This window comes from Lissotriton vulgaris, chromosome 8, assembly GCF_964263255.1.
Source record: "Lissotriton vulgaris chromosome 8, aLisVul1.2, whole genome shotgun sequence".
NCBI lineage: Eukaryota > Metazoa > Chordata > Amphibia > Caudata > Salamandridae > Lissotriton > Lissotriton vulgaris.
This window is the reverse complement of record NC_141696.1, coordinates 1,426,595,267-1,426,739,445: the sequence shown is the minus strand read 5'-3', so window position 1 is coordinate 1,426,739,445 and position 144,179 is coordinate 1,426,595,267. Positions and strand designations below refer to the sequence as shown.

Here is a 144,179-nt window from a genome sequence, read left to right as displayed (position 1 = left end):
TATTACAAGCAGCACTCCCTCAGCAATACAGGCGCGAAAGGCTCCCGCGGAGCGGGGGCCGCAAGAAGTGGGATGTGATCAAAGGGGGATGTGATCCAAAGAGAAAGGCTACACCACAAGTCAATGGTCCGGGGCTTTGTCAGCAGTCCCTCAGCAATGCAGACACGAGCGGCTCCCGCGGAGCAGGGGCCGGGAGAGGTGGGCTATGATCCAGAAAAAGGTTTCAACCCTAGTTAATAGTCCGGTGCTTTGGCAGCACTCCCTCAGCTTCAAACAAGTGATGCAGTGAAATCAACAAGAATTCACTGCGTCACTTTTAGGATGATACTGCGTCAAAACCTTACACCTGCTTGAAGTAGGTGTAAGGAGTGACGCAGTGTAGTGGGAATAGGCCACAAAATGCATTGCTGGAGTTGGGTCGTGCTTGCGACACAACTCCAGCAAAATGAATGTGTCTTCATGTAACACAACTGGTGCTTCTGTAAAGAGCTCTTATACCTGATACCTTCAGGTTAAGTTCACACTATATTAAACTCTGTAAAAAAAAAAATCTTTTCCTAATCTTTAAAACAGGATTTTGAGATGTTGCTTCCCTCGTGGCTCTACTCTAATCCAACATGTGGATGATTTTTTGTTGGAAACTGTTACTCTTAATTAGGGCAAGAAGGACTCAGTCTACCTTCTCAACAAATAGGCTAATAAGGCCCCAAAGGAAAATATTACAGTTGTGCTTTCACTGAGTGTGATACTATGGCCATAAAATATCTGCTGGCAAGCAACAACTCTTTTCTGTAAAAGTTGAAACCATCCGTAAGTTGCCCTAGCCCTTAAATGTGTTCCAAGTATATACATTTGTGTGAATGGATGGGTACTGTGTACAGTTAGTTCTAGGTCATGCTGAAATAGCCAAGCCTTTGCAAAAATAAACCCCTGAACCCTTGCAGTGGTCTAGTGAAACCAAAAATGCATTAGTAAAATTTAAATATTCACTGACCTCTGTGCTCTCCCCTAGGAACTCCTGATTATGCCAAACCTTTTACTTTGTATTTTTATGAACATCATGGATTTGCATTTGCTGGTACAGATTCATGTGGATCTGGAAAAGCCTATAACTTATTAATCTTCAGTTCTGGACCCTGTCGCTGCCTGTTTCCAACCGTGTTTATGGTTTGTGGTGGAGGTGCAAATCTTGTTGACAGTACTGAGAATATTGTGTTGAATGCCCCTTTAATTCTGTCTGTAGCCCATTCGGTGGCGTGCTCCATCTTACTACATAAACCCACCACCTCTCCTCTTCCTCACAGTCTCCATTCAAAATATCATTGTTGTCAGCTTCCCATATTAAGTTGGATTGTTTTCCCACTTTGAACCCTGCCTCGCTAATGCCCAAAAGTTTGGATGGAGATAACTATGAATGTATCCTTGTTACTCCCTATGTTACTAAACCTTGCTTTGACTTGACTGGCGTGCCCATTTTTAATTAGAAGTTAACATATGTTGCGGATAGATCGACCTTCAGCAACAATGAGGGTGTCCTAGGTGCTGACTATGCGGTATATACTATGTACCAAGTTGTGGAGAGATAGCATTTGCCAACTGTGGAATTAGCTCAAGTTACAGAGCTTATTTCTTTCACTCAAGCTTGCATCCTAGCTAAGTAAAGTCAGCTACTGCATACACAGACTCAAAGTATGCATTTGGTGAGATTCATTTGCAAAGCCATTCCACCCAGCACCCCTGCTTATCTTGTAAACACGCTCACCATCTTTGGTGGTTTGCGTTACACTTGGACCAGGACAACATCAGACTGCACAATAAGAAGTGAAAACAATAAAACAAGACAACAGGCCTTTTTCATTTATGTACACAGGACTATGAAGAACATCCCCCTATCACTGCCCAATGATGCTCCAATTTTGGAAAGACTCACCTCTTTACAGAACAATGCATCAATAATGCATCAACTGTCCATAGCTCAGATTTCCTTACAGTTGTAAGCAGTTACTCAAGAGATTTTATTGGCCAAGATTTGCATACAGATCAGATCAGGCAGATCAGGAAAATGTTTGCACTTATATGCAGAAAACAGGATAAGAGGGGGAGGGATAAAGAAAATAGAAAGGGCAAAAATAAAAGCACTTCTGACGTAATGAAATTATCATATTTTTAAACAGTAGTGTGATTACAAAAATCATAGAGTACATACTATCGGGGAAAGCAAAAGCAAAACACATTACTATTAGAATAGAAACACTAGTAAGATGCACTGAAGGAGGTTTAGATACTTCATCAGGAAACACTCTAAAGAATGGTTTTTAGTGGTCAGGGAAATTTCATGGCTCTCTGCTAATTAATGCAAATGTCTAAATGAAAAGCAAATCTGTATGGTGCAACCAGGTGAGGGGATAAGCCCCGTAGCCCCTAAATTTTATGTGAGTAATTCCCTCACAATAACAAATCAAACTACAACTTAGGCACACATAATAGTAGATAAACAGTATGTAGGTAAATACTGTGTTGTGAACACTCAGTTATGAAACAAATAATTCCAAAACCATATGAGATCTTCAGCATGCAAGGCAGAACTCCTCACAGCCGATCACTGTGTTCCGGATTGTTGCCCGCTACACAGAATTACCGATACACGAATTCCTAATTAAGTTTACAAACAACTTTTGTCCATCAATCCAGGATGTGATCAGAACGTGCCAGGTGTTATTTTTCATACCACATGGCCTCGCTACTGGAATCACAGAGTTAGTGGCACCCATTGGGCTAAGCAGCAGTGCAGGCTGCGATATTTACGGGTGCCCGGGTATGTCCTATGCCATGGTCTAATCAAGACCCAGCACCAGCCGTAAGACCCTTTGGCCTGCACAGCGTGGCTTCATGATGTGGAGGGTGCCCTGCCTGCAGGCCCGGGCTTGTGGCTTGCAGCGGCACTTGGTGGGACCTGCTGTCTACACACTGGTGGCGGAAGGTGAGCAGTGAGGTCCGGGTGTGCATGGCCGGGCATGCTCCGATGGGTGGTGGGAGGGGCTGGGATGCCTCTGCCTGGGTGTGAATGGGCGGGCGGGTGACGTTGTCTTGTGCAAGTGTGTGTACTGTTCCAGTCATGTATCTGGACTCTGTTTCAGATGACGGCTCTGACTCTGATGTGTGACCTGGTGTATTGCTGTACATACTGGCAAGTGGTTGGAGACACACCGATGGCAGCCGGTGAGCAGTGTGGCCTGGGTGCACCGGGGCGGCACTCTCTCTCTTCTCCTTTCTTCTTCTCTCTCTCTCTTCTTTGCTCTCTCTCTCTACCCCTATCTTCTTCTCTCTCTCTCTCCCCCTCTCTTCTTCTCTCTTTCTCCTTCGCTCTCTCTCTCTGTCCTTTGACGTGCGCAGGACACACCTTCTCATCATGTTTTTTATCTTGCAGGCTGTAGGCTACGGATTGTCTTTAGGGGAGCCACCATGTGTTTTCATTGCATTTCTGTGTTTATTTTAATAACGTTTCTTTGGTTGCTTCGAAAATGAATATCTGTGCTCATTTCTGTGACGACACATGCATGTCATCAGTTGTGATTGTGCGACATCAAGCGGATTATTTAGTATATGTTTAGGTGCAACTGATGTGGCATGTCTTTTGTCGGGGGTGCCAGGGAGGGGTGGTCCTGGGTGTGGTGTTGGTGGGTGTTGTAACCCTCTTGGGTGTCCATGCTGCATGTTCAGTTGCTCCATGGCATCTGATTATCTTTAGGTGTGGCTGTGGCCTGGGCTCCCTTTTGTGGTGCAGGCTCTGGTTTGACTTCACACCAGGTCAGAGCAGGTGTTAATTTCCTGCTGCTAACGCGCCTTATCGCGTGTTGTGTTCTTATCGCCAATCTGGCTGGTCATTGTGAATGTTGAGGTGTCGTGTTGTCGCTGCTTTTTGCACGGGATCGCCTACTCTGCATCTCATTAGCGATAGTTGCATAGGTACTCTGTGGCATTATTTGTTGCGGATTCTATCACAGGAAAACTGGTGCTGTGGGCTGTTAGCACCAGCTTGTGAATGAGGGTATGTTTATCACGACTTTGGCTGCGATAAAGTGCTTGTTAATTCGGCGATAGCTCCTTGTGAATATGCCCCTCAGACTTTTGTCTCAGTTAAACTTTACGTTTTGGTCTTAAGTTTAACTGAGACCAAAAGTAAAGACTTTTGGTCTCAGTTAAACTTAAGACCAAAACGTAAGTTTAACTGAGACAAAAGTCAAACTTTACTACTCGTAAATGGCCTTTGTGAAATACCGAAAGTTGTAAAGTTAGAACATTCGTCTCAGTTTACCTTTGTGAATTGGGCCCTAAGGACTTTTGGTCTCAGTTAAACTTAAGGCCAAAATGTAAGTTTAGCTGAGACAAAAGTCTAACTTTATTACTTGTAAATGCCCTTTGTAAATACCGAAAGTCATAAAGTTAGACATTCGTATCAGTTTACCTTTGTAAATCAGGCCAAATATTTGGAGCACTTACCCAATTGGATCAAGTAATTGCTTTCTATCATATTTCCTCCTATTGACTGAATTATTTGCAGCAGGAAATCATTCTTACCAAGGGAGCTTGAAGAAATTATCGGGCCTGAATCACAAATTAAACTGAGATGGAAGTCTAACTTTACAACTTTCAGTAGTCACAAAAGGAATTCACGAGTAGTAAAGGTTGACTTTTGACTCAGTTAAACTTAAGTTTTGGCCTTAAGTGTAACCGCGACCAAAACTGAGACAAAAGTCTACCTTTACTACTCATAAATGTCCTATGTGAATACCGAAAGTCGTAAAGTTAGACATTTGTCTCATTTTACCTTTGTGAATCGGGCCCATCTTTTACTGTGATTGTCTTAAGCTAGCAAATTTTAAGTGCATTACTATAATAGTGACACCCGTGTCTAGAGAAGCACACATCTCTTCACATCTCTTAATGACCCTCCTATACTATCTACCAGCTGAGAGATTCAAAGAAGCTACACATAATTGTAAGCATATAAGTGATCAATTAATCTGGGCTTGCTGCCTCTACTAACCTGAGAACAACACATGCAACAAGACTTTCATGCCTACTCTGCTGGAAAAACCACTGCCATAATTCTCGGCCCATGCTCTCCTCAATATGCCAGATGGGTCTGAGGAGTGCCATCTCTGAATTCCTGAGGTCCTCTACTGCAGTGTGTGTAGCGTGTGGGTACCGCTTGGAGTGATACTTTGTGGCTGCAAACTGTGCACCACACAAAATGCACAATTGAAATTAACAAACATTCTTCATAATTCTATGTTTTGCACACATAAAGATATGGACATTCCACACGCAAACATATATACTGTACGCTTTTCATGTTTTAATTGACTGTAAATAACATAGACCACATATTAGAATGGCCAACGTTACTCTGCCATGTTTTCCTCTTGTCATGCATCTTATTTTATTCAGTAGGACAGATGCTGTACCAACAACTTTTGAAAAAGTATAACTATTATTATTTCACATTTGAATGTTTATCTGTATGCAATCCTCACAACACACAATAAAGATCACCTGCTGCGTGAGAACTTAGTGGAAGTAATTATATTGTAGGCAACTGAATTTTGAAGGACGCTGAGAGAGATTTCATTGTGCCATCATTTGTGAAAATAAGTCCGCCTTACCAACGTGTACTTTAACCTGATTAGTACCCTTCATGGAACTATGTGTAGGAGTATTGAAATGTATACAAATTATTATTTAAAGTAATACAATGCAGAGTTAGTTCAGAGATGCCTTTCATTTATGCCCAATTAGCTTTGCTCGACTCTTAGAGAAAATTCCTTTTCCTGTTGCTTATGAACAGATGTCATTTATTTCCTGCTAAAAGGAACTTTACCTGCCTTTCAGAAGTTTTTATGTTGACACCTTTATATTGACTTCTTGTCAATTTTTCCCTGACTTCCTCCTAGGTTTGCAGGGTAGTAGAGTTTTCCCTTCTTGGGAAATTGAGTTTGCTTTGTGTTATTTTGAAAGAACAATATAACAGTTTGTCTTTGCATTTATGATTTTATAGTGCTTTGAATTGCATTGACGAATGCATTCATTTATTGGCTATTGAGTTACAACAAATTTGATGATTTCAGTTTGTAATTCTGCTAATCCTTTAAAAAATATTAATAATAATTCACAGTTTGCAAATCTAATATTCTCTGTCATCTTTGTTGGGCCTAATATGCTTCAAGTTATAGAACCGTATTATATGTCATGCCAGCCTCAGCAGTAACTAAAGATATATCTATTCAGCTTGACTCAATCCTTCCCTGTGATTGGTCAGATCACCACATCATCACTTTCTTTATCAGGGAAACCGTGAAACTCAACGCAGCCCAATCCACTAAACCGAAGATATGGAAAAGAGACTTGAAAAAACTCAACCCCAACTCTTTGCCCACCTCCAGCCGGCCTTTCCAATCCACATGACCTCACCAACCACTACCTTAACTCTATGTCCGCGGTTATGAATGGTGGTTGCTCCTCTGCAACTAAAGAGAGTTTCCTTGAAAAAATCTAATTCTTGGTACAATGACCTGCTGAACGATGACAGACGCGCTCTTAGAACAGTCCCATCTTCCAAGCACCTTAAAATTCTAAGGAATAAGAGAAATGATTGTTATAGAAAGATCAAACGCATTAAAGCCACATTTTTCCCCCACCAATTAGAGCAAGCAAGAAATCGTCCCCAAAAACTTTTTCAATTAATCCAATTCCAATCTAAGGATGAACCCCAACAACTACAAGACATCTCTCGTACTCAACCCACTTGTGACAAATTCTCTGCTTTCTTTAATCTAAAGACCGAAAACATCAGGAAAGATCTCCTCAATGACCTTACAGTCTTACAGTCATGCCCTCATACCAAAATTCCTCCCACTCTTCCAACGTCGCCACAACAAGCCTACCCAAAATTTGAACAAGAAAACAATGCAGCCTGGTCCTCCTTCTATACCTACACTGAAGAAGCAATAGGCAAAATTCTTAGCACCCTCAAGCCGGCCAATCATACCACCGATCCTCTCTCCGCTAACGCAGCTAAAGATCTAACCCCTCTGATTCTGCCGCTCTGGACCAAGATCATCAATAGTTCTCTGCATCAAGGTTGCATCCCTGACATCCTAAAAATTGGTCAAGTGTCACCCATCCTAAAAAAACCTACAGCTGACCCGATGGACCTTAACAACTATCGGCCTATTTCTAACAGCCCTACCCTAGCCAAACTCTAGGAAAAATGTGTACTCCAACAACTGACAAAACACATTGACCACTTCGACCTGCTTGACAATCACCAATCTGGCTTCAGAGCAGGGCACAGCACCGAATCAGCCATGACACACATTATCGATGACGCTTTACAAATCCTCGATCAGAATGGATATGCCTACTCATCCTATTAGACCTCTCCTCCGCCTTCGATACGGTCAAACACGAGAACCTGATTGATCTGCTGAAGGATGGATGTGGGGGAGGTTGCCGCGGGCAGTAAAAACTCCATGAGGCCACTATAAGCACGCAGTAGAGTGCTAAACTAATTTTTGACTGTAAAATATGTTTGTGTGAACATTGTGGTAGTAGATCATGGACTAACGGAGGTTTGTTTTAATCTCAACAGCTACCACTGACGAAGGGCTAAAAAATAGAAGCTCGAAATGCATTGGGATATTTTATATCTACAGCTGCATAACATAAATTTTAAGTTCCTTGTGATGTGGTAAGAGGCCCGGATCGGCACAACCGCCTCATTTGAAAAATCGGGACTTTGTACAGTCTCATTGTGAATTATCAAGAGAAATATGATAAACTTTTTGAATACATGGAATAAACAACACATTTGAAACAAAGTTTGCAAAGACCGTTTTTGAGCTGTGCGATTGGAATGCAGGACCGTGATTCTGCAATGGTTTTTTGAATATTACACACTCTCTGTTTGTGAAACGGGACTCTTTTGCTTGCAACCCCTGTGACCCACAGTCTCACCTGTTGCCGCCTGCTCTGCTGTTTTGCCGCCATCTCCTGCCACTTGTCTCCCCCCGCCACCGCAGCCTCTGCCATCTCGGCGCAGCCGCTGAGAGAGGGAGACTACGATTCCCAGGGAGCTTTGCGGCAGGAAGCCGCTCCATCCGATTTCCGCGCCTGGAGGCACTTAAAAGTCAACACCAGCCCCCGCGTCGCAGGACGTGCACGGGACCAGCCGGGCTAAGCCCGGGCAAAGGGCGGGCCGTCTGTGGCCGTCCGGGCTACCCCCTTTGCTCCTCTGGACATTCAAGTAAGACTATACACATTAACAGAAAGTCCTCACATTCTTATCATTGCCTATTGTGTTAAGTCCACTGTACAAAACATGAATAACATCTTGAGCTTAGGACGGAAATCGTCAATGGGAGGCTCTGTTAGAGGGACATTGGACGCATTTATTATAAGGGCTACTTCTGTGTTAGAAAAAGAAATAGCGCTAACCGAGAGACGAATATCCTCAGAATGGCAGAGCAAACACTCATCTTTGGGTGCTATTCAGTCAGCAAGGACTCCTACGCATGTTAGTATTAAAGTCAAAACCACTTTATTCGATTTAGTTAAAAATCATAAAAGCATTCTACAATCACATCAAAAAGGGCAATACAAATTCATGAGGAATTACAGAAATCATCAATCAATAATATTTACATATTCATGGTAAAAAGATGATAGGAGGAAACATCGGTAATAATTAATTAATATACAATATAAAAATACATCATAAAAAGAGTAAATACTCAATAAAATAAGAATTTTATGATATGAACAACATTTCCATTTCAGTCTTCTATACAAAACCCTAATGTTGCATTTTTAAGTCTTCTCCTCCTGATCCTAACAGCAGCAACAAGATAATTGGCCACGCTAAACATAGCCAACGCAGAGTCCAATAATTGCAGATACAGGAGGGCAGGTTTTGCCTGGTGGAAGGCTTTGTCCTTCAGTAATGGTACCAGGTATTTCTGTCTGGGCGCAGTGTAAAAATTACAAAACAACATAAAGTGCATATTATCTTGCGTAGAGAAATTATCGCAATTACAGACAGGGGCGTCCTCCTGCTTATACCAGCCTTGACTGTCACACAGGGCTGTGTAAATCTGATTAAACCGAAGTTTAACCAGAAGCCACCTATGAAAGGGGATATTGACGATGGTAAGGTACGGTTGTATAGTAAGGCGGGTAATGGTCAGGTAATGGGCTCTGACCGTGGGCTTTAGTAATTGGCGTTCCTCCCTCTCCGCATTTTTCAATGTAATAAAATTGACCTTCACCCAATCTAAATCCGATTTCTTTAGACCCCGAGGGACACAAAAAATATCAGGACGGCCCAGGTCCAAAGAACACTTTTGTATATATGAGAGCCAAGTAATGTTTTTGTATTAGCAATGAACAAACAAATGATATAGGTATTTCCCCGCAGCTCCAAGACCTTCCAGCTAGAATAGTGACCCATGGGGATCCCATTATTTCTGACACCAGTTTAGAGTCACAATCAGATTCAGATTCAGATTCGCAATCAGAACCCCCCTCGGAAGAATCATTACTTGTAGTTTCTAGTAAACTTATTCCTGAGAAGATCAGCAGTACCAAATTACTAGGGGCAGGCATTCCCTTTAAAAGAAGAGGGGTGGTGTGAAGCAAAAGGGAAGTCGAGCAAAATCCCGCAGGGCCATCACGAGTCCCAAGAAATCCAAAGGTTTAGATGCTAGAGGGGATAATCAGGGTTATTCGACTACATACTGTCAGGAAACATTAATGAATTACATTGAGCACTTGAGTAAATCTTTGCTATTACCTATAGTTGAGAGGGTTAAGCAAATGAATGAGCAATTAGGGTCTATTACTGATATTGGAATTGCTAATTCCAACCTACTCAAAGAATTGTTGCCCAAGAGGCCTCCCTTGATTGATCCTGAGATGAGGATAGCGCCCATGGTAACTAACAATGAAACTAGCAACAAGTCGCATCCAATAGTCCATGATAACATCATAGGTACACAGAGTCCGAACATAGTTCTCGAGTCTACTAACCCTAGAGAAATACCAGAAAATAGACAACTAAACAAGAAAGTCGGGGGGAACAGGTTAACATGCAGATGACTCCTAATAAGGATAAACAGACTATGGGGCCTACCAATCACATTGATCTGCCACTGGAGGCAGAACCCCTTGTCATTGTACTAACAGGGGTGCCTGAGTTGTCACCAGGGAAATTAAAGAGTCATCAGACCCTCAAGAATAAAGCTATGCATTGGCTAAGAATAAATATACCATTACCTGCACATTTAGATGGTGAAATTCTAAATGTTAGAAGGTTAGATTGGATAGGAAGAAGACCGAAGGATATCTCCGGGGACATAATTATTATAAACTTCAGAGATCGCAGGGTGACAAACCATATTCGAGACTGGTTCCCTGAGGGTTATGAGGGAGGTATATCCACTAGAGACTTAAGCTATTTTTACCCGAAAGCGTTAGTGGATAACCCTGGAGACGAAGGAACTTAAGTTCTCGGACTATTCCGCCCCCCATGTTCAACATCCTTACTTCTAATCGCTTCTCTTCTCTTATGGGGTTGGAGGGTGTTGATTGACTACCATCTAGGAGCGATAAGTTGTTAAAAGACTACCAGCCTTCTTCAAACCAAAATCAGAGGGAATCAAGTAAGGAAAGAAACCATACAGATATAACTAGTAGCATAGGAGGGGTAGATAACAATATGGACAAGCGAATGGCCGATACCCAAATTACTTCCCTTCACTCATTACTTGTTCCTGATAATAAATCAAAGTTAAATCTAAGTATGAAAATATCGAGAAATGTTACTAGCTTCCCTAGAGAGCATAGCAACTGCCCAGATTTATATATTATCTCCTGGAACATCGCAGGGTTAAATAGAAATCTGCTGGATCCTACATGGCATGCATTTATTGAAATGTACGATATCATATTTTTTCAAGAGACTTGGATGTTAGAATGTCCCCACAAGGTAGATTACAAAACACACTGGGTGGGAGCGACCCCATCAGTAAAAGGAAGACCCTCTGGAAGATTGACTATATGGGTCTGTGTGTCTTTGCAAGTTGAGATCACCTCTTTAGATACTATTTCTCCAGACATACTGGGTCTAAAATTAAAGGCTAAAGATGACAAAGTTACATATCTCTTTAATGTATATAATAGACCATCTCCTTCTCATGGTGCATCACTAGTTATTAATCAGCTGGACAGTGTCCTCGATGCATTAGGCCATAATCCAAGTGTATTTATAGCTGGTGACTTTAATTGTAACTACGAGCCAGTGCTCGGCTTTGGTGATTTGTTGGAGACTCAAGACCAAGCATATAATATTCCATCTCTGGCTAGTGAAAAGGAGGTGAAGTGCACAGTAGCTGTGACTCAGCTCTTAGGTTTAACCTTGACACATAGTCTTAGATCATGCAATAGGCGTCTTCCTTCTGATAGACCCAAAGCCCATACGTTTCGTAGAAATATCTCACAAAGTCATATAGATTATATGATGGTGTCATTAAACTGCTGGTGTTTTTTGTGTGACTTTAAAAAAATCTCATAACAGAGAGTGATCATCTACATTTGAGTTTGAGGGCCTCAACTGAATTTTTTTCTATAGCAGACTCTGCAAAAGAGAATTATGATTTCTTAGATGATCAAATTATGCTGAATAGGAATGACCGTGCTGTAAAATGGCCAAACATACTGAGGGATAAAAAGGCAATGATTAATATCTACTTAACTTTTCAGATATTTTATCTCTGTATACCGAGAGTAAAGTTCTGTCGATCACGATGACTGATATTCATGGTAGGCTGGTAGATGCTCTAGGCCCTATACTAAGTAAAATAATACAAAGTAAGAAGGGAGAGACACCGAAAGGGCCAGTCATGGTAAACCATGGTTCAGGAAGGATTGTCGAATAGCAAAATCCGAGCTAATAAAAGCAATAAAAAGTAATGATAATGATAAAACTAGGGCAAAAAGGCGTGCCTACACCAAACAATAGATGCTGCTAAGAGAGTTTGGGATGAGGAGAAATGGGCAGGTCTTTTAAATGCAGCCAAGAAAAAGGATCAGGCAGGATTTTGGAATTTAATCTCGAAAGGTAACACGGCAGGTAGTAAACATAGAGACCTCTATTTGGGCGAGGATACCTGGGTTAACATTTTTCTGTGCTTTTCTCTGAATCCCATATTGAACTTAATACTGATTATTTTGAATTGACGGGTGAAATGATTGAGCAAGCAAAGGTAGCCAATTTCTACATTTTTCACTAAAAGAAACTAACTATGTTTTAGAAACAATAAAATCTGGTAAAGCCCCGGGTCCTGATAGAATTCCTGGCGACCTACCAAAACATGACCTGTCAACTTGGGCTCCTTATATGAATGTTTTATGCAATGCAATAGCAAATGTTGACCTGATACCGAATACATGGAGGGGGGTTGAAATCATTACGATTTTAAAAAAAGGGAAGAGACTGGATCCAGCGAACTATCGCCCGATCAGTCTGATAGACATTCCACAGAAAATATTTGCCAGGAACATATTGTTGCGTCTATCGTCCTGGGTGAAGAAGTCGATCTGTTAACAAAATTCCAAGCATGGTTTAGAAAAAAGATCAGTACCATCGATCAGGTCTTTAGATTTCTATGCCTATGTTGGAAATATATTACGATTAGACAGGGTGCATTGTATGTAGCATTCGTGGACCTTAGAGCTGCTTTCGATTTGGTCCCTAGAACCAGTCTCTGAATCCATATGAGAACCCTTAGAATACCTATCGAATTACTAGTTCAAATTATCAGAATGCATGAAAGTAACTTTGCAAAAGTAAGTGGGGACCATGGGGAGAACTTACAAGAGAAATTCCAGTGAAGCGTGGAGTGCGACAAGGTTGTGTGTTGGCACCAACCTTGTTTTCCTTATATGTAAATGAGATCCCCTCCTTCCTCGAAGGAAGTAAGAGTGATTCACCAAAGTTAGGGGGGAAGTGATACCCGCACTACTCTTTGCAGATGACACCATCCTAATTTCTCAGACTCCCGGTGGGCTCCAAAACCTGATAAATACCTTTCATTAATATTGTAACAAAAAGGTACTTGAAATTAACACTAGCAAAACAAAATATATGTCTATTAACCCAAGTAAAATGTTTAGAAAAAAGCTGGGACTGCAAGGAGAAAGATTAGAGTATGTGAATAATTTTAATTATTTAGGTATTACCCTGGATTCCAAAAGGTCATGGAAACCCTAATTGGAAATAATTAAATTAGTTTTGCTCCAAAATTCTATGCCTATCATAAAGAAACTTAGAGAGAGTACTTCTAAGGCTGTATCACCCGCTATTGAGATCTTTAAATTTAAGGCCCAGTCAGCAGCCCTCTATGGGGCAGAACTTTGGGGTCCGCACTGCAAGTGCAACTTTGAAGTGGATGAAAACAATTTTGTACAAAGGTTACTATCTTTACCTAATAGAACTCCAATGGTACCAGTTTTCCTAGACATTAATCTACAGTGCACCGATAGTCTTGCTGCGTTACGTCCCCTTATGTATTGGATAAGAATCTGGACAACGGACGAGCTTGTCCATTACAGATCGGGGTTACAAGAGATAATGTCCTAAGGCATTCTAAAGGATATCCTATGGTTTAAACATATTGCCACCTGGTTCAAAAAAATAGGACTATTAAACTATTGGGAAAACCCACAAGAGCTAACGAAATCCTGTAGCAAAATAGTTAAACGTACATTCTGGAACTATTTAAGTAACACTTTGCTACAGGATATCAGTTTAGGACCTCTAACCAGAAGGTTCCTCCAGTTTAAAGACAGTCCCAAATTTGAAATATTCTTGGATGAGGTTAACTCCTCGGTAGCTAAATCATTATATCTTAAATTCAGATATGGGGTCTTGCGGACCAATGATAAGAAATCAAAATGGGGTAGTAATGCACAAGATAAAGATTCTGACAAATGTGGTTTTTGTAAAAATGTTACATCCGTCAAGGAAAATGATATGCATATTTTATTTTTTTGCCCGGCTTACCAACACTCGAGGGAAAGATGGATCAAACCCTTATACAACCTCCTCAATCTAAGACACTGCAGACAGGCAGAACGGATTTTACGATCAGACACTACTCGACTGGTAGTTTTTTGTGCGTCCAGGTTTCTCATGAACGTAATGTTCCACAGAGCAAAAAACCGCCTAAAACTGTAATTGCAGTAGTGCTTTATCTAAACTGTTACAGGAGGTAATAAGTCCACTTAATCTTTATCTCAAAATGTCATTTGTCTATTTTTATAACATTATATTGGAGTAATCTAGTAGTGATTGATCGACCGTATACCAATATTTTAAATTCTAATGGAATGTATGATTTTAACTTTAATATCCCCGTTTATTATGATTTTAATATAAATAATTATTGTATTTGTTATCAAATGATTTTATCTGCAAACTAATGATGAAATGTGGAAACAATTCCCCCATCCCTGTTATTTGGTGTAATTGTCAAGATTGTTTAATTGCTGTGATGATGATTTTAAAATTCAATGTTATGTATTTTTATCTCATGCACTTTTATGGTCCAAAGAAGACCGAAATAAAGTATTGAATTGAATTGAATTGAATATTACACACATGTTTCAAGGCGAGGCACGTTCCCAATCGGCACACAAGCATGTGAACACTTATAACTTCGAAAAAGATTGATGAAAAAACAGGTGTGCATCTGCTAAATTTTTTACATTTGCTAATGAAGTCTTGCCTCATCCTGCAGTTTTGCACCCGGAAAGAAAGACAAACAGGAGTACTTTAGAACTTATTTTCATAACCTCTTCACAAATAAGACTCCAAGTATTTATGTTAAAACCACCGATGGACTGTGCTCGGAAGCTTTTGCTCCAACGAATATCGAAATGACATTCAGACATGGTGAGAACATTTGTTGATTGCATTTGTTTATCATAGTTTCGCATGTTTTTGTACATTCTAGGTTTGATTATACACACTTATCAGTTGGCACTTGTGGGTGTCTCCTCAGCATCTTTTAGTCAACATTTATTTATATTTCGGGGCAGAGGGGGTTATTCGTTTTTGTGTTTATTAGTTTTCGTGTTTATTATTATTTCTTCACTTCTTGCAAAGGGTTTATGGGACAGGTAGTTCGTAGAACGTTAATCTTCAGTTAGGGAAGGGCCAATGGTTGCAAAGAGCAGTTACTTTGGAGGGAGTTGCTAGATTCAGAACCGCGAGGGAGGGGCACTCTAGCTGCCCCAGGAATAGTGATATTAGGTAGTGAAAAGAATTAGGCTTTCATGATTGGAGGAAAGTGTGAGAGGATGAGTTTAAATAGCGAGTATGGGGAGGAGAAAAGAGCTTGGAGGTTTATGATTCGTCATGGTCAAGGAGAGGAGCCGTGTGAGAACGGCTGTGAGTATCTATGAACAATGAGCAGGTATGTAGGAAAGATTAAAACTTGGGTAGGGCATAGCATTAGGTTTGAAGTGCTAAAGGGTGCGGTTCAATTGCAGACAACTATTGGAAGAGGTGTAGACACGTTGAGGGAACTCATAATTTATGCAGGTAACATGAGGTTGTGAAGTTTTTATGCAGCACCGCGGTTTAAATGGCTGGTTTAACAACGAGGATGGATGTGGGGGAGGTTGCGACGGGCAGTAAAAACTCCATGAGGCCACTATAAGAAGAAAGTGAATTGTGTAATTTCATGAATAAGAAGGTTGTTTTTTTATTTACAGCACGCAGTAGAGTGATAAACTAATTATTGACTGTAAAACATGTTTGTGTGAACATTGTGGTATTAGATCATGGACTAACGGAGGTTTATTTTAATCTCATCAGCTACCCCTGACGAAGGGCTAAAAAATAGAAGCCGGAAATGCATTGGAATATTTTATATCTACAGCTGCTTAACATAAATTTTAAGTCCCTCGTGATGTGGTAAGAGGCCCGGATCGGCACAACCGCCTCATTTGACAAATCGGGACTTTGTACAGTCTCATTGGGAATTATCAAGAGAAATGTGATACACTTTTTGAATATATGGAATAAACAACAAATTTGAAACAAAGTTTGCAAAGACCGTTTTTGAGCTGTGCGATTGGAATGCAGGACAGTGATTCTGCAATGGTTTTTTGAATCTCAGAATGGGCCTATCAGGCTCAGCGCTCAATTGGTTTACCTCCTTACTTCAAAACCGGACTCAAAAATTCAAGGTCAATAACTCCATGTCCAAATCCATGCAAGTAACTATGGGATTCCCACAGGGGTCCGCACTATCCCCGGCACTGTTCAATCTATTTATGGAACCTCTTACTGTCCTGTTGCAAGCACCCCACGTCCAATTTCACATGTACGCAGATGATACACAACTTTACCTTAAGATTCATACTCCAGAAGACATCAAATTACTTAACAAAACACTGCTGAACAACCATCTCAAGTTAAACAAACTAAAAACTGAATTCCTACTTATAGACCACCCTCCAAAATACCCCTCCTGCAGGACTGGTTCAAACACCTCACGGCATTCAACGTTCAACCAACAATCATTGACTCCGCAAAGTCATTGGGTATAACCCTTGATTGCAACCTCAACATGCATAAACATATTGGTAATGCAACAAAGGGAGCACATTTCCAGATTAATATTCTAAGGAAGCTGAAACCCTTCCTACCAATCAATGACTACAAGATGGCAGTTCAAGCTCTAGTTAGCCCCAGGGTGGATTATGGAAGTGTCTCTCTTTGCAGCGTCCCCAAAGCAACAACAGCACCACTAAGAGCCACCATCAATGCTGCAGCCAGACTCATCATGGGCTCGAAAAAAAGATCCTACATCTCCCCTGACTTAAAGGCCTTGAATTGGCTACCATGGGAAGCCAGAATTCACCTAAAAATATCATGCATGACTCAAAAAGCCATTCACCATAAAACACCCAGCTATCTCTCTCAGAAACTGACTATCTCTGGGGGTAATAGATCTACAAGAAGTGCAGAAAACCTATTACTGAAGCCACACAGATTCAATAAGACGAAAACTTAAACGTTCCCTCTCAGGGATGGCTCCTAGGATTTGGAACGCACTACCCCCAGAAACCAGACTTATCACATCTACTGCATTTTTCAAAAAGGAAGTAAAGGCGATTCTCATGGAAAAATTCACATGATAATTACCTAAGGATACCATGACTTCTCTATTACCTCTACTGGTAGTTCTTTTGGTACATGGGTACAAACAGACAACCTACGTTGCACAGTTGCTCTCTCGGTCCGCACCCTTCTCTTTGTTTTATTTTTCACAACGTGTTACTCATATTTTATCTACCTCCTTTGTTTGATTACGTTGCACATTATGTACACATATATTTGTTTCGTCTTGTCTCTATTTTGTTGTATAATTTTTCATCACTGCCTCTAAAGCGCCCTGATATCCGCAAGGATCTGGTTCGCACTCTATAAAACTTTCAAAATAAATAAATAGATGAATGCAGCCTCAACTTGAGTTTGCAAAATAATTTGTGCAGTGTAAAGTGGTGCATCAGTCAAAACAGACAACATTTCCCACAGTGTCACGCGAGTCACAAAAGACTTGCAATGTTGGTGGTCATCTTGGGAACATATATTATAAACTTCTCATGTTTCTGAGCGTTCTGTGCTATGCAATTGAGATACTTAATTGCTACTTCTGGAATCAGAATCATTGTTACCACTTTTGTCTGGTGTTATTAAAGATTAATTTTAAGAAATTGGGTTACTGTTTGAGGGAATACATCCCTTCTCAAGCAGCAACCACAATTCTTCTCAGAGTGACGTCATAAACAACCCTAAATTAACCCATGTTCAACCATTGGATAGCTTGGCACAGAGTAGTCAGGTTTAAAACAGAGGCAATGTGTAAAGTATTTGTTTAACTCTTTAATCAGTAACACTATAAAAACACATCACAAAAAGATCCCACATCAGTTTGGAAAAATAGAGTACTTTTTAATAATTAAAACAAGACCAAAATGACAAAGATCTAATTAGTAGAATGAGATTTATCCAATTTTAAAGATTTTAGTAAAAATAGTGCAAAAAGGCACAAAGCACATGCTGTGGAAATCTGGACACGCCAGACCAGGACAAAGTCACAAGTTCAGGTGGACAGTGTTGGAGCATGTGCCGACTACAGGGACACAGGTAGGCCAGCTGAAAAAAGTAAATTAGACAGTTGCGTGGCCCATAGTATATCTTGTTAGAGTATGAGATCTACAGCCTGGTAAATCAGTGTGATAAGCACTTCTCTGGAAAATGCTTCTTGAGTCCTCACCCACAGACCCCTCCTCTGACCTGCTTCATCATTGGATCCACACCCAACGCATCGAGAGTGAGTGGGTGGGCTCAACGCATTTGTAAGAGGAGCCCTTAAGCTAAGGCCTAGGGATTAAACATAATGTAAACTTGCCTGCCAGGATCTGGCAGGCAATTTTAAATCAAGAACACCAGCATAATGAAAAGCATTCATCTGGTCATGACAAGCACTCATCCCTCATCAGAACTTTGCCTCCTACAAACATTATTTACCTGAGTGTCTCGTCAAGTTATGCTGAGTTTGTGGAGCCCACTGTGGACAAAGCCTGCATTTTGTCCCGCAGGACCGCTTTCATTTAAAAAGATAGTGACTAAGTTCAAATGTGGATATAATCAGGAATACCTATTATTATTATTATTATTATTGCAAGAATCACTTTCTCCCCTGGTCCCATTCGGAATGTTTTCCCCCAATTACTGATATTCAAAGAGGGCTTTCGACTTTTGTCTCCCTGAAGACTTGCCTCCTTTAACCAGGTGTAGCTTTCAGGTTGGTACTGTTTGCATTTTCTCGCTCTAAAGTTTTCTGTAAGTGCAATAGAAGAACTCGGTCTGTGCCCAACTACCAAACTGAATCGAATCTCAAACCATTTGAGTCAGCCCCATGGGATACCCAAGTCCTAGAAATACTTGAATATTTGGTTATTTTCTAGGCTTACCCTGATTGAAACCTCTTCTTCTTTATGAGGTAGTATGAACATCAAGCTGTAGCTCATTTTATCACTGTGGTCTCTCTCCCTCAAAATGCCAAATTATTTTGTGCAGCTGATAATATTAATCATTGCTGGTAAGTGGCTGCTCCTGCACCCGCCCTTAACCCAGACATGCAAGTAGCTAATACGAAGGATGGTTTGTTTCACGTCCTTTAATTTGTAAGAAAATGTCATCTAGGATTTTATCATCTGACCATAAACTCCCTGGATCAGTTGTTAGGACTTTTCACAGTACTGTGATGAGCTTTTCCTTGGCTTTAGACCAATCAATCAATTAGCATTTGTATGTAGAGTGCGGCACTGTCACTGCTAGTGGTATCTGTGTGCCGCAGTGCAAGGTGTCCGTCGTGCCAGCTCCCACTGAGACAGATCTTGAGGAAAAAGTGGCCAAAGGGAAGAAGCAAGTGGAAAAATGAAAAACAAAGGGTGGGAAAACGAGAGAGCACAAAAGGCAAAACAGAGGGCAGAAACACAAGCAGGAAAGGCAAAACAGAGGGCCGAAAAATGAGCATTAAAGGCAAAACAGAGCATAAGAGAGCAAAACAGAGGATAGAAATGGCCAAACAGAAGGCAGAAAAATGAGCAGAAAAAGGCAAAACAGAGGGCAGACAAAATTAGAAGAAAAAGCAAAACAGAAGAAGAGGGCAAAACAGAGGGTAGACAAAATTAGCAGAAAAGGCAAAACAGGGCAGTAAATTAGTGGAAACGACAAGACAAAGGGAAGGAAAAACAAGCGGAAAAGGCAAAACAGAAGGCAGAAAAACAAACAGATGAAGGCAAAACAAAAGGCAGAATAATTAGAAGAAGAAGCAAACAGAGCAACAAAGAAGCAGAGGAGGATCATACAGAGGGCTGCAGGTAAACAGGTAGCAGAGGTTAGCAGACAGCAGGCAAACTGGAGAGGAGAACTGTTGCAGGGGGAGACGGCAAAAGAACCCGCTCAATGGGATTGCGCTTTGGGCACTATTAAGTAGGCCCTGGGGGGAGGCCGGGGCATTCGGTGGCCATAGAAGTGGGCAAAACAAAGGGCAAAAACAAGAGAGTAGTAAAAGCAAGGCAGAGGGCTGAAAAACAAGCAGAAAAGGCAAAACAGAGGGCAGAAAAGGCAAAACAGTGGCATTAGAAATGAGCAGAAAAAGGCAAAACAGCAGAAGACGGCAAAACAGAGGGCAGAAAAGGCAAAACAGTGCAGAAGAATTAGCAAAAGAGCAAAACAGAGACCAGAAAAACAAGCAGAAAAGGCTAAATAGAGGGCAGAAAACAGAGTAGAAAAGACAAAACAAAGGGGCGGGAAAACAAGCAGAAGAGGTAAAACAGAGGAGTGAAAAACATGCAAAAAAGGCAAAATGTAGGGAAGAAAAATAGCAGAAAAGACAAAACAGAGCAATAAAAGAGCAGTGGAGACACAAACAGAGGGAAGCAGGTTGACAGTTTGCATAGGGTACTGCAGATGACCGGGATAGGAGATTGGCTGCATGGGGAGCTGGTACGAGGTCTTGCTCAATAGGTTTGTGCTGTGGCCTCCATTAAGCAGGTCCTGTGAGGAGGGCGGGTCATTCGTTGGCAGGAGGAGGAAAATAGTGGGAGGAGGGAAATTGCGAGAAGAAGAAAGAAACAAGCAACAAAATGCAAAACATAAGGCGAAAAACAAGCAGAAAAGGCAATAGAGAGGGCAAACAAATAGGCAAAACAGGCAAAAAAAACAAGCAGAAATGCAAAACAGAGCAGAAGAGGGCAAAACGGAGGGAAGAAAAATGAGCAGAAAAGGCAAAACAGAGCAGAAGAGTGCAAAATAGAGGGCAGAGCAAAATAAGGACAACAAGTCAAATTGGAGGGCAAAGAAACAAGCAGAAAAGAAAAAATAAAGGGCAGAAAAAAATAATAGAAACGGCAACACAGTGGGCAGAAAAACAAGCATGAAAAGGAAAAACAGGAGAGAATAACAGAGCAAGAGATGAGCAGAGAAGGCACAAACAGAGGGCAGGCAAACAAGCAGAAAATGCAGAAAAACAAGCATGAAAGGCAAGACAGCAGAAAAGGGAAAACCAGAGGGCATAAAATCTAGTAGAAAAGGCCAAACAGAGGGCAGAAAAAAATAGCAGGAAAGGCAAAACAGAGCAATAAACGTGTAGAATAGGCACAAACAGAGGGCAGCAGGTACACAGGCAGAAGAGGGTAGCAGACTGATGACAAGCTGGATAGAAGAACTGTTGCGGGAGGACTAGACACGAGGACCTGCTAGCTAGAGAGTGCATCTGCGCCACAAGAAGTATAAAAGAAAATACAGAGATAACAATAGTGAATGTTTAAAAGTTCGAACAGCGTCTGTATGAACTAGAATTGAGAATACGTTGACATTAGGGCAATTCAGTGAAATATGGAGGGTGCATATTTAGTTATTGCTTGAATAGCAGACAATTGGGTTGTTTTCTTACATCTGCTGAAAGGAGCTCCATAAGGTAGAGGCGGCCCCAGAGAAAGTTTTGCTCAGGGTTTAAAGGGGCAAGGGTTGGGCCTTGGGGTGTCGAAGGGGTTTTACATTTAGATGCTTCCAGAAATTAATTCCTAAGTGGTTACATCCAACTGTATACTGTAAAGTTCAGTGGTTTAGATACAGATTGATGGAGGGGGGAATTGCAGAGCCCTGGGGCACAGTGCATGGTGCCTTTTTTAGAGTAGGTCATGCTTTACTAACTGCTAGTGACTGGTTGAGAAGGAATTGAACCAACTCAAACCTTGACAAAAACCCATGCATCGCAAAAATGTTAATCCTAGCCTTCAAAGACCAATTACATGAAATATTGAAAACGTTCTAGGAGTACTCGTCATCCCGGTTGAGTGAGCTTCATGCACCCTGAGAAGTTCTCTGTTGATGAATGAGACCAGTTGGTTTTAAAGACACATCCCAGTTGCATATCAGCATGAGCTGAAGTGTGGGCCTTCTGCTTGTTCAAATAATAATTATTATGCTGGGCAACACCAGTCCCAGACCATAGGTTTTCTGTGTTAGAAACTGTTTATTTTTTGCAGGTGAATACCCTTTGCACACCATTCCATTGGCATGTGATAGCAGACTGGGTTTGTTTTATCTCTTTATCTCTATTTTATCTTTGCACAATGTCGAGCCTGCCTACACCAGGTTTATGAACTGAAAAAACCCAATATTTCCGTTCACTGCAAAGCCTACAACTTGATAGGAGCCTTTTCTTTTAGTACTTTAGACTACTGCAAGTAACGAATCCCATTGGACTTACTTTGTCATATTTGTATTTATTTTGTCTGGAGTAGGCTGTTGTTCGATCTGGGATACTAAATGGTTCTATTTTTGTCCAATGTCATTTTACACTATGTAGTCTGTGAAGATCAGCTTTGCATGTTCTACAGACTTGGCCAAGCAACAAAAGAGAGATGATTCACTTTCTTTCACATTTTCAGATCTATGCAATGTAGGGTGCATCCTACTACAAGCATTAAAATGTTATATTTTTCTAAAATTCCTGGAATATAATGACATTTCCAGTAAGATGGGTTCTACAAAACAAAGGGATGTGCATGCATAAATGTAAGCAGGAAGAGGAGATATGTCCATCTAAGGTTCTATTCAATAATTTGGCAGGCTTACCACCTCAAGCAAGAAAGATGCTAGCTGAACATCCGTTCCCACTGCTTCTAACCATTTGTATTCAGTCCTTGAAGGAGGGTCAGGTCCCTCGTCTATGGAAAAGGGCTGTAGTACTTCCACTCTTAAAATAGTGATGGTGGACCTATTAGTCCTCAGCATCTACCGTTTGATCTCTCAGCTGCCTTGGCCGCGGACCGTGGTCATGTGGTGGTCTTAGCATTACTCTATTTATCAGCCGCCTTTAAAACGGTATGGGGTTCCCTAGTTGGCCGAGGTATGCACCTTTTCCATGTAGGGACCCTTCCTTCTAGTCGGGGTAATAAGCATTACATTTTAAAATAACCCCTGCTCACCCCCTTGGTAGCTTGGCAGTAGAAATCAAGTTTATCTCAGAAGCAGCGTGTAGAGAATCTGCACATAACAAACAATAATACAGTGAAAATACAACAAAAGAGGACCACACCAGCTTTAAAGATATCAATATTTATCTGTGTAAAAGAAGTCCAAAACAATAAAAATCCAATATACAGTTATCAAAATACAAATAATGCAAACATAGACCTTAAATACTATTCCTTGAAGTCGATAGCTTTGTCCGGGGCTATCACGATGTTGTGAACCCAAAAAAATCCAACAGTTCAGACCAACCACAAGGTCGCAGGCGGGCTACAGTGCCAGTAAGACCTGCAAACAGTACCTGTGGAAATGCAGGGCATCTTGGGGGATCACTGACATAATATAGAATGACAAAATATAGACTTACCAAAATATAGTCACCAAAATATAAAATGCCAAAATATCGAATTCCTATCTACAAACAGGTAAGTACAAAAATATCGAATCCAAAATATAGTCTGTAAAAAATATAGTCAGTCTAAATATCGAATTTTTTTAAATGTCTTAAAAGTAATTTAAAATTAATGAAATAATAAATATAATTAACTAAAACATACTTAAAAATACTCAAATAACCTTAAAATTAAGATATAATTAATTTAAGTTATTAATAAAAAATGTACAATATTTTACAGGAGGATAGCAGGAGGGTAACATTTAATATTACCAATCCAGTGAGTGCAACAGTAGGGAAAGCGTTGGATAGCGTAGGGGTAAAAAAGTACTATTCCCACTCCAGTGAGTGCAACAGTAGGGAAAGCGTTGGATAGCGTAGGAGTAAAAAATACTATTCTCACTCCAGAGAGTGCAACAGTAGGGAAAGTGTTGGATAGCGTAGGGGTAAAAATTACTATTCCCACTCAAGAGAGTGCAACAGTAGGGAAAGCGTTGGATAGCGTAGGGGTAAAAAATACTATTCCCACTCAAGTGAGTGCAACAGTAGGGAAACCGTTGGATAGCGTACGGGTAAAAATTACTATTCCCACTCCAGAGAGTGCAACAGTAAGGAAAGCGTTGGATAGTGGGAGGGTAAAAAATACTATTCCCACTCCAGTGAGTGCAACAGTAGGGAAAGCGTTGGATAGGGTAGGGATAAAAAATACTATTCCCACTCCCGACAGTGCAACAGTAGGGAATGCGTTGGATAGCGTAGGGGTAAAAATTATTATTCCCACTCCAGAGAGTGCAACAGTAGGGAAAGCGTTGGATAGCGTAGGGGTAAAAAATACTATTCCCACTCCAGTGAGTGCAACAGTAGGGAAAGCGTTGGATAGCATAAGGGTAAAAATTACTATTTCCACTCCAGAGAGTACAACAGTAGGGAAAGCATTGGATAGCGTAGGGGTAAAAATTACTATTCCCACTCCAGAGAGTGCAACAGTAGGGAAACTGTTGGATAGCGTAGTGGTAAAAAATACTATTCCCACTCCAGAGAGTGCAGCAGTAGGGAAACCGTTGGATAGCGGGAGTGTGATAATTACTATTCCCACTCCAGATAGTGCAACAGTAGGGAAAGCTTTGGATAGCGTAGGGGTAAAAATTACTATTCCCAGTCCAGGGAGTGCAACAGTAGGGAGAGCGTTGGATAGCGTAGGGGTAATAAATACTATTCCCACTCCAGAGAGTGCAACAGGAGGGAAAGCTTTGGATAGCGGGAGGGTAAAAATTACTATTCCCACTCCAGTGAGTTTAACAGTAGGGAAAGTAATGATTTAATATTTTATGAAAAATAAATTAAATATCAATCCCAATAAAACATTAATTGAAATTATTAACCAATTTAATATTATGTAATAATTAATTAGAAATACAACTACATATTAGTTATTAAAAATTAATAACCTATTCATAATTATTTAACAACTAATTAATTTTCAATAACAAAAACTAATTAATAATACAAATTAATACCAATTAAAAATTAACAGTAAATTAATTATCAATACACAAAAAGTATTTTTAACATGTAATTAATTACAATTACATTACTTCCCACCCTATTCCCCTATAAACCCACATCCCACTACAGAAAATACATTAATACAATTATCATAATTATCACATTTTTAATTAATAGAAATGAATTACCAATTAAAAGTTAATTAACAATAAATTTAAAATCAATACCAATGAATGAAAAAAATGATTTACTTAATTACAATTAAATTACTTCCCACCCTATTCCCCTATAAACCCACAACCCGCTACAGAAAAGAAATTTAGAAAATTAACATAAATAACAATTAATCAATTAATACAAATTAATTGGCAGTTAATAAAAATGTATTACCAATTAAAAAATAACAACAAATTCAAAATAAATACCAATAAATAAATAAAAATATTTAATTAATTACAATTAAATTACTTCCCACCCTATTCCCCTATAAACCCACAACCCTCTACAGAAATAAAAAGCAAAATTTAATTAAAAATTAATAATAATTGCTAAAAAATAATATTTAATTTAATATAAATAAATTACTTCCCACCCTATTCCCCTTTAAACCCACAACCCGCTACAGAATTAAATTACACAAAAATTAAATAACATAAAATTCATTACTTAAAATACATTAAACATACATTACAAAAATTAATATACACTTTTCACACATATACTAACATACAAAACACTTTAAAAAAATTGGTATTATTAAAAAATCGATATATTTAATGCCTATATTGTATACTTCGATATTTTGACTTCTATATTTTGAAAATCGATATTACTTACCTTAAATTCGATATTTTTAACCACTATATTGTGTCCATTCGTTATTTTGTCCATTCTATATTTTTAATTCGATATTATGTCCATTCTATATTTTGGAATCGATATTATGACTGTTTACCATCTTGGGCCTTGCAATGAGCTCTGATGAGCCGGCGTCAGATTTGGAGGTCGGTGCAGGAGTCGTTGGGACCTTGGAGTCATACACGTTGCAGATCGAACTCCTTGAGGTTGAAGTCAGGTGTACCAACGCGAGGGCTGAGGTGTGAAGTGGAGCAGTGCAGTGCCCTCAGGTTGCAATGCAGGAAGCGGCTCGGTCACGGCATCCAGTCATGCCAGTTAGACCCGGGCTGTGGTGCGAAGTAGACCGGTACTCGTTGCGGGGCAAAAAAGGTCACGGTGCAAGCAGCATCATCGTCGTGGCTGAAGTGATGTCATTGGTTGACTCAAAGCTGTAGTGCAAAGTGGGGCAATGCAATGTAAGGCCCCCACAGGTCGCAGTGCAGGCATCGGCATCGGTTAACGATCTTGAGATGATGGTGCTGGTTGCAGTGGGCCAGGCTTCAGTGGGGAACAGGAAAGTGCATCATATACCTTATGAGCTGTGCCACCAGGCCACGGTGCAGGCATCGGTCTTGATGCCAGCTTAGAGGATCGTCATCGATGAGATCAGGGTAGGTGTTATGAAGTGTAGTGGTGTGGCATGTAGTGCCCACAGGTCACGGTGCAAGCAGCAGTTCAGTGTTGTGCCAAATGTACTAAGTGAGACCAGGGTTGGAGTGCAAAAATAGTCATTGTTGTGCCAATTGGTCACGGAGCAGGCAGCAGCATCGTCAGCGGCATCAGGTTGCTTTTTCCTCTGTGGCAGCGGAAACATACAGTTCCAGATGAAGGATGGGGACGTCTTGGTGTGCCTGAGACTTTCAACAGGAGGTAAGCACTGAATCAAGCCCTTGGAAATACTTTAACAGCAAATTCAAGTCAGCCCTTTCACTGTTCAAGACAGGAGCATCAACTGCAGGCCAGCCCAACAAAGCAACAACAGCAAAGGAGCAGTACTCCTCCTGGCAGCTCTTCCAGCACTTCTTCTTGGCAGGGTCCTTAGTCCAAATGTTTTTTACCATTCTGAGGTCAGGGCCCCAATATTCAAACTCCTTTTCTCTTTGAAGTCTTTGGCAGAAAGAATCTTGGCTCAGTAAAAAACTGGACTGTCCTTCCTGGTCCAGCTTCACTACAGGAGATAGCGGCAGCATTGTGGAAAGCAGCCAGAGCGTAATCAAATGTTAGTGCCAACTCCTCCCACCACTCTAGGCCAGGATGACTCATTAGCATATGCATGGCATACCTCAGTTCCCTTTGTGTGATTGTCTGGAGTAAATGCATAAAGCTCCTGTAAATCTAAAACCAAACCAAACAGTTAATCCACAAACAGGCAGAGGCACACAGCACAAAAATGCCCACTTTCTAAAAGTAATACACAATAGGCAAAGATAAAGGCAGGGCAAAACTTAATGGTATAATGCAATTGATTTATTCATTGCATAATATTGAGACATTTTTTGAGTGTGCACCATGATGTAGTGCTCACAAATAAGTAAAGCAAACGTGCAGTGCTAAGTCAGAATATTTGAAACATGCAACAATTCAAAACAACAAGTAGCTAATTTTATGAGATTGAAATGCAGTCGGCCACAGATCAACTTGACTCCCTTTTTATTATACAAATAAGTGCATAAAGGAGACTAGCATCTTGTTTTTTGGAATGCTGCATGTCTTAAATATTCTCACAGGGGTACTGAAGGATGTGACACGATTAGTGTCACCCGGGTCACTCACGACCACCTCTCAGCCTTCCGTACCAAATGAAGAGTTGGTCAGACAGTGGAGAATACAAACGAATAACAGTTTATTCAAGGTACATTCAGAGCGGAGCCCTGTCTGCCCTGTCGCTAGGAGTGCTGTAGAGGGAATGCATCAGTAAGCATAACGATACATTATGTACACTTCGAAACCAATGAAGGCACACCCACCATGAAATTTTCCAGGGAGATGCAGTTGGACAGTAAATTACAAAGGAGTAAGTTTCTATTTTGAGGTGGTAACACATTATCTACTATTCAAGGTCACTCTACCTTTACCCACCACTAGACAAGTGGGAGAAGACCTATATCTAACAGGAAAGATATGCGCTAATAAGAACAGTGCATTCATTAGTGTAGCAGAACTCATCTCCGCAGAAACGCAACCTAGAGAAAGCCGTTTCTCGGAAATGGCTAAGAATTGGTTTTGATCATGACACAAAATGGCACCCATACACAAAATGGAGCTGCAAATGCTAACTTTTGTAAAACAATGCAGAAGCATACATTTTTATTCCAACAGTACTTTGCGCCTACCTTGGGGGTGACTTACATATAAGAAAAGGAAAGGTTAGGGCCTGGCATGTGGGTGCACTTGACAGGTTGCCAATGCAGTTAAAACTGCACGAGCAGATAGTGAAATGGCAGGTCTGAGACACCTTGGAAAGGCTACTTTTGTGGGTGGCACAATCAATGCTCTAGGTCCACTAGTAGCACTTGATTTACAGGCCCTGGCACATTTGGTGCACTTTACTAGGGACGTACAAGTAAATCAAACATGCCAATCATGGAAAACCAATTATAACACAATTTACAGTAGGAGCACTTGCACTTTATCACTGAACAATTTGAGATTATGAGCCATTAAACCAGCAAAAATGAAGGCCAGCATACCATCAAAAACAGGAGGTCATAAAGCAAAAAAACAGGGGAAACACGCTAAAAGATGCCAGGTCTAACACTGTAAATCACCTGATCTTGGCCTCCATATTATTTGAGATTGGAGTAAGCGGATGCACGCTTAAATGGATCCAATCTTATTTGGAAGACATAGCACAAGCTATTAAAATTTCCTGTTTTCATTCTGCTTTTAAAACTGGTTAACATGGAGAGCTGCCGGGGTCAGCGCCAGGTCCAGCACTGTTCAACGTCTATTTGAGCCCCCTGTCGACAATTATTATGTCAAATAGCATTAATTTCATTAACCATGCTGATGACACTCTGCTGATTCTATCTCTGGATAGTGTTTAGCAGGTACTTTAGAGGTGTTTCTTAACTGCTTGAGAGAAGTCTCAAGGAGGATGATTTATAATTTACTAAAATTTGATGGCGATAACATGGATATTCTCTGCTGCACAATGGGGAAGCCATCATCCGGGCGACCTTCGATTTTATGGCAATGGACAAACAGTGCCTGTATGGAAGAAACTTTAGCAGTGTGTAATATAGGGGTCAACGTCGCTCTTGATGTCCATGTCAACAAGACTGATGCCACATGTTTTTCCTTGATCTGTACGCTCCTTAAGTTTGTGCCACACCTTACCTTGCCCACAAGGATACTTGTCGTGAAAAGTATGGTATTGATCAGGCTTGATTATTGTAATGCTCGAATTTTAGGCTCTCCTAATTATTTATTCAAGAGATTGCAGCAAGTTAAATCCTCTGGTGCCAAGCTGGTTTTAAATATGTCTAGACACCCATGAAACGCTCAAGCCCTTGCAGAGTTGCACTGCCTCCCTGTTAAAGAAAGATCAATTCTAAATCTCTTTGTATTACTTTTAAAGAAGAGCAAAAGAATGGTGCCATTTTCCTGCAAATGAAATGTAAATGCGATGTGCCTCTTAGAGCCTTGTGCTCCTCAAAGGCAAATCTTTTTTGCATCCCTACATTTCACAAAGTGAGGGCTTATGTTTGGTCTTTTTCATTGAGAGCTGCACCACTCTGGATAAGCCTTCCACCTTCAATGAGGGCATTCCAAGATATGCTCTTCTTTGTAAAGCTTTGAAAACATGTCTGTTTTTCAGTATAATGCATGATAAGGCTAACTCTCTCCACCTCCTTTTCTAGTGGGCAAGTACCAGGACACCTTTCAGGTCTTTGATTCACTTTATAAATATTATTTCAATTCAATTGAATTCTATGTCAAGCATAAGGTGAAACATTGAGCATGTAGGTGATTCCCACAAATCAATGGACAGTAACATTAATATTATCGTAGCTGTATCAATGTTTTCATCTAAAGCTACTGTAACAACTCACCCTTTTTTGGATGAGGTGAAAAGAGTTGTTAAGTGCACTGTTGGCACAACTTGGATTTTTGTAACTCGTTGTTTTGTATCACTAGCAAGAACATTACAAAGCAATCAGTGGTACAGAACTCAGCAGTAAAAGCAGTTACCGCTCTTGCTTAATACGACCATCTTACACCGGCTCTTGGAACTACACTTTGGTTGTCAGTCCATGCCAGAGTGAAATGTAAAGTATTATTTTTGAAAAACAAGGAAATGTATGAAGATACACTTGGATATCTGAAGAACTCCATCAATATTTACCAGCCATACTGGAACTTATGCTTTTTCATAAGCTTAACCATTTTTTATTCCACAAACACAAACCACCTAATCTCCAGATGGAGTGTTGTCCTGCTCAAGTCTATATTCTATGGAACCACCTACTAAACCAGTTATGTGTAACAGAGCAGCTAATGCCAATTTGAAAAGTAGTGAAATAGAAAGCACCTGGATTTATTGGCTGCTCATTTTGTTTCTAATTCGTCATTGACCAAGCAAACGCTATGCTCAAGAATTGGATGTTGAGAAGTAGATCTGTTGACTGCACTCCTAGATTGCCCCTGAAATGGTGACTCCTCCCAGTAGCCACAGTACCAGTCCGTACAGAATATTATACCTGAGATGTTATAAGTGTCTCCTTTAGCGGAACACAGCTTTGAGGAAAAACTCACAAAGAAGAAAAACTTTCTTTGGTGATCTTAGTAAATTTTGACCTAAGATAGAGTTGGTGAAAAGATGAAGGTACCATATTCCCCCTGAACATCATACGTACCCAAAGAAGGATCCATGAAGAAAATGATTGAATCGACTAGGGGAAGAAATCAAGAACAAAAATGAATAGCAAATAGTGATTGAATGCAAGGAAATATCACCAAACGAAGGGCTCAATTCACAGAATGAATTTAAGACTCAATCCTAATATTACTACTATTTTGGTATTCACAAAATGCACTTACTACTTTTGGCATTCACAGAATGAACTTACTACTTTTGGTATTCACAGAAGTTAGGATTTTGTCTTAAGTCTGTCTTAAGACAAACTTAAGACAGACTTTAAGACAGACTTAAGACAGACTTAAGTTAGGATTTTGTCTTAAGTCTGTCTTAAGTGTGTCTCAAGTCTGTCTTACGTTTGTCTTAAGACAAACTTAAGACAAAATTCTAACTTCTGTGAATACCAAAAGTAATAAGTTCATTCTCTGAATACCAAAAGTAGTAAGTGCATTCTGTGAATTCCAAAAGTAGTAAGTGCATTCTGTGAATACCATATAAGTAGTAAGTTTAGGATTGAGTCTTAAGTTCTTTCTGCAATCGGTACCAAGTTCAAGTTTATTTTTATTATGTTTCCGCTCTCAATTGAGGGCCACATAAAACACATACAATAATACATAATTGATTACAGAAGGAAAACATAGGTTACAAAAAATAAAAAGCCACAATTTTATCATTGGGAAAGTAGTAAAGCACTTCTCTTGAAAGTATTAATAAATATCTAAAAACCCCCGGAAAAAATTAAAAATCCTAAAACAGAACATTTCATTAGGAGGACAGTAAAGTGCATGGAAAAAAGATTCAACATTTAAGATTCCCAGTTTTAAACAGATGGGTTTTAACCACTTAGAACGCAAAGGGCGCAGTGCTGGGCACGAAAACAAAACATGATTACGATCTTGTATGGCATTACTACAAAGATTACAAATAGGGGATACACCATACCATTTCGCAATAAGGATATTAAGGGGGAGCAAATCATGTCTTAGAAGGTACCACAATCTTCGTACACTATGGGGAACATTCCACGTAAGGTATTGTTGGGCCAGATTTAGTGTATATGTATTTAGCAGTAGCTGCCGATCTTTATTCCCTTGTTTAGCCAGCATATCCATCTTAAAACTAAGTTCCCAAGAGGCACCTTTTAATTTTGACTTTAGTTCGGCAGGAGTAAACAGAAACAGAGAGCTCTCATCCAACTCCAATAAATTTACAGCTTTCCTAAAGTTCTTAACCAACTTTGAGAACTCATTAAAGTGGCCCAAGAGTTCTTTTTTAATAGCATCCCGTAAGGTATCCGGGTTACTTCTTGCTAAACAGGCTACCCATCTTACGAGGGCAATTAGCCCCTGGACCCAACTGCTACGAAGTCCGAATTCCAGCCTGCATACAGAGACTGAGCAGGCTGTATTTAGGGAAGAAATATTTCTTAACACCCTTCGTTCTACTTTATGCAGGAATCCCCAATGATTTAATTCCACTAGTTCTAATCCATAAAGTAACGTGGAAGGGATCTTTGCTCTGAAAACCTCTAGAAATAGAGGGAAGTGTCTCTTCCCTGTGGCGTTATACATAGATTTTAGCCCCCTACCATGAGCCAAAGCTTTATGAGTAATGTGCTCAATATGGGGTTTCTCACTTAAATTTGAAGAAATGATCTTACCCAAAAAAGTGTAGGTTTTAACCACTTCAAGTTTTTGTCTTCCTATGGCCCAACCAAAATTTACGGACCTGCATTTTCTCTTACCAAAAATACACATTATTTTGCTTTTCATGACATTAATCTTCATGTAATGTGTTTCTGCAAATAGATTTAGTGCCTGCAGACGGTTGGATAAGCCCTTTGGTGTTAGGTCTAGGACTAGGATATCGTCCGCATACATTAAGACAGATATCTCTAACTCTCCTAGTTTCGGAGATTGCCCCTCACATACAGAGATAGCCTTTGGAAGGTCTGCCGTATATAAGGAGAATAATGTTGGGGCCAGTATACACCCTTGTTTCAAACCATTTGGGGAGGGAATAGATTGAGAGAGACCTCTCTCTCCACCATATAACACCTTGCACCAAGTGTTCGAGTGAAGGGCTTTCACAAGATCAAGGAGCTGTGTTGGCATACCTAAAACTGCAAGTTTTCTCCACAGCGTTGGACGATCCACTTTGTCAAACGCTGTGGAGAAGTCTATGAATGCCGCATAAATTCCACTCCCTCGAACACAGACGTATTTATCAATAAGCACCTGCAAGGCAGTTAAATTATCTAATGTTCCATGTTCTTTACGGAATCCTGTTTGTTCCAAAGGTAAAATACAATTGGATTCTATCCAATCATTAATCAAAGTTAAAAGATATTTGGCGAACACTTTTCCTATTGCATCCAGTAAAGCTATAAGACGGTAGTTAGCTGGATTCTCCCGTTCTCCCTTTTTAAATAGGGGGATTAATATACTTCCTCTCCATGAATCTGGAACGGATCTAGAAAGGAGACATGCATGAAATAATGGGGTCAAGATTTTGCTCCAAGTGGTAATGTCTTGTTTCAATAAAGACATGGGTAGTTCATCAGGACCCATAGCTCCTGAAGAGCGCATACTCTTTAACACGGAAGCTATGGTTTCCTCAGTTGGGAGCTCTATACTATTTGTACAGTTCTGAACTACATCCCCATTATCACCTACTAAACCATTGGAGCCATATAATCCAGTTATAAATTTTATCCAGATATCTTCAGCAATAGAGATGGGAGTAACGGTAGTTCTTACTCCACAACCCTTCCCTATTATTGACCAGAATTCTCTGGAGTTATGAGAGGCCGAGGCTTCTCTTAACCTGATCCAGAGAGAATCTTCCTTTTCTCTTTTTAGTTTTAATTCCAGTCTAGTCCTCCTTCTACGAAGAAGGGCTAATTGCTGAGCAGTTTCCTTGGATCTATTCAGATACTGTAACCTCACAAGTCTATTTATCTCCCTATTTAAGGGTATTAGTATGCTAGGGAGGGAATGCGACTTTTTGGAAAGTTTTGTTTTCTTGGCAGAGGTAATGATCTTATTTTTAAGCTCTTCAAATTTAACAAATTCTCTACCCTGCCAGTCTTCTAAATCCAAAATGGTTTGAAGTAATATATTTTGGGCTTCCCTCATGCTAGTGGGGTCCCAAAAACACCTACCAGTTTTAATATGAATAGAGATTCCTTTGTTTATTATAGACCAGGAATCTGTATTTGGGGGTTGCAAAGAAACAGTTAATTTAATCATATTATGGTCACTTAAGGAGGACTGAGAAATCATTATATCCTGAATAAAGGAAAACGAATCATAGTCCGTAATCACATAATCCAAGATAGCTTCGCCCCTAAATGACCTGTGAGTAAACATGGCAGGAGAGTCAGAAGGCATCCTACCATTTACAATTAAACCCTCCAAGTAGCTTAGTTCTTCAAGTAATATTTTTCCTCTTTTATTAGTTTTTATACTGTTGGGAAAAATTGCTTGGGGTATGTTATATGCTTCTTCCTTGTTAGTATTTCTAAACATATCTAAGCTAACATTAGAAACTTTACTGTTTAGGTCACCCATAATCAAAATATAAGGAGGCTGGTCCTGCTCTAATAATTGCTTTATATAGGAGAACATTCGCCTTAAAACAACGTTAAAAATATCTTCAGGGGGAATATATGCATTTAAAAGAACAAGAGAAGAACGATTTCCTACTGTCCGTAGATTCTTAATGGTAATGGACTGGAAAAGATTACTGCTATCCTTATGGTGAGAAAACTGCCATTGTAGTGTATTGGATAAAAAACAGGCAATTCCACCTTTAGCATGGCCTTTCTTCACAGGTGTGGCGGCGGCTTCAAGCACAATATAATCTTTACCCCCATAAATACTATTTGAGCACCATGTTTCCTGAATACACAATACATCCGCATGCAGAGATAATAAAAATTCTAATTTCTCTGGACAATTATTTAAACCAGCAGCGTTCCAGGATACTATATTTAGGTGACTGTTAAAGATGTCGAAACAGTCTTGTACTATTCGATGTATTATTAGACAGGGCTCCTGGTAGCCAATTCCACATCTGATTATCTTCAGTAGGTGGCTTGTCCAATTTCACAGAAAGGGGGAGTACCTCAGAGACCATACGTTTACCTCTGGACACCCAGATTTTTAAATCTTTACTGTGAAAGAAATGTTCATCCTTAGGACAATCCAATCTAGAGGCTACTTCCCTAGGAGCAAAACGATTTCCCTGATTAAAGAAAGGTAATACATCGATCCCTTTACACTGAAAATCCTCAGCTTGTTGGAGAACTAAATTAGCGATAATTTTGGAGCAAAATTTAACTCGTGCACGTTGTTCACAACCAACCCTTATTATGGAGACTAAGTCAATATCACTAGATAGGATCAGTTTTAAACTATCAATATCTTTAAAAGCATTAATCAACCATGATCTGTTTAAGTTTAGATCGGAGTCAAATAAGGGAAGGAAATCCAAGGTCAAGGTGTCAATACTGAGGTTAGAACTTAACAACGGGACATTAGGGATCTTCGTCTGTTCCTCAGCAATTGGACAAAAATTGGGAGCAAAAGGGTTAAGAACCCTTTTTCCAGGCATAGAGTTACTTATAGTTGCCTCTTGTGATGGATCCTTGGAAATTGTAACAAGAATTTTAGAGTTAGGTATTCCCTCATGCATGATATTAGCAACTGGTTGATCCACTACAGCAGTATTATTGGCAGAAGCTGCAACCGCATTAGTGGAAGAAACCAATACAGAACCATCTACAATATCAGTTGTTTCCCGTACATCTGTAACAATATGCTTTTGAAAAATAATTTGCCTCTGTCTCTTCTTATTATGTTTTCGAGTTGGTTTCCTGTTTTTTCCCTTATATTTTCTGCTTTTTACTTTTCCCAGCCCTTTAGGCAGGTCTGCACCTTCAGAGTCGTTTACATCCTGATTAAAGATGGGAAAAAGATCAATAACAACAGAATGGTTGACCTCTGCCAGATTTGTTTCCTTCAGTGGTGGTTCAGGATCTTTACACCTTTGTGAAGGAGTTAAGAGTATAGCCACAGAGGGCTCATGAATCTCAACCTTTACCAACTTCTCCGGTTGTGTATTTTTACTTAATAAAGGATTACTGACCAAGTCCTTCGGGTCAATTTTTTCAGTGTGATCAGTAACCCCTATTTCAGTTTTTCCAGCAAGTAATACTTTCAGTATTTCTGTAACCGAATGTAAAATGCAGTCAGAGCTCCCAGCAAATTTGCCTAACAAAAGAAGAATGGAGGCAAGTAAATGTTCAAGAGCTATCAGTGATTCTGAGATAGGTTTTTCACTTTTTTGTTGTTCTGTAGCAATAAGAGAACAGATCCCAGATAGGTTAAGCTGTGGAGAATTCGAATGACTCTGCAACAAGCGAATATCTTGTGAATTCATAGATGGAGTGCTACTGTAAAGCATTAAACCCGATGGTGTTTCTCCGTTTGGGAGTTTACTGATTTTTGATTGTTCCGGAATTTTTTCCTCCAGATACCGACCACAAAGTTCAAGATCAATGCTGGATGGAATGGAAAGATCATTAATGTTCATTTCCTCATTTTCAGTATGATTATGAGTCATGGACTGAGGAACTTTGGAGAGAGATGGAGTAGAGTCAAGATTTGGATTATTTTGTATCCCTGTAGAGGGGACAGAAATAATATTTGGTATGGGAGTAGATACATTTCTTCCAGTGTACTGCTCGGTATTAGTAATCTTCATCACTTCGAGCTGTTTATCGTCCATAGTTGACGATAAAACGTTAGGAATAGTTGACACTCCCAATGATTTAGTAACAGATTTTTCCCAAAGTTCCAACAATTGCTTCTGACCTTTCAGTGGAACGCTCTTGACGGAGTTAATCTTTAGGGTATTAGGTTTAAGGTTTAAACCAGATCTTCCACCCAATACTCTGCCAGAGCGTAATGTTCTTGATGTCATAGTATCAGTACATGTAACAAAATTTACAGCTGTCAAGTAAAGATGTTTTATAGCGGAAGATCAAAATAACGGGGCCCAGCCCAGCCTACCTCAGCCACTGAGGGCCACAGAGGGCCCGCCCTTTGCCCGGGCTTAGCCCGGCGACGCCCGCGCGCGTCCCGCGATGCGCGGACCTCCAGCAGAATTAAAGGCAGGTGAGGGGGGCGTGGCGGTGAGGTGCTCCAGGCCCAACTGGCTTCTGGGCAATGATGTTTCTTCCAGCCAAAGATCCCCTACAGCCCCACAGTAGCGAGTGTTTCCCGCGAAGCGGGAAACGCGAGAAGTTAATCAACAGCGCTGTGAGAATGCGCCTTCAGGGCAGCGTTTTACCGCTTGAACAGACAAGCACCAGCGCTGCAAGATAGCGCTTACAGGGTAGCGTCCTCTCCACAAACAGGGTTCCCGGTCAAACAAATACAGCAGCAATCAGAGTGAGTCTCCGTTTCACAGCGGACCTCCAGCAGAATTAAAGGCAGGTGAGGGGGGCGTGGCGGTGAGGTGCTCCAGGCCCAACTGGCTTCTGGGCAATGATGTTTCTTCCAGCCAAAGATCGCCTACAGCCCCACAGTAGTGAGTGTTTCCCGCTAAGCGGGAAACGCGAGAAGTTAATCACCAGCGCTGTGAGAATGCGCCTTCAGGGCAGCGTTTTACCGCTAGAACAGACAAGCACCAGCGCTGCAAGATAGCGCTTACAGGGTAGCGTCCTCTCCACAAACAGGGTTCCCGGTCAAACAAATACAGAAGCAATCAGAGTGAGTCTCAATCGGTACCATAAATAGTGACCATTTCATTCAGGGGTCTTTTGCCGAGTTTATAAAGTACATTGTGCTGGTTTGCCTGTTCCCATGAACTATGTGCCTCCAATAAAACTCCTAGGTGAGAAAAAGTGGAAATAAAACACATCTTACCATCACTAACTTTAAAATTACAGCACTTCATAGCTTTAGGCTCGCGTTTCATTATAAATGTTTTACACAAATTTATTTTTAAGCACTAATCCTGTAACAAAGTTGTTGCCATAGAGGAGGGCTGAAATCCGGTGATGTCCAGTCTGAGGGAGGTCCACGCATCGATCATTCAAGACTGTACCCAAGATGCTAAAGTACAGAGTGAACAGGAATGGAGTGAGAACTCAACCCTGCCTAAGCCCTCTCTCTGCCGCCATATTTGTGAGTGCATTCACCCCTGAATCCATAGCATGCCCTAGCCCCGCTCTCTGTATAGATGTCTCTCAGGAAACAAAGTATCGGCGGGTCAACCCCGAACTCCGAAAATACTTTCAACAGTTTGTCATGTACCACACACTCAAACTCGCTCAATGGGTCAACAAATTCTAAAACCAATTGGCCCTGTTTAATTTGAAAGTATTTCCCGATTAGTGGGTTTAGGTTAAGGCCCTGTACAATTGTCCCCATTCCACTACGAAAGCCATACTGCAGATCTGACAGAATATAGTATTTTCTATTCGTTTTTCGAGTCTTCCTAATAGTGTTCTATTTGTGACTTTCACCAGAGAATCAAGTGGGAAATGGGGTGGAACAGGCTGGATTAGAACAGTTGGCAGGGTATGCCCAGAAGTGGGTCCCTTGCTCACTTTTCCACTGGATTCAAGATAGCCTGGCCAAGGAGGACTGTTAGCCCGAAACCAAACCGGTCCCAGGATGTTTGTTTATGGTCCAGGGAGGACATGGCCTGGCAGTTCGGGCTGGACTGTTCCCATGAGGCAAGAATGATTTGCATATAGCTGTGTCTGAACTGGGGTGGCATAGTGAGCTAAAGATTGATGATGGATTCAACCCGGATCTGTGACTGGGGGCGAGTGTTTAAAAAGTTTCAGCACTCCGTCCATCATCTCCCTGTGTTTGCTTTGTTCACCCTACCTTGGCAGGGTATGCCCAAATGTGGGTCCCTTGCTCAATTTGCCACTGGATTCAACCTAGCCAGGCTGATGAGATCTGTTAGCCCGAAACCAGACCCAGGATGCTTGTTTCAGTTTCAGGGAAGACATGGCTTGGCAGTTCAGGCTGGATTGTTGCCATGCGGCACAGCATCACGACTGATTTGCGTATAGCTGTATCTGAAGTGAGGTGGCAAAGTGAGCTAACGAATGATGATGGATTCAACCCAGATCTGTGACTGGGTTGAGTGTTTATAAAAGTTTTAGCCCTCTGTCCATCATCTCCCCGTGTTTGCTTTGTTTGCCCTAAAATGGCAGGGTATTCCCAGACGTGGGTCCCTTGCTCACTTTGGCACTGGATTCAAGCTAGCATGGATGTAAAGAGGCTGTTAGCCCAAAACCGGTCCCAGGATGCTTGTTTCCGATCCACGGAAGACATGGTTTTGCAGTTCGGGCTGGACTGTTCCCATGAGGCACAGAGTCAAGACTGATTTCCATATAGCTGTATCTGAACTGGGGTGGCAAAGTGAGCTAAAGAAGGATGATGGATTCAGCCCGGATCTGTGACTGGGGGGGCGAGTGTTTAAAAAGTTTCAGCACTCCAGCCATCATCTCCTTGTGTTTGTTTTATTTGTCCTAAGTTGGCAGGGTATGCACAGACGTGGGTCCCTCGGTCACTTTGCCACTGGATTCAACCTAGCGTGGCTGATGAGGGCTGTTAGCCCGAAACCGGTCGCAGGATTTTTGTTTTTGGTCCAGGGAAGACATGGCTTGGCAATTCGGGCTGGACTGTTCCCATGAGGCAAAAGGTCAAGACTGATTTGCATATAGCTGTGTCTGAATAGGGGTAGCAAAATGAGCTTAAGAATGATGATGGATTGAACCCAGATCTGTGACTGGGGTTGAGTCTTTGAAAAGTATCAGCACTCCGTCCACCATCTCCAGACCTGGGTCCCTTGCTCCCTTTGCCACTGTATTCAAGCTAGACCTGGGTCCCTCGCTCACTTTGCCACTGGATTCAAGCTAGCCTGGCTGATGAGGGTTGTTAGTCTGAAACAGTTTGTGAATGCTTGTTTCCGGTCCAAGGAAAACATGGTTTGTCAGTTCAGGCTGGACTGTTCCCATGAGGCACAGGGTCAAGACTGATTTGCATATAGCTGTGTCTGAAATGGAGTGGCAAAGTGAGCTAAAGAATGATGATGGACTGAACCCATAACTGTGACTGGGGGTGAGTGTTTGAAAAGTTTCAGCACTTTGCCCATCATCTCCTTGTCCTTGCTTTGTTCGCCCTAAATTGGCAGGGTATGCCCAGACGTGGGTCCCTTGCTCACTTTGCCACTAGATTCGAGCTAGCCTGGCTGATGAGGGCTGTTAGCCCGAAACTGGTCACAGGTTCCAGGATGCTTGTTTCCGGTCCAAGGAAAACATTGCTTGGCAGTTCAGGCTGGACTGTTCCTATGAGGCACAGGGTCAAGACGGATTTGCATATAGCTATGTCTGAAATGGAGTGGCAAAGTGAGCTAAAGAATGATGATGGACTGAACCCAGAACTGTGAATGGGGGTGAATATTTGAAAAGTTTCAGCACTCTGTCCATCATCTCCAGACCTGGGTCCCTTGCTGACGTTGCCACTGGATTCAAGCTAGACCTGGGTCCGTTGATCACCTTACCACTGGATTCAAGCTAGCCTGGCTGATCAGGGCTGTTAGCCCGAAACGGTCCCAGGATGCTTGTTTTCGGTCCAGGGAAGACATGGCTTGGCAGTTCAGGCTGGACTGTTCTCATAAGGCACTGGGTCAAGACTGATTTGCGTATAGCTGTGTCTAAACTGAGGTGGAAAAGTGAGCTAAAGAATGATGATTGATTCAACCCAGATCTGTGACTGGAGGTGAGTGTTTGAAAATGTCAGCACTCCATCCATCATCTCCTTGTGTTTGTTTTATTCGTCCTAACTTGGCAGGGTAAGCCCAGACGTGGGTCCCTTGCTCACTTTGCCACTGGATTCAACCTAGCCTGGCTGAAGAGGGCTGTTAGCCCGAAACCGGTCGCAGGATTCTTGTTTCCGGTCCAGGGAAGACATGGCTTGGCAGTTCAGGCTGGACTGTTCCCATGAGGCACAAGGTCAAGACTGATTTGCATATAGCTGTGTCTGAACTGGGGTGGCAAAGTGAGCTAAAGATTGATGATGGATTCATCCCGGAGCTGTGACTGGGGGCGAGTGTTTAAATAGTTTCAGCACTCCATCCATCATCTCCTTGTGTTTGTTTTAAATGTAAATGTAAATGTAAATGTATTGGCATTTATATAGCGCACTACTTACCCGTAGGGTCCCAAGGCGCTTCGACCGCTGTGAAACCCTTCCTGGCTTCCCTGAGATATGGTCCCTTAATAGGTATCTCCAGGGTGAGACCAGGCATCCCCGGCGGTCTGGTGGGGCCGTTAGTGAAGATGAGGCAAGCTAATGCCCAGAGTTGCCGAGTGTGATCGCTGTTCAGAGTGGGCACCGAGGCGAGAGAATTATCGAGTCCGCTGACCCTGGTCCAGAAACCTGCCGCGCCGGGAATCGAACCCTGGTCCCGGGCCGTCCTCTGCTCTCGGGTCTGCCACCTCTAACCAGTGAGCCACACTACTTCACTACTTTTATTCGTCCTAAGCTGGCAGGGTGTGCCCAGACGTGGGTCCCTTGCTCACTTTGCCATTGGATTCAACCTAGCCTGGCTGATGAGGGCTGTTAGCCCGAAACCGGTCGCAGGATTCTTGTTTCTGGCCCAGGGAAGAAATGGCTTGACAGTTCGGGCTGGACTGTTCCCATGAGGCACAGGGTCAAGGCTGATTTGCATATATCTGTGTCTGAACTGGGGTGGCAAAGTGAGCTAAAGAATTATGATGGATTCAACCCGGATCTGTGACTGGGGGCGAGTGTTTACAAAGTTTCAGCACTCCGTCCATCATCTCCAGACCTGGGTCCCTTGCTCACTTTGCCACTGGATTCAAGCTAGACCTGGGTCCCTTGATAACTTCATCACTGGATTCAAGGTAGCCTGGCTGATCAGTGCTGTAATCCCGAAACAGTCCAAGGACGCTTGTTTCCGGTCCAGGGAAGACATGGCTTGGCAGTTCGGGCTGGACTGTTCCCATGAGGCACAGTGTCAAGACTGTTTTGCGTATAGCTGTTTCTGAACTGAGGTGGAAAAGTGAGCTAAAGAATGATGATTGATTCAACCCAGATCTGTGACTGGGGGCGAGTGTTTGAAAATGTTAGCACTCCGTCCATCATCTCCCTGTGTTTGCTTTGTTCACCCTACCTTGGCAGGGTATGCCCAGATGTGGGTCCCTTGCTCAATTTGCCACTGGATTCAACCTCGCCAGGCTGATGACAGCTGTTAGCCCGAAACCAGACCCAGGATGCTTGTTTCAGTTTCAGGGAAGACATGGCTTGGCAGTTCAGGCTGGATTGTTGCCATGCAGCACAGGGTCAAGACTGATTTGCGTATAGCTGTATCTGAAGTGAGGTGGCAAAGTGAGCTAACAAGTGATGATGGATTCAACCCGGATCTGTGACTGGGTTGAGTGTTTATAAAATGTTCAGCCCTCCGTCCATCATCTCCCTGTGTTTGCTTTGTTTGCCCTAAATTGGCAGGGTATTCCCAGATGTGGGTCCCTTGCTCACTTTGCCACTGGATTCCAGCTAGCCTGGATGATGAGGGCTGTTAGCCCAAAACCGGTCCCAGGATGCTTGTTTCCGATCCAGGGAAGACATGGCTTTGCAGTTCGGGCTGGACTGTTTCCATGAGGCACAGAGTGAAGACTGATTTCCATATAGCTGTATCTGAACTGGGGTGGCAAAGTGAGCTAAAGCATGATGATGGATTCAGCCCGGATCTGTGACTGGGGGGGCGAGTGTTTAAAAAGTTTCAGCACTCCATCCATCATCTCCTTGTGTTTGTTTTATTTGTCCTAAGTTGGCAGGGTATGCACAGACGTGGGTCCCTCGCTCACTTTGCCACTGGATTTAACCTAGCGTGGCTGATGAGGGCTGATAGCCCGAAACCGGTCGCAGAAGTTTTTTTTTTTCGGTTCAAGGAAAACATGGCTTGGCAGTTCGGCTAGACTGTTCCCATGAGGCAGAAGGTCAAGACTGATTTGCATATAGCTGTGTCTGAATAGGGGTAGCAAAGTGAGCTAAAGAATGATGATGGATTGAACCCAGATCTGTGACTGGGGTTGAGTCTTTGAAAAGGATCAGCACTCCGTCCATCATCTCCAGACCTGGGTCCCTTGCTCCCTTTGCCACTGTATTCAAGCTAGACCTGGGTCCCTCGCTCACTTTGCCACTGGATTCAAGCTTGCCTGGCTGATGAGGGTTGTTAGTCTGAAACAGTTTGTGAATGCTTGTTTCCGGTCCAAGGAAAACATGGTTTGTCAGTTCAGGCTGGACTGTTCCCATGAGGCACAGGGTCAAGACTGATTTGCATATAGCTGTGTTTGAAATGGTGTGGCAAAGTGAGCTACAGAATGATGATGGACTGAACCCAGAACTGGGACTGGGGGTGAGTGTTTGAAAAGTTTCAGCACTCCGTCCATCATCTCCTTGTGCTTGCTTTGTTCACCCTAAGTTGGCATGGTATACCCATACGTGAGTCCCTTGCTCACTTTGCCACTGAATTCAACCTAGCCTGGCTGATGAGGGCTGTTAGCCCGAACTGGTCACAGGTTCCAGGATGCTTGTTTCCGGTCCAGGGAAGACATGGCTTGGTGGTTCGGGCTGTACTGTTCCCATGAGGCTCAAGGTCAAGACTGATTTGCATATAGCTGTGTCTGAACTGAGGTGGCAAAGTGAGCTAAAGAATGATGATGGATTCAACACAGATCTGTGACTGGGGTTGAGTGTTTGAAAAGTATAGGCACTCCGTCCATCATCTCCAGACCTGGGTCCCTTACTCCCTTTGCCACTGGATTCAAGCTAGACCTAGGTCCCTCGCTCACTTTGCCACTGAGTTCAAGTTAGCCTGGCTGATGAGGGCTCTTAGTCTGAAACAGTTTGTGAATGCTTGTTTCCGGTCCAAGGAAAACATGGCTTGGCAGTTCAGGCTGGACTGTTCCCATGAGGCACAGGGTCAAGACTGATTTGCATATAGCTGTGTTTGAAATGGTGTGGCAAAGTGAGCTACAGAATGATGATGGACTGAACCCAGAACTGGGACTGGGGGTGAGTGTTTGAAAAGTTTCAGCACTCCGTCCATCATCTCCTTGTGCTTGCTTTGTTCACCCTAAGTTGGCATGGTATACCCATACGTGAGTCCCTTGCTCACTTTGCCACTGGATTCAACCTAGCCTGGCTGATGAGGGCTGTTAGCCCAAAACCGGTTGCAGGATTCTTGTTTCCGGTCCAGGGAAGACATGGCTTGACAGTTCAGGCTAGACTGTTCCCATGAGGCACAGGGTTAAGACTGATTTGCATATAGCTGTGTCTGAAATGGAGTGGCAAAGTGAGCTAAAGAATGATGATGAACTGAACCCAAAACTGTGACTGGGGGTGAGTGTTTGAAAAGTTTCAGCACTCTGTCCATCATCTCCTTGTGCTTGCTTTGTTCGCCCTAAGTTGGCAGGGTATGCCCAGACGTGGGTCCCTGTAACGACCGGATTTTCGGACCAGATAGGATCAGCTCACCAAGACACCACCAACCCAGCCGAAACGTAACCACCTCCCTCCTCAGGACCCATCTATCCAGGCACCTGGGTACCTACCTGAGGATGGGGAACTAGCAATATACAAGCTCATATCATCAAAAACACCACTACATCTATGGGGATTACTAGGAATACTCACTGATTACTAAGGATGTCCATGCCCTACACCACACTCATACAATATAGTCTAGCGACCACATGGGCCCAGACTAATCTACCCTGGGGCAGTTCTGATTACTTACCATTACACACTGACTGCAACCAGTGCTCTCACAAGCCACAATCTTGTGGGTATCCACACCAGTGTCCCTCCTGGTGCTCTCTATAATCTCCAAGCCACAATCCTGTGGGTATACATATCAGTATCCCCCCTGATGCTCTCTATAATCTCCCAGCCACAATCCTGTGGGTATACACATCAGTATCCCCCCTGATGCTCTCATTAACGCCGCCTCACCACAACAATCACTTTCCTATGAATACCTTCAGCTCTCTCTCTCTCTGTTGGGAAGTTTCTCTCACTATCCACTAAGGGTACAATACTACAATATTATGGATCACACGAGAATGGCCAAATTACACTGTGCACAACGTATTCTCTATTTCAAGGGCTCCTGTCTCCCTCATTATTCAGTTGCCATTTACCTTATCAGGGGTAGCATCTGTTCACATAATAGTACCTGACTAGAAGACAAGGTTACCTTTACTGTATAAAAACAAGAGGTACACAATGGTTCACTAAGAACTGGGGTTCCTTTATTAACAATAACAATGTAATACTGCACTATAACACATAGCTTTTAAAGTAAAAGGGGAATAGACACATACACAGATCTGCGGGGTCTCTGTAAAGCTTTATTACTATAACACATCCACATGTAATTGACAGGGACTGTAAATAGCTAAAGAGGGAATGGATTATACTGCACACCGCTGAAAGAAAAAGGATTAGCAATACAGTAGGGACAAGGTTAATGTTTAAATGTAAAGCAAACTAATATGACAGGACAGATATCACCTGATTAGTATGAAGTCTTGCTCTAGCTGTCATCTGGGTTCCTCTCTCGTCTGTGCCTTAGCTCATCTCAGATTCTCCCCTGCACTCTTGGACACGCATCTGCGCTGATCACTCTGCACTGGATTCCTCTCCCCCACGAACTTTCTTCACCTTCCAGCTTCAGTCTAATAGTTTCTGCCGCTCTGATAACCGTTCGCTCCACTAGCTTCTTCACTCTGTCTGATTATCTCAGCTCCAATGTCCAATTCACTCCAGCTGCTCCCACAGACTAATCCACGATATAACTTCAGTCTCTTCCAAAAGGCATCACTTCAGACTCCAGCTGATCACAACTCCTCCTGATAAGTAACTGCTTCTGACTGCTTTCTTCAGCTCCAAACATCATTTCACTTCTCTCTGTTCAAAGCACCATCTGCTCACAACTGCTTCTGACAACTCCAGCAATCATCTGTCTTCTCTCCCTCCAAACATTAACTGACTTCTCTCTCCAGCTTCAACTGTCTGACTTCTCTCTCTGGTTCCAACTCACTGACTTCTCTCTGTTCCAAGCATCGACTAACTGACAAACTGACACTCCTCCTCTTCTGCACTTCACTAATATGGAATGCTCTCTCCTCATGGAAATTTCCAACAGAGGGCTGCCTCCCACCGAATTCCTGTGCCAGCTCTGAGGCCTCCTGCGCAGCCTGCAGTGACCATCTGCATGTTACGTCTAGGCCCAAGAGACAAACACATTCTTCCGATAAGAACCAGTCTCGGCTGGTTTTCCCCTAGCGAACAACACCTCATAACTAAAACTTCACCTTTACCCTGCAAGCATCTCAGTCTGCAGGGACGGAAAGCAAAATGGAGTCTCTCTAGTTCTGGGCCTTGTAGGCCCGAAAAGGACTTAACTCTCTCAGAATACATACACAAACCATACCAATATGTAATATAAAGTCAGGAATACAGGATCCACCCTCTACTATAGGTAGGATGATGAAAGGACACATAATTATGTCAAAGCCAATAGGCAATAGATGGATTAGAGTCAAGAATAAGGGATCTATCATCATATTAAGCAGCTATCCTCTAGTTTATGCTTCTTGGTCTGGAAAATGGCCTGAAAAGGACCAAAACGAAGCAAGAATAGAGATTCAGGATGGTAGCAAGCTTAAAGTCACCATCACGCAGAAATAGAGCCAAAAATACGATCACTACAGTCCCTTGCTCACTTTGCCACTAGATTGGAGCTAGCCTGGCTGATGAGGGCTGTTAGCCCGAAACTGGTCACAGGTTCCAGGAGGCTTGTTTCCGGTCCAGTGAAGACATGGCTTGGCAGTTCGGGCTGGACTGTTCCCTTGAGGTACAGGGTCAAGACTGATTTGCATATAGCTGTGTCTGTACTGAGGTGGCAAAGTGAGCTAAAGAATGATGATGATTCAACCCAGATCTGTGACTGGGGGTGAGTGTTTGAAAAGTTTCAGCACTCCGTCCATCATCTCCAGACCTGGGTCCCTTGCTGACTTTGCCACTGGATTCAAGCTAGACCTGGGTCCCTTGATCACCTCGCCACTGGATTCAAGATAGCCTGACTGCCCCGGGCTGTTAGACCGAAACGGTCCCAGGATGCTTCTTTCCGGTCCAGGGAAGACATAGCTTGGCAGTTCAGGCTGGACTGTTCCCATAAGGCACTGGGTCAAGACTGATTTGCGCATAGCTGTGTCTAAACGGAGGTGGAAAAGTGAGCTAAAGAATGATGATTGATTCAACCCAGATCTGTGACTGGAGGTGAGTGTTTGAAAATGTCAGCACTCCATCCATCAACTCCTTGTGTTTGTTTTATTCGTCGTAAGTTGGCAGGGTATGCCCAGACGTGGGTCCCTTGCTCACTTTGTGACTGGATTCAACTTAGCCTGGCTGATGAGGGCTGTTAGCCCGAAACCGGTTGCAGGATTCTTGTTTCCAGTCCAGGGAAGACATGGCTTGGCAGTTCAGGCTGGACTGTTCCCATGAGGCACAAGGTCAAGACTGATTTGCATATAGCTGTGTCTGAACTGGGGTGGCAAAGTGAGCTAAAGATTGATGATTGATTCAACCCAGATCTGTGACTCGGGGTAAGTGTTTGAAACGTTTCAGCACTCCGCTCATCATCTCCTTGTGTTTGGATTAGAACAGTCCCACTTCTTATAACCATGTGTTCAAAATTCCTTATTTACTACAAGCCCCTAGTACCTTGGTCAGTACTGGTCCAGAAAATGGTGGTCTTAATAAGGTCATGAGGAATACCGCCTGGACCTGGGGCTATGAGACATTGGGTTGTTGGTTGACTACGGTGTGAGCCCTTGTGGAGCAGTAACTACAAACCTTTATCAGTGTAAGGCACAATCTGACCATATATTAACTTGTGCCTAAACATCTGTTAGCTAGGCAGAGAAAAGTCAGACTTAACTTGGAGGTAATGTGTAAACTATTTTTGCCACTACTTAAAAAATTGAACCTGTACTGAGGAATTAGGATACACACTGACCCAGAAGTGATACATACATGAAAATTACTCAAGAGCAATACAGCATTTAACAGAAGCTATAGAGAGATGGATCCAGGTGCCCCTTTAATGGATAGATTGTTTTTCTATCATGAAAATGGCTATCCTTCACAGATTCCTATTCCTGTTTGCTTATATAACTATATCACTGCCCAAAGCAATGTTCTACAACATACGAACCCTACTGACTCACCTGGCCTGGGCTGGAAAACAGCCATGTGTTAGATTGGCTACATTGATACTACATTATACATCTGGTGGACGCGACGCACCTGACCTCAATATATGTTATAGAGCAGCTCAGGGTATTCAGGTGAACCACTGGATTCATGGACCACCAGACCTCCCTCACCTATATTTGGAGAGAGAGGATGCTAAACCTTTATCACTCCCACGATACCTACTAAGTAACGCCTGGTGCAAATATAAAGTAATTAATCCAATAGGCAGCACAAGGTACCTTTTTAGGAAATCAGTAGATGGAAAACGGTGGGATAGGCCTTAGTAAGCCCACTGGTGCAAGGGTTCACCCTTCTTATTGCACTAGTCTTCCAGACTATCAAGGAAGAAGTTGGCACGGAAGCTGCAATAGTAAACAAAGTATTTATTAAACCTCATGAGGTGGAACTACATCTATACACAACCCTCAGGCAATGTAAGAGGCAGCACACGGAATAAAAGAACCATGGCACCTTTGTACAAAATATCTGCAGTGTAACCATTGAAGCTCAAAGGAGGTGGCACAAGTGTTCCGAAGAATAGTTACATGTGCATATATGGTCAAGATAGAATTGATTGGCCAACAAGGTAGGAGCTAACTTTAGCTGAAATAGCCTGACAGTTACAATTATAACAGGTTTTTACAAGCAACTACATATTGTTTCGAGCATGCGCAAAACTCTAACTCAGTGCTGACTCTAGGGGAATACATGGGCAAACAACATTGAAGACGGAAAAGTATGTGGCGAGCACATGGCTAACTAAAATGGCTGCCGTGAACAAAATGGCTTCAGCTCATGCTAATGGCGGCCACTGCCAATTTTCCACAGACAACCCTTTTCGCATTAGCTGAAGGCATTTATACATTGTAAAGAGTAGGGTGTATAAGCATAAAATTATTGGCTTCTTGATCCAATGCATATTGAGTATTTACAGGCTTGATTTTACGTTTGGTAGGTATACAAGCAGTAATATAAAGGGAGCAAAGTATCAGACCAAATTGCAAACATAAGCAACATAATAATAGAACCGTACATATTATACATAACACTGTTAAGAGCTTCCAACCCCAAGTTACAAGCAATGACCATAGCCAGCTGGATAAAGTCAATGTTCCAGTGTCCAGATGGATCTCAGCAGAAATTTTATGTAACTTACAAATTGCACTATAAACAGATGGAGCATGGTCAGGGATGAAGATGCAGCAACTGCTCCCGATGATGCGACATGCACTACCTCGGTCAGCCAAGGCAACATCAAGAACCATTTGATTTTGGAGCTCCACAATTGTTGCTATTTGTAGTTCTTCTGTAATGTTCCCAAGTGCCATAGCTGTCTGATTTGCTACAGCTTCTACGACATGCGTTAAACGTTTATTGCTGCTTAAAGAGGCACCAACAAAGAACACACCCAAATTAAAGTCAACGTATTGCTTCAGTGCAGTGTCAATTTGATCCACCTCATCATAATTTATTGTTGTTTGGTGTCTGTTCTTGGAAATGTCATTAAACAGTCGGTAATCCTTATGATATGATGAAGGAGCCAAAGATACAGGTGGCAATAGAAAGGACACGTAGCAAATTCCAGACCATCCAATAGTTAGATGGTAATATCCCTTATTTCCCCAGATAAAATATGTGTTATACGAGGACATGAAGCTACTATTGTTGGGTTCAGCAATGTTCAAAACCAGAGCGCAGTCGCTTCTCCCCACAGGAATTTTCCCAACACTACTCACACACAAATCTGCTCGGGTTCTAGTGACAGTTATAACAGGAGATCCATTACCCTTAGATGTTTGAGTATTTTTGTAATAAATCATGTGTCACCATGAGGCCATAGTGACATCCCTGAGTGTCGGGCACTCCATTAGGTTCTCATGGAAGTGAGACTCCAAAATAATTCAAAAGAAGTTCAAAAAGGTGAATTTTAATCATTCATCCATCAATTTTTTGAGTTTCATCAATCGATTTTTTCGCAGTAAATGCATCCAAAGAAAATTATCTCAATGCTCCAATGCATTAAGTTTTGTTTTACCATGATACCGATTGCTATGTCTGATTTAATTGCAGAGGCTCCCCGATGAAGGGCTTACCTAATGGAGTGCCCGACACTCAGGGATGTCACTATGGCCTCATGGTGACATATGATTTATTGTTATTTAAGACGTGCTAAGGACGGACACGTTACCTGTTGGGAGCACCCAATCCTTCAAATAACTTTAAAAAAACTCTATCCACAACTTTGTGTTAACTAGCTGTGCGCTTCCTACTCTTGAACACTTGAGTATTTTTGTAAACATAATGCATAGAAATATTTCCTCGTCGGTACTCATCCATCTCCCTTATAGTCCCTTTAGCTTGCAGATCCCCTTCCTCATCAGGATTACACGCTTTATTAAGATTGTAGTTTAATCTCCCTACACCAAAGTCAGTAATATTAGCCACCTCAGTAGCCAAAAAGAGTGCGAACCAGGCTTGACAAGAACCACTATGAGAGAATGGAAGAGGAATTAAAGGTGTTCCACCCTTCTTCTGATGAGCCGGCATCATTCCACACACCGAACAATTGGTCATATTTGTTGCATTGTGGGTATGGCACAACATCTGAATGAAATTATTGTTGAGATAGATGAGGATTAACATTTCTATTGAAATTTTAGGTCTTGTGCGGCTTAAAACTCAGGACCGTTTTTGTCAATGTGGGCATTGACATGTTTTCTCGGTGGCGTGACATCGAAATTGTTAATTGTTAATTCAGTTGAGTCTTCTGTGGTAATTGAGTTCCTAGAAGAACTCTTTGAACGTGAAGGTTTTCCACTACTGCTTTTATCAGACATCGGAGTCCAATTCACATCAAGGGTCATGGAAGAGTGTCTAAACTCCAAGGGAATTAGGCACAAGAGGGTTGCTCTTTATCACCCAGAATGCAATAGTGTTGTAGAATGATTTATTAAAGTTCCCAAAGAGACCATGCAGCAATATGTTGCCTGTGGTGAAAGCTGGGAGTTGCCTGTTAAAATAAAAGTACAAGAGTATCGGTTCACTTCCCATTCTTCCACTGGGGTAGTCCCCTTACGCTTGTTTAAAAGAGGGGTTCCCAAAATAGAAGTTGCCCCGTTGTGGGTTACCTCAAAGAGGTTGCTGGTGGACAGTGCAGTAGGAAGAACTGAAGGTTGGAAGGAAAAAGAAAGAAAATTGATGAATAAAAGGAAGGCCTGGTATGATGAAAGGAAGGATGTGAAGAGGGCTCCCGGTCTCTCATAGCAACACCCCTCGAGGCGCAGACTCCACGGGCGCCATCTTTGAAGGGGGATTGGACAGCGCTCTAGTGGCTGGGCGACTTGGGCCCAACCACTACAAAAGAGCTCCCAATCGGTATCTCTCCATTCCCTGATTGCATCTCTCCTGAGGCGGAAGCCGGGAGGCCAAACCCACGCTTACTAATTAATTGCAATTTCGCATTTGTCAAGCGCCGCTTTTAATAGCGCTTCGCGCTTTTTAAAACTGTCACTGTTTTATCGTGTCACGGCTACTTTTGTGTAAAATTGGTGTTTAAAATTGAACTTTACCTATTGACCGTAGTGAGCCGCTTCCTCATGCAGAATAATTGCATGACCTGAAGCTTCTCAGGGCTCCCGGTCTCTCATAGCAACACCCCTCGAGGCGCAGACTCCACGGGCGCCATCTTTGAAGGGGGATTGGACAGCGCTCTAGTGGCTGGGCGACTTGGGCCCAACCACTACAAAACGAAGCCCTCATCTCGTCCGCGCAGCGGGCGGGCGCAGCGGGCGCGCCGGAGGCGCGCCAGAGGCAAGCCCGTCCGGGCCAGGCCGGGCACAGGGCCATCCACTATGCCCAATTTTCAGAACCATTGAATTGTCCATTCACGGGACTACCTCCTTCAATTCGACACGACCGCCCCTACCTCTACCCCATTACCCCCGCCGCCAGGTCAATCACCACGGAAAACCACCTGCCACTCATCCTACCTTGTTAGCCTAGCTCTTCTCAATTGTAGATCCGCTTCTAAACATTCTCTAGAAATCAAACTCTTAATCCAAGATATCAATTTGGACATACTCTTCCTTACGGAAACTTGGTTTACACCTCACTCAGAAGCTGACATTGTTAATATGCTACCCTATGGTTATCTGGTACAACATCTTGATAGACCTAAGGGAAAAGGAGGTGGTATAGCGATTGCTTACCGAAACACCTTCACATGCAGGATACAAGACGGGGGAATCGATGACTGCGAAAGCGCCTTCTTTTCCCTCCAAATTACTCCCAATAAATCCCTCTCGGGCACCCTCGTATATCGACCACCTGGCAACCTAGGAAACTTTGCCGGCTCACTACTTGACTCCACGATCTCCTCCTGCACCTCAACCTCTAACTTTATTCTACTAGGAGACTTAAACCTCCATTTTGAGGACAGCTCAGACAACACCGTAAGGGACCTCATCTCCGAACTAAAAGCTCTGGACTTACACCTCTTAAATTCGAAGGCAACCCACACCAAGGGTCATCTTCTAGACCCTATCTTCTCCAATCTGTCTAAAATAGAAACACGACCAACTCTCCCGCTGCCATGGTCGGATCATTTCCTCATCCCTTTTACTTGGCAAACTACCCCCAACGCCCCCCAAACTTCATCATCAAGAGAACATGACAGAATCTGGTCCAAACTCTCATTTGAGCGTTGGACCCAAGAACTGATAAGCTCTGCCCCCTCTGCTCTTCTTGACCCCATAAAAGCAGACGAAAACTTCACTAAATGGCTCACATCTACTCTGGATATAGTTGCTCCCAAAAAAAACATAAAGAAAAAAAGTACTACCTTCAAATCCCCGTGGTATTCCCAAGAACTAAGGAACCTTAGAAAAATCTGTAAGATCAAAGAGCGGAACTGGAGGAAAAACTGGGACCCCATCATCAAAGATGAATATAAAAAAGCAATGAGAACCTACAAATTAGCACGAAAATCAGCACAAGCATCCTTCTTCAATGAAAAAATAAAAAATGCATCCAATTCATCTAGAGAGACTTATAAAATAGTTAAAGAGTTACTCAAAATCCCCAATCCACCCTCCACTGAGCAACCCACAGTTTCCAGATGCAACCAAATTGCAACCTATTTTCAGAATAAAATCACCAATATTTTACAAACCCTCCCACCAGTAACGGAGAATGAACCCCTTGATGAACGGGTACCCTCCACAACTGGCCCGACTTTAGATAGCTTTCACCAACTATCCAACGAAGACTTCCTGAAAACTCTTTCAGGTATGAAAAGTGGCTCACCCACTGACCCAGCCCCCATCCGTATCCTTAAACAAATTGGACCAACCATTTCACACCTAGCAACAAATCTTATCAATGCCTCTCTTAGTCAAGGAGTAGTCCCCCCAAACTGGAAACATGCGATTGTTAAAGCCCTTCAAAAAAAGCCAGGCCAGGATCCCTCAGACTTTACTAACCTGCGCCCAATCTCTCTCTCACCAGGCATGAGTAAGATCACAGAGAAACTGGTCAAACAGCAATTGTCAAACTTTCTTGAAAGTAACAATCTCCTTCGCCCATCACAAACAGGTTTTCGTCCCGGACAGGGGACAGAGACTGCCCTCGTAAAAGTAGTTGAGGAAGCCAGATGCATCTTGGATTCAGGGGGATCGGTCTTACTGATCCTCCTGGATCTAAGCGCTGCATTTGACACGGTGCACCACAATATCCTGATCCAGCGACTACTTAACCTGGGAGTGAGGGACAAGGCACTCAGTTGTCTCTCATCTTTCCTGAAGGACAGAACCTTCCAGGTCTGTGAAGGGAATGTACGATCAGACCCGTTCCACCTCCAGTGTGGGGTTCCACAGGGCTCTTCATTGAGCCCTACACTTTTCAACACCTACATGGCCCCCCTGGAGGATGTGGTCATCCCATTTGGGATAAAAGCCGTCACATATGCTGACGACACCCAAATGGTTGTGTCCTTTTCCCTTGAAGGTGAAAAGATAAAAAACCTTCATGATTGTCTTGAGGGAATCTATGATTGGATGTCCACCTCAAGGTTGAAACTTAATGGCTCCAAAACAGAGCTCATGCTGCTGGGACACCAAATGTCGCCTCTTCCTTCCGCCATGTGGCCCTCGTGCCTAGGTCCCCTCCCTCAGCCCAAGACGGAACTCAAGAGTTTAGGCTTCTGGCTAGAACAGGACCTGTCTATGAAAACACAGGCTAAAAAAACTGCCGGTACCTGTGTTGGCCTACTCCGCTCAGCCAGGAAGATTCTCCCACTTCTCCCTGCACAATCACAAAAACTGCTTATCCAGGGCCTAATACTGTCGAGGTTAGACTATAGTAACGCCCTCTTCCTGGCGGCTCCAGAAGCTACCGTTAATGTTCTCCAAAGAACACAGAATGCCGCTGCTCGGATGCTGACAGGAACACCCCGGAGATCATCTACTAGACCAGCACTAAAGGCACTTCATTGGTTGCCGATTCGAGAAAGAGTCATATTCAACGCCCTATGCACCACCCATAGGGCCTTGCAAAATCTAGGGCCTCCAATGCTGAAGACCATGCTTTATCCTTACAAACCCAATAGGTCCCTCCGCTCCTCTCAAAGGAACCTGGCCACGGTCCACAGAGTTAAGAAAGCCCGCACTGGAGGACGCCGCTTTTCGGTCACGGCTGCTACTCTGTGGAACGCCCTACCAATCCAACTTCGGGCCAAACCCAACTACATGAAATTCCGGAAACTACTCAAAACTCACCTCTTCCCAGAATAAAGTTCCCCTCTTCCTTCTTTGGCCCTATGCCCCCCCCCCCCCTTCCCCTCAGCTGTATATGCAATCTCAGCGCTGGGACGCTCTCGGGCAGCCATGCGCTATATAAATCCCGCTTTCATTTCATTTCATTCATTTCATTCATTTCATTTCAAGAGTACCTTTGTCAATGTGGGTGACTGGGTTAAGATTAAGTCTCCCAGGAAAAGTGGTGGTACATCTAAATTTAGTAGGCCCTTTGAGGTGATTAGAGTTTTAAAAAATGCAATAAAGACCAGTGACCATAGAATGTGGAATTTGGGAAGAGTGGTGAAATGTCCGGTTAGATCCACTGTGGCTACTGCCTCTACTTCTCGTGCTGCAGCTCAAAATCCTGTTCCAGTAGAAGCCATAGTGAATGAAAGAAGGCCTGTCGTTTGAAGTGTACTTCTTGCCACTTGCAAGATTACGTTTCTTAGTTTGTCTGCCCTATACACCGTGTGATCATGTGTATCAGATTGCAATGTTTCGCTTATTTCTTTGTATTTTTTTTTTATTATGTTTGTTCCTTGCCTCTAACCTCACTTATCTGTTTTGGTAAAGCTTGTACAAAGTTTGTAACTTTATTTTGAATGGTGAAGGGGGAGGAAGGATGGTGTCCTGAATATTACTGTGCCTCACATTCTTCATGTTCTTCATTGTGGCTGTGTTGCCAGGCACTGGGTTGAGCTGCTGCTGTGGCAGTTAAGCTGGTTCTCTGACTGTCTGGGGTCTCTGCAACTTTGTGTCCTAATACAACTCCCTTCAAATCAACATTAGTGTCTCCTGCTGTCCTTACTGAGGGGACCTACTTCCACATTTCTCCTTTAAGAGCAGATCTATTCTGGCTACCCACTAAAAGAGTATTAATGCATGCATGGCCAGACCTAGTATAGGTGAAAGAATGGTCTGGTCAATTAATTGCGTATAGGAGCCTAATGTTAGAATGTAATCGAATCTTGTATACATGATATTGGGCACAGAGAAAAATGTGAATACCCTGGTGTTGGGGTGTTGAAGGCGCCAAGTGTCTTTAAGCTTCAATTTGGAGGAGATCTTTCTTAGAATACTATGAGATTTAGTGGGGTGGTACTTGCAAGAGGATTGACGATCTATTGAAGGGTCTAATGGGAGGGTAAAGTCACCCCCAACTATAATTAGATTGTCTTGGGGTAATTCCTCTATGATTTTGGAAACTTTCTACCAGAAGCAGGGTTCATCAATGTTTTGGACATAAATATTTACCACGTGGTTGAGGTTTTCACCTCAGCGTAGATGTGTTATTAGGAGCCTACCCTAGTCGTCATGGGAGTAAGATTCGAAGGATATATTAGATCTTTTTGCTATTAAAGTGATCATCCCTCTCTTGTTTTTTGTTGTACCGGGGAGCATGAGACATGAGAAATCCCTTTGTGTTTAATGAATTCTGAGTCCTTACTGGCGAGTTTTGTCTCCTGTAAAAGAATGATGTCACCTTTGGTTTTGACAAAGGAGTCTAACATTTTCCTACGTTTGTTGGGATGGTTAAGGCACTTTACGTTTAAGGAGACGGCATTCAGATTATCTGAAAGCTTATGAGCCATTGTGTGAGAGTTTTATAGCGGATGAATAAGTGGAACAGGGACCTTGGTATGTGGGTAATTTAAGATTGATCAAGAACCGAAATATGTTTAGGACATGTTGAGTGGGAGTTTTGATGAGCGAGTATCTCCTCGAAGCTGAGCGTAGGCTCAAGGAGGAATAGGAGCTCGCACAGCAAGACCAACGTGTAGAAGATGTTGTAGTGCATAACAGGCCAAACAAAAAAATACAGTAAGGAGGGAAAGATGAAAAGGCAGAAAAATACTGAACACAAATAGCAAACCCCGGGGAACCATTCCCACACTCCCCACTCTCCCCTCCACATCCTGTATGCACTTGTGAGTGTTTTAAATGGCCAGGTAATAGACAGAAAAGAGTCCAAGCGTTGAGGCCTTGGCAGTCTCCGCTCAGGACATTTGCACATGTTTGACGGCCCTGAGGTTGTTACCAATGAATCTTGTATGAACTATGCCAATATAAATTTACATTTCTGATTTAACATGATAGTGGTTCAATTTTGCAGCACCTTGATAATCTAAATGTAGTTGATCATGTCCACAGTGACATTCCTGGAACACAAAACACCAAACACCGAAGAGTTTGTGAGCAATATAGAATAAAAAACACGCTTGACATAAACTTATAAAGGCCAGAAATATTTATTCAAAGTGTCCGTAATTGAATATGTCACTGATGATGGACTACTTTCATAGGTCACTGATGGTGACATTGATAATGTGACACATGAGGTACACAGTTACATAATCAATGATGTAATTTGTGATTCAAATATATCATTTTTTGTTGAATGCAAATATGCAGTGTGTTTAAGAGTTACATTTTCATAGCTTTTAAGCAATGCGTTTTACTAATTCTGCGAGCTTTGAATCTTCCATGCCATCACTCCAGCCTTCGCAGAAATTAAGTATACAAAGAACTAACTTGTTTGACATACAGTGCTCCCTACCTCACTTTTGCTGTTTCTAACTGCTGTAAGCTAGCATGTGTTACTATTATCAAACTTAATCATATCAGGGTGATGTTTAAAAGCCACTTTAAGCCGCTTTTGCTCCAAGCAAAACAATTGAATTATGAAGGGCCTCATTTACAATTTTTTGGCACTCGGCAGCGTCTCAAGCCTTCCTTCTGTGCTGCCCTTCATCAAAAGAAAAGGGCAGGTATGCGCCATATCTATGAGATACAGCGCATTCTTGTAGTTTCTCCCTGCACTGGCGCACAAAGGGCTGCTTGTGCCAATTCAGGCACTCTTTCACCATGGTGCAGGAGTGTCTCAGTTGTAGAGCTAATTAGTTTTGTGCAAAAAGGGACACCTTCCTCCTCAAAAACAATTAATATAGGTGATTTTCTCTTTCTATGTGTGCTGCTGAATGATTCGTAAATCTCGAGTAATGCAATGCCATGCAAATCACTTTGTTGCATTGCTTTGCACCAGGGAGGCATCTCCACAGGTGTTGCACAGGTGTTTCCATGCAACATCCATGGATTTTGAAAAATTCCCAGATTTACCAGAAGTAGTAGACCTGGGAATGCACTAAAAACCTTTGCCACCCCAAGTGAGGCGCAACTAGGAAAAATATGTTTATTGCTCCTAGTTTCTTTCCTCTTTCAATGTGTGCTGCAAAAATCTTTCAATGTGTGCTGCATTTTGCAGCAAACATAGAAAGAGGAAAACCCCTCGGCATATTGTTTTGACGCAGGAAGCTGTCCCTTCCTGCACAAAAGCAACCCTACTTACAAGTAGACGCACATGCAGCACGGCTCTAGTGTCCCTGCATTGGCGCTAGGCAGCCAGGGCACCAGTATTGGGGAAAAGGCAGGAATGTGCAGTATTGACTCAAATACAGCGCATTCCTACTCTTCACCTATTATGCAGTACAGCAAGGGGGCTTGCTGCGAAGCACAGCATGACTCGGCCATAAATATGGCCCTCGGTTTGTTGGGCTTTGAAGTCATATGTTTTAGTTCCTAGCAGGTGTCAGTAGCCAGTGTGTATCATCCTACAGTCTTGGAAAGAATATGAATCCACTGACAATTGTTACCTGACAAGTTGGTATTTTGTTGCGTTGATATGAAACAGTAACCTGCTTAGTACAATACGAAGCTGTTAAAAAGAAGCTATCTCCAGAATTTGATTTAAGAAATTAATCTACAATACAGAAACTCAGAACTGCTGTTTTGTTGCTGTAGACTGAAAACTAGCTATAAAATATGCATTATGGACAAATTGCAAGTAAGAAATATTATGTTAAATTTAAATTGCCTAATTGATCCAAACACGCTCCAGCTGAACAAGTTGACCACGATATTTCATTCAATCGCTGAATCGTCATGACGAGGCAGCTGGCTAATAAAAGTTCTTATCTAAAAAAAAGGTACAAAATAATATTTAGCAGTCATCTAAATTTTCACCTACCCAGTAAATCAAATTATGAACGCATGGTGCATATTTATGTAGTTTCTGTGAGGTATCAACATGCTTGGCAGAGGACTAAAGAAAAGAACATGAAATATACATGATACTTTAATTTGTCAGAAAGGCGTGCGGGCAATTTACAGATTCAATATGGCATTGCTGTCATCCTTCCGGGACTGGGATCACACGTGGAAGGAAAAAGGGGAATGATGCATGCTAATATATATATATATATATATATATATATATATATATATATATATATATATATATATATATATATATATATATATATATATATATATATATATATATATATATATATATATATATATATATGTAAAATTAAATGTACAGGTTTAACAACTTGCACATCAAAGCAGTCTTCAGTTTTATGCTACAGATGCCAAAGAGATATACATACATACATGTATCATGTGATCAAGGCCTTTCGGGGTCCCATAGTAGATTTGACAACAGTAGTGCCTCATGGGTCAGAGGAGCACAGAAAACAGCACTCATTGCTTCATTTCAAGATATTTTATTTTGGCAACACCTTTCAACCAAGGTCTTCGTCACCGCCAATTAATATACACACACTAGCAACATCTTTGACATCAGTAGCATGAAACTGGAGCATACTTTGATGTGCCAGATATTAAACCTGTCTCAAGCACCCTAACTTGCCTTGATGTTTCTGCATCTGCTGTCCCTGGTCCTCTGACAATTGGTCTGGGTATATAAATAAACACTCCCCTCAACAAGAGTCTGATCATTGTTTACCTGTTGATCTTATGGGAACTTCAACATACTTCACTGGCTTGGATCTGATAGCTCCAGGCCTTCTATCCAGAGGCATAACTGAGTGTCAGCTCAGGCTCCTTTCAGGACAGCACACATAATCTCTGCCTCAACCTACAGCTTTCCTGCCTAGAATTCTGACCTGGGTGTGTAACTTGGTCATGGTGACTATCAACCGCCCTCTCACAGAATATCAACCTTGCAATGAATGTGAGACACACCCTCCTGGCTCAGCTAGGTGGGTTTGTTTGAAACTACAAATTGTTCCTACTTGCTTGGTAAATACGGGTGTATGAAGTTGTAAATATAGGTGACTTGCAATTTTGCAAGCGTTGCAAAGTTCAGTACTTGCAAACTTTGAAAAGGTCTCTGCCACAGTAAGTCATTCCTGGGCAGCAAAGGGACAGGCAGAGCAATGTATGATGGCAGAATCTTTAGTTCTGTCCCTGCACATTGTTCCCTGTCTGTCCCTAACTTCCATATCTAAACATGGAATCCTCAGCATGGTTTCCCCTTTCTTTTTACCTTCTGACCTGTTTTTGCTGGCTTTAGGAATCTGGACACTTTACCACTGCTAAGCAGTGCTAAAGCGCATATGGTTTTCACTTAAAACATGATAACATTGGTTTATCCACAATTGACATGTTTGATTTACTTATAAGTCCCTTGTAAATTGCACTACATGGGCCCAGGGCCTGTAAATGCAATGGCACAAGAGGGTCTGCAGCACTGATTGTGTCACCCACTTGAGTAGCGTTTAAACCTTTAAAGTAGCCTTTAAATCTGTCTCAAGCCTGCCAGTGCAGAGCCTTTGTGTGCAGTTTCAAATTGCGATATCAACCTGCCAAGTGAACCTACTTGCCAGGCCCAAACCTTCCTTTTTATTACGTATAGGTCACTCATAAGGTAAGCCCTTGACAGCCCATGGCCTGGTCCAGTGTATTTAAAAAGTAGGCAATGTGCTTTTCAGTTTTAAATGTCCTGGTAGTGTTTTTCATTGCTGTGCTGCCTATCTCTCCCATAGGATAACATTGAGATTGCCTTATTACATCTTATAAGTATAATTTCCAAATGGGAAGAGATGGGACCCCCAAAATTTGGTGACTCTGGAATCACACTTAAAAAAATTGAAATTACAGTGAAGTTGGCTTTTAAATTGCAATTCTGAAAATGCCACTTTTAGCAAGATTTTGGCATTTTCTTACTGTAACCATTTGGTGCCTTCTGCTTATCGCTGGAATACACGTCTGAGGTGAGGGACAGCTGAATTCCTGCATTCCTTCCAGACAGCTGCACACAAATAAAGGGTAGGTGTGACTGAATGGCCATCTGCATGCTGATTCGCCATCTTGAGCAGAATCCCATGGTTCACCGTGTCTGCCGCCTTCGACATGGTGAACCATGGGATTCTGTTGGACAGGCCGAGATAGGTGGGGGTTGCAGGTAGTGCCCTTGGGTGGTTTCAGTCCTTTCTTCAGGACAGAGAACAAGCTGTGTCTCTCCCTCCCTCCCGATCCGCTTTTTCTACCATCTCGCATGGCGTTCCTCAAGGCTCGGCAGTTAGCCCGATATTATTTAACCCCTTCGCTGCTCATGACGAGCTTAGCTCGTCATGCAGTACACTGGTCGTGTGCTCATGACGAGCTGTGCTCGTCATGAACCATGGGATATAACAATTTCCAGCACAGGAGAGGAATCAGCTTAGCAGTCATGTGGTTGACATCTATATGAAGCCTTTATCTGCGGTCATCAAACAACACAATATTGAAATTGTTAACTATGCTGATGAAATGCAGTTGATTTTCTCCTTGGAGAGAGATCATTCAACTTCTTTGGAAGTATTCCACAACTGCCTGCGGATTGGCTGAAGGCTAATTCCCTGCAATTTAACACAGGATAAAACGGAGGTGCTATACTGCCCAAGGACTACGGTGCAATCTCTTCTACCCTGCAACTTCTGGCCTGCGGATTTCTCCCCATCGGTGCAGCCAATGAAGGCAGCGATCTTACTCTGGAGAAGCAGGTTTCGAAGATAGTAGCTGGCTGTTTGGCCATTATTAGACTCCTGAGGAAAATCCTTCCACTGTTACCGGCTTCCGCCTGGGTAGAGGTGGTGCACTGCACCGTGCTCAGTACGTTAGACTACTGTAATTCGCTGCTGTTGGAATCTCCTAATTATCTTATGGATAGACTCCAGAGAATTCAGTCTGCGGAGGCAAAATTAGCCCTGGGGTGGCCAACAAGATCCCTCCCTTCAAGGGCTCTGGCTCAGCTGCACTGGCTTCTGGTGAGATAGATAGTTCAATTCAAGTCTCTCTGTTTGTGGGTTGGGCCCTGTCTGTTTACAAAGGAAGTTCATGAGGCATGCGCCGGCCCATAACCTACGATCTGCCTCGGCTAGGTTGGTGACAATACCTAGGTTCAAGAAATCCAAAGCAGGAGGAAAATCGTTCGGTGTGGCCGCAGCGAAATTGTGGAATGCCCTTCCGGCTGAGGTGAGACACACCCTTGACCTCCTTTTTTTTAGGAGGAGTTTAAAAACATGGCTTTTCCAGTATCCTTAGTTCTCCATCAGTTTGGCCCCCCTGCGGTATGAGTCTGCCAGTGCCAGGATGCCTTTCTTAGGTGATAGTGCACTCTAGAAGTGAAATAAATTATACAATAATAATGTGGGGGAGGAGCTGACCCTTACACCTTAAAGGGTTGTCCTCTATCCCTACACAAACGGTTGCATATACCCCTGTAATGAATCTGGAGTCAGGGCAGGAAAGCATCTCTTCAAAAGCTCCCCCACTTCAAAGGTCCACCTGGGTATAAGTGCTGGACCTCTGACACCACCAAATCAGAATACATTCTACCAGGAAGAGGGACTGTTGTGCTGCTTGAGGGACTGATAATTTGCTGAACTGCTTTGCTGTTTTAGCCTACTGCCTGCTGCCCACTTTCCTGGGATTGAGAAGGACTGAACTTGCATTTCCACATCCAAGAGCCTAAGTATTCAAGGCCTTGTTGGCTTGACTCCTGTTTTCTGTAGTTTCAGGGATATCAAAGACTTCTCTCTTAAACCTGAAAGCATCACCTGGACTCTTTCTGCTGTGAGGTCTGGTCTGCCAAGCCTTTGGAAGTGAGTAAAAAGTACTGCATCTGCCAGAACCAACACATCAACAATATTGTGCTGATTGGAACTGATGCATCCTTGTCATTGCCAGAGCAAGATCGACGCATCGCATTTAGAATTATCGCCTCTGGAACCGCCACATTGGAACCATCTCATCAGATCCGCTACATCACCATCGCTGCGTGGAGAAGATCACTGCATTGCCTCTACAACGTGGGGAAACCCAGTACATCACATTCGGACCTACGCACCTCAGAACGGGTGCATAGTTTACAGAACTGATTCATTAGCGCTGCTGCGTGTGGATTATGCCCTATCACCCCAGCTGCATGGTGATATAAAATGCATCTTGTTGCTGGCAATGAGCATCAAGCTACATTTGCTTAGTTGGCCATGTGAGGGTCCTGTATCCGGCCCACGCTACATCGCTGTTGGCCTGAACTCTTGACTTTATCCCGGTCTAGCATGGCCAACTAACACTTTAAGTGCTTACTGCTGTTAAGCACTATTTTTGCATTTAATATTTAAAAATTCATATCTCAACTTCTACAGATTAGGTTTTTGTTGTTTTGGTCTTGTTTTATTTATACAATTATTCTCTGTTTTCTAAACTGGTGTACAGTCATTTTGGGGTGTTTCCACTGTGTTATTGTTTTCTGTGATCCACAAATACTTTATACATTGCCTCTTAAGTTAATCCTGACTGCTCTGTGCCAAGCTAACAGAGGGTGTGCACAGGTTAATTTATAGTGTATAATGTTCTTTTTTATCTATGTCTGGAGGGGTCCTTGATGTTCTTCATTCCTGTATTGGTGAGTGTAGTTTTGAATTGTTACACCTCACACATTTTCCCTGGGGACTGAACTTGCATGCCGCTGAGGTTCAGCAACTATAAGTGAGTGAGGGTACCTATGTTTATTTTTGTGGACATGCCATTTGTGGAATGCTTGGGCTGAGTCACTGTAACAAGACAGTGACCTCTTTCTCACGTAGCTGTTGTACTTGAAAGAGGACCATGGGTCAAGTATAATTATCATGTAGGTTTAATTAGGTTTCGTTACAAGTTCAGATTAAGTTGTTAAGTTAAGAAGAATATAAATATAACCCCACCAGGAGTGGCCTCCCTGCCACTCAGCCTGCCTGCCATCAACTGCCACCCCACTTAAGCCAGGCACACAGGATTCTACAATGACATCAGACATTCCAAGAGCCACACCAGCTGAGTAGCAGGGAAAACACAAAGCTAAGTATAACAGTAGCCTTTCTGGACATTTTGCTACATCTAGGGCATCAAAAACCAAACCTCATCAGACGGGTATAGTGTGGCTCTAGTAGCGCAGTGAGCCCAGGACCAACGCCTGAGCATACCCAACTCGCTTAAGCCATCAAATGCAATAACAACAAGGTGATGGATTGAATGCTTGAATTAATCTCACCTCTAGCAATTGCTTGGGCTGCATTCAAATACATCATTTTCTGCCCAACATGCCACCTCAGTTTGGGTCCAGACATAAAGAAGGTAGTTTCTACCCTGCTGCACATGGGAACAGTCCAGCCTGAACTGCCAAACCAAGTCCTCCCCAAACTGTAACAAAAGCAATCACTCGGGCTGGACAATTCAATGTTTTTCATCCACGCGCAGTGGCCGACATTAACTAGTGTTATGGGAGGGCTTCACCGCTAGGAGGTGGGATAACATCGCTGGGAGGGGGGATGGGGAGCAGGGCACGAGCAGCCTCTAGAACAAGGAAAGGAAAAAAGGGCAACAGAGTAGAAATAAGAGAAAATGAAAAAGTTGAAGAAAAATAGATAGAAAAGGATGGTGAAAAAAAGAGCAGGGAACAAAAGTCAGAAAACAGAGGAAGAGAGCAGCAGCAGAGACGCTCCCCACTGGACCACCAGGGTTCAGGGTATCAAACTCAGGGGCAAGTAGATTTGTCAAACGTTGTCAAGAATATTGCTTCATCTTTGTTATATGTTATTTCAGCAGTTTAGTGTAGTATTATTTTTATTTTGTGCTTTGCACTGCATTATTGTATTTTGTTGTCATCGTGTTGTCCTCTGGCTGTTGTGTTTCATTCTATTTTGACTATTTTTTGTGTGATGCCCTGTGTTTATTTTGTATTGTTATTTTACTTTGTGTAACGCTATTATGTTTCGTGATTTTCTTTAGAGCTATCAAAACAATGGTGCTTAATTTCTAGACAAAAGCTGTGCATTCTTTTAAAGTTCAAGTAACAAACAACCATTTACACTGTCGTATATGTTAAAATGGCTCTCATTCTGATCTTCAACTCTTTAGGACACCAGGGGCCAGATGCAGGTAATTCTAATTTACCACTTCTAAAATACAGAATCATACTGATTCGGTATTTAAGAAGTGGTAAATTAGAGGGGGGGAAATGTAGGTAATTCAGAATCGGTAAATACTGAATCGTTAAGATTCGGTATTTAGTGATTCTGTAAATACCGAATCGGTAATGCCCATTGATTCCTAAGGGCATTGAAGCCCATAGGAATCAATGGTCATTACCGAATCGGTATTTACCGATTCGGTAAAAAACGATTTTTGCAAGGGTGCAGGGGGTGTCACTTTGACACCCTCTAGCACCCCAAATTCAGGCACGTGTGACATGTGGCACACAGACATGCCCTAAGGGCATGTCTGACTGTCACATGGCACAGGTGTGCATGCACACATGTGCATGCACACCTGGATTCGGTATTTTACCACCCAATTGGATTGGGTGCTAAAATACCGATTCCGTAAGGCCTGTGGGACTCAGAAGAGTCCCACCTACATCTCCAATTTACCGAATCGATAAAAATACCGATTCGGTATTTTACTGATTCGGTAAATTTACTGAATCGGTAAAATAGGGCACCTACATATGGAATGACCATTTACCGGTCGGTAACGGCCGAAATCGGCCGTTACCGGTCGGTAAATGGCCACCTACATTTGGCCCCAGATGGCCCAAAACTGTGGCAGAGACCATGGGGTTTGCTAGTGTGACCTATTTGGCACCTATGGCCGTCCCCACTATTTAGAATGTCTTCACATGTACTCACCCTAAACAGGGTACAATGGACATCCACAATTTTCTGGTGGACTTCGCCATCAGGCAAACTCTAAATATCTTCCTATGCCTTCAATTAGAACTTCCGGTACTCATTGCATGTGATACAGCCTAAAGTCTTCTTCATGCATTGTTTAACATAAATACAACTTCACGACACAGAGAAATAGCAAAGCTATTTACTAACTAAAGTTAAAACAAGGCAGTTAATGTCAAATATATGCTGTGATATATGCTTTGTTTCTGATTTGACAGACACAATAACTTTTCGTCTGCTGTCAGTCAGTCCTGTGTGATATTTTCGTTTACAATAATTTTGTTGTGAATAATTCTGTCTTGAAAATTTAACAGAGCATAATGGTGCGGCTCAATGCACAACTATAAAAACTAAATAATTCAGTGCCAAATTTGAAACTTTATGGGCCATATTATCAAGAACTGTGATAACATTATCGCTGCTTTAGCGGCAGGAAACTGCTGTTAAAGCTGCGATAAGGGGCTTGATAATATGCTCTTGTGAATTCCCATCGAAGCCCAGGTTCTGGTTTGAAGGAAATCAAACCTGGGCTTCTATGGTAATTTGCAAGGGCATATTATTAAGCGCTTTATTGCCTCTTTAACAGCAGTTTCCTGCAGCTAAAGTGGCGATAATGTTATCACAGTTCTTGATAATATGGCCCATAAAGTTTTGTATATAATATGGCCCTATATTTATTTCCATGCAAATAGCTCACAGCCAGTCTGCCCACCTTGTTTCTGGCTGATTGGGAAGAACTGAGAGTTTGCTGGGAGAGAAGGTTGTGTCTTGCCAACAGTCACTTTTTTTTGTATATAGACCACGCACGCCCACCCCTCTCCTGGGGATTTTGCCAGTAGAGAGCCGAGTGCAAGGGGCTTGGACATGCTGTTGATTGCTTGGGAGAGATGACGTCATGCTGGATATGATTTCCTCTCTCTCTTGTGTTACAGTGTAAAAGCTGGTTAATCTTCATACAACATAAAAACTGATGTTGGCAAACAAAAACTAAAGTGCACTTTGTATACGTCTAGAGAAATAATATCAAAACTGAGAACATTTGAAGTACCAGCACCTTAAAAGTGTGCTTGGATTTGTAGAAATAGTAGAGTTTTAGATTCAATGTGTTCGACATGCTTATGAATTAATTATGCTATTATTTTAACAAAATTATCGTAAAGATTATTGCTGAAAATGTTTGCTATAATGGAAATTAACAACATAATTATTATTGTAAATGGGTCACACACACAATGGTGCAAAAATGATCATTGAAACCTAACATCTTTGACTTCTCTAATGCACCGTTGCAAACGAAAAAAACAGTGTAAATTGTTTATATAAAGTTTTATATTATTTAAAATTTCAGTATAAATACTTCATACTATAACATTCTTAGATATCTTAAATCAAAAACTATGGATTAGCTTTTGACTATGTTTTATGTGTATGCACTTTCAAACATTTAGTGGTATGTCATACTTAGAGTTAAACATTTCTATGCAATAATAATTGACAAAGATTATTATTCTTTCATTATATGATATGCTTATTAAATGTCATTATGCTTGAACTTAATTATGAGATTCTATGTCAGGACCGGAGGCTTCAGATTATGCTTTTCCTTCTTCGCTGTTTATTAAAATTACAAAACACAGCAGCCCAGAAAAGCACTGACATTCAGAAAAAATGACTGTATAGTCTCCAAACAAAGAGATTAAGAACATGTATCATCCAAAATCCAAGAAAAAAACTACATATCCCATCAAGTCCATGAGTAACCATACAACAATAGTCCTTTCACAGTGTCCATCGCACGAAGATAGGGCGTTCATCTTGTGTCCCCTTTCTCTTTCTTCGCTGCTTTACAGCTAGTTAAGTCCATTGCTCTTTTTCTCTCACCATTTTGGCCTTGGGGTACCACAGCACCATAGCGGTTTTAACCGCGTTTACACACAGCGTTGCCCAAAGAAAGGGTTTGGCCTGATATAGTGGGCCTTATTGTAAGCGTACAGGGGGGCAGCATGGACCCGGTCCTTTGAGAGGGTCTGCGCTCTTGGAGGCGGGTGCTGCCTCGATAGGTCTGGTCCCCAGCCCAACTTACCTGCTAGCCTCTGGCTGGTCCATACCCAGGTACTGCGGTTACCTGTGCGCCCCGTGCACACCCTTTTTGTTCTTGGCAGGGTAGTCAGTCATGGCAGAGGGGTACTACGTAGAGGAAGAGGAATCTCATCAATATCTGAATGATGATGAGTTCCTACGACGCTGTTGACAGTTCCATTTATCGGTGCGTGCAGGAGATAGTGGGTCCCATGGAGGACAGGCTCTCCGCGCGCATTGTAGAGGAGTGCGCAAAGCTAGGACAAACGCATTTGGGGACCTCTAGAGGCAACTCTGCGTCTTTGGAGGAGGTACCTCCTGCGCCTAAGAAAGCTTGTAGGGACGTGGCTTCTGGGGGCCCGCTGGTTGTAGACAGGGGTGCCTTTGAGTTCCTGCGGGATGTTTTTTTGGCAAAGGCAACCAACCCTACCCCTGCGTCGACCCCGACTCCGGGACCTTCAGGGCAGACCGGGACAGCTCCTCCCTCCCCGGTAGGGATCTCCCCAGCGGACACGAACGACGACGACGAGTCGGTGCCCTCGAGGCGGCCATCCAGCTCCGCGGCGGAGTTACCGCAGAATAGTTCAGGCATGCTGGACCCGGTCGAAATTGTTCATCCGCAGTCAGCGGCCTGGGTTCCTGGGGACAAGGTCACAAAGTTTGTGGCAGCACGCCTCCGCAAGCCACTGGAGAAGGAAGCACGGAGTTGCCTGAGGGGAGAATGTACGCGTCCTACCCTGGAGGGAAAAGTCGCCATGACACCAGAATTGGATGGCAAGATGGCCACATTCATAGCGAAATTTGTCAAGGGCCCCCGTAAGGGGATTGACCGTTCCTGGCGTTCCTGCCAGGATAAACTGCTGGACGCCATAGGCCCCATAACAAAGATCCTGGATATGGCTGAGGAGGCCAAAGTTTCTGGCACCCCCATATCCCCAGACGTGCTATCGAGTTGGGCAAAGAGGGTGGTCATATTCTTGGGGAACGCCAACTGCGCCCTCTCGACAGAACGCCGCAGGTCTCTACTGATTAAGTTAGATCCCAAGTTAGGAGACTTACCCTCTTCGGAGGCGGGTGCGGTAGCGCAGGGCGGCTTGTTTGGAGATCCATTCATCAAGGAGCTGGGCAAGTTCGTCAATACGTTTACCTCCCTAGACAAGGCCCAGTCCAGCATAAAGAGGGTGTTCCAACAACGTTTTTCCCGAAGAGCCGGTCGAGGTAGGGGCCACACGACCCGGCGTGGCGGTCAAAGTTTACCCAACAAAGGGCAAGGCTCCGGCAGAGGCCAGTACAACACGTCGGCAAACTACACCAACTTTTATCCGACGAGAGGCCAGCACTTCAGGGGGAGCGGCGGCGGTTTCCAGAACGACGCTGGTGCTAACAGCTCACATGGTAAGTGTGATACCTGCGAGTCAGGTACACATTGGGGGACGGCTGGCGGGTTTTCCGGACGCTTGGGCAGCGATTACATTAGACGCATGGGTTCTGCAGACAGTGCGGGGTTTCCGCATAGAGTTTTACGATCAGGCCTGTCAGCTAAGGGCGCCAAACCCTATCGTTTTTCGCAGGCGGATGCAAGTTTAATAGACGAGGAGGTCTCGGCGTTATTACGCAAAGGGGCCATCTGCCGGACAACGAGGCACCCCTATGGGTTCCTCAGCAACGTCTTCCTGGTGGAAAAGACAGACAGAGGACAGAGACCTGTAATGAACTTCAGAGATTTCAACGGGTGGTTGGTGTATCATCATTTCAAGATGGAAGGAATCCATCTGCTCCGGGACGTTTTGCTTCCGAGCGACTGGATGGTCCGGCTGGACCTCAAAGATGCATACCTAGTTGTACCCATTCATCCTCCCCACCATCGGTTCCTTCAATTTCTCTGGAAGGACCAAGTCTTCGAATTCACCGCCCTTCCGTTCGGGCTTTCATCAGCCCCTTGGTGCTTCACCAAACTGCTGCACCCGGCGGTGGAAGCCCTTCGGTGTCAGGGGATCCGAATGGTAGTCTACTTGGACGACATCCTTCTGATGGACCAGTTCCCAAACAAGTTGGTTCTCCAGCTCAATCGAACAATTTTCTTGTTGCAGGGACTCGGGTTCATCATCAATGAGGACAAGTCAGTTTTTTCACCATCACAGACGATGGTATTCTTAGGTTTCGTAGTGGATTCCGTGCAGGCCTCCCTCAGCCTCCCCTCACGGAAGATAGCCAAGATCCGTCATGTACTGAAACAGATGATTGCAAAGTCTCACACCTCCCTGTGACAGATTGCCAGAGTGGTAGGACTCCTGTCCTTCTCCATTCAGGCAATCTTCCCGGGGCCCCTGCATATCGTGCCTTACAGCGCCTCAAGGCCATCACCTCAGAAAGGGTTTGTTCTACGAACAGCTGGTCCCTCTGTCACAGGAGGTAAAAGGAGAGATGGCTTGGTGGCTCTCCCACATGGAGGCGTGGAACGGCCGAGCAATTTTCGGGTCAGTTCCGGATTTAGTCATCGAATCAGACGCCAGCAGATCCGGCTGTGGCGCCTGCTGCGGTGATTTCTCTACAGGCGGCGTTTTAACGTCTTTATTTCGAAAATTTCTTCATAAAAGACAACAAATAAAAATTACAGTATTAAAGGTACAATTCTTTAAAATACAATCCATTCTTTCAGTATCAGTATTCACTAGAAATTCAATTAAAAATTAAATTAAATGGTATCAAAAAGACGTTTTAAGAATCAATAAAAATGTACAATTCAATCAAAGAACCACAATAATATAATATGGTGTGTTCCTACACTTATTTCATTTTTCACCTAGTAGGAGTCTGGCTCTGATGATCCAAGCCCATCCGAGGAATTTCGCCATACCTATGGACATCCACTCTGCAGTATTAGATCTTAACACTACCAAAGCTTTCTCACACACCCGTATATTAATCCTTCTGCAGATGGGTTTAAGCCATTTCCGACGTGGTGCGCAGTAAGCTGGACATGCAAAGAGAAGATGGCCAACGGTTTCCTTTTGCTCACTGCACCAGGGGCAGTACATAGACGAGTGGTTGCGCCATTTATGTGTAAACACCCTTACTGGTAGTGTGCCAACTCTAAATTGATGGTAGAGTTTCCTGTCTGCACTTTTGGTGATATTATCTCAATAGGTCTCAGTGTGGGGAACCACTTTGTAGAGCAGAAAAAGGCCTGTCAGGTTGGGGGTCTGTGAGAGCAATACCAGATCTTCTTTTACAGTAGTCCAAAACAATAGTTTAAATTCCTTTTTCGACGGGAATACCTGATTTCCCGGATCTGACCACTGCAAATGAAGACCCATTTTGAAGAGTGTGGCCTTCACAGTTTTGAACCAAGACAGATTACCTGACCCTAAAATCGTTCTGACATCCAGAATCTCGTTAGCAAACATAGATAATTCTGGAGTGGACCAAATACGTCTCCATAATGCTACCATCCTATATTGAGCCTGATTTTTAATGGAGTGACAGCCCATATCTAACGTAAGGTGTAGAAGTCCTACTAGGCTACGGAAAAAGTTATTTTGAATTTTGTCTAATGGGCTAGGTCTACACTACCCCATAGATCTGAGCCATAAAGGATGGCTGAGCTAATTTTTGCATTGTAGATTTTTAGTGCTGGGAGTACTCTCTTAGTTTGGGAGCAATGCTGTCCTTTAATTAGGCATCCCGACAAGCGGGCACATTTTAAACAGAGTGCCTCGATCTGCTCCTTCCAGCGCAACCTATAGTCTATACCCGCACCTAGGTAGGTCATCACCCCTACTTGCTCCAAGATAGTACCATTCATTGTTACTTGACCCCTTAATGGTTTGTTCTTAGTCAGGACCATAAATTTGGTTTTTGATACATTAATTTCAAGGTCATTTCTTTTGAAAAACTCCACAAATTTATTTATTGCAGTCTGGAGTCCCACCTGTGTTTTTGCCAAAATCAGGGTATCATCGGCAAAGATTAAAAGGGGGAACCTTGTCCCACCCAAAACTGGCGCATCGGTCGGGGTAGATGAGAGGAACTGCACTACTTGGTTTATAAAAAGTAGGAACAAAGTTGGTGCCAAGACACACCCTTGTCTTACACCTCAAGACACTGAGAAAGGCTCCGTCACCTGACCCTGACTACCCCATCTAACTCTAGCAAAATTTTGGTCATGAAACCTGATAGTTAACTCAAGCAGTTCGGGCGGCATTCCCATTCTCCTTAAGGCCATCCACATCTTCTTTCTAGGGACCAGATCGAACGCGGATTTGAGGTCCACGAACGCTGCGTATATAGTGCCTTCACCTAAATGCACTGTCTTCCAATATATCAGGATAAATCTGAGTACTTGGTTGACAGTGCTTGTACTTGCCCTGAAGCCAGCTTACAGCGGGGACAGGATATTTTCTTCGCTCATCCAGATTTGTATTCTACCCAACAGCATTCTAGCAATAACCTTCTGCAGGGCATCTATAAGGCTTATTGGGCGGTAATTCCCCGCAAGAGTCTTATCACCTTTTTTATGTACGGGAAGGATTTTGGCCCCTTTCCAGGAATCAGGTACCCTTGCACCTTTTGCAATGGCATTAGCCAAGGTAGTTATATAAGGAACCCAACTATCCAGATCGTGCTTAAAGAGATCCGCAGGGACGCAGTCCATACCTGGCGCTTTACCAGCTTGGACCAACCTTAATGCATTCACTGCCTCAATTTCTTTAAAAACTAGGGACCCACTAATAGCTTCAGGAGTGGGAAGCAGACACTCCACTACGTTGTTTCTACCTGTTACCATGCCACAGAACTGGGCTGAGAAATACTCAACCCAGTCCTCGGCAGAGACGTGGTTTGCTGGGGTTTGAGAGTCCCATGACCCTCCCCACCTCACTACCTGCCAAAATTTAAGCTGGTTGGAGGACTTGCTGGCCTCATAAAGCTCCAGCCAGCGATTTTCATCCCATGATGTCCTCGCATATTTTAAAACCTTCTTATATTTCGCCCTTTCCACTTGGATATCCGATGTTACCCTAGTTTTAATGGCCGCAATCAGGGAGCTATGAGCCTTACGGCAGGTCTTATCGTACCAGATGGCACCCGAAGATTTTCTACTGGTTTTCACCAAGGTTCCTGGTTTTGTGAAAAAAAGATTTAAGTTTAACAAAAAGAGACTCGTGGATTGTGCTAATTTGCTCCAATGACCCCACTTCATCCAATAACGACTTAGCTTTTTTTGCCGCTGTTGTTACTTCTAACGATATTTTCCAGATGGTGGCTGGGTCATCCAGGATCCTACCCCAGCAAACCCTACGGCAATCATTGGTGAGGACTGCCTCAGATGTAATACAGCTTGTTGCATTTTTCCTAAGCAAGCCACTATCAGCTTTCAGGTTTATTGACAGGGGGTTATGGTCACTTTCTGGTCTCCCAATTATTTCCATATCCCCTAGTAGACTCCAGAACTCCATTTTGATCAAGAAATAATCAATGCGGCTAGTACTATAGCCATTGTCAAAGGTTGGGTTTCCCGCCAAGTCGGACATCGACCTCCGATTTGCTGCCCTTAATCCCCATTCTAAACACAAACCAAGCCACTGCAAAACAGCCTCAGTAAACTTTTTGACTGGTGCCTTGGCAAGGCTGGGGATATTCCATAACTGATCTACCTCACCATAACAACCGTCATCCAAACTGGGCAGTGGTTCAAACGTGTAGTTTAAATCCCCTGCCACTGTTACACACTTGTCTCTGCAAATATTATTCATTAAGAGGTCTAAGTCCTCAATGACTGTGGGACTCTTCCCTCCTGGTAACCCCCTTGCATATATATTAATTATGTACAAATCCTGGTGATTTGCTTTGCTAAGTTTTAGCCCCTGTATATCGGCATTTTGGGTAGGCAACTCAAGGGGCCTATAGCATAACGATTGTCTAACCCAAATAACAAGCCCACCTGATGGTCGACCCTTTGTCCCTTTATGTGCAGGCTTAAAAAAATTTAAATCACCAAGACGAAAAACTGCCTCTGTTGACCAACTTTCTTGAAATATTAAGATATCATATTGCTCTATAAAGGCCCCCCATTCTGCCCCATCCATTTTCACTTTCAGACCCGTAATATTCCAGGATACTATCCTAAGAGTGTGTGCAAGAACTACTTGTTCATTTACAATAGATACAACATGCCCCCCGCTTCTCTCTTGTGATGGGAAGCTGCTTTCACATCCATCTACCAAATTTGTACCTATAGGGCCGTCCCCTACCAAATCCCCCGATAAAACTTCTGCTGGAATTCTTTGGCTTTGAGTGCTACTATCTACCTCCAGTATGTGTGGGGAATAGGGGGACATTTGTCCATATACCAGTCTAGGCGCCCTATTGTCAGGTTTTGCTATACCCCTGTTGAGTCAATCAACTCCGTCCAGCCCACTTAACGGTGCAAATCGATTCGAAAGGTGGGGCAAAAACATAGGGTAGGTAGCAACTTCTGGAGGGTATCTTCCTCCAGGTCTATTGTTAAAATAGGATTGCTTTTGGCGGGGATAATCTCTCAATGTGTTAAATTTAGGGTAGAAATAAAGCAGGGACAGTGTTTGCACATCACCCACCCTTCCGAATCTTGGTTCCCTGCAGATAAAATCCACCACCCATGGCTCCCTGAAGCTAATTACTACACAGTCCCCCTCAAGATCTTTTTTGCTATAACCCACCCAGTCCACTCTCCTAACATTAAGGATATCAATTTTGGACATTGGTGGATGAGGTCGTTTCTTATTTAACCAGAAATTTACTTTGTTATGTAAATCTCTGTGTGTTTCCACCTTTCCCTCCCCTAAGGGGGCCACTCCTGTTAAGATTATAGTGTAGGGCAGTGACTCAGGGTGGAGGGTCACACATTGTTTTCTAGATGGAATTGTCTTCCTAGCCTGGTTAGTGTGAACTGTTGAATGGTTAGGTTTGGGTGATCCTCTAGATGTAGGCTGTGTTTTATTCACTGACGCTGCCTTATGAGATATGGGGTTTGCAGGTATGTGCTTAGTTTTATCTGTAGCCAGCTTCTGTTGGGGGGCTCTCAAGAGTGAAGATACAGATTTGGCCAATTGTCCCGTACTCCCACTATTGGATGGTTTTTGCTGAGTACACGTTAATGTGGCCCCTATAGGGGCAGTAGATTGTTGTATCTTTTTCAGAGTGCCCGCATTTTCTCCTACTAGTGTCTCCATAAGGTCCATTTTGTCAGGTATTAACCTAGTCCGTTCAAATAGGGGCAAAAGAAGAGATTTAATCAACAGCTCAATTTTATCCAAAAGAATACCTTTAACATCATTTGTGGGGGATTTAGTATTCGCTGGGGGGTTTAACAGCGGGCCAGCTGTGGTGTTTGTAGAAGGAGCATTATTATTTGTTCTCAAAACGTTTTTTGTGCCCCCCTTCTGTGATGATTCTTCCCGTTTCCTTTTACTAGATATATGTGTGGTCGTATTGTCAACGGTTAGGGATTGGGATTTAGGCTCTGGGCTTAGAGCAATACTAGAGCTAGCCGATATATCAGTCTCGATATTTACTAGGGTATGGTATAAAGAACTGCCTTCCGATGAATCTAAGGCAATAGCAGTAGCACCCCCTCCAAATCTTGATCTATTGATAGAGTATCTGCAACCAGTACGTTACTATCAGGACAAACCATTTGGGTTAGGGGAACCGGGGAAACAGCCTCACAAATTTTCCCTAGTGAAGAGCGGTTTCCAGTGACCAAGTCAATAGATAAGCATTTTTCAGCAAGGGCAATTTCTTTTTCCAGGATGCAGGTAGTACGTTTAAAAAATTGATCAATGGTACCTGTAAACACCCCATTTGATGTTGATACCTGGACCTGCCTTTCCTTACCAGAACGTAGGGTCATTATGTTAGTATACACTTGGCTACCCTTCCGGCAGACTATTTCAACAATGATAAAATGGGAAAAAACAAGCACAGTTTACCCCAATGACTGCCAAGTGCAATGAGCCAGAACCAAGATGACAGAGGGGTGGCCCAACCCGACCTCAATCGGCCTCAGACGGTCGCAGACGGCCCCGCCCTTGTCCTGGGCTTCTCCGGGGCGCTCACGCGCAGCGGGACAGGCAGATTACACAAATAGGGTCTAGGCCTGAGGGGAGGGGCAAGCAGGGAGAGCGGCCCTGGTGCTGGTAATACGGGCTGGCGGGTGCTCCTGGGAGTTGTAGTCCCGGACCGGCTGCACGCTCACAGCCCTGCCTGCAAACCTTACGCCCACAGTCACTTTCCGCTGATCTCCACAACCAGTGGCCTCAGGACCGGCAGAAGACCCCCCACGAAGCGGGACCCGCGAAGCGGGAACCGCGAAGCGGGTACCGCGAGGAGTAGAGTAAAAGAAACCAGAAGCACAGGGTCGCGGCAATAAAACAGTGAGTTGCAGCAAAGCGTCCCAAGTTGTATCCAAAGGCAAGAGTTTTTAAGCACGTAGGTGGGGAGGGGCAAACAGGGAGAGCGGCCCAGGTGCTGGTAATACGGGCTGGCGGGTGCTCCTGGGAGTTGTAGTCCCAGACCCACTGCACACTCGCAGCCCTGCCAGCAAACCTTACGCCCACAGTCACTTTCCGCTGATCTCCACAACCAGTGGCCTCAGGACCGGCAGAAGACCCCCCACAAAGCGGGACCCGCAAAGCGGGTACCGCGAGGAGTAGAGTAAAAGGAACCAGAAGCACGGGGTCCCGGCAATAAAACAGTGAGTTGCAGCAAAGCGTCCCAAGTTGTATCCAAAGGCAAGAGTTTTTAAGCAAGTAGGTGGGGGGCAAGGAGGGGCAAGCAGGGAGAGCGGCCCAGGTGCTGGTAATACGGGCTGGCGGGCGCTCCTGGGAGTTGTAGTCCCCCAAAACTAGGACCCTCACCCACACCGACCAGCCACCACTTCAACCTCTGCATCATCCTAGACATCAATCTCTCATTGAAAAACAGATCCACGCTGTATCGTCCATCTGCTTACTCACTCTCCACAGGCTACTCAAGATCTTCAAATGGTTCCCCATCGACACCAGATGGACCATCACTCAAGCCCTTGTCAGCAGCCAACTGGACTACTGCAATGCACTCTGCGTAGGAATCACCTCACACCTCCACAAGAGACTGAAAAGTATCCAGAACACAGCAGCCAGACTCATCCTTGACCTCCCTAAAAGAACCCACATCACCCCCAACCGGTAAACATAGTTTACAACACGGTGTTTACACCACAGTGCCTTTACAATGATGCCATTACAACGCAAGCCGTTACTAAGACTTGCGCTGCATGGCGCTGTTGGACAAGGAATGTTGTAATTTATATTCCAACACCTTCCCTACTGTTACGTGGACTGGTGTTGGAATATAAAATTATAATATTCCAAAATCTGCGCACTCCAACGCAAGTCGTTGTAACAACTTGCGTTGTAATGCCCGCGTTGTCAAGTACCGCGATCTAAAAAATCACGTTGTACTGACATACATTACCGCCAACCTCAAGAAGCTTTACAGGCTCCCCACTCAAAAGCCCTTGACCACTAAGAACCAGTTGACATCAACCACTGACTGAATTTCCACCTTCCCTCCAGACACCTGTACTCGCCATCACTCTGCCTCGCCCACACACCCTCATTCGCCACAGCAACAGTGTAAAACGCTCCTTCTCCTACCTCACAGCAAATTCCTGGAATGACCTTCTACTTCACCTACGGATCTCATCCTCCCTGCTGAAATTCAGAAAAGTACTCTAGACCTTGCTGTTCAACTGAGTCACTCCTGCAGCAGCACTTCCAGCCCCTGGATATCCTCACAGGTGATGAGCAACACTATATCAATGCAGAATGAATGATTGATTGACTAATAACTTGTCTGAGTCTAGAGTTTTTTATGGTTTGATAGGCAGTATGACTTATCTTAGGGTGAACCTTTTTGAAGGCAAAATTAATGCTACTTTCGCATATATTTTAAGTGCAAGTATACAGAAGATCAGTTGCCTCCCAGGCATCTAATGTGTAGATGCTGTAGTGGTCAAATCAGGCAATCTCATTCATATTTCAAATTAAGATGAAAATTACTTTTCCCATGGGCAAAAATCTGCTTTGACATTTGTGAATCTTGGTACCCTTTTCCAGACCAAAGTGCTTCCCATTTATTCCATTGATGGCCCCTTGTCCTTTCCAGGATGGGAGATACATATTCACCACCAAACCTGAACTTGGCACTTCAGTGATCCACATTACTGTCTTTCAACGTGTCTACTGTATTGATACGACTTTTATCATGCCATTAATTTTTTGGGCGAACCTCGTTTCAAAATAGTTGTCAAAGTGCTCAACTTTTCCCACATAAACTCTGGCATGGCATTCCCTTGCTGCCCCTGAACACTTTACTCTCTACATTCTATAAAAGATGAGACTGTTCTGTGTGGTAAACAGACATAATATCGATTCCAAAATATCGTTGGACAAAATATCGAGTAAAAAATAATATAGACTACAAAAATATCGAGTAATATCGATATTAATAACCAAAATATCGAATCAAAAATATAGACGAGACATAATATCGACTAGATAGAATATAGACAAAAAAAATCGAAAATAAGGTAGTTATTAATAATTTTTAATAATTGTGTAACATAAATCTGTAGCGGGTTGTGGGTTTATAGGGGAATAGGGTGGGAAGTAATTTAATTATAATTAATTAATTATGTAAATTATTAATAATTGGTAATTAATTATTAATTGGTAAATAATTAAAATATAATTGGTAAAAAAATAATAAATAATTATTAATTAATTTGTAGTACATTATTTTCTGTAGCGGGTTGTGGGTTTATAGGGGAATAGGGTGGGAAGTAATTTTAATATAAATAATTAATTATATAAATTAATAATAATTGTTAAATAATTATTAATAGGTAATTAATTGAAATATAATTGGTATTTAATTATAAATATTTAATTGATAAATAATTAATATTTCGTAATTTATTTTCTGTAGTGGGTTGTGAGTTTATAGGGGGATAGGGTGGGAAGTTAATTATTAATAATGAATTAATTATGTAAATTAATTAAAATTGTTAATTGTTAATTAATTAATAGTCATTTTAACCCCTACGCTATCCAGCGCTTTCCCTACTGTTGCACCCACTGGAGTGGGAATAGTAATTTTAACCTCTACGCTATCCAACGCTTTCCCTACTGTTGCACCCACTGGAGTGGGAATAGTAATTTTTACCCCTACGCTATCCAACGCTTTCCCTACTGTTGCACCCACTGGAGTGGGAATAGAAATTTTAACCCGTACGCTATCCAATGTTTTCGCTACTGTTGCACCCACTGGAGTGGGAATAGTAATTTTTACCCCTATGCTATCCTGCGTTTTTCTACTGTTCAAATTCACTATAGTTGTTACAATAAATTTTAACCAATTTGCTATGCTACGGTAAAAATATTATATATGTTTAGTTAATAATATGTATTTATATATATATACATATATATATTTAATACGTTTTTTTTGTCATTTACATTAATTATTTAGTAATATTACATTTATTTAATTATTTTAACTAAGTTTATATTAAATATATTTATTTTTATATTAGTTTTAACTTAATTTAAAGACATATAAAAAAAACGATATTTTGACAGTCTATATTATTTACAGTCGATATTTTAGAGTCGATATTTTTGTACTTACCTGTATAAAGATAGAAACTCGATATTTTGTCCCTCGATATTTTCTCATCGATATTTTTTCAAGTCGATATTAATGGGCTCGATATTATTTCAGTGATCCGTTCTGTGTTACTCAGTAAATATGGATGCACAATGAGAATGGTTATGGGGCTATATGATTCACCAAACTCTAGCATTCCAAGATCAACATAAAAACTGAACTTAACTTCTATAACATTATTTCTCATAGATGATTTAGATCCAAAACATTGTTTACATGAACCTAATGTCTGCAACCAGACTGGACCAGACACATATTTTCAATGGCTGTGCTGGCTCCAGTTGCAGCCAAAAGACATCAAAAGCAGCATCACAAACAAAGTGAGTTCAACGCCATTATACTAGAATGCCCGGACACCAGTGACATCAGCTCCATCCAATTGTCATGTTCCCATCGAAGCTGAGATGGCAACGCTGGAAATGTAGCTATAAATGAGATTGGAAGCTAGCCGAAATAGGCGGTAGTGCGAGCGCAGGTAGTGGTATAAAGAGATGAAACATCTATCAGAAAGAACATTTTCGTAGATAAATCACTAACTCTCCTAAGGAACATCCACACATGAGAGTTGTGGATATAAATACTGCAGTAACATGTAAATAATTGGAGAACTGTCCTTCGAAGTGGGGTCTGCTCTCTCTAAGTCAAATCAAACCAATATTGTTTGGTTACAGATTACTCAAGGGACAAAGTAGCTGCCTCACATTTCTTCTGTAATGTCATTGCTCTTGACAAAGTCGGTGCTGTTTCAGAGTGTACTAAAATAGCACACTCTGAAACGTTTCAGAGACATTTTGCTAGCATGCTTATAAAGTGATTAACCATAAGGGAAGACCAACTGTAGATAGATTGCTTCTAATGCCCCTTCCCAATGTATTGTCTTCATAGCTAAATAAAAGGTCATAAAAGTTTGCTGAGGAAAGAAGCTAGATCAGGATAAAGAATGCAGATAGATTTTGCATCGAAGTATGATTTAATGGCCTTGATATTTAGAACCTCTATTGCTAAGGAACCATAAGTCGTAGATCTAAAGGTCTGAAAGAATCTGATCTAAGGACTGAGAATAATACATAGATTAAAAAATGGTTATCTCCTAGAGTCATCCACTTTCATAGAAGGGTATCTAGCTGCCAACAAAATATCCATTACCTATAAGGGAAGTTTATATGATGAGAGAGCTGCAATTTCCAGGAAATAAGCCTTGGCAACTGAAGGTCTGGTTAGAGCAATTCGTCTCTGGGACAAAATAATCTCTATTGCTGGAAGGGGGTGAGTAGTTTCAGAACTGGTTTGTAGCAGGTCAGGGCACCACAGTCTCCTGACCCAAGCCAAGGATATCAGAATGGAATTAATAATGTGGACCCAGAACTTCTGAAGAGCTCCCTGAGCAAATGATGATGTTAGCAGAAAATATAATGTAGTTTGTACATCCACAGAGGATGTAGTGAGCAGAGTATGTAGTGCATTCCATTCTGTCTCTTAATGGACAGGTCAGTCCTTGGCTTACCCGAATGAGAACCCAATAACCCACTACTTCATAGACTACTTCTCAGTCATGTCCATTAGACAGGGGCCAGGTAGTTCTCATCCATACATGCCTTCCCAGAACCAGAAAGAAGTCCAATAACCTAGCTAAAGAACCAGCCACATTCAGATTAGTCTACATGCCCTGCTCTAACAGAGCCATTACATCCTGCATCAACTCCTTGAATCTTTTCTTGTATGGTTTAGGAAGATTCATGGTAATAAAGACTATGATTTCCCCCTAATGTGTGAGTATATCTGGCTTACAAACATATCATGCTTGAAGTCTTCAAGGCAAGTCTAGTCACAGCAATTATTCAGTCATCTTAAACACTGGAACTGTAAGAGTCAGTGCTTAGATTGCCTTTGTTAATGCTACACTGTTGTACTGAACGTTTTTGATGAAGCGGAAAAGCTGGAAAGAATGTCACCCACAACCATGACAGCTCTGAAAAAGTAATTGAGTCCTTGGGTCAAAATGGGGCTTGTTTTGGGTCAGTCCCAGGACCTTTTAGGCCCCCCCCCATTTGGCCCGAGTCATGTTAATATCTGTGAGATATAAGGGTGTCAAGGCACAACACCACATTCTACAGGTGGGAGCCTCATAATTTTGCATTATGCCGCTAGATGTAGCAGAGAATTCAGCGGTGAATATTGCTTACATATAACTCTGGAAATCAGCTTACTGAGCTGAGAGCCAGGTGGAGAAAAACTCATTTGTGTAATCAGTTTTGAAGACGACAATGAGTGTTCCTTCTTTCTCGTGAGCTTTTTGTGAAAGGAAGAGTGATGTTTGTTATCTCCATAAAAAATTAATGCAATCTCTCAGGTAGCCCAGGTTAGACATTGATTAAGGGCATGATTCACAAGCTCTAGAACTTGAAAATCCTGAAGAATACATTCTGAACAGTAGAATACCTTGGCAAACATGAAGAACAGGCTAAAACTGTCAGCGTTAAATCCTGTGCCAATGAGGGTGCAAACAGACAGGAACTGATGTCACTGGCTCTTGAGCATCATGTTATAATGATGCTCATGTTCCATATGGTGCCTGGAGAATGCTGCAGACAGTATCATTTGGCTTTGGTGACCACCTATTGAAATCATTTTGCAGATCCTTTCAGACACCTTAGGAGAAGGCTCATATCAAGCTTGTAAGAAGTTAGTAAAATATAGATGTATAGTTTGTAGGGGTCGACAATTTCCTTAAGGAAGGCAACGTAGGTTGATACTCTTGGGTACTCTCAGAATATCTGCATTTGTTTATGTTTTGTAACAAAAGTCTAAGAAGCAGTGGTCATATGACCTGAGTAAGGGTATTGACATTAAGTAATTACCATGAGCCTTGGAGTGGTAGCACCAGATCACTTCGGGGATGCTTGAGTCGAAGCAGCAGCCTTTGGAGAGGCACTCCTTTTCTGGGATACGCAGATAGCCACATTCTGTCCGCTCTTTAGGTGTAAGGCCACATTGTTGTTTATCTATTTAGTGCAGAGAAAACATAGCATGTGTCAGAATCATTAGGAGAATGGTTATGGGGCTAAATGATTCACCAAACTCTAACATTCCACCATCAACATAGATACTGAACTTATCTTCTACAACAATTTTTCTCATGGATGATTCAGAGCCAGGACATTGCTTACTTGAACCTAATGTCTGCAACCAGACTGGACCAGACACATATTTTCAATGGCTGTGCTGGCTCCAGTTGTAGCCAAATTACATCGAATTCAGCATCACAAACAAAGTGAGTTCAATGCCATTAAACTAGAATGCACAGACACCAGTGACATCAGCTCCATCCAATTGTCATGCTCACATTGAAGCTGAGATGGCAACGATGGAAATATAGCTATAAATGAGATTGAAAGCTAGCCCAAATAGGCAGTAGTGCGAGTGCAGGTAGTGGTAGACAGAGATGAAACATCTATCAGAAAGAACATTTTCGAAGATAAATCACTCTCCTAAGGAACATCCACACATGAGAGTTGAGGATATAAAAACTGCAATAACATGGAGAGAGTTGGAGTACAGTCCTTCGAAGTTTCCTCCTCTCCCTAAGTCAAATCAAACCAATATTGTTTGGTTGCAGAATGCTCAATGGGACAAAGAAGCTGCCTCACATATCTTCTGTAATGTCATAGCTCTTGACGAAGTCGGTGCTATTTTAGAGTGTACTAACATAGCACACTCTGAAATGTTTCAGAGGCATTTTGCTAGCATACATTTAAGTGATTAATCATAAGGGAAGACCAAATATAGATAGATTGCTTTTTAATGCCCCTTTCCAATGAATTGTCTTCATAGCTAATTAAAAAGTCATAAAAGTTTGCTGAGGAAAGAAGCTTGATAAGGATAAAGAATGCAAATAGAGTTTGCATCTAAGTATGATTAATTGGCATTGATATTTAGACCCTCTATGAGTGGAAGATCTAAAGTTCTGGCAGAATCCGATCTAAGGACTGAGAATACTTCATAGATTAAAAAATGACTATCTGCTAGAGTCATCCACTCTCATAGAAGGGTTTCTAGCTGCCAACAAATATCCATTACCTATAAAGGAAGTTCATATGATGAGAGAGCTGCAATTTCCAGGAAATAAGACTTGACAACTGAAGGTCTGAGTACAGCAATTATTCTCTGGGACAATAGAATCTCTATTGCTGGAAGGAGGTGAGGGGTTTCAGAACTGGTTTGTAGCAGGTCAGAGCACCACTGTCTCTTGACCCAAGCCAGGGCTATCAGAATGAAATTAGTAATGTGGACCCAGAACTTCTGAAGAGCTCCCTGAACAAATGATGATGTTAGCAGAAAACATAAAGTAGTTTGTACATCCACAGAGGATGTAGTGAGCAGAGTATGTAGTACATTCCATTCTGTCTCCTAATGGACTGGTTAGTTCTTGGCTTACCCAAATGAGAACCGGATAACCCATTACTTCATCGCCTAAATCTCAGTCATGTCCATTAGACAGGGGCCAGGTAGTCCTCATCCACACATGCCTTTGCAGAACCAGAAAAAAGTCCAATAACCTTGCTCTAGAACCAACCACATTCAGATTAGTCTTCATGCCCTGCTCTGACAGAGCCATTACATCCTGCATTAACTCATTGAGACTTTTCTTGTATGGTTTAGGAAGATTCATGGTAATAAAGACTATGATTTCCCCCTAATGTGTGAGTATATCTGGCTAACAAACATATCATGCTTGAAATCTTAAAGGCAAGTCTAGACACAGCAATTATTTAGTCATCTTAAACACTGGAACTGTTAGAGTCAGTGCTTAGATTGCCTTTGTTAATGGCTACACTGTTGGGCTACACGTTTTTGATGAAGAGGAAAAGCTGGAAAGAATGTCACCCACAACCATGACAGCTCTGAAAAAGTAATTGAGTCCTTGGGTCAAAATGGGGCTTTGTTTGGGTCAGTCTCTGGACCTTGTAAGCCCCCCCCCCCGCATTTGGCCTGAGCCATGTTAATATATGTGAGATATAGGGGTTCAGGGCACAACACCACATTCTACAGGTGGCAGTCTCATCATTTTGCAATATGCCGCTAGGTGTAGCAGAGAATTCAGTGGCAAATATTGCTAACATATAACTCTGGAAATCAGGTTGCTGAGCTGAGAGCCAGGTAGAGATAAACTCATTTGCAGAATCAGTTTTGAAGACAACAATGAGTGTTCCTTCTTTCTCATGAGCTTTTTGTGAAAGGAAGAGTGATTTATGTGATCTCCATAAAAAAATGCATGCAATCTCTTAGGTACGTCAGGTTAGACATTGATTTAGGGCATGATTCATAAGGTCTAGAACTTGATAATCCTGAGTAATACATCCTGAACAAAGTAGAATACCTTGACAAACATGAAGAACAGGCTAAAACTGTCAGCATTAAATCCTGTGTCAATGAGGGTGCAAACAGGCAGGAACTGATGTCCCTGGCTCTTGAGCATAATTTTATAATGGGGCTCATGTTCAATATCGTGCCCGTAGAATGCTGCAGACAGTATCATTTGGCATTGGTGACCACTTTTTGAAAGCATTTTGAAGATCCATTCAGACACTTTAGGAGAAGGCCTATATCATGCATGTAAGAAGTTGGCAAAATCTAGATCTATAATTTGTAGGGATCCACAATTTCCTTAGGAAAGACAAGTTAGGTTGATACTCTTGGGTACCATCACAATATCTGCATTTGTCAATGTGTTGTAACAAAATTCTAAGAAGCAATGGTCATATGACCTGAGTAAGGGTATTGACATTAAGTAATTACCTTGAGCCTTGGAGTGGTAGCACCAGATCACTTCGGGGATGCTTGAGTCGAAGCAGCAGCCTTTGGAGAGGCACTCCTTTTCTGGGATACGCAGATAGCCACATTCTCTCCGCTCTTTAGGTTCAAGGCCACATTGTTGTTTATCTATTTAGTGCAGAGAAAACATAGCATGTGTCAGCGTCATTAGGAGAATGGTTATGGGGCTAAATGATTCACCAAACTCTAACATTCCACCATCAACATAGATACTGAACTTATCTTCTATAACAATTTTTCTCATGGATGATTCAGATCCAGGACATTGCTTACTTGAACCTAATGTCTGCAACCAGACTGGACCAGAGACATATTTTCAATGGCCGTGCTGGCTCCAGTTGTAGCCAAATTACATCGAATTCAGCATCACAAACAAAGTGAGTTCAATGCCATTAAACTAGAATAAACAGACACCAGTGACATCAGTGACATCCAATTGTCATGCTCACATTGAAGCTGAGATGGCAACGATGGAAATATAGCTATAAATGAGATTGAAAGCTAGCCCAAATAGGCAGTAGTGCGAGTGCAGGTAGTGGTAGACAGAGATGAAACATCTATCAGAAAGAACATTTTCGAAGATAAATCACTCTCCTAAGGAACATCCACACATGAGAGTTGAGGATATAAAAACTGCAATAACATGGAGAGAGTTGGAGTACAGTCCTTCGAAGTTTCCTCCTCTCCCTAAGTCAAATCAAACCAATATTGTTTGGTTGCAGAATACTCAAGGGACAAAGAAGCTGCCTCACATATCTTCTGTAATGTCATAGCTCTTGTCGAAGTCGGTGCTGTTTTAGAGTGTACTAACATAGCACACTCTGAAATGTTTCAGAGGCATTTTGCTAGCATACATTTAAGTGATTAATCATAAGGGAAGACCAAATATTGATAGATTGCTTTTTAATGCCCCTTTCCAATGAATTGTCTTCATAGCTAATTAAAAAGTCATAAAAGTTTGCTGAGGAAAGAAGCTTGATAAGGAGAAAGAATGCAAATAGAGTTTGCATCTAAGTATGATTAATTGGCATTGATATTTAGACCCTCTATGAGTCGAAGATCTAAAGTTCTGGCAGAATCCGATCTAAGGACTGAGAATACTTCATAGATTAAAAACTGACTATCTGCTAGAGTCATCCACTCTCATAGAAGGGTTTCTAGCTGCCAACAAAATATCCATTACCTATAAAGGAAGTTCATATGATGAGAGAGCTGCAATTTCCAGGAAATAAGACTTGGCAACTGAAGGTCCGAGTACAGCAATTAGTCTCTGGGACAATAGAATCTCTATTGCTGGAAGGAGGTGAGGGGTTTCAGAACTGGTTTGTAGCAGGTCAGAGCACCACTGTCTCTTGACCCAAGCCAGGGCTATCAGAATGAAATTAGTAATGTGGACCCAGAACTTCTGAAGAGCTCCCTGAACAAATGATGATGTTAGCAGAAAACATAAAGTAGTTTGTACATCCACAGAGGATGTAGTGAGCAGAGTATGTAGTACATTCCATTCTGTCTCCTAATGGACTGGTCAGTTCTTGGCTTACCCAAATGAGAACCCGATAACCCATTACTTCATCGCCTAAGTCTCAGTCATGTCCATTAGACAGGGGCCAGGTAGTCCTCATCCACACATGCCTTTGCAGAACCAGAAAAAAGTCCAATAACCTTGCTCTAGAACCAACCACAGTCAGATTAGTCTTCATGCCTTGCTCTGACAGAGCCATTACATCCTGCATTAACTCCTTGAGACTTTTCTTGTATGGTTTAGGAAGATTCATGGTAATAAAGACTATGATTTCCCCCTAATGTGTGAGTACATCTGGCTAACAAACATATCATGCTTGAAATCTTCAAGGCAAGTCTAGGCGCAGCAATTATTTAGTCATCTTAAACACTGGAACTGTAAGAGTCAGTGCTTAGATTGCCTTTGTTAATGGCTACACTGTTGGGCTACACGTTTTTGATGAAGAGGAAAAGCTGGAAAGAATGTCACCCACAACCATGACAGCTCTGAAAAAGTAATTGAGTCCTTGGGTCAAAATGGGGCTTTGTTTGGGTCAGTCCCTGGACCTTTTAAGCCCCCCCGCATTTGGCCTGAGCCATGTTAATATCTGTGAGATATAGGGGTGTCAGGGCACAACACCACATTCTACAGGTGGCAGTCTCATCATTTTGCAATATGCCGCTAGGTGTAGCAGAGAATTCAGTGGCAAATATTGCTAACATATAACTCTGGAAATCAGGTTGCTGAGCTGAGAGCCAGGTAGAGAAAAACTCATTTGCGAATCAGTTTTGAAGACAATGAGTGTTCCTTCTTTCTCATGAGCTTTTTGTGAAAGGAAGAGTGATTTATGTGATCTCCATAAAAAAAAATGCATGCAATCTCTTAGGTACGTCAGGTTAGACATTGATTTAGGGCATGATTCATAAGGTCTAGAACTTGATAATCCTGAGTAATACATCCTGAACAAAGTAGAATACCTTGACAAACATGAAGAACAGGCTAAAACTGTCAGCATTAAATCCTGTGTCAATGAGGGTGCAAACAGGCAGGAACTGATGTCCCTGGCTCTTGAGCCTAATTTTATAATGGGGCTCATGTTCAATATGGTGCCCGTAGAATGCTGCAGACAGTATCATTTTGCATTGGTGACCACTTTTTGAAAGCATTTTGAAGATCCATTCAGACACCTTAGGAGAAGGCCTATATCATGCATGTAAGAAGTTGGCAAAATCTAGATCTATAATTTGTAGGGATCCACAATTTCCTTAGGAAAGACAAGTTAGGTTGATACTCTTGGGTACCATCACAATATCTGCATTTGTCAATGTGTTGTAACAAAATTCTAAGAAGCAGTGGTCATATGACCTGAGTAAGGGTATTGACATTAAGTAATTACCTTGAGCCTTGGAGTGGTAGCACCAGATCACTTCGGGGATGCTTGAGTCGAAGCAGCAGCCTTTGGAGAGGCACTCCTTTTCTGGGATACGCAGATAGCCACATTCTCTCCGCTCTTTAGGTTCAAGGCCACATTGTTGTTTATCTATTTAGTGCAGAGAAAACATAGCATGTGTCAGCATCATTAGGAGAATGGTGATGGGGCTAAATGATTCACCAAACTCTAACATTCCACCATCAACATAGATACTGAACTTATCTTCTATAACAATTTTTCTCATGGATGATTCAGATCCAGGACATTGCTTACTTAAACCTAATGTCTGCAACCAGACTGGACCAGACACATATTTTCAATGGCTGTGCTGGCTCCAGTTGTAGCCAAATTACATCGAATTCAGCATCACAAACAAAGTGAGTTCAATGCCATTAAACTAGAATGCACAGACACCAGTGACATCAGCTCCATCCAATTGTCATGCTCCCATCGAAGCTGAGATGGCAACGATGGAAATATAGCTATAAATGAGATTGAAAGCTAGCCCAAATAGGCAGTAGTGCGAGTGCAGGTAGTGGTAGACAGAGATGAAACATCTATCAGAAAGAACATTTTCGAAGATAAATCACTCTCCTAAGGAACATCCACACATGAGAGTTGAGGATATAAAAACGGCAATAACATGGAGAGAGTTGGAGTACAGTCCTTCGAAGTTTCCTCCTCTCCCTAAGTCAAATCAAACCAATATTGTTTGGTTGCAGAATACTCAAGGGACAAAGAAGCTGCCTCACATATCTTCTGTAATGTCATAGCTCTTGACGAAGTCAGTGCTGTTTTAGAGTGTACTAACATAGCACACTCTGAAATGTTTCAGAGGCATTTTGCTAGCATACATTTAAATGATTAATCATAAGGGAGGACCAAATATAGATAGATTGCTTTTTAATGCCCCTTTCCAATGAATTGTCTTCATAGCTAATTAAAAAGTCATAAAAGTTTGCTGAGGAAAGAAGCTTGATAAGGATAAAGAATGCAAATAGAGTTTGCATCTAAGTATGATTAATTGGCATTGATATTTAGACCCTCTATGAGTGGAAGATCTAAAGTTCTGGCAGAATCCGATCTAAGGACTGAGAATACTTCATAGATTAAAAAATGACTATCTGCTAGAGTCATCCACTCTCATAGAAGGTTTTCTAGCTGCCAACAAAATATCCATTACCTATAAAGGAAGTTCATATGATGAGAGAGCTGCAATTTCCAGGAAATAAGACTTGACAACTGAAGGTCTGAGTACAGCAATTATTCTCTGGGACAATAGAATCTCTATTGCTGGAAGGAGGTGAAGGGTTTCAGAACTGGTTTGTAGCAGGTCAGAGCACCACTGTCTCTTGACCCAAGCCAGGGCTATCAGAATGAAATTAGTAATGTGGACCCAGAACTTCTGAAGAGCTCCCTGAACAAATGATGATGTTAGCAGAAAACATAAAGTAGTTTGTACATCCACAGAGGATGTAGTGAGCAGAGTATGTAGTACATTCCATTCTGTCTCCTAATGGACTGGTTAGTTCTTGGCTTACCCAAATGAGAACCGGATAACCCATTACTTCATCGCCTAAATCTCAGTCATGTCCATTAGACAGGGGCCAGGTAGTCCTCATCCACACATGCTTTCGCAGAACAAGAAAAAAAAACAATAACCTTGCTCTAGAACCAACCACATTCAGATTAGTCTTCATGCCTTGCTCTGACAGAGCCATTACATCCTGCATTAACTCCTTGAATCTTTTCTTGTATGGTTTAGGAAGATTCATGGTAATAAAGACTATAATTTCCCCCTAATGTGTGAGTATATCTGGCTAACAAACATATCATGCTTGAAATCTTCAAGGCAAGTCTAGCCGCAGCAATTATTTAGTCATCTTAAACACTGGAACTGTAAGAGTCAGTGCTTAGATTGCCTTTGTTAATGGCTACACTGTTGGGCTACACGTTTTTGATGAAGAGGAAAAGCTGGAAAGAATGTCACCCACAACCATGACAGCTCTGAAAAAGTAATTGAGTCCTTGGGTCAAAATAGGGCTTTGTTTGGGTCAGTCCCTGGACCTTTTAAGCCCCCCCGCATTTGGCCTGAGCCATGTTAATATCTGTGAGATATAGGGGTGTCAGGGCACAACACCACATTCTACAGGTGGCAGTCTCATCATTTTGCAATATGCCGCTAGGTGTAGCAGAGAATTCAGTGGCAAATATTGCTAACATATAACTCTGGAAATCAGGTTGCTGAGCTGAGAGCCAGGTAGAGATAAACTCATTTGCAGAATCAGTTTTGAAGACAACAAAGAGTGTTCCTTCTTTCTCATGAGCTTTTTGTGAAAGGAAGAGTGATTTATGTGATCTCCATAAAAAAATGCATGCAATCTCTTAGGTACGTCAGGTTAGACATTGATTTAGGGCATGATTCATAAGGTCTAGAACTTGATAATCCTGAGTAATACATCCTGAACAAAGTAGAATACCTTGACAAACATGAAGAACAGGCTAAAACTGTCAGCATTAAATCCTGTGTCAATGAGGGTGCAAACAGGCAGGAACTGATGTCCCTGGCTCTTGAGCCTAATTTTATAATGGGGCTCATGTTCAATATGGTGCCCGTAGAATGCTGCAGACAGTATCATTTGGCATTGGTGACCACTTTTTGAAAGCATTTTGAAGATCCATTCAGACACCTTAGGAGAAGGCCTATATCATGCATGTAAGAAGTTGGCAAAATCTAGATCTATAATTTGTAGGGATCCACAATTTCCTTAGGAAAGACAAGTTAGGTTGATACTCTTGGGTACCATCACAATATCTGCATTTGTCAATGTGTTGTAACAAAATTCTAAGAAGCAATGGTCATATGACCTGAGTAAGGGTATTGACATTAAGTAATTACCTTGAGCCTTGGAGTGGTAGCACCAGATCACTTCGGGGATGCTTGAGTCGAAGCAGCAGCCTTTGGAGAGGCACTCCTTTTCTGGGATACGCAGATAGCCACATTCTCTCCGCTCTTTAGGTTCAAGGCCACATTGTTGTTTATCTATTTAGTGCAGAGAAAACATAGCATGTGTCAGCGTCATTAGGAGAATGGTTATGGGGCTAAATGATTCACCAAACTCTAACATTCCACCATCAACATAGATACTGAACTTATCTTCTATAACAATTTTTCTCATGGATGATTCAGATCCAGGACATTGCTTACTTGAACATAATGTCTGCAACCAGACTGGACCAGAGACATATTTTCAATGGCTGTGCTGGCTCCAGTTGTAGCCAAATTACATCGAATTCAGCATCACAAACAAAGTGAGTTCAATGCCATTAAACTAGAATAAACAGACACCAGTGACATCAGCTCCATCCAATTGTCATGCTCCATTCGAAGCTGAGATGGCAACGATGGAAATATAGCTATAAATGAGATTGAAAGCTAACCCAAATAGGCAGTAGTGCGAGTGCAGGTAGTGGTAGACAGAGATGAAACATCTATCAGAAAGAACATTTTCGAAGATAAATCACTCTCCTAAGGAACATCCACACATGAGAGTTGAGGATATACAAACTGCAATAACATGGAGAGAGTTGGAGTACAGTCCTTCGAAGTTTCCTCCTCTCCCTAAGTCAAATCAAACCAGTATTGTTTGGTTGCAGAATACTCAAGGGACAAAGAAGCTGCCTCACATAGACCACATATAGATATATTGCTTTTTAATGCCCCTTTCCAATGAATTGTCTTCATAGCTAATTAAAAAGTCATAAAAGTTTGCTGAGGAAAGAAGCTTGATAAGGATAAAGAATGCAAATAGAGTTTGCATCTAAGTATGATTAATTGGCATTGATATTTAGACCCTCTATGAGTGGAAGATCTAAAGTTCTGGCAGAATCCGATCTAAGGACTGAGAATACTTCATAGATTAAAAAATGACTATCTGCTAGAGTCATCCACTCTCATAGAAGGGTTTCTAGCTGCCAACAAAATATCCATTACCTATAAAGGAAGTTCATATGATGAGAGAGCTGCAATTTCCAGGAATTAAGACTTGGCAACTGAAGGTCTGAGTACAGCAATTAGTCTCTGGTACCATAGAATCTCTATTGCTGGAAGGAGGTGAGGGGTTTCAGAACTTGTTTGTAGCAGGTCAGAGCACCACTATCTCTTGACCCAAGCCAGGGCTATCAGAATGAAATTAGTAATGTGGACCCAGAACTTCTGAAGAGCTCCCTCAACAAATGATGATGTTAGCAGAAAACATAAAGTAGTTTGTACATCCACAGAGGATGTAGTGAGCAGAGTATGTAGTACATTCCATTCTGTCTCCTAATGGACTGGTCAGTTTTTGGCTTACCCAAATGAGAACCCGATAACCCATTACTTCATCGTCTAAGTCTCAGTCATGTCCATTAGACAGGGGCCAGGTAGTCCTCATCCACACATGCTTTCGCAGAACAAGAAAAAAAAACAATAACCTTGCTCTAGAACCAACCACATTCAGATTAGTCTTCATGCCTTGCTCTGACAGAGCCATTACATCCTGCATTAACTCCTTGAATCTTTTCTTGTATGGTTTAGGAAGATTCATGGTAATAAAGACTATAATTTCCCCCTAATGTGTGAGTATATCTGGCTAACAAACATATCATGCTTGAAATCTTCAAGGCAAGTCTAGCCGCAGCAATTATTTAGTCATCTTAAACACTGGAACTGTAAGAGTCAGTGCTTAGATTGCCTTTGTTAATGGCTACACTGTTGGGCTACACGTTTTTGATGAAGAGGAAAAGCTGGAAAGAATGTCACCCACAACCATGACAGCTCTGAAAAAGTAATTGAGTCCTTGGGTCAAAATAGGGCTTTGTTTGGGTCAGTCCCTGGACCTTTTAAGCCCCCACGCATTTGGCCTGAGCCATGTTAATATCTGTGAGATATAAGGGTGTCAGGGCACAACACCACATTCTACAGGTGGCAGCCTCATCATTTTGCAATATGCCGCTAGGTGTAGCAGAGAATTCAGTGGCAAATATTGCTAACATATAACTCTGGAAATCAGGTTGCTGAGCTGAGAGCCAGGTAGAGAAAAACTCATTTGCGGAATCAGTTTTGAAGACAACAATGAGTGTTCCTTCTTTCTCATGAGCTTTTTGTGAAAGGAAGAGTGATTTATGTGATCTCCATAAAAAAATGTATGCAATCTCTTAGGTACGTCAGGTTAGACATTGATTTAGGGCATGATTCATAAGGTCTAGAACTTGATAATCCTGAGTAATACATCCTGAACAAAGTAGAATACCTTGACAAACATGAAGAACAGGCTAAAACTGTCAGCTTTAAATCCTGTGTCAATGAGGGTGCAAACAAGCAGGAACTGATGTCACTGGCTCTTGAGCCTAATATTATAATGGGACTCATGTTCAATATGATGCCCATAGAATGCTGCAGACAGTATCATTTGGCATTGGTGACCACTTTTTAAAAGCATTTTGAAGATCCATTCAGACACCTTAGGAGAAGGCTCATATCATGCATGTAAGAAGTTGGCTAAATCTAGATCTATAATTTGTAGAGATCCGCAATTTCCTTAGGAAAGACAAGTTAGGTTGATACTCTTGGGTACCATCACATTATCTGCATTTGTCAATGTGTTGTAACAAAATTCTAAGAAGCAGTGGTCATATGACCTGAGTAAGGGTATTGACATTAAGTAATTACCTTGAGCCTTGGAGTGGTAGCACCAGATCACTTCGGGGATGCTTGGGTCGAAGCAGCAGCCTTTGGAGAGGCAGTCCTTTTCTGGGATACCCAGATAGCCACATTCTCTCCGCTCTTTCGGTTCAAGGCCACATTGTTGTTTATCTATTTAGTGCAGAGAAAACATAGCATGTGTCAGCATCATTAGGAGAATGGTTATGGGGCTAAATGATTCACCAAACTCTAAAATTCCACCATCAACATAGATACTGAACTTATCTTCTATAACACTTTTTCTCATGGATGATTCAGATCCAGGATATTGCTTACATGAACCTAATGTCTGCATCCAGACTGGACCAGACACATATTTTCAATGGCTGTGCTGGCTCCAGTTGTAGCCAAATGACATTGAATGCAGCATCACAAACAAAGTGAGTTCAACGCCATTATACTAGAATGCACGAACACAAGTGACATCAGCTCCATCCAATTGTCATGCTCCCATCGAAGCTGAGATGGCAACGATGGAAATATAGCTATAAATGAGATTGCAAGCTAGCCCAAAAAGGCTGTAGTGGGAGCGCAGGTAGTGGTAGACAGAGATGAAACATCTATCAGAAAGAACATTTTCGAAGATAAATCACTCTCCTAAGGAACATCCACACATGAGAGTTGAGGATATAAAAACTGCAATAACATGGAGAGAGTTGGAGTACAGTCCTTCGAAGTTTCCTCCTCTCCCTAAGTCAAATCAAACCAATTTTGTTTGGTTATAGATTACTCAAGGGAAAAAGTAGCTGCCTTGCATATCTTCTGTAATAGCATAGCTCTTGACAAACTTGGTGCAGCTTCAGAGTGTACTAACATAGCACATTCTGAAACATTTCAGAGGCATTTTTCTAGCATGCCTTTAAGTGATTAGCCATGAGTGAAAACCAATTGTAGATAGATTGCTTTTTAATGCCCGTTCTCAATGAATTGTCTTCATAGCTAATTAAAAAGTCATAAAAGTTTGATAAGGAAAACATCTTGATCAGGCTAAAGAATGCAGATAGAGTTTGCATCTAAGTATGATTTAATGGCATTGATATTTAGACCCTCTATTGCTAAAGAACCATAAGTCATAGATCTAAAGGTCTGGCAGAATCTGATTTAAGGACTGAGAATAATACATAGATTAAAAAATGGTTATCTGCTAGAGTCATCCACTCTCATAGAAGGGTATCTAGCTACCAACAAAATATCCATTACCTATAAAGGAAGTTTATATGATGAGAGAGCTGCAATTTCCAGGAAATAAGCCTTGGCAACTGAAGTTCTGAGTAGAGCAATTTGTCTCTGGGACAAAATAATCTCTATTGCTGGAAGGAGGTGAGGGGTTTCAGAACTGGTTTGTAGCAGGTCAGGGCACCACAGTCTCCTGAGCCAAGCCTGGGATATCAGAATGGAATTAGTAATGTGGACCCAGAACTTCTGAAGAGCTCCCTGAGAAAATGATGATGTTAGCAGAAAACATAATGTAGTTTGTACCTCCACAGAGGATGTAGTGAGCAGAGTATCTAGTAAATTCCATTCTATCTCCTAATGGACTAGTCAGTCCTTGGCTTACCCAAATGAGAACCCAATAACCCACTACTTCATAGCCTAAGTCTCAGTCATGTCCATTAGACAGGGGCCAGGTCCAATAACCTAGCTAAAGAACCAGCCGCATTCAGATTAGTCTTCATGCCCTGCTCTGACAGAGCCATTACATCCTGCATTAACTCCTTGAATCTTTCCTGTATGGTTTAGGAAGATTCATGGTAATAAAGACTATGATTTCCCCCTAATGTGTGAGTATATCTGCCTAACAAACATATCATGCTTGAAGTCTTCAAGGCAAGTCTAGCCGCAGCAATTATTCAGTCATCTTAAACACTGGAACTGTAAGAGTCAGTGCTTAGATTGCCTTTGTTAATGACTGTTGAGGTAAACGCCTTTGATGTAGAGGAACAGCTCGAAACAATGTCACCCACAACCATGACAGCTCTGAAAAAGTAATTGAGTCCTTGGGTCAAAATGGGGCCAGGTTTGGGTCAGTCCCTGGATCTTTTAAGACACCCCCCCAATTTGGCCTGAGTCATGTTAATATATGTGAGACATGGGGGTGTCAGGGTATTGTGTTTTTATCTAGGAACCTGAATCAATATTACCATCTTAGGCCCTTACACGGCTATATTCAATAAATATCCCTATAATGGCATAAGAAACAGATCCATATTTCAGTAAATCTCGCTTGCAGCCCAAGGCATGTCAAAAGCTACTTCCTTAGATTCCTAGAAAGCACAACGAGTTCTTTCAACACACCAAACCTCCAGCAACCTGGGAAATCCCCGCTTGCTTTGTTTTGATTTATAATAGAACTCCTGCGAGCACTGTAAGAACGGCCAGTTCTTAGTGACATCTTTATTGACGTCTTATATCCAAACCTTACGTCAAAGTCGGCACCTTTCAGGTATAAATATACCAACGTTGTCTTAAGCAAACACATGGTGGTGGTTTTGGAGCAGAGCAGCTAATCTACTTGCCGAGAGCCCAGCAGACGCGGAGAGCCCACGGACGCTGCCTCTCCTCTTTGACGCGCTGAGAAAGACGCTTTCTCCTGATGAGAAAATCCAGCTCCGGCGTTTCCAGCCTACCCTTGCGGGTGTCTGGGATATCGAATCCTGAGAGAGAGATACAAGACCTCCTACATTCTATTCCCAAGGTACAGTGCTGACTAAACCCTTAGAGAGAATTCTTGAATCAGATTCTTGGCAAAACCTACTTAACTCAAACTGCTACTTACTTACTACTTCCCACGTATTAGGCTTAGGTCAGGTACACCGGGGTAGGCATATTTTAGAAGCACCAGTTGAGCAGGTTAGCCTATGTATATATGTATATATGTTTTATCCTTTTTAAAGTATCTTTTGGCTAAGAAACCATATCAATGCTTTTACAGTATTATTTCATAATACTCCATTTACTGTAAGTACTTTACTTTATAGTAAGAACTGCAATTGTGGCAATTCATTTCTCTTGCATGAGAAGGAAGACTGCTCAATAAATAATACCTTTTATTGAAAACGCCCGTCTCTCTATTCTCTGCACTCTGGTGAAACTAAGAATGCACATCTGACTGAGTGAAATAGCTGTCTATTGTTTTCACACGACTCTAGAGATTTACTCTTATCCTGAGGGAGCAAAGTTGTCATATTTATGCGGTTGTCGGAAGCTGAATCCCTTATTGTCTGAGCCAGGGAAGCTGTTCCCTTCCTAATCTGTCAAGAAAGTTTCCAGTGACCTCTGAGCTAGCTGGTGCAAACCTAAATTAAGTCTAACATAGTCAGTAGAGACCTAGAAGACCTCAGTCCTACGTCTACACTGCTGTTTATGTTATTCCAATGCGCAAAGCCTATTGGGAAAATAGGAACTACACTGCAAGGGCACACCACCACATTCTACAGGTGGGAGCCTCATCATTTTGCATTATTCCGCTAGGTGTAGCAGAGAGTTCAGTGGCAAATATTGCTAATAAGTGTGAGCGCAAAATCCGTTCCGCTCACGGATTTCGCGGATTTTCGGTAAATCCGCAATCCGCGAACTCCCGCGAATTTACCGAAAATCCGCGAATCGGCGAGTGGCGGATCCGGGGGGCAAAAGTTCAAGCCTTGAAGCTTGAAGTTGTTGTAACTATTTTAGGATGGCGCCAGCAAGCTGCCAGCGCCATTCTAAAATAGTTACTAAGTTAGCTTCAACAGGAAGCACTAATGGATAAAATAAAGCAGGTGCTCGAGCACCTGCTTTATTTTATCTATTAGTGCTTCCTGATGAAGCTAATTTAGTAACTATTTTAGGATGGCGCTGGCAGCTTGCCGGCGCCATCCTAAAATAGTTACAGGATGATGGATGGACAGCTCACTCAAGGGACCCCTGCGCATATCGGTGCAATTGCATAGTAACACACACAAGGCCGCTGGAACTAGTTGAAGCTCAAATTCAGTGACTCATTCATCAGCCCAAAAACAATTGTGAGCATCGTCAAGGCTGGGCAGGTGTGCCTTCTTCCCAAATCTACCGTCGAAAATCAGCTGTGATGCTGGTTAGAGGCCTTGTATCCTTGACTTGCACGAGAGCAATCCTCGTGCTGTTCCTGGTTCCTGTTCTTTCTCTTCATCTGCTGCTCTGATCAGTCTCTAACCATTTGTACACACAAGAGGCACTTGAACTCGCACAGAAGACCCCCCCATTAAAAAAATCTGCAAAATCCGCGAATCCGCAAATTCACGGATTTGCGGATCCGCAAATCCGCAAATTCGCAGATCGTGAATCCGCGAAATCCACCCATGCTTATAACTCTGGAAATCAGCTTTCTGAGCTGAGAGCCAGGTAGAGAAAAACTCATTTGGGGAATCAGTTTTGAAGATAACAATGAGTGTTCCTTCTTTCTCATGAGCTTTTTGTGAAAGGAAGAGTGATTTATGTGATCTCCATAAAAAAATGCATGCAATCTCTTAGGTACGTCAGGTTAGACATTGATTTAGGGCATGATTCATAAGGTCTAGAACTTGATAATCCTGAGTAATACATCCTGAACAAAGTAGAATACCTTGACAAACATGAAGGACAGGCTAAAACTGTCCGCTTTAAATCCTGTGTCAATGAGGGTGCAAACAGGCATGAACTGATGCCACTGGCTCTTGTGCCTAATGTTATAATGGGGCTCATGTTCAATATGGTGCCCGTAGAATACTGCAGACAGTATCATTTGGCACTCGTGACCACTTTTTGAAAGCATTTTGAAGATCCATTCAGACACCTTAGGAGAAGGCTCATATCAAGCATGTAAGAAGTTGCTAAAATGTAGATCTGTAATTTGTAGGGGTCCACCATTTCCTTAAGGAAGGCAAGGGAGGTTGATACTCTTGGGTACCGTCACAATATCTGCATTTGTTAATGTGTTGTAACAAAAGTCTGAGAAGCAGTGGTCATAAAACCTGAGTAAGGGTATTGACATTAGGTAATTACCGTGAGCTTTCGAGTGGTAGCACCAGATCACTTCGGGGATGCTTGAGTCGAAGCAGCAGCCTTTGGAGAGGCACTCCTTTTCTGAGATACCGCCATGGCCACAATCTGTCCGCTCCTTAGGTCTAAGGGCACATTGTTGTTTATCTATTTAGTGCAGAGAAAACATAGCATGTGTCAGCACCATTAGGAGCACATCAACAGCCACTAGTGATACCTGATGTAAGTTAGTATCAATCTCGCTTTACACCAAAAGGCCTGATGTTATATTATTATTATTATTAGTATTAATAAATTTTATAGAGCGCGTAGTCACCCGTGAGTATCCCAGCGCTAGGAACAGTAAACCTGAGGGTAATGAGGGGCAAGGAGGTGTGGTAGGGAATTATGGAAATAGGAATGTTTTCAGCCGCTTTCTGAAAAGGTAGATAGTTGGGTTCTGTTCTTATCTCGCGGGGTAGGGCGTTCCAGAGACGTGCTGTATGAACCGAGAAGCGTCTTCCACCCGTGCGGGCCTTCTTGACTCTGGGGATGGTGATGATGATGAGATGTTATAAACATGGCGTTCTCATGTTGTCGCAAGAAGAAGGGTACAAAAGGCACAATTGCAAAGGATAATGATTGTAAGTGGAGTGACACCAGGAAGTTGATTTAGTAGCATCCATGAAGCCGAAAATTGAACGTCTTTCTTCTATTTTTATAAACTTTATACACAGGACAGAAAAATGTGCAACAAAACAGTTGTGTTAGAAATTGCTCATTGATGTGTAATTTCTTAAGGAAACTTTAGAGCTTATATACAGTGTTTTCACCTAGGGACTGATTTACATTTTCCATACTTCAGCCTTTCTTAAACAGGCATGGAAAAGAAATCCTTAGACTGCTATGAGTCAGGGAAAACTGTTGTACGAAATCACTTGGCATGGCACATCAGCAATTTTTGCCTTTAATTTTATTTGTAAGCACAAATTGACAGTCTTATATCCATGGATGTCAATACACAAAATTGACTGTGCTAGCACAAGTGACATTACAAACCCTTTTCCCCTGATGACATCACAGAGTTGGCTCTTGAACCCCCAACAGGCTGTGCTGCGTTACACTGCATCAGGTCGGCGTTGCATTGGTGGAGCATGGGTGTTCATGTATCCACCCATGTATTTTGATGCACATTCAGTTAACCTGGATTGAGTGCCTATGTGAGGATGGTTTAACAACAAAAAAATCTTATATTCAGTTCGTTAATTCCTCTTTCTATGTGTACTGTGTTCTGCATCACTCATGGAAACAGGAATATATATTGTTTTTGTGCATGAAGGTAAAATTGTACACACAATAACAATCCTGCTTATAAAACAAGCACTCTTGTGAAAGGGATTTTGTGTTGGCGCTAGGAAGAAATGCACCATATATTACTAGATATGACACCTTTCTGCTTTTTTCTTTTCACGCAAGGCTGTGCAGCAAGGTGCCTTGCTGAGTTGTGAAAAAGGTTAGTAAATCCAGGCCCACTTGCCAAATACAAATAATATACATAAAGTGCTGGCTGACAAAACAATTGACAAGGAAGCAATCATTGCACTTACCACAGCTTTGATAAGTGGAGTTCCACAACCTCAGCATAGGGCATGGAGACCCAAGAAGAAGCACAAGGCTTGTGCTTATTAAGCTGTCCAATAGCTGAGGTGGCACACAACCAAAGTGGCCTAGTGGTGGCTCAAAACAAATCCAGAGGTCTCTAGAAAGTGAAGGGCTCCGATGGAGACAAAGAAGTAGGTCACCGTACCACCGACTATCCGGGATGTTCCGGAGGCCTATCCATTGTAGGGCCTCAGAGATGGTGCAGATGACGCAGGACCTAGTGGACATCTGGCAAACTCTGAAAGAGCTTCACCCTCAATGTCAGCCACTCCCATTAATGGGTACAATGCTGCCACTTGCCTGAAACCACCACCACTTTTTGAGACAGTCAAAAACCAATATACTGGCAATAGGTGGATTGTGTGGATGGAGATATTTGATAATATCTTGATACACTTGAAGAGACTGATAACAAAAAGATTAATAAATACCTCAATAATCTTGCTGCTTATGGTATAAAAGAAGTCAAAAAGTTTAAAAGAAATAGTGAGGAAGAGACAGTAAACTTATGAAGAAATAAGGTACAGTCAGTTTAAAGAAATTTGTAATCTAAAATTCAATCCAATGCCCAATGTAGATTACCAAAGATACATTTTCAGTCAAGAACAACAGAACGTTGGTGAAACCATTGATGTTTTGCAGAGAGACTCAACACACTCATCAAACACAGTAATTTAAATGAATTAGAAGGTGAAGAAGCAATATGCCTTAGAGTTATCAATGGATGCCTAGCAGATTCATTCAAACGACGAATGCTGAGAGAAACTCAGTGTCTGGAGCAAGTTTTAATAGCTGCAAGCGCTGCAGAGCGCACAGATAGACAAGCTGATGAAATGGAGGCTGGAGGTGCCCAGATTGAATCAGTCATGAGTGTGTAAAGTAAGCCAGAGTCTAAAGGACACAAGGTGATGTCTACAAGTAAAAGGAAGTTTTTTTTAGATGTGGACTTTCATTTCCATACAAAGGCAAATGCCTGGCCATTGGACAGATATGTAAAGGTTGTGGAAAGCAGAACCACTTTGTGACTGTTTGACAACAAAGGATAAAGTAAGTGCATCATGGCGCAAAGACAAAATGTCCAACAGCATGTTTCAGAAGCAACGGTCGACTAACACCCACAAGGTCAAGCGGTGACATGAGTTAAGGCAAATCTAGACTATACAAAATAACAACAGAAGGGAGGTAGAGTACAGAGATAGGATTCTTACTCCACGGGCACTGTTACATAAACAAAAGGAATCCTACTCACAGTGGACTGGGAGAGTGTAGACCCCAGATGTGGGGACACTCAGTGTTTTGTAAAATACCCCTCACACACCAACAGGCCCCTTGGTGTCATGCTTCATCATTGGGGTCCTCGCACCCCTCTAACGGGATGCGGCGTGCTGCGACCTACGACTACGCGGGAGCACTGAAAGTATAGACTATGTGTTGTGTGTGTGGTGGAAGTAGTAGGGTATTTTTAATGTGAGTGGTGGGATATGGTGAAGGTTAAAAAGTACCTGGCTCGTAGGTATCAGGAAAAAACTTTATTCCCAACTTCGGGCTGGTACTAGTAAAAGAAGTGCAGTTTAAGGTAGTTAGCTGTCTGAACTATGGACAGTACCTCTGGTGTGCGTCGACATGTTTCGGAGCTTGTGCTCCTTCTTCAGGACGGGGGCCCAACTTCCCCACCTTACTCACGTTTTTCTATATAATGTGTAACTAACTAAAAGTGAAAGACTATTTACAGTGATATAATGGTAAACTAAGGCTATAATGTGCCTACAGCGGTATAAGTCCATGCAGTTGCATGACCTGAAAGAACAAAAACCAAAAAAGAAAATAAATTTGGTTGCCCTGATTAGGGTGGCTCAAACAGGTGCAGTCACCTGGAGCACCAATGATGCATTGATCCTGTAAAGGAAAAAGACACACAAGACACACAACAAAAATAACACACATAGAATTGAAAGAAGCACTTTGGTCATACTCATTGTGTAAGGTTTTCTTGCTTCATGAGCATTTCAAGAACGTCGGGGTTTTGTTGCTAAATTCGCAATCTAGATGGACAAAAACTCGGTTTCAGTATTTTGTACTCACTGTTTGGGTGGGAAATGGTGTTTTTGTTTGTTTACCCAATACTCACAGGCTCGGGACGAAATTACCTCCGTGCTACCCCTTACGCTGCTCCGCTGGTAATGGCTGTGGGAGTTCGCCCTGTCATTTTTATACTCGAATTCCTTAATAGATTTGCTGGTCATAGGCTAATTGTCGGATGCGCTCTAAACCCATACATGGGTAATCCGTTTGCTGACTGGTTAATTGACACTCCTTATTAGGTATGTCCGGTTCGCGTAAGTATTCGGCCTCGCTGTAGTGAGGACGGCTAGAGGTGCGCATGCGCAGGAGTAGATTGATATGCGCACGCGTGTGCATAGTTGTTACTTCAGCATGTGGAGGTCTGAGAGGCGCATGCGTGTTCGAGACGCGTCTGTGCCTGTTCATAGGAAGTCTCTAATGTGCATGCGTGACTTTCTCAATGTGGTTTAATACAGAGACGCTAATCATGGTGCAGTGCGAGTATGCCTTCAGATGAGTTATTGCAGAGATGTATTTACGCAGTCTTAAAGGAAAACGATTTCATTAGACCTGTAAAGGTTCGTAGATTTCTAGACCCCCTTTACAGGAAACAGGCCATGTAGCTTCACTGTGCAACACGGGTGTTCTTTTGTTTATAATACTGCATCACTGGAATGTCACTACAGTGTGTTTGGTTGCTTTTTATATAAACATAAAGTAGAGAGGGCCATCAAGGTCCTTTAGGTAACACGTTAATAGTGAGCCTGCAGAGGATGTTGGGTTCATAGCCCGAATTAATGTAAATTGGACAACTGGCTCCAGGGAACTTCATCATTTAGACCATGGGTGTGTGTGCCCAGACGGAACACCCATCGTTGTTCTTTCTGGAAAAGGCCCTTTTCCGATGGCATGTGTTCGATTATAGTCCATCGCAAATCATTCACACAGTGTTGTTTTTCCAAGTAATGGGATGCCATTTTAGTGGTTGACTTTTTGCAGCGTACGTTGCTTTTGTGTTCGGCAACTCTCATTTTTACAGGCCTTGTGGTCATGCCTACATATTCGAAACCACATGGGCATGTGATCATGTATACAACATTCTTCGTATTGCAATTTGTAAATTCTCGTTGTTCCCAACTTGTACCATTTCTGAATGGTAAGGTGTTGCTTTTCTGCGTGAGATGGCAACTGCTACAATTGCCACAGGGAAAATGTCCTTGGAGCCCATTTGTGGTCTGCCTCGTCACGAGATTCTGTTTGGGTCTTGTGTGGACCAGTAAATCTTTCAGGTCTATCTACCTCGGCGGTGTGCATGAATCGGTTTCTCTAGGTTCAGATTACCACAGTTCAGTATCCTCCAGTGTTTGTTTATAATTCTGGACTCCTCATTGGACACTGTGGAGTAGGTCGTGACGCATATTGGTCTTTTGTTTTCATCTTTACTCTGTGGTTTATCTTCCAGGAGTGCATCCCTATGGTTGTTCTTGGCTCTCTTCATCGCCTTGTCAATGATCCTTGTGGGGTATTGTCTTTGCATCAATTTCTTTTTCAAGTCCCCAGCTTGTGTCTGAAACTGGCTCAGTTCTGTGCAATTGCGTCTCAATCGCAAAAATTGTCCATACGGCAGATTTTCCCTTAGATGTCTGGGATGGAAGCTATCATACCTCTGAAGGCAGTTCCTGGCTGTCGGTTAGAAGTGTGTGGTGCTCTTAAGTCTGTCACCTTCAGCATAGATATTGAGATCTAGGAACACCATGGTTTCGTTTGAGATCGTGTTTGTGAATTTTAAGTATGCATTTTGGTTGTTTAGCCAGTTCACAAACTTGGATGCGGTTTCTAAATCACCGTCCCAAATGATGAAGACGTCATCAATATACCTTTTCCAGGTATTGATGTGGGGTCTGAATGGGTTGTCCGTATGCAGTATCTTGTTTTGCTCTAGGTGGTGGACGTATAGTCCAGCTAGACTTGGAGCAAATGTACTGCCCATACTGGTGCAGTGAGTCTGTAGGTAAATTGTCTGGTTATACTGGAAAACGTTTTGTTGTAGTGCCAGGGAGATGCATTCGAGCACTAAGCCGCATGGAGTTTGGTACTTCCATAAGTTGGTAAAAAGTACTTCCTCAATGATTTGGAGTGTCTCTTCATGTGGTAGACTTGTATATAAACTCTCCACGTCAAGGCTCAACATGAGTTGTTTCGTTGGGTCAAAAGTTTTCTCCTCAAGTAGTTGTAGGACTGACTTCGTGTCTTTCCACACACACCACACATAGTCTATACTTTCAGTGCTCCCGCGTAGTCGTAGGTCGCAGCACGCCCCATCCCGTTAGAGGGGTGTGAGGACCCCAATGATGAAGCATGACACCAAGGGGCCTGTTGGTGTGTGAGGGGTATTTTACAAAACACTGAGTGTCCCCACATCTGTGGTCTACACTCTCCCAGTCCACTGTGAGTAGGATTCCTTTTGTTTATGTAACAGTGCCCTTGGAGTAAGAATCCTATCTCTGTACTCTACCTCCCTTCTGTTGTTATTTTGTATCTAGGCAGCGCAGAGCTGCTGGAGTTTTCCCTGACACCCTACACACACATAGTGACACACACCATAGTTAAGAAGCCAGTGGTCACCACAAAATGGAAGACGAACATGGCCTCACGTTTGGGGAGGACGAAATTGACAAGATCCTCACGGCCATCAATCCCTTTGAAGGCTTGTGTAACCCTGAAACCGGTCCAAATATCAATGACTGGAATGAGCTGATAAATCTCAGACGAAACCAAATAAAAGAAGCCATCCATGGTCTATTCATGACCGAATACCTCGGAACAAAATGGCGCCACCAGGATTAATTGTCAAAAATGAACCACTTATTTTTCAAAACAACCTTGTTTTTAAGAAAGAGTGGTCATTGATTTCCTGGCACTGCTCAAGAGACTGGCTAGTCCTAAGAGTCAAAACAGCAGCTAGGATTACCCAAGAGCTGAAGATTGAGATCAATAAAATAGAGGTGCAGCTCAACACATGCATATCCCCAGCAGATCTGAAGGCAAGACTGGACGAATTAAACCAACAAATGACGGATTTTGAATTTACTCTAAAACAGAGTAAATCTAATAAACTAACCAAGGACAAGTAGAAATTCACACCAGAGAGTGCATATCCCTACACCAAACCAGACTACGTTCCAAAAAGTTCCTACAGTGATGCTGATAGTGACGTCTCGGATAATGGATCTTCGGGTTCAAATTCCAGTGGCAACAGAGGACCCAGACCACGGAGAGGAGGATGGAGACAGAGGAGACAAGAATTCCCCAGACAACGTGGATGGAGGGGTTACCAACCCCAACCACAATACCCACAATACATGGGCCCACCACAATTCAACCCTATCCAGTATGGACCTCCAGCTGGAGGACCGAATTACCAACAGTGGAACCCTGACTACAATGAGGGATATTACGGCCAACAACAACCTTTTTTAGGCAAGCGCCCTGCAGCACAGGGAAGAAACCGGAAGGGCAAGACCGTCGCATGGGAAGATCAGGACCAAGCCAACTCCCGAACGACCAAGTGCATGACGGGATCCCTCCCGAACCAGCCATCAACGAGCAAGAGGGGGACTTAGTGGTCAAACTTACACCTTGGCCTTTGACAGACACACAAAAGAATGTACTAAACAAAGGACTGGGTTTTGTGCCTACGCAGAAACCTGATATCTTCAAATTGAATATGGAACTTCAGGACTTCACACGAAAACTAAAATTACAAGCCTTCTTTCGAGACAAACCACCTATCACAGAAACAACAGACACTGGCTTAAAACTGAAGTCGACATTTACCCCCCCAGACTCCGCAATGCCAGTTGAAACCCTTACCTTTGAGAAAGCTATCATCACTGAGGTTAACAAATTAAATGCGAGGGATAACAATTTCTTCCACAATACCAGTGGCGACAAACAAAAAGCTATCAGAGAACTAACTAACAACAAAGAGTTAATCATAAAGCCGGCAGACAAGGGTGGAGCCATCGTCCTACGAACCCTAGACGCTTACAACACTAAATGTATGCGCCTTCTGTCGGACCAGCAAAACTATAAAATCCTTTTGGAAGACCCTACTGAAAAGTTACGCATCAAGATTGGGGGTATGGTAGAGGAGGGTCTAGCTCACGACTGGTTGAGCAAAAAAGAAGCGGAGTTTCTACAACAACCCTCACCACGAGTCCCATACTTCTACAGCATCCCCAAGATCCATAAAAACATCATCAACCCACCAGGAAGACCCATAGTATCAGGGATCGGCTCCATCCTTGAGCCACTTTCTAAGTTTGCTGACGCCTTCCTACGCCCGCTGGTACAGTCCACCAACACCTACCTGAAAGACACGAAGTCAGTCCTACAAATACTTGAGGAGAAAACATTTGACCCAACGAAACAACTCATGTTGAGCCTTGACGTGGAGAGTTTATATACAAGTCTACCACATGAAGAGACACTCCAAATCATTGAGGAAGTACTTTTTACCAACTTATGGAAGTACCAAACTCCACGCGGCTTAGTGCTCGAATGCATCTCCCTGGCACTACAACAAAACTTTTTCCAGTATAACCAGACAATTTACCTACAGACTCACGGCACCAGTATGGGCAGTACATTTGCTCCAAGTCTAGCTGGACTATACGTCCACCACCTAGAGCAAAACAAGATACAGCATACGGACAACCCATTCAGACCCCACATCAATACCTGGAAAAGGTATATTGATGACGTCTTCATCATTTGGGACGGTGATTTAGAAACCGCATCCAAGTTTGTGAACTGGCTAAACAACCAAAATTCATACTTAAAATTCACAAGCACGATCTCAAACCAAACCATGGTGTTCCTAGATCTCAATATCTATGCTGAAGGTGACAGACTTAAGAGCACCACACACTTCAAACCGACAGCCAGCAACTGCCTTCTGAGGTATGATAGCTTCCATCCCAGACATCTAAGGGAAAATCTGCCGTATGGACAATTTTTGCGATTGAGACGCAATTGCACAGAACTGAGCCAGTTTCAGACACAAGCTGGGGACTTGAAAAAGAAATTGATGCAAAGACAATACCCCACAAGGATCATTGACAAGGCGATGAAGAGAGCCAAGAACAACAATAGGGATGCACTACTGGAAGATAAACCACAGAGTAAAGATGAAAACAAAAGACCAATATGCGTCACGACCTACTCCACAGTGTCCAATGAGGTGTCCAGAATTATAAACAAACACTGGAGGATACTGAACTGTGGTAATCTGAACCTAGAGAAACCAATGCATGCACACCATCGAGGTAGAAACCTGAAAGATTTACTGGTCCATACAAGACCCAAACAGAATCTCGTGACGAGGCAGACCACAATTGGGCTCCAAGGACATTTTCCCTGTGGCAATTGTAGCAGTTGCCATCTCACGCACAAAAGCAACACCTTAACATTCACAAATGGTGGAGTGGAGAAGTGTGGCTCACTGGTTAGAGGAGGCAGACCTGGAAGCAGAGGTCAGCCCGGGACCAGGGTTCAATTCCCGGCTCAGCGGGGTCTTGAGTTCTAAAATGTCCATGGACTCGACAATTCTCGCTCCGGTGCCTTCTCGATTCACAGGTTCACACTCTGCGACTCTGGACAATATCTTGCTTAATCTCCACAACGGCCCCTCGCGGCGGGATGCCTGGCTTTCACCTTGCGGATACCCTGCCGGAGTTATCTCACAGGGGAATACCAGGACGGGTTCCCTAAGCAAGCGCTTAGAGACCGGTTGGTGATTTGCGCTATATAAATTCCTGTACATTTACATTTACAATCACAAATGGTACAAGTTAGGAACAATGAGAATTTACAAATTGCAATACGAAGAATGTTGTATACTTGATCACATGCCCATGTGGTTTAGAATATGTAGGCATGACCACAAGGCCTGTAAAAACGAGAATTAGCGAACACAAAAGCAACGTACGCTGCAAAAAGTTAACCCACTAAAATGGCATCCCATTACTTGGAAAAACAACACTGTGTGAATGATTTGCGATGGACTATCATCAAACACATGCCATCGGAAAAGGGCCTTTTCCAGAAAGAACAACGATGGGTGTTCCGTCTGGGCACACACACCCATGGTCTAAATGATGAAGTTCCCTGGAGCCAGTTGTCCAATTTACATTAATTCGGGCTATGAACCCAACATCCTCTGCAGGCTCACTATTAACGTGTTACCTAAAGGACCTTGATGGCCCTCTCTACTTTATGTTTATATAAAAAGCACACAAACACACTGTAGTGACATTCCAGCGATGCAGTATTATAAACAAAACAACACCCGTGTTGCACAGTGAAGCTACATGTCCTGTTTCCTGTAAAGGGGGTCTAGAAATCTACGAACCTTTACAGGTCTAATGAAATCATTTTCCTTTAAGACTGCGTAAATACATCACTGCAATAACTCATCTGAAGGCATACTCGTGCTGCACCATGATTAGTGTCTCTGTAATAAACCACATTGAGAAAGTCACGCATGCGCATTAGAGACTTCCTACGAACAGGGACAGATGCGTCTCGAACACGCATGCGCCTCTCAGACCTCCATACGCTGAAGTAACTACTATGAACACGCGTGCGCACATCAATCTACTCCCGCACATGCGCACCTCTAGCCGTCCTCACTACAGCGAGGCCGAATACTTACGCGAACCGGACATACCTAATAAGGAGTGTCAATTAACCAGTCAGCAAACAGATTACCCATGTATGGGTTTAGATCGCATCCGGCAATTAGCCTATGACCAGCAAATCTATTAAGGAATTCGAGTATAAAAATGACAGGGCGAACTCCCACAGCCATTACCAGCGGAGCAGCGTAAGGGGTAGCACGGAGGTAATTTCGTCCCGAGCCTGTGAGTATTGGGTAAACAAACAAAAACACCATTTCCCACCCAAACAGTGAGTACAAAATACTGAAACCGAGTTTTTGTCCATCTAGATTGCGAATTTAGCAACAAAACCCCAACGTTCTTGAAATGCTCATGAAGCAAGAAAACCTTACACAATGAGTATGACCAAAGTGCTTCTTTTAATTCTATGTGTGTTATTTTTGTTGTGTGTCTTGTGTGTATTTTTCCTTTACAGGATTAATGCATCATTGGTGCTTCAGGTGACTGCACCTGTTTGAGCCACCCTAATCAGGGCAACCAAATTTATTTTCTTTTTTGGTTTTTGTTCTTTCAGGTCATGCAACTGCATGGACTAATACCGCTGTAGGCACATTATAGCCTTAGTTTACCATTATATCACTGTAAATAGTCTTTCACTTTTAGTTAGTTACACATTATATGGAAAAACGTGAGTAAGGTGGGGAAGTTGTGCCCCCGTCCTGAAGTAGGAGCACAAGCTCCGAAACATGTCGACGCACACCAGAGGTACTGTCCATAGTTAAGACAGCTAACTACCTCAAACTGTACTTCTTTTACTAGTACCAGCCTGAGGTTGTGAATAAAGTTTTTCCTGATACCTACGAGCCAGGTACTTTTTAACCTTCACCATATCCCACCACTCACATTAAAAATACCCTACCACTTCCACCACACATAGTCTATACTTTCAGTGCTCCAGCGTAGTCGTAGGTCGCAGCATGCCGCATCCCGTTAGAGGGGTGCGAGGACCCCAATGATGAAGCATGACACCAAGGGGCCTGTTGATGTGTGAGGGGTATTTTACAAAACACTGAGTGTCCCCACATCTGTGGTCTACACTCTCCCAGTCCACTGTGAATAGGATTCCTTTTGTAAATCTACACTATAAGCAGTTGATCGTCATCTGAATCATCGTCAAGCAGTTTTTCTATATCAGTATTAATTAAAAGTAAAGAAGATGGTTGTGCCATGTCGATGTTTACCTCATAAAATTGTGTTCATATTGGACTGGCCGCATGTGAAGAAAAATCTTAGTTTAAGGAAAGTCAGTATGCCTTGGCACCAAAAGTATTCAAACACTGTCCGAAGATTACACTGAAAGTGAATGGTTGTTTGATACTTTCCATCATCTACAGTGGGGCTTCTATAAACATTATGCCTGAGGAGAAATATAATCGAATTCTCTCCATTACTGAAACTTATGCCGTCGTAAACCAAGGTATATCCATGGGCTGCATCAACGTCTTTAAAAAAAACCAAGGTTCTTGTTAGTGATGATGAAAAACAATAAAACGAAGGTGAATGCACCCATCCATGTTACTGAAACTGAAAAGTTTTCTTTTTCTTTTTTTAAATGCAGCCCATTTTCCTTTGAGGAAAATGGACTGAACATAAAAAAACCTGCTTTATTGACATAGCAGTCACAGCTATGGTGGTCTGCTGAGCCCATCAGGCCACCATATCTGTGAGTGTTAGCCATTCTCAATGGGATGCAAATTGTACTTGCCTCATGAATATTGATAAGGCATGCAATTTGCGACCCCATTGGGAATTGCAAACAGTGTCTGACACACTGTAGTATATTGTGTATTGCATTTTGCAGGTCGCAAAGCTTCCAATTTGCGAGCCGCAAAATGCAAGCGTCGTACATCTGACCCATAGTCAGAGCGTATGCTCCTCCAGAAACAGTAAAAACCAACTTGAGACATCATTGGAATATGGCTCTATTGAAAGGACGTTTCAAAACAACAAGGGGCCCCAAGTAAATCAGCAGAAGACCTCAGGGAACAATCTTTTTGAAAACAACAGTGGTCCCATGCAGCACAGGATAAAACAAGTAAATAAATACAGACACAATGGATTCCGTATTGCGGTGACTTGTTGTCTTGACAGGCTTTTTGGCTCTATTTGGGAGTGATAAAGACTTTAAGCTTGCTCACATCTAGGATATGTATTCTTAGATGTGTTGGCCATTTTAAGCCATTTTTTCCAGACCTAGAAGAGGATAACTGCTTTATATGATGATAGATCCCTTACTCTAATCCATCTATTGCCTATTGGCTTTGCCTTTCATTATTTTGCTTATAGTGGAGGGTGGATCCTGTGGTCCTGACTTTATATTACACATTAGTATTGTTTGTGTAGGTACTCTGACAGAGCTAAGGGTTATTTCATCCTTCTCAGGCCTACAAGGCCCAGAACTAAAGAGACTCCATTTTGCTTTCTATCCGTGCAGAGATGAGCTGCTTTAAGGGAAAAGGTAATATTTTGGTTTTGAGCTGTTGTTCGCCCTAAGCGAACGGGAGAGAACCGGCCAGAGCTGAATCTAATCAAGAAGTGTCCCTGGGCTCAGGTCTCTAGACGAAACAAGCAGCTGATCACTGTGGGAGCGTCTAGAGCGAGGAGCCCGGTGCATGGACCTGGTGGGAGGAGGCTGATGGCTGGAACTTTCCATGAGGAAACAGCATTCCATAATAGTGAAGTGCAGAGGCGGAGTCAGTTAGTTGAGTTGAATTGGAGGAGCGGAGAGTGTCGGTAGAGTTGGAGGAGTGGAGTTGCAGGGGGAGAAGAGACAAAAGATGCTTGGAACAGAGAGAAGACAAACAGACAGTCAGTGAGCTGGAACTGAAGGAAGCAGTCAGAAGCAGCTACTTATCAGGAGGAGTTGTGAATAGCTGGAGTCTGAAGTAATGCCTTTTAGAAGAGACTGAAGTTATATCGTGGATTAACCTGTGGGAGCAGCTGGAGTTAATTGGACATTGGCACAGAGACATTTAAACAGAGTGAAAAAGCTAGTGGAACGAACGGTTATCAGAGCGGCAGGAACCATTAGATTGAAGTTGGAAGGTGGAGAGAGTCCGTGGGGGAGAGAAATCCAGTGCAAAGTGATCAGCGCAGATGTGTGTCCAAGAGTGCAGGAGAGAATCTAAGACGAGCTAAGGCACAGACGAGAGAGGAGCCCAGATGACAGCTAGAGCAAGACTTCATACTCCCAAGGTGACCTCGTTCCTTACTTTATAAATATTAACCTTGTCCTTATACTGTATGTCTAATCCTTTTCTTTCAGCGGTGTGTTAAAGTTCCTGTTATTCAAGAGACCCCGCAGATAACCTTGTCCTTATACTGTATGTCTAATCCTTTTCTTTCAGCGGTGTGTTAAAGTTCCTGTTAGTTGTAGAGACCCTGCAGATTTGTGTATTGTTGTTGTAATAAAGATACCCCAGTTCTTAGTGAACCGACATGTGCCTTGTATTCTTGTTCAATCAGGGTAACCTGGTCTTCTAGTCAGACATTGTTTGCATGAACGGATGTGAATCCCGGTCAGGTAAGAGGTGACTGAACAATGAGGGAGAGAGGGAACATTTGATGTCAAGAGCAGAAGGTACATATTTCAATTTGGAAAGCCGTTCTAACTCCTATTATTGTAGTAGCGTACCCTTAGTGAATAGTGAGAGAGACTTCCCAACATAGAGATAGAGAGCTGAAGGTATTCATAGGAAAGTGGTCGTCATTGATAAGTGGCGATAGTGAGAGCACTGATTGTGGTCAGTGTGTATACCCGCAAGATTGCGGCTTGAGTGAGCACTGAGGGTAGTCAGTGTGTAGATCCGCCGGATTGTGGATGATGTTGTAAGTGAATGAGAGCACCGGGGGGAAACGGTGTGTAGGTCTGCCGGATTGTGGACCGGATAAGAGAGAGAGAGCACTGGGACTGCAGGCCCGTGTGTAGGCACGCCAGATTGCGTGTTGAGTGAGCACTGATGGTGATCAGTGTGTAATGGTAGATAATCAGAACTGCCCCAGGGTAGATTAGTCTGGACCCATGTGGTCGCGAGACTATGAGGTATGAGTGTGGTGTAGGGCATGGATGTCCTTAGTAATCAGTGAGTGTACTTAGTATCCCTATAGATTTAGTGGTGTTTCTGATGATATGAGCTTGTATATTGTGAGTTCCCCACCCTCAGGTAGGTACCCAGGTGCCTGGATAGATGGTTCTGAGGAGGGAGGTGGTTACTTTCCGGCTGGGTTGGAGGGGCTCTCAGGAGCTGATCCCATCTGGTCTAGAACCCGGTCATTACACTTGTCCAGCCGGACAGTGGTCAGCATGTATTTTCCATAACAAAATATTTGAAAGAATATCCTTCAAATGTATCACGGTGTGGGGCACAAGCCTGTACCTCGAATACACATAGACACTTTAGTACACTCAAAGTGAACAGAAAGGGCTTCTAGGCACAAAGCTAAGATGTTCTTTTAAATCACAGTGTGAACAGATAGTATCAGATGCGCCATTACATAAACCTTGCACAAAGTATACAAACAGTATATGGCACATGAATATGGTCGACGGCGTTTCGATCCCGTATTTAAATCACAGGGATCATCATCAGGACATTTCATAAATGCCTGATAATAACAAGCCTCTCAAAACCATGTAATGGCCATGGCTTGGTTCCGGGTGAATGGGTTAATTAACAGGGGTCACCCAAGTGGGGACCGTTATGCACGATTCGAGAATCCGATATGTTCTTGACACCAGGGAGTACCGGTTCAGTCAGTATCGTCTACTCCTCGTCGATGCGAGCTGGGTTGGGCTGCCCAGGAGGAGTTATGGAAAATACATGCTGACCACTGTCCGGCCGGATAAGTCACCGCAATACGGAATCCATTGTGTCTGTATTTATTTACTTGTTTTATCCTCTGCTGCATGGGACCACTGTTGTTTTCAAAAACATCTATTGAAAGGACATCAAAAGTGTGCAACATGCATGCCAAGCAGCTAAACTGTAGAGGGCACAGATTTCAGATGGGTAATCTCAAATGGACGCACACTACTTTTTCTAATTACAGAACAAACAATAATGTATATCGAATTATAATGTCCCTGCCAGAAAAATATATTGGAAAAAACTAGTCAGGAGATTAATATTGTCCAGCACAAATCACAGATACAAATAAAGGCAACTTTAGCACCAGTTGTCAGTCTCTTCCTATCAATGGCACACAATGAAACAGAGTTCAAAAGGACAATTCTAATGGCTGTCCAGTCCAATTCAAAAGGAGGAGATTTAGAGGCAGTCCTTCAACAAAAACAAGCATAAGTAATTTTACATTTTCATACTACAACTACAAGATTAAACACAATGTATGGCCTACACTAATTGTGAGGTTTATCAAAAGGATTATACAAAATGTACAAATTGGCTGAAAAATTGAATACTCCAAGAACTAGCATTCATTGAAAGGATTATCTATGCTTCCCTTAGGACATGACATACCATTGCCAATGATGGTACACTGAATGTTTCTACATAAGCTGAAATGTAAATGCTAGAATAGGAATCTTGCTAAACCGAATTAAGCAGGAAATGGCAGACTTCATCCAACTAAAGGGACAAAACATAACACAGAAGACAGGGGAAAGATGGAATACAACTCACAGTTAGAGCACTACAAAGACCAGAATGCAATGGGCTTTGACAACTCAGGTCTAGCCAAATGGCCAACATTGCAAATGCAAATAAATACCTGAGACCAGGAGGGGGAAAACGTTGCAGCTAAGGAGCCCAGCTGGGTAGCAGACGATAAAACTCGTCTACCATGGCAACCCACCGCAGACACACCTTTTGATTTCCAACAAACCTTTTGGCTGCATTTATTTGGACCATTCTGGTCCTCTTAATTCGGGTGGAGCTTATTTTTTTATTGGTCTTTTTATTGAATAGTTACTCTGTATACAACAATGTTTGCAAAATTAAAGGTACATATAATGAGTCATTGTGGAGAGTGGCAAATCACAGCAATAATTTCAGACAATGATAAAATGATTAGATGTGACACATATACATCATCATAGGCACAGCAGAATGTAAAAACCAGGATCCCGCCCTCCCGCATAATGCCTGATTTCTCTCTGTATTGGATCCATTTACCCCATATATTTTCGTACTTTAGGAGGCAGTCCCAACTCTGGTAAACCTCAGGCTCTGCCAGTTGACACCAGTCTAGGTTGTTCTTCCAGTCCTGGATGACTAAGGGACCTCTCGGACCCCATGTTTTTGGAATATTTTGTTTGGTCATCCCTGGTGCCAATGTCATCAATATTTTAAGATACCGGTGCCAGGTCTCCTCCCCTTTTATGCCCAACATCAGGCCTCTAGCATCCAGGGGAACCTCAAGCATCGTAACCACACCTGTGACCTGTGTGACTTCCCTTCTGTACTGTTCACTGGGCATTCCCGAAGGATATGGAAGAAGGAGCCAAACGCTCCACAGCTCCTGGCACAAAGGGATAAGTCATAGCGATTCATGTGGTGCAGAACGGATCTGGAGTAATAGGATCTGTGTAGTATGGGTAGTTGTATGAAGAGGAAATGGACCTTTATTGCTATTTCTCTGGGTCTCTGGATGGCCTCCAGGCAGCTGTCATCTTCTATGAGTCCTATGTCTCTCTCCCAAGCTTTCCGTAGTGAGCAGAGCTGATCAGATAAAATATTCATTATTTTCTGGTACACTAAGGAGACTGCCTTCATCGGTATTGGGTCCAGTAACAAGCGATCCTTAAAGGGCGAGCACTCCGGTAGCTGTTCTTCCTTGGGTTCATGGAACCGTAGTGCATGTCTCAGTTGTAAGTATCTATATTGCTCTTCAGCCCCCAAGTCCTCCTCAGTCTGGAGGTCTGCAAAGGACAAGAGTGCTCCCTCACTCCAAACATGCTCTAATCGGTCAATTCAAATCCATCCCCATCTACAGGCGCCCCTAAGTTTCTTTACCTCCTTAAGTAGCTCACTGTCCCACAGTGGAGTTGTGGCAGTCCACTTATGTTCCCAAACAGATGCCTGTTGGCTTCATGCCAAGTCCTAGTAACCACCTGAATGTGGTTTTGCAGTGAGCCCATTTGCTTCTTGTCATAGAGGATGGAAGGATAACCCCGGTCACCCAGAAACTCACTATCAACCCTGTAGGCCAGTTCCTACTTGTCTCCAAATACTCATTCTTCAATAACCATCATTTAGGCGGCTCAGTGATAGGCCTGGATTGCAGGGACTGCCAGTCCACTGTTGAACATCCTACTGTAGCTTCCTGAGGGACATCTGCATGCTACCTCCATTCCAGAGGAGTTTGCACAATTAACTATTGACCTAATAGAAAAACTGCTGCAGCACCTTATACAGGGTGTTTTGGAGGGCAAACAACATGCAGGGGAGGGTCAACATCTTAAATAGCACAGCCCTTCCCATCAAGGAGATTGGCAGTGCCCTCCAATCCTCCCTAAGGCACTCAAGCTGAGAAAACAGATCCTGTCTTGTGAATTCCTCGATGTCCCTGGTCACAAAGATACACAGGTATCGAAAACACTGTGGTGCCACTGGAACCAAGCATGTTGATGGAAGAACCGGGTAAAACCCTGTCAGTGGAAAGATGAGGGGCTTGACCCAGTTGATATGATAGCCTGAAGAACTCTCAAAGAGGCAGACAATGAGCAGAATCCTATCCAAGAGAAGAGGCCACAAGACATATAGCAAAATGTAATTGGAGCTCCTTTCCTCTGACACATCATCTTTCTGAATTCCCCACAGGAGAGAATCCTGTTGGTTCCCAGGCATCCAGTGGCACTAGAGCAATAGCGAAGATCATCTGCAACTAGGGACACCCCCGGGTAGTGCCCGTGTGGGGAGTAAGAAGTGAGAAACAACACTGCTTAGGCATACCCATGCCACCGTATACCAGTATAGGAGCTAGAACCAGAAGCTGCATTTAGTGCAGAAGCCCAACCTGGGTAGAGCTGGAAACTTATAGTACCATTCTATGCAATCAAAAGCCATTCTCACATTCAGGAAGAGTACTATGGTCTCCACCATTGCTGGTGTCTCCCTTGTGTGCATCACCCATATAGACGCTTCAAATATAGTTGGGTACCCATAAACTGCTTGAATCTGGGTTGATACAGAGTATCATGAAGGTTGTGGCCCTCATTAGTCTGTTGTATTTACAACAAGGGGTGGTGAGGGACAGAGTCTCTGAATTAAGCAGAAAACTCTCACCCAGTCAAGAGATCAGGGCTAGATCCAACACCGTTTTTTAGCTCACTGCACCATCCCAGTTTCAGAACCTGGCTGTATGCAAATTAGTCTGTTCCTGTCCCAGTGCATGATGGGAACAGGGCAAACCAAACTACAAAAGCCAATTCTTACACTGGGAAGGAAACAAGCTCCCGGGGACCGGTTTCTGGCATTACAGCCGTCTTCGGCCCGGTTTGCTTGAATCCTGATGGTGCAATGAGCAAGGGACTCATGTCTGAGTATACCCTTCCACGCTTAGGGTGGACAAAAATATTTACAACAAGGGGTGGTGAGGGACAGAGTCTCTGAATTAAGCAGAAAACTCTCACCCAGTCAAGAGATCAGGGCTAGATCCAACACCGTTTTTTAGCTCACTGCACCATCCCAGTTTCAGAACCTGGCTGTATGCAAATTAGTCTGTTCCTGTCCCAGTGCATGATGGGAACAGGGCAAACCAAACTACAAAAGCCAATTCTTACACTGGGAAGGAAACAAGCTCCCGGGGACCGGTTTCTGGCATTACAGCCGTCTTCGGCCCGGTTTGCTTGAATCCTGATGGTGCAATGAGCAAGGGACTCATGTCTGAGTATACCCTTCCACGCTTAGGGTGGACAAAAATATTTACAACAAGGGGTGGTGAGGGACAGAGTCTCTGAATTAAGCAGAAAACTCTCACCCAGTCAAGAGATCAGGGCTAGATCCAACACCGTTTTTTAGCTCACTGCACCATCCCAGTTTCAGAACCTGGCTGTATGCAAATTAGTCTGTTCCTGTCCCAGTGCATGATGGGAACAGGGCAAACCAAACTACAAAAGCCAATTCTTACACTGGGAAGGAAACAAGCTCCCGGGGACCGGTTTCTGGCATTACAGCCGTCTTCGGCCCGGTTTGCTTGAATCCTGATGGTGCAATGAGCAAGGGACTCATGTCTGAGTATACCCTTCCACGCTTAGGGTGGACAAAAATATTTACAACAAGGGGTGGTGAGGGACAGAGTCTCTGAATTAAGCAGAAAACTCTCACCCAGTCAAGAGATCAGGGCTAGATCCAACACCGTTTTTTAGCTCACTGCACCATCCCAGTTTCAGAACCTGGCTGTATGCAAATTAGTCTGTTCCTGTCCCAGTGCATGATGGGAACAGGGCAAACCAAACTACAAAAGCCAATTCTTACACTGGGAAGGAAACAAGCTCCCGGGGACCGGTTTCTGGCATTACAGCCGTCTTCGGCCCGGTTTGCTTGAATCCTGATGGTGCAATGAGCAAGGGACTCATGTCTGAGTATACCCTTCCACGCTTAGGGTGGACAAAAATATTTACAACAAGGGGTGGTGAGGGACAGAGTCTCTGAATTAAGCAGAAAACTCTCACCCAGTCAAGAGATCAGGGCTAGATCCAACACCGTTTTTTAGCTCACTGCACCATCCCAGTTTCAGAACCTGGCTGTATGCAAATTAGTCTGTTCCTGTCCCAGTGCATGATGGGAACAGGGCAAACCAAACTACAAAAGCCAATTCTTACACTGGGAAGGAAACAAGCTCCCAGGGACCGGTTTCTGGCATTACAGCCGTCTTCGGCCCGGTTTGCTTGAATCCTGATGGTGCAATGAGCAAGGGACTCATGTCTGAGTATACCCTTCCACGCTTAGGGTGGACAAAAATATTTACAACAAGGGGTGGTGAGGGACAGAGTCTCTGAATTAAGCAGAAAACTCTCACCCAGTCAAGAGATCAGGGCTAGATCCAACACCGTTTTTTAGCTCACTGCACCATCCCAGTTTCAGAACCTGGCTGTATGCAAATTAGTCTGTTCCTGTCCCAGTGCATGATGGGAACAGGGCAAACCAAACTACAAAAGCCAATTCTTACACTGGGAAGGAAACAAGCTCCCGGGGACCGGTTTCTGGCATTACAGCCGTCTTCGGCCCGGCTTGCTTGAATCCTGATGGTGCAATGAGCAAGGGACTCATGTCTGAGTATACCCTTCCACGCTTAGGGTGGACAAAAATATTTACAACAAGGGGTGGTGAGGGACAGAGTCTCTGAATTAAGCAGAAAACTCTCACCCAGTCAAGAGATCAGGGCTAGATCCAACACCGTTTTTTAGCTCACTGCACCATCCCAGTTTCAGAACCTGGCTGTATGCAAATTAGTCTGTTCCTGTCCCAGTGCATGATGGGAACAGGGCAAACCAAACTACAAAAGCCAATTCTTACACTGGGAAGGAAACAAGCTCCCGGGGACCGGTTTCTGGCATTACAGCCGTCTTCGGCCCGGTTTGCTTGAATCCTGATGGTGCAATGAGCAAGGGACTCATGTCTGAGTATACCCTTCCACGCTTAGGGTGGACAAAAATATTTACAACAAGGGGTGGTGAGGGACAGAGTCTCTGAATTAAGCAGAAAACTCTCACCCAGTCAAGAGATCAGGGCTAGATCCAACACCGTTTTTTAGCTCACTGCACCATCCCAGTTTCAGAACCTGGCTGTATGCAAATTAGTCTGTTCCTGTCCCAGTGCATGATGGGAACAGGGCAAACCAAACTACAAAAGCCAATTCTTACACTGGGAAGGAAACAAGCTCCCAGGGACCGGTTTCTGGCATTACAGCCGTCTTCGGCCCGGTTTGCTTGAATCCTGATGGTGCAATGAGCAAGGGACTCATGTCTGAGTATACCCTTCCACGCTTAGGGTGGACAAAAATATTTACAACAAGGGGTGGTGAGGGACAGAGTCTCTGAATTAAGCAGAAAACTCTCACCCAGTCAAGAGATCAGGGCTAGATCCAACACCGTTTTTTAGCTCACTGCACCATCCCAGTTTCAGAACCTGGCTGTATGCAAATTAGTCTGTTCCTGTCCCAGTGCATGATGGGAACAGGGCAAACCAAACTACAAAAGCCAATTCTTACACTGGGAAGGAAACAAGCTCCCGGGGACCGGTTTCTGGCATTACAGCCGTCTTCGGCCCGGTTTGCTTGAATCCTGATGGTGCAATGAGCAAGGGACTCATGTCTGAGTATACCCTTCCACGCTTAGGGTGGACAAAAATATTTACAACAAGGGGTGGTGAGGGACAGAGTCTCTGAATTAAGCAGAAAACTCTCACCCAGTCAAGAGATCAGGGCTAGATCCAACACCGTTTTTTAGCTCACTGCACCATCCCAGTTTCAGAACCTGGCTGTATGCAAATTAGTCTGTTCCTGTCCCAGTGCATGATGGGAACAGGGCAAACCAAACTACAAAAGCCAATTCTTACACTGGGAAGGAAACAAGCTCCCGGGGACCGGTTTCTGGCATTACAGCCGTCTTCGGCCCGGTTTGCTTGAATCCTGATGGTGCAATGAGCAAGGGACTCATGTCTGAGTATACCCTTCCACGCTTAGGGTGGACAAAAATATTTACAACAAGGGGTGGTGAGGGACAGAGTCTCTGAATTAAGCAGAAAACTCTCACCCAGTCAAGAGATCAGGGCTAGATCCAACACCGTTTTTTAGCTCACTGCACCATCCCAGTTTCAGAACCTGGCTGTATGCAAATTAGTCTGTTCCTGTCCCAGTGCATGATGGGAACAGGGCAAACCAAACTACAAAAGCCAATTCTTACACTGGGAAGGAAACAAGCTCCCGGGGACCGGTTTCTGGCATTACAGCCGTCTTCGGCCCGGTTTGCTTGAATCCTGATGGTGCAATGAGCAAGGGACTCATGTCTGAGTATACCCTTCCACGCTTAGGGTGGACAAAAATATTTACAACAAGGGGTGGTGAGGGACAGAGTCTCTGAATTAAGCAGAAAACTCTCACCCAGTCAAGAGATCAGGGCTAGATCCAACACCGTTTTTTAGCTCACTGCACCATCCCAGTTTCAGAACCTGGCTGTATGCAAATTAGTCTGTTCCTGTCCCAGTGCATGATGGGAACAGGGAAAACCAAACTACAAAAGCCAATTCTTACACTGGGAAGGAAACAAGCTCCCAGGGACCGGTTTCTGGCATTACAGCCGTCTTCGGCCCGGTTTGCTTGAATCCTGATGGTGCAATGAGCAAGGGACTCATGTCTGAGTATACCCTTCCACGCTTAGGGTGGACAAAAATATTTACAACAAGGGGTGGTGAGGGACAGAGTCTCTGAATTAAGCAGAAAACTCTCACCCAGTCAAGAGATCAGGGCTAGATCCAACACCGTTTTTTAGCTCACTGCACCATCCCAGTTTCAGAACCTGGCTGTATGCAAATTAGTCTGTTCCTGTCCCAGTGCATGATGGGAACAGGGCAAACCAAACTACAAAAGCCAATTCTTACACTGGGAAGGAAACAAGCTCCCGGGGACCGGTTTCTGGCATTACAGCCGTCTTCGGCCCGGTTTGCTTGAATCCTGATGGTGCAATGAGCAAGGGACTCATGTCTGAGTATACCCTTCCACGCTTAGGGTGGACAAAAATATTTACAACAAGGGGTGGTGAGGGACAGAGTCTCTGAATTAAGCAGAAAACTCTCACCCAGTCAAGAGATCAGGGCTAGATCCAACACCGTTTTTTAGCTCACTGCACCATCCCAGTTTCAGAACCTGGCTGTATGCAAATTAGTCTTTTCCTGTCCCAGTGCATGATGGGAACAGGGCAAACCAAACTACAAAAGCCAATTCTTACACTGGGAAGGAAACAAGCTCCCGGGGACCGGTTTCTGGCATTACAGCCGTCTTCGGCCTGGTTTGCTTGAATCCTGATGGTGCAATGAGCAAGGGACTCATGTCTGAGTATACCCTTCCAAGCTTAGGGTAGACAAAAATATTTACAACAAGGGGTGGTGAGGGACAGAGTCTCTGAATTAAGCAGAAAACTCTCACCCAGTCAAGAGATCAGGGCTAGATCCAACACCGTTTTTTAGCTCACTGCATCATCCCAGTTTCAGAACCTGGCTGTATGCAAATTAGTCTGTTCCTGTCCCAGTGCATGATGGGAACAGGGCAAACCAAACTACAAAAGCCAATTCTTACACTGGGAAGGAAACAAGCTCCCGGGGACCGGTTTCTGGCATTACAGCCGTCTTTGGCCCGGTTTGCTTGAATCCTGATGGTGCAATGAGCAAGGGACTCATGTCTGAGTATACCCTTCCACACTTAGGGTGGACAAAAATATTTACAACAAGGGGTGGTGAGGGACAGAGTCTCTGAATTAAGCAGAAAACTCTCACCCAGTCAAGAGATCAGGGCTAGATCCAACACCGTTTTTTAGCTCACTGCACCATCCCAGTTTCAGAACCTGGCTGTATGCAAATTAGTCTGTTCCTGTCCCAGTGCATGATGGGAACAGGGCAAACCAAAAAAGCCAATTCTTACACTGGGAAGGAAACAAGCTCCCGGGGACCGGTTTCTGGCATTACAGCCGTCTTCGGTCTGGTTTGCTTGAATCCTGATGGTGCAATGAGCAAGGGACTCATGTCTGAGTATACCCTTCCACGCTTAGGGTGGACAAAAAATATTTACAACAAGGGGTGGTGAGGGACAGAGTCTCTGAATTAAGCAGAAAGCTCTCACCCAGTCAAGAGATCAGGGCTAGATCCAACACCGTTTTTTAGCTCACTGCACCATCCCAGTTTCAGAACCTGGCTGTATGCAAATTAGTCTGTTCCTGTCCCAGTGCATGATGGGAACAGGGCAAACCAAACTACAAAAGCCAATTCTTACACTGGGAAGGAAACAAGCTCCCGGGGACCGGTTTCTGGCATTACAGCCGTCTTCGGCCCAGTTTGCTTGAATCCTGATGGTGCAATGAGCAAGGGACTCATGTCTGAGTATACCCTTCCACGCTTAGGGTGGACAAAAATATTTACAACAAGGGGTGGTGAGGGACAGAGTCTCTGAATTAAGCAGAAAGCTCTCACCCAGTCAAGAGATCAGGGCTAGATCCAACACCGTTTTTTAGCTCACTGCACCATCCCAGTTTCAGAACCTGGCTGTATGCAAATTAGTTTGTTCCTGTCCCAGTGCATGATGGGAACAGGGCAAACCAAACTACAAAAGCCAATTCTTACACTGGGAAGGAAACAAGCTCCCGGGGACCGGTTTCTGGCATTACAGCAGTCTTCGGCCCGGTTTGCTTGAATCCTAATGGTGCAATGAGCAAGGGACTCATGTCTGAGTATACCCTTCCACGCTTAGGGTGGACAAAAATATTTACAACAAGGGGTGGTGAGGGACAGAGTCTCTGAATTAAGCAGAAAACTCTCACCCAGTCAAGAGATCAGGGCTAGATCCAACACCGTTTTTTAGCTCACTGCACCATCCCAGTTTCAGAACCTGGCTGTATGCAAATTAGTCTGTTCCAGTCCCAGTGCATGATGGGAACAGGGCAGACTCATTAGTCTGTTGGGCAATGCCTTGAACAGAACCTTGGCCTCCATATGAAGCAATGAAATAGGCCTATATGAGTTGCAGGCCTTTGTTTTTGGAGAACCATGGTCATGCCCATCCTTTGATCGATCAGAAGAGCTCCATATATCTTTGCCGTTTGAAACATGCTGAGCATGTGAGGCACAACCTTATTAGCAAAGCATTTGAACAGTTCTATGAGCAGTCTCTGAGGCCCCCTCATTTTCTTCCACTGTCAAGTCCTGCTCCAATGCCTCCTTTTCTTTTGGGGAGAGGCCACATTGTCATGGTACTTTGCGAAACTCTTCTGCTATATCGGCCCCCATGGAATGAACCCACCCCTATTAGCCAGAATTTCGATGACCCAGTTTCTGTCTCTCTTGTACAACCAGGTTATAGGTTGTGTGTTTTTTTTATCTACATCATGCAACCATCTCTGAGTTGCCAAGGTATGTGCCTGATAAGTGTTTTACGCCAGGTCCTTCAGTTCCCGCTGTTTTAGTCAGAAGTGATGGACCTGTCCAGTGTCAGGGACCTCCTCCTCTGTTACTTCCAGCGCCAAAGATTTAATCTACTGCACCTGCCCTACTCTCCAAGCAGCCTGGTATTTCCATTTCATCCCAATAAGGGCTTGAGAATGTCCAAGCCTTCCACAAAATGCATGTAGAGTCAACTGACCCCGCATTTACTTAGAAGTATTGATCTGTGTACTTGTTTATCTGGTCTTGGAATTTATTGTCCTTTAAATGCTAAGATGCTATTCTGGGTGGCAGTGCTGTCTCTCTGACGGAACCCGTCAAGGAGATCATCACCGGGGCATGGTCGGAAATGCAGCGTATCAGATGCAATGTATTATTCAAGCAGCTCACGCTTTTGTGATTTGTAAAATTGTACTGCAGTTGGTTAAGGCTACTGTGTCTGGTCCATAGATGGGTGAACACTTAGGTGGTGTGCCCACCAAAGGCCCACCAGTCTTATGGTGCTCATAAAGGATTGGAGCTAGCTCCTGCACCTCGTATCTTCCCTTTCTGGCCAACTGTCTCACTCTAATGCCATCACATTGTTCAAGCTGCCATCCATTATCAAGGTGCCCAATGGCATTTCCGAAAGAGAAGCACCTAGTGGAGACAGTGTCCCCCTGTAGTTTGGGCGGTGTGTATACAGAGCACAGGATGACTGTTTGACAAATTTGCTCAGTGAGCCGTTCCAAGTCCAACCAGGTGTGTATGGTGCAGAGGATTTTAGGAGGATGTCTGTATCCCTGGACCCGATGTTGAAGCCTGCATGTGCATCTGTCCTGGCCTTGCAGTGATGGCCTTTTAAGTGGGTCTCCTGTTAGAGAACTAGGCCTGGGGCATGTTGTCAGACATATTGCAGTACTAGGGTGCTTTTAACCTTAGAACTCAGACTGTCCACGTTCCTGGACTGGAATTTTTGGTCAGTGTGAGCCTGTTACCTATGTAATGTGATAAAATCGGGCCTGAACTGAGCTCACCACCCCTCTCCCATGACTGCCCCACCTATCCACCTTTGTCTCGCCATGCAACAACAATTATACTTGATGCACTGTGCAAAACCTAGAATGTAAAACAAGAGCATAACATTCCCATTAACTTCCACCTCCCTGCTACCCTGGCCCGTGGGTTTAGGATTGCCCACCACCTCAATTTACAAAGTGCCTGTTGCCCTAAAATGAACAATGAACATTTTAAGGCTTGGCTACTCTACCACTACGTTATCAACTACTCATGCCCTCAGATACCCTTGTGAGACTGATTGTGCTATCTTTTCCCATGTATTACCCATAGATTGATCAAGTGCACAGTCCCTCATGCACCCGCATGCCAGCCCAAGTGCACAAGGGTGAACATTTTTCATTCAGCTTCACCAAGTTCACCCTCACCAAGCAAGAGAGGATAGCAGTACCTTTTGCCCTTGGTGCAGGCTCATTAGATAATAAAAGATCAAAGTCTGAATAATGGTCCCCAGTAGTGGAATCCCACAGCCTGTCTGGACATTAGCCCCTGGGACAGCCATTAATGTAATGCAATTGGATGCTCATCCTGCATCAGCAGTGTCTCTCATGAAACCTCTTCTACTGCGCCATTGGTCTGCTGGCTATTTCTGAATGCTGGGGGATCTGTGCCTAGTTGGCCCGAGGGGTGCCTGCTTCAATTCCCTCAAGGCTACCGCCTCGCCTAGGTATGTCAGCCTTCCAGGCAGTCCCACGCTTCTGCTGGCGAAGTAAAGAACCAAGATTTTCCCTCTACCATGACACACAGCTTGACCGGAACAGCAATGTGTACTTCAATTCTTTGGCGCAAAGTGTCCACTTTACTTCCTCAAAACTGCGATGCTAGCGCTGTACTTGCAATGTAAAATCCAGAAATAAGCACATATTCGCGTTTTCATCTTTCAAGTTCACAATTGAGCGAGCTGCCTAGAGTATAGCGTCCCTGTCTCAGTATTTGAAAATGCTGGCAATAACAGTATGTGGGGGCGCCACCAGCCTTCGCAGCGGGATTCGCACCCTGTGCGCCGATTCAGGCGAGAAGATTTTTGAGAAGCTCTTAGGGTGAAGAAAGTTAACTATTAGGTCTTCCACAAAGGGGTCAGTACTAGGTCTCTCCAAACACTCCACAACCCCAACTACTCAGATGTTGTTTCCTCTGGCTCTGCCCTCCTTATCCTTGATTTTAGTGGCCAAAATCTCCAGCTGTTTCATTAGGCTGTGAAGGGGTGGATATTGAACTCAGCAGCCGTTACTTTTCTGGACATTTTCTGAAGGTCTGCCTGCAGAAGGCTGACATCTAATGTGACTGTGTCTATTTTGGGTTCCAATGAGGTCTTGATGTTCTGAATAGCTGCCATAATGGCCCCCAAAGAGGGCCCAGTGAGCTCTAGTTATTCCCCAGCGGGCCCAGCACCCTCCACAGACTGCCTGGAAACTGCATACTTGTTCGGTTTGTTCAATTGTGGCTGTAATTGTCCCTTAGGTTTCATCATGATCCCCTGAAGCAGCAACAGGTGTGACAATCTGTCGAAGGGGCCCGAGCACACCTCTGTGTTCTACTTGCTGGGTGGCCCCCCCGCAGCAGGTGCCAACCTGTCCCCCTCGGCCGGTCATTGACAGGGCCTCCTCACTCTTGCACACTAGTTCCGTCCTGTGATGCAGGAAGGCCTGGCAGAGGCACTATTCAGGGCGGCCACACCCCGCCTGCCAAGTTCACCAGTCTCTGAGCACCAACGCACAACTCTCTAGTCATCACAGGGGAAAATAAATCACCTCACCACCATCACCACTCTCCAGTTTTCCTCTAGCCTCATTGCTTTGCTGTCAGCTCAGCACGTCACCGCTGCTATGCTAATGGCTGGTTTGGCCTCTGCTCTAGTCAAGTCTCCACAGGCAATTTCTTTGGACCAAACACTCGTGGAGGCCAGTGAATGCCCTGAGGGTTTAATCCATGGCAATACGATGTCAATTGGGCCAGATTCTGTGTGGCATGGTGGGTCTAGAGTGTCTGGCTTGCGGGAGCTGCTCTAGGCTGGGACGCCTCAGGGTAGCCATTGCGCTATATAAATGATCTTTTAATTTTATTTCATTTGATTCCAAGTTGCACCCATATCAGCTTGAGCCAAGCTACGCCTCTGCGTAGCATTTAGATTTATCCTACTGGCGGTTGATTCTTTTTTGAGTTCCTCTGGGTGTGGCCACAGCATTCGGCTGACGCTCGCACTTTTGTTAAAGATTTGCTAGTCTGTATCTGAACACATGTATGCACTACATTACACTCGGGTCATGGCCTGCTTTAGCCTCTAAGGCTTACAGGGATACTGTGGCTTCCCTGATTGGAGAGGTGTATTACTCCTCCCCCTATGATCCTGAAAAAAATTTGGTAGTGGAGAAGATGAACTGTGACTTAAAGCAAGCCTTAACAGCTAGAGTGTTAGGTACAGGGCGTAGCTGAATCAATCACCTATGTGGGATAAAAAGAACACTTAATAATGTACCTACACAATACAGGGTCATTTTTTGCACCAAAATGTACATTCCAGACATGTTGGCGGAAGCCATGGTCATTGACGTAAATGATTGTTGTGCTGTCTTACATGATTTTCACATGTTTTGCCTCACTGATTTAATGAACAATTGAAGTTGTATGCCTCTACTGGAATCAAGGAGCAGCCGGTACCTTCTGGCTGGATTGCATTAATCGGGAATCTCATTCAAGAAAAGCTTGTGGTGTAAGGGAATTTGACCCATCATGCGCCACATCAGTGCAAATCCTTGGCATTCAAGGTACAAGAGCCGTAATATTACCATTGCTTGCTGACTCTAAAGACAATCATTTTGTCTTTATTGAACACATCAAGTTGCATCATGTGACTTATTCCAAACAGAAGGCCTTGAGGAGTCCTTGGTACTTACCTAACTCCTATTGTTACCAAACAGGCCATTTCTCTACAGCTTGTGAGCATAATCAAATCTATTTTTCCCCAGCATGTGGTGAGGTGGGGGCAGAGAATAAACTTCAGTTCATTCCTCATGCCACTATAAATGGCAGCCATACGATGTGAGTGAGCATTGTACTTACTACCACGTCTACTACAGATGATGGTATTTAAACTGCTTCATGTTATTATGTGGGAACAGATACATTTTTTATCTGACTCTTTTGACAATCCCACTATTCTAGACACTCTACCTACAAAGGGCTGTGTTTTCTTTTCCGCTGAAACACACTTATCTGATCCCTCCTTAGATATATGTATGATAATACTTTCCTCATTTTTTCTATTTCTTGGGATTGGATTTGAGATTGTTTTCTTCTAGCTAACAAATTGTCATTACCTTCCAGAGTGTTCTGCCACAGAACTTGGCGATGAAGTGTTAACGTCTAACTTATCTTCACATAAACTGAAAGAGTCCTGTCCCTTGTTAACATTTCAGCTGTTCCAGTAATGGATAAGGTCTCCTATGTTATCTTCAGCCCTTCAGAAATACTTCATATGTTTATGGGTGATGTCATTGGGCCTGGGTTATATTCTTATGACTGGGATGCTGACACTGTAACCTCTATGCTTTAGGAGCTGGAATATTATATTGCTTTTGAAAATAAAGACCGGTATCTAAATTCTGCTAATAATGGTGACATATTTTGTTATCAGTATTATGGGCCATCATTATTTACATAGAGCTGGTGTTCAATGCACAATTTTTCATTTCACACAATGGAAACATTGTCCAACTCCTCCACATGAGAGGTAAGCTCATATAGGGATACATTCCATTTTCTTGAGACATGATTCATTAGATCCAAACATTCTTTCATTTAAACGTATCCCTACACCAGCAAAAAAATATATGTTCACTCAAACCAAGCTTATATATATTGATTTGTTTGTCAAACAATTAGTCTTGAAAATCTATGAGTATTGGAAAAATGCCATTGAAATGAAATCAATTTGGGGAACCAAACATTGGCAGGATCAGAGCATGGACACCTTATTAAGAGTCTGCTTAATACCAACACAAATGATGTTTCCAAATCACACAGTCCAACTTACTTCTTGTCTAGGATTTGCTAAAATTAAAGATACGAATTCACCAAATATTTCTTCGATTGCCTTATTTAACAATTGGCAACATTTAACAAGTTATATTGAAAAGCAGCTCACTAGTATGGTGCAGAAAAGTACACTTAACTCCACATTTTCAGGACCAAATGGGTGGTTATTGTATTTAGTGGACTCATATGGCTGTTATGCTCATTTTTTAGATTCCACACAGGGGTTGAAAGTCAAGCAGACCTGACCCACGTTATTCCCATTCTAAACACTCAGGGATAGTCAGCACCTTTTGGTAGGGAAATTGTACCCACAATGGTTGGAACATTTCCACACTGTCTGAAGTAAAACAACATATCTCCCTCCTTTCAGAAGAAATAGACCTATCTGATTTTTGTTTGGTGCTAAATCCAAGCATTCGAAAAGATTCATTTACGCCACTTACAACGAAATTTGGAAATTGTCAGAATTGGGAGCTGCTAATTTAAGGCAAATTGATCAAGACAATTTGGATAAAGTACATGCGGTTGTGGATAATTGTATTAATACGTTGTCTTCTCACATTTACAGCTTGAATAACATTGTGTTGTCTGTTATCGATAGTATGCAAAATGCATGTCTTTATTAAACCATGAGCAAAGTCAGCTTAGATCTATTACGCAGTTTATTTGAACACTTCAGGTCTGCATAAATGACCGCATGCCATGGCGTTACCTAAACTTGTTAACTATTCTTGACTTTAAACCTGGCACGTAAATAGTAACTCATGGCCAAAAAATATGCCACTTACACAATGTTGCATTTTGAGAGGTTAGAACAACTCCCATGCAAGATAGCTGAGACACCTTCCATGGTATGGTTAATTCATGGCGTAATATCTTTGCCCATTTTGACATTCCAATTTACATACTGTATGAAACATTTACCGTTAAGTAGATAAGAAGTCCTGGAAGGGAGCATTATTCATGAGTTTTGGTCACTTCCTTTCGTTTACCGTTGTGAACAGGTGGACAAATAGGTATTCCTTAATGCAAATAAATGCAACTCCTCTGGTGGCCATTCACTTGTTTGTAAACACGTTATCATTCACAGAGCATGTAATACTTCAGTAGCAAATTTGGCAGTGTTTTCTAAATGGAATACCAGCCTTTTCAATTGTACCCACTCATTACTGTCCTTTACAAAGAAAGTTATTTGATGATAAGCGACCAAGTTGTTTTGGAATGAAGGTCAGAATCCCACATGTCCTTTCTGTTACCCGGATAGTGACTTGCTGTAATATTGTGCTTTCCCCCCAACACATTAATTTTTTGATAGTTCGTTATGGCCATAAATACACATTTTGAAGGCAGATTTTAACAAGCTAAGTTGACTCAATGACTTATTGTTTCAAAAAGACGTTGCATGAGCATCTGCTTGAGAAACCCTTGAACTGTAGGTTGCAAGGAGACAGTCAAGGTCTAGCACAAATCTTCCACTTTATATCGACAAGCTTGTACATCGCATCTTTAATGGTTCCAATTCAGCTGGTAAAGCACACTTTTTTAAAACAACAGGGACTAGATTAGTCAGTCTCTTCCAGAAAATCTTTGGAGTGATACTGGCCTATATACATTCTGTTTTCCATACCATTGATGTTATTCCTCATTTGCAGAATTTGCAGAATTTTGGTTCTATTTTTGCAACTCCACAATGGATTTTCCATTTCGAAGTCCACTAATAATGGAACTACTACTGCTCCAGCTGTTTATGAGCGCATGCTATGATTCATTGGAGTACCTTTACTCCAGGAACTGAACACTGACTGGTTATTGTCATCCCAACTCCCTGGTTTACCAACACACAACCTGTGCTTCATTGCCTATGGTGTCCCATTGAGTGGGTACTAGATATTTGCCCTGCACAGTAAATACCTGTTCCTAGGGACACAAACCTGTTGATAAATCCAATAACGACCCATTTTCAGAGTGGTTCCATGAACTTACAGCTGCTTCAAGATGCATGGTATGAGCTGCTCCCTACTGGGGAGATGGTTGCTTCAGCACCAGGATTTCTGAGCCCTGGCTCTAATAACATGAAAGCAGGACAACATACTACTTTCTCAGAATCTGCTGATAACGAGGATTATGTCTGTCCTTTGGAGCTTTTGAATTGGACTACTGCAGAATCATCGCCTGAGAAGACTAAACCCATTTCTCTATTCACTAAACATTGATCTTGTGGAAGACATCTTGGGTGCTTCCTGCTGAACCTAATTTGGCTCCCTTTTCAAAATTTTACTGGTCAATTTTGATTATGCCTATCATTTTGCATATTATGCTTATGACAAACATTGAATTTTTTTGGCTCGTTTTTTTTTTTTGTTGGTGGCTATGTTACTTTCCTGACCATAGTGGGAGGGGGTAGTGATTTCCCTTCGGCACTATTGTTCTTCCTTAGTTTTGCGTATTAGATATTTTTGGATGCTTCTGCTTTATACAGCCGCACATAACACATTTATTTTTGTGACAATATTTTTAAAAAATACGCTGTACATGTTGCTTAGTATTCAGTAACTCCTATTAGGATTTTGTACAAGGTCATCTAGAATACATAACATAGTGTACTGTTTCCTCTGCATGATCAGCAACAGCTCCTAACGTTTTGGACACAGCACAGCAACACAACTGCAGCTTTCAACACAGTAGTTCCTATCATATAAACTGTGTCTCGTTCCCTTGGGGGCATAGATAAGAATTCCAGAAGAAAGAACTGTCCTGGACAAATGACCTCACAGCCTGACATGCAGCTGTGTGAAAACGTAGTTTACACCTATGATGCAGACCACCTTACTAAGTACATTATTTTGGGGTCTGTTGACAATCCCAGAAATCACTAATATCCCTTTGGTTTAAAAGCGCCCTATAACATCAAAATCACATTACCAGGCTCGGTCCACTAGGTAGACCAGGAGCAACATGGCCGGTACTAGCCAGCTTTACACCACACTCTGTCATTGAAGAAATGACAGGTGAGGAATTATTAGTGCAACTAAAACAACTAATTAAAATACATAGACAATTGGTTCAATATGTCATGCGGACGCTAACAGTCCAACCTCCTATAAGGATTCAACAACAAACCCCTCACCAGGTTAAAACAAATAAAATCACACCATAGACTATACAATCAGTCTTTGGTAAATTGCCTGCAAAAAGGGGACAAATTCCATTCTGGATAGCTAAAAACACAGAATTTTAACAATCTGTTTACCAATGGGGATCGCACCACACCTGGAGGACTGCAACACTTGGGGTACAGTCTTTGCTGCAATCTACACAAAAACACATGGTGTTCCGTCAATGGCGGTAATACCAGATGTCCTGAAACAGATTCAAAATGAATACGGGGCAGAGCCTGCTTTGAATCTGGGTATGAAATTACCTACAGATTTCAAACAGGTCTCAGCTATAACATTAGCTAATATTAAAGGTGATGCAGCATCCGTGGCGATCCGCCAAAAATTAAGAGAATTTGATGTAACTGAGCAACCATTTGAACTGGCCAGAATAATTGAAAAATCCTATGAAGAACTAAGTAGAGATAGTTTGGGTGGGAAAGCCCCAACTAACAGAAAGTCCTGAAAAGGTCTTCATTAAAAACACTCTCACTGCTCCCAAAAAGCAGTGGTGGAATACTAAACAAACTTCTAAAGAGAAGCAATCTCAGTCCTGAGGAAGGTCTCCTCAAAAGGAGCCCTCTGAAAAGAGGTATAACCTCAGGAACAGGGATAATTTGAAAAAACCTGATCGATATCAAGATACTGGTACACGTTCCTCTTGTACCTTTCAGACTTCCTCACAGAAATCGGAAAGAAGAGGACGGTCAGAACACAAGGAAGAACGTGTGAAGTCCAAAGACGATCAACACGTTCCAAAAAATAAGAAAACCCGATTCACCAAAAAGAAGGAAGCAGGTCTAAAAATCAGACATGCCGAGGATCTTGAGGACACATCTCAAGTACAGGGAGTGGGGCCAGACAATGCTGGACAGCGCAGCAGAAGTCACCATAGCTCGCAAGATCTTGAAGCATCATCTGGAGACAGTGGACTTGAATGAGTACATCCAAGTTGAAATTGCCAATACCAGGTTTATTGTACCCCATAAGTTATATGAAGTATCGCTCCAGATGGAGGGGGACATAACTAGGAAAATAGGAGCACTCTTTTGGGAAAAGCTCTCTAAGGGTTATGACATTCTTCTAGCTGAAAAAGACTGGCCACCAAAATGTGTCAGGGTGTGCCCACATGGTGAAGACATCATTATGCCAGCCTTCTCCAATCGTATTCCAATTCATTTAAAATACACCTATGCCAGAAAATGGGCTGTAGCCCAAGCTCCAGAATTATATAAAAATCATGTAGGATGGGATGAGGATTCCCTTCACCATAAAATCCAGTTAAAAACTCAACTAACTGCATAGAGGCTGTAACCAGGTAAGCAAGAAGCTAAAAAACACATCAACTTGAATACCAAGGGGTGATTGAAACATGCACCTCGTCAATGAACAATCCTTTGTTTCCTGTCTCCAAACCAGACAATACATGTTGTCTATTTTTAGACTACAGACATTTAAACTCTTGTTGCACAACCTTTGCAGTTCAAAAGGCATAGTGCAGCACTAATGATTAACATTGTACGTAAAAAATATAAAACTACATTAGATATTTCTAACGGTGTCTTCTGTCAAAACTTTGCACCTAAAAGCTGTTACTTTACTGCTTTCTCAATCATGGGAACACATGGTCACTTCGGTCGTCTCCCCGATGGGTTTCAAGAATAGTCCAGGGTTATTTTCAGCCAGAGTAACAGAGTTACTACAAATGTATGATGAAGAGGCATTATCTTATGTCAATGAAATCTATCTAACAGACAATGACTTGGACAGGCACTTGAACAGAGTGAATACCATTATACTTGGTTTCGCCTCCGAAGGGTATAAATTCAATTTTAACCACATGGCTGCTGTGGGGATTTTTGCGCTGTGCTGGATTTTGCCATTTTGCTGGCACCATGACGAGCTCAGCTCGTCATCAGCACACGACACCCGTGGGTGATGACGAGCTGAGCTCGTCATCAGCATCGAAAGGGTTAAGAAATCAAGAATTGCCCACCTCAACGTCCTTTTTCTAGGATATGAGTTATCAAGTGAAGGCAAAAGCCTGGCAGCCAACTTTTTAGAAAAGTGCGCTGCTCCAACCTCCAAAAACGCTGAAAAACGTACAGTCAATTCAAGGTTTCCTATATTTTGGAAGAACACACATTCAAAATTTACGTAGAAAAGGTTAAACCGCTCTACGAATTAATCAAACCTGATTTCAAAACAGTTAATTGGACTCAAAAACACACAGAAATTTTGCGTTCAGTGCAAACAGACATGTTAGCAACAACACATTTAAAGACACGCGTAAACATACGCAATCTTGTAATGAGAATATTCCCAAGAAGATGAGATCCAAACTTGCTGTTGATATCCACTCATCCATCTGCATCTGACACAAATAAATAGCAGCAAATAAACAGAGTCATATGAATGCTATACAAACACAAGTCATCCTCATCAATGAACATGTTATTAACAATCTCAAAACACTGATATTTACATATAAATGTATTTTATAAGAATGCTTTGGGACTTGGCCCAAAGGTGAAAATGGCTTTTATCTTGGGCAGAAAATTGGGTAGGGTTTTTAGAATAGTTGAAGTGAACATTACCTTAATTGCCTGCGTGGTACTTATTTGCATCATGTTCACATTCAGGCATATTTGATATATTGTGATTATGTTTTATTTAGCTCTATTTCGTTTTGCAATACTCTTTTTGTCTAACAGCAGAAAAGTTGTCGATGTTGAGAAATATGCACAATTAATTTATGCTCCATTCCTCATTCAAATCTGCCATCTAGATTTGAAGCCCCAACGAGGCTGAATTAGTTCAGTGATGACCCATGCCCACCAATATATCTTAATATTATGTTATGGATAATATTGTCTCATGCTCCAGAGAGTTATGTGACCTTTCAACCAATAAAGTTTTTACCCACTTCATTTAGCACACGTACAGTAATCTGAATATGAATAAATACAAAGTTAATTAACCCTTTGATGCAGTGGACAATATTTCAGGTCAGACTCATAACCTTTGTAGTGCGGTGAGCATGAATAGTATGTCCACCGTACTGTTAAGAAAATCCTTCAGGTGAGTGCACCAGAAAGTTTTTCTCTTAAAAAAATAATACTGGAATGCAAGCGAACTTCCCTTATAGCTCAACATTATTTTTTTCAATCAGTTTGACGCACAATGCACTGATATCACAGTGAATAAACGTGATTGAAATTACAAGTCACCAAATGGTTTTACTTTTATGGGTATTTGGGTGTAAATCGCTGCCCCCAAGCAGTGATATAAAAGGGAGACTATGTCCCTATTCAGTGGAACCTATCACTAGGAGATCCCTGCTTGAGAACTGCTTGAGTGATCCTCTAGCAGGGATCCATGCACTAGATAGCAAGTAGTTTGTGAGGTACTCCAGGCATGGGCAAGTACTACCTCAAAAAAGTAGCAATCTCCCTGACTCCCTGCAGGGGCGATTAGTGGAATTTCCCATGCAAGTGGAATGACAGAAAGGCAGGATTGCAGAAACTCCACTAAAAGACAGGGATTAAAAAACAAAAACAGGGATGAGAGAGCAGCTCACCCTGGCATTGGGCTTGCCTCTGTCTCAAAACATCTCCAACAAACTTTCTGACCATCTAATTGCAGATTGGTGCCATTCACCCCAATCGTTACCTAGCTGGGCCAAAAAGCCAAGGATAACATTTTCAAAAAGTAACAAGTGGCAGTGGTGGCCGTCCAGGGATCAGGTAATGCCCTCTTCCCATAATAGTTCTCTATGTTCTTCAAGGGGCAGATTGGGGGCATGTACTCCCAAACTGCCAACCCTGGGCATCAGAAAGCCGGCCGACTGAATATCAGGTATCCACCTCAACCTCTAAGCCTTAACCGTCTTTTTGCCCAACTGTGACCCAAGAACATCCCTATCCCCATGTAAACCAAAAGGAAATTTGTATTCTTTTAATATAGGGGATGAAGCCCAATTTCCTCTCACTTTCCATACTGAATGGACACTCGATTCAAGATTTTAGGTCAGACAGCAACCAGGGAACCCTACAAACCCTGGGCATTTCTTATACCTAGAGACCCAGACAACCCTGGATGGAGTGACTTGCATGGATCTCATTGTGACCATGTGATGTCAATATATTCTTTGCATGGTCCCAGGTTTGCATGGTCCCGGGTGGCCCTGCCTCACTATTGGGGTACTGTTGTTATCGGGAGAAGTGTGTAAAGGCTTGATTCTAGATGCTTTGTGGATCTCAGCCGGATGTGGTTGAGCCCAAGCCCAAATAAAACAACTGCCCACATCATCAATATGAGTCACCATTTATGATGAAAATTACATTTATCCATTTTACATTTTGGGGCCTATTGTGTCGCAGGTGATATTTTTAGCCATACAATTCTGGTACCATTTTAATCAGGGAAAGTCTGGGAATAAGAAAGAGTAGAACATGTGTTAGCAGCAATTGACTTTCTCTCCATTCTTGTTTTCTAAATGTTACCCAGAATACAAGGAAGAACACATTTTGTGTAATGCCAACTGAGCCAAATGATAATATGAGTTGTACATATAACCACTATTCCTAAACTCAGTATCAAGGGCACATTAAATAAAGGCATAGGTTCTCTTCATCCCATTTTTCATGCATTAGATTTTACCACCTGAATTACTAAATTGTCAGTACGCAATGAACTGTTGTTATAAGCTGCAGCTCAGTTGTTGGCTCTTTATATTGGTTCTTTTAGGACCACGAAAAACATGATATATTCCTGCAATCAAAAGTCTTATAGGGATGAAACACTATGTTACTTTTGTAAATTGACCATGAGGGCAAAATAATATACAGATGAAAACATTGTCACCCATTCCTATTTTTCCTATTTATTTATTTATCTATTTTTTAAATTGAATATTATACTACTGGAGTGTGGAATGGCAAAATATTTTAGGCATGCAAAGATGTTCATGAGTGCACCTGGGAATTTGTTAATAACCGCAAACTCTGTTGAAATCACATAAAGAAAGCTACAAGTACATTTGTGACTTGGCCCCATGATTTTTAAATATGTTTGCACTGGGTTATCACATACAGGTGAAATTAGACAATATGAAGTATTACTGTTTCATAACAGCACATCCGTTAGGCCGGGACCCATAGATTGTGTCAATTTCTGACATATACATACATATATTAATTTCATTTATGAGTATACATACCAGTATCTTTATCAGTAACTGTCTCAACACAGATAAGCCCTGCCGTAAGGGCCAGTACCAGTCCGCAGACAAGCTTCGGTGCCATTGCTGACGAATGAGGGCAGGAGTCTGGGAGTGTCATAAGCAGCTCAAAACAAGGTGGCAAATTTATACACTCCATGCTGTACTTCTGCCAAAAAGATTATTGTGATATTTACTTTGGAATGGTGTTCTCTCTAGTCATGCTAGATATTTGTGTTGTATATTTTACTCTTAACCCCATTAACCGCAGCATTTATAATTTTTATTTCCAGCTATTTTTTGCATTTTACTCGAAACAAATATATGTTCAAGAGAGAATACTAACATTTTGCTTCATAATATCAGGTTCTATTAAGAATGCCGACACAATATACCCAGTAGCTTGAAACTTCTTGGAACACCACAACAGGGACCCCTCCGAATTGACATATTGTAATGTAATGTAAAGTTATGTAATGTAAACAAGATTTGTAAAGCGCACTGCAACCCATCGGGTATCCTGGCGCTAAAAGAGTGAAGAAACAGTAATAGACAACTTTAATCTGAAAAGACAGTAATAGACAACTGTGATCTGAACAGCTAGAGGTCAGATTTTTGGAAAGAGCCAAGTTTTTATTCATGTACGGAAGGGCAAGAGATTGTTTATCTCCAGAGGTAGTTTGTTACAAAGTCTTGCAGCAGCAACACTAAAAGCTTGACCCCCAACTTAGCTCTTCTAGTCAGGGGTACTTTCACCAAAAAAGATGAAGAGGACCGAAGGCAGCGGGGAGGGGCATACCAGAAAAATGTAATCTGCAATAGTATGGGGCCCAGGACAAGTATTCTAATAATCTATTTCTTCTTATCTTTGTTGTAGCTTATCCAGATGGATTACTGTAAAATAACAGCTAAAGAGCTAAGATATCTAATTCCTCATTTTTAAAATTCATTTTTTACATTTACTTTATTATTTTGTTGTTATTACATTTCTTTTTGGCCCACACGTGACAGTGTTGTGCACATGTGACCTTAAATCAACTAACCTACAACTATGGCCAAAATTTATTTTTGTTATATAAAATCTTTATCACAGTTGTGTGGCAATTTTTAGGACTGAATGTCCTTTGCATATGCATGGATGACTTTCCATACTGGGGCTGGATCTCAACTATAATCTCTGTTTGTAACTTTGGTTCTAAGTTTACAAGTCCTTTTTACATTTTGCCAGGCAAATATGTAGGACAAGGTGTCCCCGATTCATATATTCTGACCTATGCCCAATGGGGCTGAATTGTACTGTACAACCTTTCCAAGTGTATTTACCTTATTTTTTTTACAAACATGCATTGTAAACATGTTCTAACATGACTGACTGTTTTACTCTAGTACACCACTTTCTATGACTATGATGCATGTAACTTTGCATGGACTTCTGCCTTTGCTGTAATAAAATTGAATGAATTACATCTCGACCGAGTGCCGTCTCCTGCTTTAATTTGTTGGAGCTGCTATATATATATATATATATATATATATATATTTGTTGGGTATATATATATATTCTCACTGTTTTATTTCATGTCGGTGTGCACTTATTTAAAACAAGTATAGTTTGTTTTTTATGTCTATACACCATGTGACTCACTGAGTAGGTGGAGCATCACGTAACCAAAAAAATAAATGTGTATAAATGTGTTTGCTGACCAGGTGCGCGGTGTGTGAACAAGAGCACTAGTTGCTCGAAACGCGTCACCTGAGAGGTTTGAATTAAAATCTCCCTTACTGCAGCCTTCGTGGTCCGTGTCTTCATTTCTGGCAGGAGTGTGCTGTTTGAAGATTTGCTTGTACGTTTCACGGTGGATAGCTGTCCCCGTTCACGGTACCCGCTCGTCGGCAAGAGGTCTGGCTGTCAAACAGCTGAATGCGCTTTTGTTCCGTGGAGGAAATTTTGCCTGACCCCCTGAGCCGTAGAAGCTACCTCGTGAGGTGGAGGACGAAGACGCACTAACGGCTGGTCTGGTAGGCGAGCTGAGAGTGAGTGGCGTCCAACCGCAGCGGAGGTGTAATTCCGGGATTCACAGGTGACGAGAGCAAGGCGTGCAGTAAGGAGACCGACAGTGGCGTTTGCCATCGGTGCTACATTAAAATTAAAAACCCTTTCGTAACAGCACCATGTCAGCAAGTTTGGAGAGAGAAAGGGAGGATGCTGCGGAAACGCTTTTCAGCAACATACGGAAAAGCACAGCAACCACTAACGCGGCGAGTATTCAATCGAGTGGTGCACAACAGGACGCTAAGCAGTTACTGAGAGTCCTTGAAAAAAAGACTAAGTCGGAGATCACTAAATGGTGGGAGCACAAATCGCTCACCAAGTACGTTGAAGCAGGTCGGGTTCCGCGCCGTCTTCGGATCATGTTGGCACCTAGCTTTGAAGACCCCAATCCGGCGATGTTAAAGGAGTGGGGAGAGTTAAACTTGGACGCATCGATGAACCTAGTAAAAGTCCTTATCAAATATGCAGTTATAGATCGTGAAAAGCTGTTGGAGGACATTAAAGGCTTAAATGAGCAGCTGGATGCCATTATCGATCCCGAGATCAAACTGCTGATAACATCTACTCGCAAGGAGATTAGCGAGAGGCTGCATAAACACGAAGAGCGCATCAAAATCAGAAAAGTACACAAGTTTGCGAGGGATTTAAAGGACTATGAGACCGGTCAGATTTACACATTCTCCCGCAAATATGATAGAGCCAAGCAAGTTAAACTGACCAAACAAGCAGCAAGCGGAGTTGGCGGTATGGCTAGAACCAACCAGCAGGAGGAGTTGAATGAGAACTCTGATGCTGAAACAATCTCTCTGGCTAGTACATCCAGCACGTCCCTCTCTGAAATCAGCAATGTGGATGGTCAAGCAGGAAGAATATTAGATCTCGGGGAAGAGATTGGTTTTTTAGTGGAGGACCGGCTGCAAACATTGCGTCCCAGACTGAGAAGGAATCAAAACGCAAAAGGCGCAATGGAAGACGCCACGCAAGACGCAAAAAAAGAAAAGCAACAGCAGCAGCCACAGCAAAAAAAGAGGAAGCAATGGTTCAACAAAAAGAAACAATGAAGGATTGCACCATTACTAACCTTTCCGATGTAACTTTGACAACAGCAGAGGAACAATTACTAGCTTTAGGACTTAACTTTTGTCCTGAAAGTCCATTTAATTATACAAACACCAGAGCGGATGTCTTCAAGTTTATTCGCAAATTAAAACTAAAAAAGTTTTTTTCTTCAAAAACTTTATCTAAACAAAAGGAAAGTAATGCCAAACGGAACACCAAGACTACGACCAGCGCTACAGCCCCAGCAGCAAGAGATGCTAGGCTGCTACTTACCCTATGTGATCTGGGGGAGGCTGTTGGCCCAGCACCGAACAATGGAGTCGCTCCCGACACTCAAAGTGAACTTCTTAACGTGGACATTCGCCAAAAGGGAGCTGGAGAGAGTCCATTCAAACCGGTAAGCATGTTTATGCCTGTTATGCCAAAAGACGCGGTAGACATATATCACGAATGTGTTACGGAAGATCTAAAAAAGTTAAACCGTGTGGTGCAGGCACAAGCGCATAAAGACAATGCCATGGTGAATCAATACAATATGTTAATGAAAAAACTGAGTCAAAATCAGGAAGTGGTTATTAATAAATCTGACAAGGGGGGGAATATTGCTTTGTGGAGGAAGGATGATTATACGGCCGAAGGCATGAGACAACTAAATGACCCCAATTGTTATGAAAGATCGAATGGGATGGCATACAAAAGAGCAAAAGATGATTTGAAAAAAATGCTTATCTCATTTAAAAGAAACAATTTGATCTCACAAACTGAATTTGACTATCTTCACAACGAACATCCAGTGATTCCAATTTTGTATTTGATCCCCAAAATACATAAACAGAAAATTCCTACACCTGGCCGACCTATAATAGCGGCAATCAATAGTGTTGGAGAAAACATCTCTCGTTATATTGATTATTTTCTGCAGGACATTGTGAAAGACTTACCTAGCTATCTAAAAGATACAGGGGACTTTTTAAACAAATTGAACTCCATTCAGTGGCAAGACAATTGGTGTTTATTAACTCTTGACATCGAGTCATTACACACATCAATAGATCACTCCAAAGGTTTGGAAGCAATTAGATATTATCTTGGTTTACGTTCCTGTGAATACTATGCACACAACAAAATGCTATGTGAATTAGTGCACTGGTGCCTTCATAACAACTATTTCATGTTTGCTAAACATGTATGGAGACAAGTCCGGGGTGTGGCGATGGGATCGTGCTTCTCCCCCAGCTATGCGTGTTTACACGTTGGCTGGTGGGTGGAGCGCGGTCTCATCAACACACCGGGATTTCAACATGTTCAATACTGGAAACGGTTTATTGATGACGTGTTCTGCATATGGGAGGGGGATGAGGAAAGTGCTCAGTCCTTTGTTGATGCTCTGAACATGAATAATGAAAATCTTTTCTTTACGGCTAACATCAATAAAGTGCAGGCGGACTTTTTAGACGTCCATGTTACCGTTGACAATAATACTGTTACTACATCTTTATATCGTAAACCTATGGCTGGTAACAGTATACTTCACGCCAGTAGCAAACATCCACAACATGTGATTGCGAAAATTCCATACGGTGAGTTGCTGCGTGTTAAAAGGATCAGCAGCACTCCTGAGATATTTGAGCAAGAGGCTCAAAATACCATCAGCAGACTCAGAGCGAGAGGCTATAAGGACAATATTTTAAATAGTGCCCTTAGACGCAGCCGAGAAAAATCTAGGGAAGCCCTACTAAGATCAGATATATCAGAGCCTGAATCTGACAATAATGTCCCTCGCCTGATTCTGACTTACAGCAAACAAGAGAGACAAATCAGGTCTATTGTTAGGAAACACTGGTCTATCCTTAAGACGGATGGTTTCTTGAGTGATATACTTCCCAGCAGCCCAACAATAACCTACAAAAGGGCGCCCAGTATGCACAACTGTCGAGTCAAAAGCAGTCCTGAGCTGGGTAGTGGCAGTGCCTGGCTCAAACAGAAAGGTTTCTTTAAATGTTCCTCGTGCAGGGCGTGTAAATTCGGTGTTAACACCACACATTACCACACACCGTTTAGTTCCATCAGGAGATCTATCCGGGGTCACTATAATTGTCACAGTGAGTACGCAATATATGTCCTGACATGCACCTGTGGCCTTCGTTATGTGGGCAGTACTAAACTACAGGTGCATGTCAGGATTTTGCAGCACCTACGAGCTATAGTGAACAATGACAATACTTACCCGGTAGCACGCCATTTCAAATCCACCCACAACAATGACCTGTCTAAATTAACGTACTATGTCATTGATGTGGTAGCTGCCCTCATCCAAGGAGGAGATAGAGAAAGGTTACTAAGGAAAAAAGAAACTGAGTATATTATGGAGCTGGACAGCAAGTACCCAAATGGGTTAAACACAACGGAAGATTTGCATCATTTGTTGTGATTTTGCACTTAATTGTCATTATCTGTGTGGTTATCTGACAATATTCCTCTTATTTGATCTAGAAGGTATACTGATGTGGTCTTTCATATTTATTCTTTTCAAGGTCTTGCTGAACTTAAGAACATGTTCATATAAAGAAAATTCTAACTGCGCTGAAGGTGCACCATGTCGGAAATATGTTAAGATATTCTATCTGATATAATCAGGATTTGAAT

The 144,179-nt window shown here is 42.7% G+C and overlaps 1 protein-coding gene across 2 annotated transcripts; it reads right to left on the bottom strand.

Annotated features, from left to right (window-relative positions):
* Positions 1-57,242: 57,242 nt before the first annotated feature.
* Positions 57,243-138,526, bottom strand: LOC147698867 (uncharacterized). 2 transcript variants are annotated; one of them, XM_086935481.1, is made up of 8 exons: positions 138,422-138,526; positions 99,409-99,552; positions 94,378-94,521; positions 91,567-91,710; positions 88,632-88,775; positions 85,699-85,842; positions 82,761-82,904; positions 57,243-58,984 (listed from the first exon to the last, which is right to left on the bottom strand). In XM_086935481.1, exons 1-8 carry the CDS (start codon positions 138,504-138,506, stop codon positions 58,968-58,970), a joined length of 966 nt encoding a protein of 321 aa, XP_086791607.1. In that variant the 5' UTR covers positions 138,507-138,526; the 3' UTR covers positions 57,243-58,967. The 2 variants fall into 2 exon arrangements, with proteins under 2 accessions (XP_086791607.1, XP_086791608.1); XM_086935482.1 differs by lacking the exon at positions 82,761-82,904.
* Positions 138,527-144,179: the final 5,653 nt, after the last annotated feature.

What these genes read in the sequence shown, in the direction of transcription:
- LOC147698867 (XM_086935481.1), bottom strand. Translation starts at nt 138,506, where the DNA reads ATGGCACCGAAGCTTGTCTGCGGACTGGTACTGGCCCTTACGGCAGGG. An exon ending in AGTTACTGATAAAGATACTG is followed by an intron (nt 99,553 to 138,421) that starts GTATGTATACTC and finishes TGCACTAAATAG; the next exon opens with ATAAACAACAATGTGCCCTT. An exon ending in CTACCACTCCAAGGCTCAAG is followed by an intron (nt 85,843 to 88,631) that starts GTAATTACTTAA and finishes TGCACTAAATAG; the next exon opens with ATAAACAACAATGTGGCCTT.